Source organism: Natator depressus, chromosome 9 (assembly GCF_965152275.1).
Source record: "Natator depressus isolate rNatDep1 chromosome 9, rNatDep2.hap1, whole genome shotgun sequence".
Taxonomy (NCBI): Eukaryota; Metazoa; Chordata; order Testudines; family Cheloniidae; genus Natator; species Natator depressus.
Genome location: NC_134242.1, coordinates 80,359,304 through 80,503,482, shown reverse-complemented (window position 1 = coordinate 80,503,482; position 144,179 = coordinate 80,359,304). Strand labels below are relative to the sequence as shown.

Below are 144,179 nucleotides of genomic sequence, written 5' to 3'. Positions count from 1 at the left end.
CCAACCTTAAAAAGCAAAAGGACCCATACATTTTCACAGTATTTGTGGAATTTTTACATAGATTGTTTAAGTATATCAGATGATGGTCTAAGAATCAAGGAGGTAGGATTAGAGACAACCTTAAAAGTTAAATCAAGCCAGTGCTAGGCACCTGCAGAATATCCTAGAACAGCAGACTCAACCTTCTGCTTTCTGAGCACCCCCTGCCCTCACATGCTATAAAAACTCCATGGCCCACCTGTGCCACCACTGTTTTTATGCATATCCAGTAGATTAAAAGGTGTATTAAATTAATAGTCATACAGTTAAACACACATACATATAGAATCTAAAAAAGAAAAGGATAATATAGGTACAAAAATAAAAAAGTGAACATTATTTTTGGTTTACTTACTCAGTCTGAACCTTGTTTCTGGTGCTGATCAATAGTTCTGTCAAGACGTGAGGGGTATCTTCGACAAGCGTGTGTCATGGTCCATGTTCATCCTGGCTGGGCACTTTGTTCTCATTGACTTCATGGCTGACCTGCACAGCCACAGCCCCTCCACCAGCTAGCCAGCCATCCAGGCGACCTGCACAGCAACACAGCCCCTCCACCTGTGCGGTGGGGCTTGGCTTCAGCTCCTTCAGCCCTGCATGGCAGAGCTCAGGCTTGGGCTTTCTGCCCTAGGTCCCAGCAAATCAAACGCCGGCCCAGCTTGGCAGACCCCCTGAAACTGGCTCATGGCCCCGCAAGGGGCTGTGGACCTGTTGAGAACCACTGCCCTAGAGCACTGTCCGCGCACACAGATATGAAGACACAGTCCCTGTACCAAACAGCTTAACTCTGAGACTCCAACCTGCAAAAATGCCAGGTGCTTAGTTGTCATGAGTTTAACTTTAAGCTTTACAAACAGTCCCATTGAATGGACTGGGGATTAAGAAGACAGGCAACATATGAAGGAAGGAGAGAAATACACCCCAAATGTGTATAATTTTTATTTACATTTGGCCAGACTCATACAAGCTGAACAGTGACATCCAACTGCTTCTCAGTCTATGCATTATTAATTGACCAGTTACTGACTCCCCCCCTTGGAAGCAGGACTTAAAGTGGGGGTAGATTTCACACTGTTATGCAGACTATATAGGCCCCTGTTTTGATGTGTGCAGCAGCTTTATATGGTCTCAGGCCAATCTTCTTTCTTCCATTCATTATAAGAAAAGGGCACACTTTTGGGAGTGGCAGCAGTGTAATGACATTCTCTTACTTCCCTGAGGAGGGGAGACTAGACAGAGTGGTATCTGCATGGGCACTGGGCAGCAAACCACCTGGGTTTTCTTTTCACCTGGGTATCATTGCAGTGCGTATGTCCCTCTCCCCTCTGGGGGCCAAGTGCCAGGAGAGGGGAAGACAGGAAGTGGCACAGGAGTTCCCCCAGAGAGAGGGGCGCCAGGCTGAGCCCTCTCTCCTCCTAGTCTAGACAGGGGCTGAGAGGAAAGCCCGCGCTGCCCAACCCCTCTCATCGCTGAGCTGTGGGGGAAGCCGAGCCCGGGCGGCGGGCCCCGCCCGTCAGGCTGTCCCGCGCCAGGTGCTGCGGCCGTTCCGCCGGGTGTGTCCGAGCTGAGCGGCTCGCCGCAGGGGGGAGGGGCGCGGCGCCCAAATTTGAGCGCGCGGTTGCCGAGCGGGCTGGTGCGCGCGGCGCCGGGCAGGAGTTGGTGCCTGTCGCACTCACACCCCCACCGGCCAAGGACCTCGGCGGGGCGCGTGCTGGGGGAGCCCTGGGTGCCGCGCGCCCGCCCGGCGCTGGGGAGCGGGCATTGGGGAAGCGAAGGCTGCCGGGCGTGGCGCTGGCGAGCGAGCGGGCGGCAGCGGCAGCACGGTGCCGGGCGGGGCGCCGCTGCTGCTGGGCGGGAGCAGACACCTGAGCGGCTGCGCTGCCTCCTCCCCCACCCCTCACGCGGGTTTCGGCTTTCTCCCCCGCCCGGAAACTCGCCGTCCGAGCCGCGCTCGCCGCCGCCGTAACAGGCCGGGCCGGGACCGGGCGCCGCCAGGTGAGTCCCAGCCGGGCAGCGACTGCGCCCCCGGGGGGGCTGGTTGGAAGGAGGGTCCCAGGGGCTCCCCCTCTGGTGCTCGGCGCCGGGCAGGGAGGTGGCACCCATGGGGGAGCTGGTTGCAGGGGTGGGGGAGGAGAGGCACAGGGCAGCTCCAGTTCTGTACGGGGCTGCTAAAGGCGACTGGGTTGGGTAAAATATTTTACAGATTTCCCCCACCGGCGGTAATTGACACACATCGTTGTAGTGTTTTTAAAATAGTCCCTTGCGAGTGTATGGGGCTGCATAAATAAAGCCTCATCGCAATTGACAGACTCGGCTTCGCTCACTGTTCTGATGACAAGGACAGTCCCACTCCGGCAATCCCCTGTCACTCTAGGGTCTCCTTTATATACTCTTTAAAAAGTTGTTTTTATTACTCTTTGCTCTTCATCGTGTACCTTTGTAAACCTTGCAGAGGAATGGCCGTGTGGGATTTAATTCATATTGTAATAGCAAATAATAATTGAAAATATTTGTAGTTGTTAGTAGCTTTGGCAATACCGTCACATTGTTTCTAGTATAAATGGTTCCTGTTTTTATTGCAATTTTTCTAATTACAACTTTTAATTCTACATTTTTGTTCTTCTATAATGCAAATTTATTCTTTAGGATTATATGATATAAAGGCTGACAGAGTTTCTGGGTTGGTGTCAAATTTTCCTTCAGTTTCCTTTGATCTGCCAATGGGATTGCCTTTGTCAATTTATTTTGCTTCTCTGGGCAGCATTCTAGTGCTTTTTCACATGTCATCACTTGTGTGTATAACTTCGTTCCCAAGTATTCACTAAAGGCCAGGTTGAAAGCACCTAGATGCTTTTGAAAATCCCACTGGTCACCTAAATACCTTTAAAAAAAATCTGGCCTAAGGATACTATGCTATCTTCTATGAAATCCTTTGCAAAGGCAAATTTCTACTATAATTTTTACTAAACATAGATACGCAACCAAGATTGACAACCACAAGAATTAAAAAATGTGTTATGCATTCTAAAGTTATGAAATTAAATAAATATATATTTAGGTTCTTCTTGCCTGTTTGTTTTCTGAGCCTTTAGGGTGCACTAGCTACATGCATATACTGTTACCTTTCCCAAAGAATCCTTCCACCTAATACATTCCTATAATATTCAATACCATTTTGGACATGATTTCCCTCCTCTCCCCCACCCCCACTTTAATTGAAAATATATTACAGATCCTTATTTTTGTGTAAGTAATCCTCCACCCTGCAAACACTGAAACACATACTTTACTCTTCTATTATTTTACTTCTTGCGTGCATCTTTTCTTCTACTGAATTGTTTATATTTCTAATTGCGTCTTAATTTTATATCGTCTTACATGCGACATTGTGTCATTTCAGTGATGATCTTCATTCTGACAAGTTTACTGTTTTTGTGCTGCCAAAATCAAAGAGGTTTTTTTAAATGAATTATTCTGTCACTCCTTTGCATTAGTTGGGAGGGGAGCACAGCGCTTATCTCACCTAGGTTGCCTTTTAGTGAAAGTACAGTGCCGTGTCTCCTGTGTTCTTACAGTGGGAAAGCTAATGCATGTTAGTTTATTCTGCGGTAAAAACAGTCCAGAGTGCTCCATTGCTTCTCTCCTTTTCATCTTAACTTTCCTGAGGGTTGCCCTGTGTTGAAAAGCCTTTATAATGTTTCATGGATATTTAAATTTTATAAGACCAAAATTGATATGTGGTTTAAGATTCAAATTTAAGGTGATCTTACTCCTTCTGTCTGCCCTGTGCTGGTCAGGACATCTTTTGTGATGAGGAGATTGAAGGCCTGACAGTGGCATGGTAGATCCTGCTGTGCCCATACAGAGTGTTGATCACTTACAGTTAGGCTCCCTCTATAGTCAATGACTATGAAATGGTGGCACTCTTGTCCCATTAGAGTTAACCAGTTGACCCACATTTTTCATCTTTTAAATTGTAAAGAGTCCTTTTTGATCTCATCCTCTACCAGCTCGCTTACCAAACGTGATGTAAACCTTATCTCTTACTGTGTGCTCTCAGGAAAATTTAACGTGCAAACCCAGCATTGTCTCTTATGCCTTTCTTACATTATGATGGTAATATTAATGAGCCCATGACTGTCGTGTTCACAAAGGAGTGAGGACTCGGTCTGATAGGCTACAAGAAAAATATGTTCAGCTCACTTAAAACATTGTGATGTTGTGTCTCAGCACAGGTGCAGAGTGCTGGGCTGATCACCTGGCCCAGAAATAGGGTGTGGCAGTTTCTAGACATGTTCTGCATTTGTTTCTGCAGCTGTATAGGATATTTTCACTGTAGGCAACCCACCTGGCAGGTCATTCCCTGTTTACTCATCTGATAGCTGAGCCAATCGGAGCTCAAGGGGGGGAATGTTATATCTCCTTAAAACAGCCACCTCATGTCAGTGGCTGATCAGTGCAAGAGCATGCATATGTCTGCTGTAAGGGATGGATATGCTGACAATATGGAGAAATGTCTTGGAAAGAAGGAGGCTGACATTCTTAGCAAGATCTGAACTAGCCAGGCATGTACACTCCATAGTATGGCCAAGTTAGAGAGACTTAAGTATCTTTGTGAATCTAGCCTTAGGCATCTAAACTTCAGACTTAAGTGCCTCAGTTTTAGGCTCCACTGTGATTCACAAAACTCCTGACGTAAGTGCTGTGTGAATTTAGGCACCTACAGAGTTCATTTTCCAAGTTGAAGTTCCCATGCTGCCTTAGTTTCTGTCTCTCTGAGCATGTGCACTGCTGCCTTACTCTAGGCTTATCTCCTGCATACACTCCAGACCTATTCATAAACCAGGGGGGATAAGACACGTGGGTGAACTAGTAGGCATGCTCTAGTAAGCTTGCCTACTGGATAAGGTCCCATTCAAAATCTGGCTGGAGGAGGAGGTGGGTGCGCGCACTGTCCTCACCCACCATATAACTTTTAGTGCAGTGGTTAGAGCACTGGCTTGGGATGCAGAAGACTAGGGTTCAATTCCCCCCTCAGGCAGAAAGGGAGAGAGAATTTGAAGAAGGGGAGTCCCACATCACAGGTGAGTGTGTTTAACACTGAGCTAAAAGTTATAAGGAAGGCAGTGACATCACCACCACCTCCTGCTGCTGTTTTGTGTGGAGTTAGGTACCTGTCTAGTTCTTTCTCAAAGAAATAACTTAGTTTAGGTGCCTAAACTGCCTGACTCCAGTAGAAGGATTCCCGGTTGTGAAGTGCTAGCAGAGATAGGTGCATCCTTGCAGTCTCGATTTAGGCTCTGAACTCAGAGCAGGTGGGGTTTAGGACACATCCCTCATGGGCATCTCACATTGGTTAGGTTTGGCAGTTCCCTGCTTAGTGTGCTGGCTTTGTGGCTTACAGTCTCAGGCACCTATCTCCCCATTTGTTATATAGGGAGCCTAGGAATCTAACTGAGATGGAGCACAGTGTTGTCCCTGTGGTTCTAGGCATCTAAAAGTTGGGCATTGCAATACTCGGCATCACAATGCCTAGTTCCTTCTGAATCCAGCCTTTACGCCTTTTCCTCACTGCTAACAAAGGTGTTTTTGTTTTTTTGTTTTTTTTAAATCTGAGTAGATAAGGTGTATGAACTGTCCTGAGGTTTAAGGGGGGGGGGGGAAGGAGGAAAAAGAAAGACAAAGCACTTCAGTTTCCTCACTGATAAAAAGGCCTGAGAAAATATCTCTGAAATAAGATCATAGGGCAATGCGTGTACGTGGCAAAGTACAGAAGTTCACATTTTGCTTTGAAAACTTTTTTTAATATGTGTAACTGTGACAATGGGGTGGGGAGACTGTAATACGGAACAAGGTTGATTTTCTGCTTAATAGCTTGTATATAAAAGGTATTCATATGTATTCAAAACTGTTTACAATGATGTCTGATATTTTCAGTGTTTTGTATGCATTAAATGTTTGTTTCATATAGAAACCACATGACCTAAACTACAATGGAAAGAGACTAGTAAAGAAATAACACCTTCATTCAGGGTTTTACCTACAATAACACTGAATTTTAACTCTGTAGAGTGCTTTTCTAAATCACAAAAATATCTTCATGTGTCCAAGTTTAAAAGAGAGATTTCACAATGATAGTAAAATGTGACGGGAGTGCCCCCATATGTCAAAGTTTGCTACCCCTGGACCAGAGGCTGGAGAAAGGCAAAACAGCAAATGTTAACAGGGTGGCAAAACAGCAAATGTTAACACGGCGGCAAAACAGAATACCTAGGTGTCAGTAACTACTACCAGCTGCAGATTATGCCAGGAGCACCACACCTGCATTTGGGACCTGCGGGGGAGACAGCCACCAGTCAGCAAGTGTGTTCCTTAGGACTCAGGTGGGAGGGATGTTTAGGCAGCAATGCTGGGCACCTCACACAGGGGGTTAGGCTTCTCCGATGCTCTGCTCAGCCTGTTTGATTGGTGACACCAAGGCTTCTGCAGGCAACTGGGATTTGTTAATTTTAGGGTTAGAACTTCTCTGACTTTCGAAAGCTACAACAAAAAACGAGTGCCCTTAAATACCAATTGAAAGGGCATCCTCTGGGCACGTACAGGTAGATTAGCCTCAAAATGTAGGTGTTATGAACCCCACAATACAGCTCTACAACTGATCTTGCTAGAGGTGAGTGAGTGACATTTAAAAGTCAATGAGAAGTTTTGGGGTTATTCGTGACTATATGGTCCCAGGGAACATTGCAGTATTGGGCGGGTGTTAGTTGTGAGAGAGAATAAGAAAGCCTGTAGAAATAAACTGTAAACAAAAAGGAAACTGATCAATCTACTGAACAGTCCAACCTAGGTGAAATACAAAGAGTAAGTCTTCCTTTTCATTAGGTGGTGTTGTTAACAGAAATAATGCATTGTGGTTTATAGGTGTCAGGATACTTAGGTTCTATTTTTTGACTGTTATTTTCTCATTATGTGACTTCTGGCAAGCTTCTCATCCTTTCTGTACCTTAATTCCCCCCCTCTATAAAACAGGAGTAATGTGCTCACCCACCTTTTTAAAGTGCTTTGAGATCTATGGACATAAAGCACTAATAATTTCAGAATTACCCTTTTTTTTTTTCTTTTTTTTTTTTTTTCAAGAGTTGAGTTTTAACTTGACCGTGATCTCAAAGTGCAATTTAACTGGAATAGTGTTCTTTATGCAGAACACTTGAGAGTTGAATAATACAGTGATAGGTGAATAATAGAGGGAATAGAGAAATGTGATCTATTGACAAACAAGGAAAAATGGTTTCAGATAATAGTTGGGGAAAAAAATGGAGCTGATGAGAAAAGACACTTATTGCTCTAATAAGATACTGTTTCAGTTTTGCGTCATGCCTTGTAATCTGAAATAGTCAGTCAGTCTCGCTCATTTTGTGAGCTGCTGAAAGTAGGGATGGCCTAGTTAGCTATCTGAGGGTCCAAAAGTTTGTTTTTATTGAGCGTTGCGTATGGACCACAGCTTCCAGGGATGAGGCATAGAATCAAGACACATCCATTCTAGCTGAACTTTTTTTCTAGTTTTCGATTATGATTGAGAGGAAAAGTAGATAAAGTAAAATCCTTCTTTTAGAGCACGATAAACCTGAATTGTTCTTTGCAATACGGGTGAAGGTGAAGTCCCTGCCTCAAAGAGCTAAATCATCCAGAGCCACATTTCTACAAAGACAACTGCATGGGCCTGTGCAAAGCCAATTGAAACTCAATACAATTAATAGAGAAATGCTCCTTTACCTCAAAGGGGGGTTAAATTCATTTATATAGGACATAATCCAATGCTATGGTTATAAGTGCAATAGAAGAGCCTATAAATAAAACAGAAGATGACAACATGGCAGGGAAGGAAAGGAGAAGGGAGAGGACAACACGATTATGTGGCGAATTGGCAGGTGTCAGAGTTAAGAAGACTTTTTTCAACTATTTATATCAAGAGTGTCTTTCTGGAAAAGTTAGCATAAGATGTCTAGAAAGAACATTTGAGGGCTGCTGTTTAGCTGGAATAATCCAGCCTTATTTTGTTTGATCTGGCCATGCAATTCTTTTTGGTCTTTATTTTTCTCTTTAAAATGGCAGTGAAGTATTTGACTTTACATTTCTACTTTGTTTGTCCCACTACAAAATAAGTAAAGTGAGATCTTCAACCTCTTTCTGGTCCCTTTATGCCAGGTGAAAGGGTCAGAGCTGCCCTATATCCAACTGTGGGAAGATTTCCCCAGTGCACAAACTGTGGAAGACCACTAAAAGTCTGTCCTGGCTTCTGAGGATTCCTTTGACAGCACTAGTGTAGTGGGTGTCCTGGGACAGGGCCACACATGCAGTGCTGTGGAGATTCTAGGTAGCATAGGGAGACTGCCATAAGTTTGACAACACCCCAGGTTTGTCTAAGTTACACTGGTGACGTCGGCTGTCCCCAGAGAAGCCATAGTTGGAAGGGCACAATGTAGCTTAAATTTATCATAGACACCCTCTGCCCCCTGGGCTCCCAATTATGTGCTATACCTTTAAGGGTACATCTGCTGTTTGAGTTGGAGGTGTGATTTCCAGCTTAAGTAGACATTTCTGTGCTAGCTCCAATTGAGCTAGTGCCTTAAAAATAGCACGTAGTTGTGACAGTGTGAGCAGCTAGCCACTATGAGCACAATCCCATCCACGCATCCATGGTGACCCACTATTTTTAGCACACTAGCTTGATCAGAATAGCACGGGTATGTCTCCTTGAGTTAGAAATGACACCTCCAGCTCAAAGTGTCGACATACCTTAAGATGCAGCACCAGTAACAGTGTGGTAGAAAAAGAAGTGGGTAAACTAACCTAAATTCCATATTCCCCAAATGAGAAGAGGGTAAACTCAGTTTAGCCGTGTGTACCCTTGACTACACTGTTGCACAGAACCTCACCCTTAATGATTTGAAGCCCAGAGCTCATGAGTGGTCCTGTAATAGTAAGAAAAAAAACAAAAACAAAATCCCACACTGAGTCTCCATTCCATTACACAGGCTTCCCAAAGAAAAGGGAATTACTATCGCATGAAACTGGTATAGTGGAGTGGAGAATCAGGTCCAAAGTATCCAATGCTGAGGGAGGAAAAATCAGTAAGGAAAGTGGATTTTTGTTTCAGGTTTCCATTAACCCATGCAGAGAGGTTACTGGGAGAGGTTGGTGTGTGTGGAGAGGATGTTTTAAAGCCTGGGAAATAGGTATTGTAATGGGGGTAGGGGGAGAAGAAACAGCTGGATAATGTCTCAAGCAATACCATGAATGAATCTGTTAACTGAACAGGTCTCTCTCTAGCTTCAGATTTCTAAAGTGTGTGCTGCAAGCACAGCTGATAAAACCTTCTGTGTAATATTACATTTAAAATGGGAAACCCAATAAGTTTAAAATTAAAAATTTTGACTAGTGTGTAATAACTTTGGAAATATTTAAAATTTCCTTCTCCACTTACTGAAGTAGCTGTTGGTTTTGTGGCACTGAAAGTTATGTTACAGATGATGTATAGTTCTATAATCTTGCTAAAAATAGTTAATTGGGCAAGTTTACAAATTGGAGATTGTACTGTCCTCATTTAATTATTCTAATAGGAGACAAAAACCATTTGACATTTGTTACTCACTGTGTGCTTCCTGCTATCTTCATCAGATTTTCACGCAACGCTCTCATACACAAGTTCTTTGTTTCAGTAAGAAATCCTTGTCTAAATTGCTCCACCAATTTTACTTAAAGCTGCAGATAATTAAACTACGTCATTTTATCCTGATTTGTATGTCTTTCCAAAGTGGTTGCAGCTGTTGTCTTACGCACAGGTGTCAGTGCATTTTGTCTGATTATTACCGTCACCTCCACCGCCCCCCCCACCCCGCTTGTTTGCCTGTTTTTGGTCAGATTATTATAGTGATAACACTCCTATAACAGTTAAGCATAACACTTGACAGTCCCTTATCACCTTACTTTCTAGGGTTTGTAATTCAGACACAAATTTTTGCTCTGGACTGAAACTTGGCACATGAGGTCTCATCACAGGAGTGAGTGGATTCACAAAATATGGAAACACATGGCAAGCTTCACCCCCCCCCCCCCCCGCCCCAGATTGTAAGCATTCAAATAGTCCAAAAGAAGGCTACAAGAATGACCAGAGTATTAAAAGGCATGAGATAACTGGCTGTGTAGAGTTTAGAAGTGATAGAGGGGATGTAAGTGATCATCAATTCCTGAAAAGTAAGAATTACTAAGGTGGTCAGGGGAAGGATCTGGAGGTAATATTTAGAAACTAAAGGGGGAAACTAGTAAACTGAGGTTACAAAAAAAAAATAATCCAGAGATAAATCAAGACTTCAATTCTATGTCCCGGATTTTGCAACAGGCTTTGTATGGGTGGATCTCTACACCTGCACAGAATCCCCCTGAGTTCAAAGGGTCTCCATATGAATTTGAGGAACTGCTCATGTGGAGAAAGTTGCAGTATCAGGAACTATTTGGGAAGGGGAAGTGCTAGACTAGATGATCCAGGAGGTCCCTTCTAGTTTTTTAATTTATGAATAAAATACTGCATGTCCAATTATGAAGATTTATTTTTTCTGACAACTATAGCAGGCTTATTCTTTAAAATATCTTTCAGTGGCAGTTAATCCTTTCTATGGACTATTGGGGTTTTTTTTGTGTGTGTGTGTGTGTGTGTTTTTTTAAGAAAAAACTTAATGACCAGATTCTTTGCATTTTCGCAGCTCGATTTCATTTGCTAGGCCTTAACTCTGCATCTATTAGAACTACAGTGAATCATGACCAGGAACTATATCCGTTCAGATTGTAATGTGCTCCAAACCCCTACATAATAGATGAAGGGAGAATTCAGGGATTTATGTGCTGACATTGTTCTCTGTAAGGAATAGACAGGGACAGTCCCTGCCCTGCGAGCCTTAGTCTGATGAAGTATCCTGTTTGAATCCAGCCGCTTTTTAGCAACCGAAAGTTCTTACCATCGGGTGGGGTGTTCTGTAGTCTGTATGAAATAAATAAATGCAATGCATGAGCGTCCTTGTGACTAAAAACCATACAGTTGTTGTTGCCAGCTGGCCACCTGGTTGGCAGTCTTGGAGAAAGGGCAAGAAATTAATAGGCCTAGAGAAAACATCCTCCCTCTCTTGTGTATTCTATCAAGGCAAACTTGAGGAGTATTGGCAGGTGACAGTCTGGGGAAGCGTGTGCTGTCGCTGCCCTGTTTTTGTGGATAAAAAGAGGACTTCAGTCTCCTGTGTCGTCACTCCAGCAACTTTAACCAGAAAGGGGAAGAAACTAAAGAGAAATATCTACATACACACAGTGTAAATATGTACATGCACGCACACAGCATAGGGTAACAATGGTTCTACAGAAGCTATTGATATTTCTGATGTTGGCTCAGACTGACCTTACCTTAGTAAATTCAAGAAAGTGCACAGCTGGAAAAAAAACAGAGGAAAAGGAAACAAGTTTTGTTGTTTTTGCTAGTCTCTAAATTCAGTAAGAAACAGCCAAGAAAATTCTTACATGAAAGGACAAAATCCTGCCCTAAATTACATCCACATAACCATATTGAAGCTGGTGGAATTGCATAGGTGTAACTGAGAACAGAATACAATCCTAAATATTTTTTTAAAAAAGTCAGAACACTCTTCTGCCTGTAAACGTGCAGAAGGTCGCAGATTGGATAACTCAATGGTCTTTTCTGCTTCTGCTGTCTAGAATTCTGAAGTTTTTAAATAATGATGAGTTGCTTTTCACTTTTCTCCCCCATATTCAATTAAGATATTGGGGGGGAAGTCCAGAAAACAATTGTTTTTAAGAATAGCTTTAATTAGACCGTTTGTAGTTTACATATGGAAAAAAGATAGGCTCAAACTTTGTTCCAGCATTGGCCTCTACCTCCAGAAACTCTAAACTGGGCAGAACACCTCACTATTGATTGTTGGTGTCCATGGGTGGCGTGGATCTGCCATAGTGGCAGAGCCAACAATTGCTGTTGTCACCTGGCACAGCTTAGAGCAGCCTGGAGGATCAGTCCAGTGTAGTGTGGGCCCAGAATTGGGGAATCTCAGAAGGGCAGTTTGAAACCTGTCTCCTAGATATGCTCTTGGGTTGCCTCTGATAAACCTGAATTCAACACAGTGAGCCAGATTGAGTCCCTAATGTCCCAAGAAAGTACATTGGGCTATCTTCATCAGATTTTCACACAACGCCGATATAACAGAGCAAAATTTGTCTTACTGAGGAACTTTCATTCACAGTTCAGCTTCCCTCACTGCTTCATCTTGCCGTAAAAAGTCAAAATCCAGCAACTGACATCTTTATCCGTGGCTATGAAATTGACTGGGATGAAACACATTCCACCACACTGGGTAAAATTCTGCTTTCATGTACATCTCTGATGTAAGAGAAGGCAGAATCTATACTTGCTACTTCATCGCCAGATCACTTGTGGTGGAAAAATTTGATCCCTTATGCAAATGTCCTGTAGAAAATAATCTTCCTATGGGTATTTCAGCTATCCTACAGAAAATAGAGAATTCTAGCACAGGGATATAATTCTGAGGTATGACTGTAAAAAGCTCTAAAATTAAGCTTTTTAGATTAATGTAGATTAAACCAATATCTTAATATAAATTAAAGTCTAGAGGACTTTCCCATAAGAAATAAGGGGTCAGTATAGAACTGCCATATAATCTGCAAAAGCAGCAATTGCAAATCGTGGGATATTGATAAGTGGATTGATGTTTAGATGGGTTAATTTTAAAACAACATTCTGTAAAGTCCCCTTTTAAACTAGGATGGGAACTGTCATCTCAAACACTATTCCCCACCCCATACTACTTTCACTGGTATATGACAATGGGTAGATGTCTTTAATACTGAATTTTATAAAAGTTTCCCAATTTCAAATACAGTTGTATAATGTGAGGAATGCTGCTCACCATGAAATCTTCAGGAATTATTGTGGTGGGTGGAAAGTAGTGCTGCTTTCTTCTTACGTGTAATATATGGACAACATCCAGATCTGGTATGAGCATTGACATGTGCTTATTAAAGCTACTGCAGTAGCTGGCAGGGTTTTACTGGAACAAAGGCATATGCCAAAGACGTGCCTCTGCACATTACATATTTAAGATCCTGTAAACCATAATGCTGACTTAGTATAATCTTCCCTTCTTTAAAATAAATGGAATTTACAGAGACACAGGAGGATGTGTATTAGGAATTCCTATTGTCTATGTAGTTGATAGACACATGGTCTTCATCTCTTCTTCTCAAAAGCATATCAAAACCTTGGAAAGAAGCTCTCTACTAGCTACTTGGATGAAGCCTGAGTCTTAACTTCAGGTCTCCTAGTCTTTTTGTTTTGGTTTGGACGTTGTGTTTTAATTGCAGGAGAAGTTCAGATTACTAATTAAGTTTAGACACTTTTGATCCTTAAATTGCCCCATTGGATGCCTTTTCCCTTCCCCTCAACAAAACTACTTGCTTAGACAAACATCAGTTTAAGGATGGAGTAACAACCATATAAACTTATTTTTTTCGACAGACATATCTGCTAAGTTCAAAGTGTGTATCAAAGAGAAGTGAGGGGAGATGGGTGTAGCAGAAAAAGCCTTAACAAAAATGTATAATAAATAAGGTGTGTGGCAGTCCGGAGGGAAAATGATAAAGCAACTTGCTAGCTGCCTTTCCTGCTACACCTACCACTACTTCTGCTTTCCTGGCATTCATTTTACACATTTTGAATTAAAATAATCATGAATCAAAACTACCTTTCCACCTAAATTTGTCTTCTGAACAATTTACGTACCATTGAATCCCTGTTGCATTTGGCCCTCGAGACCCATTGTTTAGGTCTTTGCGATAATTGTACTTAGACACTTCTGTAAATATGTATGGTACCTTTTTAATAAAAAAAGGTGGTGGGAGGGAACCCTTTTGGAATTATTACCCAGACAATGTTCACTTAATGACAGGGCTAGATTCTTTTTGTGTTACATGGATGTGAATTAGGAATAATTATTGAAAAATCAAATCAAATTACACTGTTGTAAGTAAGAAAAGACTCAAGCATAGAGTCCCTTTGCTTTAGAATGTTAGAATTGCAAGATCATTGATCTGGCAGTATCATGAACTAGTCCAAGAAGTGAATATTCGTAAAAGTGCAGTAATTAAAGCTTCCAAATTCTGTACCTCTTATTTGCCTGTCTTCTCTGATTTGTTTTAGGCTTCCTGGGAAAGTAAGGTACTAATTATTTCCCAGTAGAGTGCCATTCAACAAGTCTGCTACATCTTCCTTTGTAAAGGTGTCATTTCACAGGCAATAGCTTTAAAACATTTTATGGTCTTGTAACAAATGCAACTAATATGCTGTAACATTAAAAAACTTGCATCGTATTGGGGACCTGATGCAGTACTGCTCATTCTGAAGAGAATTTCCATGGGATAGTTTTAAAATGAGAAGAGGAGATGGTGTATAATAGAAATGCTGACACATCCTCAGTATGAACAATACTGTACTGTCTGGATATTTGAAAGAGTCTGAGCTGGATTCTGATCTTTTACATGGGTGTAAATTGCAAGTAGCACAACTGAAGTCAATGGAATTACTTTGACTGCAGTAAAACATCTAGGTCTAGTCCTCTGTTCTTGTTCTCTGAGAATACCTTAAGTACTCTACACTGAAATTTATTTTCTACTGAATGCATCCGATGAAGTGAGCTGTAGCTCACGAAAGCTTATGCTCAAATAAATTTGTTAGTCTCTAAGGTCAGTGGTGAGCTGGAGCTGGTTCGCTAGAACCGGTTGTTAAATTTAGAAGCCCTTTTAGAACCGGTTGTTCCGTGAGGGACAACTGGTTCTAAAAGGGCTTCTAAATTTAACCGGCCAAAAGTGGTGCCTTAGGCGCCAACTCCAAGGGTGCTCCAGCCCTGGACACCCAAGGGGAAAACTTGGTGGGTGCAGAGCACCCACTGGCAGCTCCCTACCCCACCCCTGGCCCCAGCTCACCTCCGCCTCCACCTCCTCCCCTGAACGCGCCGCCCCGCTCTGCTTCTCCGCCCCCCCAGGCTTCCCGCGGATCGGCTGTTTGCACGGGAAGCCAGGGCGGGCTGAGAAGCAGGCAGCGGCTTCCTGCTCAGGCCCAGGGATGCGCAGGTGAGCTGGGGCGGGGGGGGCGCGAGGAGGGCCGCCCGCACCTCAGCAGGTAACCCGGGGGAGGGGGGGGCACGCAGGGGAACCGCTCCCCGCCCCAGCTCACCTCTGCCACCCTCGGCCTGAGTGTGAAGCCGCCACTTGTTTCTCAGCCCTCCCAGGCTTCCCGCCGAACAGCTGATTCGCGGGAAGCCGGGGGGGGGGGGGGGGAGGCAGAGAAGCAGAGTGGGGCAGCGCGTTCAGCGGAGGAGGCAGAGCAGAGGTGAGGTGATCTGGGGCTGGGCGCGGGGTGGGGAGCTGCTGGTGGGTGGAGCACCCAGGGAGTCGGCCGCTCCCCCACTTCCCCTCTAGCTATGCTCCCCCGCCCCTAGGAGCCAGAGGGACCTGCCGGATGCTTCCTGGGAGTTGCCCCAGGTAAGCACCTCCGGGACTCCCCACCTCACCCCCCGGCAGGTGCCTCTGGCTCTTAGTTGTGGGGTGGGCACCCACTACGGTGGCCCATGAGACCCTCCTGCCCGGTTCTGGGGGCAGTCAAGGAACGCGGGGCGGTAAGGGGGGTTGGATGGGGCAGGAGTCCCGGGGGGCGGGGGTGGGCAACAACCCCCTCGTGGGGTGAGGAGGGAACCCATTGTTAAGATTTTGGCAGCTCATCACTGTCTAAGGTGCCACAAGTCCTCCTTTTCTTTTTGCGGATACAGACTAACACGGCTGCTACTCTGAAAACTGAAATTTGTGGAATTCATATCATTCTGGCTTGTAAGGCACTTGTAGATAAATGGTATTTTCTCAATACTGAAGTGTTCTGATTCTTCCCTCCCTGTTCACTGTAAATCAGGAGTCTTTTAATTGAAGTTAGTCTCGGGGTATAAAACCAGTGTAAGGGGAGGGGGAAATTGGGCCTACTGCTGTTTCGTTTCATTAGTAGAACATTTCACACCAGTTTGCAAAATGCATATAAATAAAAAAAGCAGGAAAGAAACTTAATCCCCTACTTTAAGCACACACTTAAGTGCTTTACTGAATAGGGATGAATTTAAACACATGCTTAGTGCTTTGCTGAATTGGGGCCCTTGTTTAGACTAAGGGCTAGTCTACACTGGCAATGCTAAAGCGCAGCCATGGCAGCGCTTTAACGTGGCTTGTGTGGTTGCGGCTCTCCCAGCGCTCTTAAAAACAAAAAAACACCTCCATGAGGGGCATTGCTTCCAGCGCTGAAACTTGCTGCGCTCCGGGGGGTGTTTTTTCACACCCCTGAGCAAGAAAGCTGCAGCGCTGTAAATTGCCAGTGTAGACAAGCCCTAAGGCTGTCATACTCCCGGCTTCCTACTTTGTTAAGCCTTGTTCCAGAAACCTTTTTTCTGCCTACATTTGCCAGTCAAACCATGCTAGCACATATCCAATAAAAATAATGTTAATAGACACTCACTTTGAAGTCTGTTTTTAAACATGAGAAAATAGTAATTTTTGGTGTTACACCTGCCCCTGATGTCCCCTGCCTTTTTTATGGTTTTACAATCATTTTCTTATTATTCTGGTAATTAGTTTCTCTATTTGTTCCTGAAAGATATAGCCACACAAAATTCTGTGAAATGAACTAACTGAAAAGAGAAAATTATTTTTCCCCAAATCCCCTTTCATTTATTGTAATCTTAGTGTTTAAACAGTGGGTAAAAATGGTTGGGATAGAAGAAAGATTTTTAAATTGGTGGTATCTCTTTAAGCTTAGTGTGCTAAAGGAGTGCTAACTTGGCTTTCCCTGGTCAGTACACCCATAACTAGACAGAGCATCACAATAACTTACTAGAGACTGGATTAAAAATGCTCTCAGAGATGGCTTATTATAAAACTCCCAGAGTTAATCATTAAAAGGATCACCTTCTCTTTAGCTGTACAAAGACATGCTGCTTGTAGCTGCTTTTCTTTGGTGCTTTTACCTCTGGTGGTTTAATCTTCGGCAATATCAGTAAGCAAAGAACAGTAAGGAACAGCAATAGAACACCAGAATGAATGGTGTCCCCTTTGAAAACTATTCCTGCATTTGATCCTGTATATTTAAAGTTGACCTACCTTAAGTGTTGTGGGGTTGTTTTTTTTTAAACCCAACCTTTTTTTAAAGTAGTCTGTGCCTAGCAATAACAGCAATAATTATCTCTGCGCCATGGCTGGACAGCAACTGAGCTAGGGTTGTGAAATGTATTAGCAACATTAAATGCTCAAAATATGAGCATTCCTGTATTTCACATGAACTTGGTTCCTTTTCTGGATGGCAAACTTTCACTCAAGATGGAGGCCAAATTTAGCTTAAAAAACCAAAACTCTTCATTGTGAAAATGAGCAAAATTCTGCATGGTTTTTCCAGCTAATTCACCGTTTTATGAAAATGCAGAAGTTTGCAATTGTGTGAAAACTGGTCACACAAAGTTGCAGAAAGTTTCACAGTTATTTTCCCATTCTTTCATACTGTCCTAGATATATTTGGATGTATATTTGGATGTATATATATATTGCACTGGCTACTTTGTTGTCTTTGCTCTGAGCAGTCAGGAGGGCGCTGATGCTTACAAGAACTTTATATTTGCATCCATGATCTCAACCAACCCAGCATGCTCTGGATTTGTGTTTTGTCCATCCAAGGAATTTAGATTAATTGTTGCTGCTCTTATTTGTTTGTAATCCAGTAATGGGAATGTTGCATTTCCAGTCTCCCAGGGGAATGTGTTCATAAACTTAATAAGTAGAATAATATTAATGCAATAAACTATTGCACAGTTAACCTAATGTAGGCATGCACTGTATTTAGTTTAGTTAAAAATCCATTTTGAGATTTTTAACTTGGGGCTTTCCATTGGATCAATGTAGCAGGTAAGCACTTTTTCTTTAAGTGCACAATATAAAACTTTTAAACTACCAAAATATTTTCTGCAGTACAAGCAGCAATATGAACTAGTCATACGACAAATGAACTTTTCTTTGGAACAGAAACAGTTTGAAGTGCAATATGGTGCAAATTTCTTCTAGTTGTCAGAACCTTTCATGAATAATCCTCGAAGTATCTGATTTCTGTCTTTATCGCCATGATTTACAGAGACTAACTGTATGTTCCCTTATTTTGTAATATGTCAAGTTTGGTAGGTCTCGCTGACCTGTCTTGTGATTTTTCTCAAGAACACAGAAGTTTATTGTTTCTACATAACTGTCAGCTTTTAGTTCAGAATTACAGATGAACCAAAATGGTTTATCTCAATGCCTCAATTCCCCACTGTCCCATCAATACATAATTGTTTTATGCATAAAGTCTTGGACCCAGGTCTTGAGAGACCTGAGTTCAATTCTCTGCTCTGCCACAGACTTCCTGTATGGCATTGGGCAAGTCACTTGAGGTTCAGTTTCCCATCTGTAAAATGGGAATAGTACTATTTCTCTACCTCGTTGGGGTGTTGTGAGGATAAATACATGAAAGATTGTCAGGTGTTTAGATATGAGAATTGCAGGAAAGGGACGGCACGTAAGTACCTTAGATAGACCTGGATTGGATTTTGCACATCTGTGCTCCAAACAGTTTTTTTTATTTTTTATGATTGAGCTAAGTGCTGAAAACAGGAAGTAGAAATGTAAGAATGTCAAATGATAGCATTGCAAACAGTGATGCTTTAATATCTGGGTAGTTCAAGAACAACCACAATTCTTTTTCTCTAAAAGAAATACTACAGTAATATAGAGAAGCTTAGTACAGGCAGAAGTATAACCTTGGGAAGGTTTTTTAGACTAGCATTCCTTTTTAAAATATCCCGATTATGAGAGTATTGAATCAGTATTTGCAAGTTTAAGGGTATATCTGAATTTAATTTTAATTGGAATTCCATAGCCTGAAATAGTACTAAAAGGTTCAGTGTTTGTGTGTTTCTTGGCATACTACATAATTTAGTAGTGCTATTACTAATGCTGCAGATGAGCACAGAGAGGGGATCTATATCTGACACAAGCAGTGCTGGAAGCTCCAACACTTGGCACAATTAAAACAAGAATAGTCAATCCACTAACATATTGCAGGGAATAGTTTTGCATTGGCAGACTAGACAACCTAATAGAGCAAGGAAGAGACCTAATTTCTATTATTCTGTGATTCAGTGTTATAGTACAAGAAAATAGAATATACAGTAGAACCTCAGAGTTACGAACTCCAGAGTTACGAACTGACCAGTCAACCACACACCTCATTTCAAACTGGAAGTACACAATCAGACAGCAGCAGAGACAAAAAACAAAAAAATACACGCAAATACAGAACAGTACTGTGTAAAATGTAAACTACTAAAAAAAAATAAAGGGAAAGCAGCATTTTTCTTCTGTACAGTAAAGTTTTAAAGCTATATTAAGTCAATGTTCAATTGTAAACTTTTGAAAGAATAACCATAATGTTTTTTGTTCAGAGTTACAAACATTTCAGAGTTACGAACACCTCGGGAATGAAGGTTGTTTGTAACTCTGAGGTTCTACTGTACTTGTGTGTGTGTGTGTGTGTGTGTAAGAACCCATGATGTATTTGGTGTGGTAAAGCCAAAACACAACAGTTCCTTCCTAAGGAATTTGCACTCTAGCGCATGCAAGACATGACACACTGAGAAATCTAGAGGAAAGTTTTTGCTTTCTAAGATTTATTCCTCCCGCTTTATCCTCTTCCTTTTTTGTAGTGTATAGGAATAGGGTGGTATCTCTTTAAATAGTCTGAACTCTCCAGTGGCATTCACAATATTCTTTGTTTTAGAAGCACCCAGAAAATAGTCAAGAGCAATAATAGCATGCAGCTAGGCCTTACAGGGTTGTGTATATTTAGTAAACACAGTGATTTGAGACCTAACTTTGCCCTGTGGCTTCTTCATATTGTATTTTTGTGTGGTGCAAAGAGTAAAAGACAACATTTTTCTTAGTGTTAGGGTAGACAAGGCATTTGACTGATGTAGTTGGTGTTTGTGGGAAGAATGGATCTTAGGGAGAGATTTGAATAATATAGGGGGCTTGGCACATTGTCTTAAGCCACAACCCGGAAGAAGTCAAAAAAGTGGAAGCAGGGGAAGGAAGTTAAGTGGTGTTGAGAGTGGTATAATTGAAGTGAAGCAGGAGAGAAGAAACAAGAGTGTGTTGTGAGATGGAGTGGAGACAGAGGTGATTTTTGGCCTTTGAAGATAAGGATGAGAAGTTTAAACTTGATAGAAGCTGCCCATGATGACTCCAGGCATATTTTAAATTGCGTCTTTAGAACTTGAATCTGAGTTTACAGGGCCTGATTGTGCTCTCACTTTTGGTATAAGAGTGACTAGACTAAAGTGACTCTGTGAAAGCTAATGCACTCAGACCAGTGTGAGAGTAGAACCAAACCCTCAGTGCTGGAACGGCATCCTCCAAATATTTAGTGTAACAAAACTGATTCTTAAGCAGTTGCCTTTGCTGAGTAACTTCTTACTAATTTTACTTACACAGAACATCTGCTTTTGTTTGAAATCACTGAACAGCCAGTGTGCATGTTCAAGCTTGCCACCTCACTAGTGCTGTTCACAAACTACTACCTTGCCGACAGGTGTGGGTTGAGTTTCATCGCTGATGTGGCAGGTTTAGGTTCCCAAACATCTGAAGCAACTTACTCTTTGTTGAAAGGACAGTGATGTAAGGGAAATCCTATTTGAGCACTTAGAGTTGTTAGACAAATTAGGTGTCCAGTTTTCCATTTTTAAATATGGAACCTTCAAAAATTAGATTTGGAATTAATACTGGGATTATAGGAAAACAGAATTTATAAGAACTATATATTTTTTACTGGATTCAGATACGGAAGTCTATTTCCCACTAGTCTAGAAATGTAACGTTGTAGCAAAAAGAGCAGAGAATGAAACCCTGTAGGATACATTTGAAAAGGCTTACAGTGGTTTATCAGCAAAAGTAGGAGTGAATTCTTGGTTTTCACTGAGAAACTATGTATTATTTAATCACCTGCCAAAATGTTTTATGCAACTATTAAAACATGTAGTATAAACCCAAAAGCACAGCTGTGCCTCTGTGTCTTACTGATAGTTATTTGGCTTTGGAAAGCGTGGGGTAGACAGGTGGGGGTGTTAAGTTGTTGGTATTGGGCTGACTGAATCCAAGTATTAGGTGGTGTAAGTGCAAACAGGAGTAAAACAGGACTGTATCATCGCTCCAACCATGTTTGCAGTTTTTATCGCAGTCATTCTTTACCTAATTGCTGGGAAGTTTACAGCTGGCATTGAAATTATTTTACAGACTAGATGGAAAGCTGTTCAGGCTTAGCAGGCTGAAAGCCAAGAGTAAGATCTCTACGACATTGACTGCGGAACTTCAGTATGCTGATGACAACGCAATCTTTGCCCACTCTGAGAAAGATCTTCAAACTATCTTGAAATGTGTTTGCCGATGCTTACGCATCGCATGTCTTGGTCTCACTCTTAATATCAAGAAGACTAAAGTGCTCTATCAGCCCTCTCCAGATGAGGTATTACATGGCCCTTCTTTCAAAATCAATGGAGTGGCACTGGAGAATGTCGATCATTTCCTCTAACTTGGAAGTCATCTTTCATCCAAGGCAGATATTCAACATCGCCTGAGCTGTGCCAGTGTAGCTTTTTTCTCGATTGCGGCACAGGGTTTTTGAAGATCACGACTTTCGAACAGACACCAGGCTTCTTGTTTATCAAGCTGTTGTTCTCCCAACACGGTTGTATGGGTCCAAAACTTGGACAACCTATAGACACCACTTGAAAGTCCTTGACAGGCACCATCAACGCTTCCTTCATAAGATTCTGAAGATCAAATGGGAAGACAGGTGCCACCAGTATTAGTGTCCTGGAAGAGGCAAAGACCACCAGTATCGAGGCAATAATCATCCATCAGCAATTCCGCTGAACTGGTCACCTTGTCCAGATTCCAGACCATCACCTCCCAAAACAGGTGCTCTTTTCTCAGCTGAAAGAAGGGTACCATAACATGGGTGGACACTGGAAGCGTTATAAGGACTTACTGAAGGACAACCTAAAAAAGTGTAATATTGACATTGACACTTGGGAGCTACTTGCCCAGGATCGTTAAAATGGAGTGAAGTCCTACGTGATGGTCCCCTGCATTTTGAACTTGCTCGCCTGCAAGCTGAAGAGGACAAGAGGCGCGGAAGGAAGGAGACACTGGCTTCTAGTCATGGTCAACAGCCTCCTGCTGGGCCTGAAAACATCTGCCCTCATTGCAATAGAACCTGTGGTTCAAGGATTGGCCTTATTAGCCACCTGAGGACCCATAACTCCCACGGAAGATGATCATACTTGGTAATGAGTGATCGCCCATCATCATCAGTAGGTGGTGTCAGGGGCTTGTCTGAAGTTTGTAATATTACCTCTTAGCTTTCAAGAGAAGTGGGGATCAAAATGTGTCCTTTTGTATGAAAAATATGGCAAGAGGGGCCGTGCCTGTGTGGTTTAGATGTACTATATGTACCTGCCTGCTGCAGTTGGCAGAACCCTGGGGCTTCTACAATGCTGGAATGTGGGATACCACGTTCTTCATCTGTACTACATAGGCTTGTGTATTGTTCACATTCTCCCATTATCTGAAATATGCCTCCTATTTTGTCTGGAGTGGGAAGCGATAAGAGTCACTTACAGTAAAGACTAGACATAAGCAAAGCACTTGAACTAGATATCCCATGTAAGCTCCGACTCATGGGGTGACACTGGCGCTCAGGCAGAGGGATTGAATGGGGAGAAAACTTACTGCCTGATTTTATTTTATGTATGTATGTATTTATTTAACCCTCCGTCTTCCCAATACCCTGGCACCTTGACAGTGATACTGTTGGACTTCTGAAGTGTGTAAGTTTCCATGACAAAGTAACAATATGCACAACAAAATGGTTTGATTTGTGATACGAGCCCTTTTAATTAAAAAGCTGACTTGTGTGTTTGACCGGAATTGAAGTAGCATGGTGTGTGTCTGTTTGTTAGAAACTCCTGACTGACTTTTGCTTACAGTTCTTGATAAGTTACTGTTCCTCTCTACGTTCTCCTCCAGGCATTTAGGTAGACCAGTTTTCACCAAGATTTAAACTTTTTTTCACATTCTATAAAGGAATTGTTTCAAGACACTTCATCCAAGTACAAAATTTATCTTCTTGCACTTTTCACACTAGAAATATTTCATTCCTAATTATTTTTATGAAAGTTTTAGAAAAGTGCAGGATGTAGAATTCCAGCCCTGTGCGGTACCATATGGCTTACTATATTATAATTAAAAAAAAAAAGAAAGAAAGAAAAGAAAAGGAGGACTTGTGGCACCTTAGAGACTAACAAATTTATTTGAGCATAAGCTTTTGTGAGCTACAGCTCACTTCATCGGATGCATTCAGTGGAAAATACAGTGGGGAGATTTATATACACAGAGAACATGAAACAATGGGTGTTACCGTACACACTGTAACAAGAGTGATCAGGTAAGATGAGCGATTACCAGCAGGAGGGGGGGAGGAACCTTTTGTAGCGATAATCAAGGTGGGCCATTTCCAGCAGTTGCCAAGAACGTGTGAGGAACGTGGGGGGGGGGGGGGGGAGTAAACATGGGGAAATAGTTTTACTTTGTGTAATGACCCATCCACTCCCAGTCTAAGTTAACTGTATCCAGTTTGCAAATTAATTCCAATTCAGCAGTCTCTCGTTGGAGTCTGTTTTTGAAGTTTTTTTGTTGAAGAATTGCCACTTTTAGGTCTGTAATCGAGTGACCAAAGAGATTGCAGTGTTCTCCGACTGGTTTTTGAATGTTATAATTCTTGACGTCTGATTTGTGTCCATTTATTCTTTTACGTAGAGACTGTCCAGTTTGGCCAATGTACATGGCAGAGGGGCATTGCTGGCACATGATGGCATATATCACATTGGTAGATGTGCAGGTGAACACAAAGTAAAACTATTTCCCCATGTTTATTTCCCCCCCCCCCCATTCTTCAGATGTTCTTGTCAACTGTATTTTCCACTGAATGCATCCGATGAAGTGAGCTGTAGCTCACAAAAGCTTATGCTCAAATAAATTTGTTAGTCTCTAAGGTGCCACCAGTCCTCCTTTTCTTTTTGCGGATACAGGCTAACACGGCTGCTACTCTGAAACCTATATTATAACTGCCAGATTAAAAAACAAAATCCTCAACGTGACAATTTTGTCTGTGCTTGCCAAGGAAGGCAACGTTCAGAATGCAATTCGATCAATGTAGTTGCAGCTGCAGAGATCTGAATGTGTCCCATTATCTTCGTCCTCCACAACTTTGAGATTTATTTACAAAGCCAATGAAGTTCAATCATTTTGGGTATACTAGAGTGAATTATGTAGTGGCCTGGGTGGGTATTTCTATCCTTCATTATAAAGCAGTTGGGTTTTTTTTTTTTTAGTTCCATAGAATACTTATTTGAACACACACACAATGTGTGCCTGTGTGAGTAGTGAACAATACTCATGGTTAAAACTAACAGGGTTTTCTTTTTGCGAAGGAGAGGACTGGGAGGAAGGAAATGCCTCCTAGATTTAAAATTTCCTTTCAACCCTCTCTTCCCTCACCCCCCCCCCCAAAAAAAATCCATTAACCCCCATCTCTTTAAGACAAATACCAACCAGAAAGGCAGACAAGGAAACTGTCACTTAATCACTTTTCTTGCAATTATTATTGTAATTATAAGGAATAAGAATTTCAGTTAATTTTACTTTGTGTATTTGACAGAACTATGTCTAGTCAGTGTCACTATTTCCCATGCATAATCTTTTGGGATCCAAATCGCCAAAATGCTTAAACAGATGCACAAATGCTTTGTTGAATCAGGGCCTTACTTTCCCCTGCTGCCTGGGTGGGTCTCTCTCATAGTTACAGTGGAAAGGAAAAATTAAGGGAGGGGATGGGGGGATAGAAAAATGAAAAAGCACAAAAATTGGCTGGGGGACTTGGAACAGGTGTGCGTCTTGAAACTACGTTTAACTTATTTTTAACTGACTAGATTTCAAGTTGACAGTGGCCTCTTAACTAGCATTTTAGACAGTTGAGTGATTAATTCTCTCTCTCCCCTCTTCATTAGAGAAGTCCTGTGAGACCACTAACTCCTGCTCTTCAAACTGACAAGCTTTCTTCTGATGTTGGATATCATGGCTGACCCTGCAGTGGAAGAGCAGGTCTCTAAAATCAGTGAACTTTGCCATAAATGTGGCCAGTTCCACCTGTTACAGGACAATCATCTTTATAACTTCCAAGATGAAGTAGATGATGAGCTGGTTTGCCATATCTGCCTTCAGCCTTTGCTCCAGCCCATGGATACACCCTGTGGACACACATACTGTTTCAAGTGCCTTGAGAACTTCATGCAGGAGTATAACTTTTGTCCCATGGATCGGAAAAAACTGAGTTTCCAATACTGCCGAAAGTCTAGCCTTCTAGTGAGAAACCTGCTGGATAAGTTGACTATCCTCTGTCCCTTCCAGAAAGAGTGTCAGCAGACTATGCAGAGGTGTGAACTAGAAGCCCATTTACAGAACAGGTGCGTATATGTTTACATATTAACTATTAGTTAGTAACATAGCACTATCTGTGGTGCCTTAGTGAACAGAACAATGGTTTCCTTACCCAGAACAAACTAAGTTAAGATGAGAACATCAGGCAGAGATGACAAAGGGAGAGGCCAGTAAGATGAGAGGATGAAGACAATATGCTTATGTGTTTGGGTGGTTAGTGCATCTGTGTTGAGGATGCAGGTTAAACTACTTTTCTGGTCAGACATAGATAAGCAGAAGCAATACCCAACTGAATGTAACAAGCCCTTGAATTGTGTCGGAATACAGTGCTCCTTTTCACAGAATAGTCCTTGTGCACCTGCTTCGTTGAAGTAATTATAAACATACATACCTCTCACTGCAAACGCAATGCATGGGTCCTGAGTATTTACAGAAGAGAGACAAGGGGTACAATACTGCCAGCTTAATTGGTCCAATTAAGATGCGTAACACACAAGTCTTTTGATCCAAATACTGGAAGTCACTTCACCCAATGCATTATGCACTTGCTGAATCACATATTTGTAATGCCATTATCTGCCCTCATTCTTTCACAAGCATAGATGCAACTGAAAATGTGTTCTGCAAAGAAAGGGAGGCTGACTTTTCATTGCACTTCTCAGCACAGATGTTTTTGGCATTTCCACTGCCGACTAGCTGAGCTGGAGCAGACAAAGAACTGTGGTTTTAGAAAAGTGCACACAACAAAGGAGTCTTTCCAATGAGTTTGAAGAACCTTTGTTCCCAGGTAATGATTGCTCAGAATGGAGCCGGGAGCAAGCCATATTGTAAACAAAGGCAAAGTTTCAGTGGCAGCATGTTTTGTTAGTATGTAATAGGTAGTACACAGTAGATTTGATACCATTCAAATACATCATGCTTGTCTATGGCAATACCAAAGTCAACAAGTGTGCAGGTGGTAGCTGAGCTAAGGAAATCTTTGCAATTTTAGCCAGGTATTTGTGTTTCTATTGCATGTTCCTGTGGTATGTAGAGGCTAAGGTGCTCTCTCCATATCTTTATCCATACTTTCAACATACAAGTTTAGAGTCCACAATTATTTTAAAACATTTCCCCTCTTCAAAAAACAAACGTATTCCATTCTCTCATTTTACCAGTGCATTCCATCTTCTGTTTCTGTTTCTTATGCTATAAGCTCTTAAGGGCTGGGACTGTTTTACGTGAGCCTTACACACACAGAGTCAGCACGGAATAATCTGTTTCCCCCACTTCCCAAATCCCTGCAACTGTGAGTTAGAAGCGCCTATATCTTATCTTTGCTAGCTGAAATGTCATTCAGCTTCAGTGAATATCCAGTCACATATGGGAAGGTTAACCTTTCAGACCATATCTGGTGGCTTGCAGTTTAGTTTGTGACTTAATCAGTACCGAAAACAAGTTCCAGTAATCTAGTATGTTTGTTTTTTTTTTTTAAATATACAGACTGTTAACATGATTCAAGCTAAATTCCAACTGGCATAAAACCACCACCTTGAAAGTATTTTGCATCAGGGTTTGTGATGATTTTTAGTGAGACTTAAGCCACATCTGTGCATTTAAAAAAGAATGAGCAGCAAATTTTAGAGACTAGTCTGTGGCATTTTCCCCTCCACTTTGTAAAATTAACACCTCTGAAGCCAGACTGTACAGATCTCAAGAGTGTAGTAGGGAGATGCCAATATTAATAATTAAAATGGCTCTGAGGGCCATTCCTGGGCCTCTGGTTTGTCAACAAGCAGACGTATTTTGGACATTGGGTTTGATTGCCCTGTGCCTTTGAGCGGTATCTTTGGCCACCTTACAATTGGGAGCAGAGTGACCAGGAAGAAATAAAAGAGTAGGTGAAATTGCAGAGGGACCGTAGTAGCCAGAATGTAAATACTCCAAATGGAATTTGATTTGGACACAGTGGTAACCACCCATAACCTAGTATCCTGTATCATTGTTCTGGAGCACTGGTTCAGTACTGACTCAGGGAATAGTATCTGCCGCTGAGCCTTCAACAGCACTTCTGCATCACCAACCTAACTTGCCATTGATCCTCTTACCAAGGGTGGTAATAGCCTGAGTTTGGTTTCCTTACCCTGCTTCTTCTGTAACATTGATTTTTGTGTTGCTGCGTACGGGGTATGGGGGTTCTTTTTAAAATGTTGTATGTGGTGCTTATGAGAGGAACTGGATGGATGGTGAGAGACTTCTATTTATTTTAACATGGGTACAGCAACTGACCCACTCAGTCTTGTATGTTGCTGGTTTGGTAGAAACCATGGCATATTCAAGGCTATAAAGCTTCTGAGATTCAAATGTGTGGTTCACACTCTTACCTTGGCTCTGAAAGAGCCGAGGGAATAAGTATTTGCTTATGCCTCACAAAATATGTTCTCACCTTCATTGGGAGCAGCAGGGCTTGAATGCTAAATATTTTAACAGGGAGAACTCCTTCCTACTGTCCTTTTTCTCAGATAATTAAACTAATCGGTCTCTTAAATAAAAATAATAAAGTTGACAAAGGAGTTTCTCTCCCCCTTTTTCCAGCCTCAATTTGAGGCTGAGATGTGAATGAATCTCTGCTAGCACCAGCTGCTGGAAAGAAAATGTGTGACTGACAAGACTTAATCATGCTTTCTGAAGCACTGTGGTTACCCAGCGCGTGTATGTGCTGAGTTTACTATGTAAGATGAGATTGTTGCTGCTTGTGTGGATGACTGACTTCCAAACCCTCGCTAGGTGTCCTGGCTTCAAGAAATACAAATCCGACATAGAAAGGAGAAAAAATCCACATTCCAAAGGCAAGGAAGATCCCATAACCAGGGAGGAAACTAACGCCGCCAGAGAGGCGGAGCTAACAGATGGAGCATCATCACTGGTGGCAGAAAGCTCTATAGCGGCTGTGGTATCTCTGGGGACTGTGGAGCCCGGACTCGTTAATCCAGCCTTTGAGGAGGGTGAAGAAGGAGGTAATGTGTCTCTCTGCAGTTCCCAACAGTATCTCACGGACACCACTTTGAATAGCACAAAATGCAATTAAGTTTCAAATCTCCTTTAAAAAATAAAAAATAAAAAATTAAGGATATTCTTTTAAAGAGCTTGTCACAGATTCTGCCCATATCTGTATGAACAAGCACTTGGAAACCTTCAATAGTTTCAAGCTTCTCCTTTTGCTTTTTACTCTTGGCCTTTCAGTTCCAAAAAACACAAACCTCTGCCACTGACGCTAAAAAAGTTCTTTAAGAGCTAAGCCTCCAGGATTTTCCTGGAGTCTCCAGAATTATGTCATGTGATGAAACCTCCAGGAATACATCCAAACAAAATTGGCAATCCTACTAAGAGTAGCAGCTCCCTTATCCCATCTCAGGATGGCTATATGCAGAGTACAGCAAGATTATTTCACAAACCCTAGGTTAACAAGAGCAATACATAAAGCACCAATTTAAAAAAAAAATATCAGAAGCTTTTCAGTAACAATGTTCTTTTGCAGCTGTGTGGGAACAAAGTGTATGCACCACCCCTATGAGAACAGGGCACCAAACATATCATGAAGATGCCAAACAATCAGTACCAGGAATTTGTGCCAATCTCTCTCTTTTTATTTTGTATTTACTCTTTTGAGGCAACTATTTGTTCAGGTTGTTTATTTTAGTTCCTCCCTACTGATACTAAACAGAAGCATTTTTGTGGCCTGTGCCAGTGCTTGGATTTGAAATTGATCATCAGTAAGAAAACACATCCCATCACACTACAAATGAAAATAGCTATATCTCCACTCAAAGATACCACTTGATTAAATCTTTAGAATGTCAATCAGTAGCCTGAAACTCTTGATAGCATGTTTCAAAATGATTTTCTTAATTCCTGGGCTTGCTTAGATGGGCTGGGTGGTCGGTGGGAAAGTCTATCTCCTAATGAACCTGTCTAATAGTTACCGTGTAGATTACCTTGGTTCTGTGTTGGAGTTTCCCCAAGTACATGTCAGTCTCTCTGTTAAAGCCACTGTGTGATAGAGAACTACAGCTGTACTTGGCTGGCATTGTGATTGCCTTCATTACAACACCTAATGTGCTTGGCTTGCACAAATGCTGCAGTGATGATAGATTTAACATACTTTGCCAAAAGTGCAGGGAGAGCTAACAATTTTCATCTTTGGAATGGTTTGGAAGTATTTATTAATTCTCCTCATCCCTCTGAAGTAGGTGAATGTTACTGCCATTTTACAAAGGGGGAAGGGAAATTGAAACAGAGCAGTTAAATGACTTGCCCAAGGTCATACATCAAAGCAATGTCAGACCTCTGATTAGAACACAAGAGTTCTAGGCTTTCAGTTCTTTGATCAGAGCACTAAACTAAGTCCTTTTCTGTAATGGCCTGAGCATCAGACTGGCAACCAAAAAGTCCCAAGTTGCAAGTAGTTTGACTTTAAATAACCTGGCAGTGGATATAGAAGAAGAAAAATCTCGAAATGGCAAATTAAGCATCTATTTATAAAAGGCCTCAAAAATGCTTTGTTTCCATTCTTGCTACACCATCTGACAATCAGCTTTGCACTGAGTGAGCCCGAGTTGGGAACATATGGGGAAAAAGTCTAGGAAATTTAACTTTTCTGCTTTTAGTTTGTGATCTTTTCTCTTCCCTCCTAAATACCCTCCCCCACCCCACAAAATACTGTCTTTGAGCACATAATGCCAAACAATACAAGCCCTACCAGTAGTATATACCTCCTCTGTGTGTGAAACTAGAATAGAGAAAGGACTAGGGGATATTTTCTGTATTCATGTGTTGTTTTCTCTGATTCTCACAATCAGACCTGCCTCAGAAAGCTAGTCTTGTGGCTGAAACAAGTACAATTGAAATTCACCGAGATGATCCAGAAGAAGAGCTAGGAATGCGGATAGTTGGGGGCAAAGACACCCCTTTAGGGAACATTGTTGTTCAGGAAGTCCTTCGGGATTCTGTTGTTGCTTCAGATGGAAAAATAGCACCTGGAGACCATATCCTTGAGGTACGTTTGTTCCGTTAGACAAAGGAGGGTGGTAACTTAACTTTATTACTAAGAGAAGGCTTTTTATGATAGTGATAACAAAAACTGTAAGTCATGCTGGGCAAACCTCAGGAGATTTGGATAAGCATCCCAAAGTTTGGACACTTGTCCAAATATCTTGGTTCTATGAAATTGGGCTGAGAGTCTTAAAAGAACAGGCTGTCTCATGTAATTTCTGACCCTTCCTGCTTTATCAGGCCAGAAATGCCTTGACAACAGCCTCTTTTATAGTGTTTGGTTAGTTCTGAGCCTAGCTGGAGAGAGGTAACAGAGCCACATGGAAATAAGAAGTAAAATTTTAAAAAGGTATCAGAACACTTTTAAACCGAGGAAGGTTGGGATTGGTTCTTATTTTTACCTGATCCAGAACTTGAAGGATACAAGTGCAGGAGAGGAAGTAGAATTGTTTAGAGTGGTGGAATCCGGTGTAACTAAGAGGATTTTTTTTTTTTTAATTTCATCTCAATTTGTCAAACACCTCTTCTGTAACAATAGGCAGTAAAACATTTTCAGATCCATCTCCTTAGATTAATTTTTTTCTTGAACTTTTCAGTTTTTAGTAGTCTATTTTATTTATGAATCTGACCGCTTTTTATGAGATTTGTATGGAGTATAGTTGTAGCCGTGGTCCAATAAAAGATATTACCTCACCCTCACTTCATCTCTCTAATAGCACGATTGCACAGGGAGAGGCTCTTTTCCAAACCGGCAGGTCCTAAATCATTTAAAGCCTTCCATGCCAAAACTAGCATTTTAAATTCACCCTGAAATCCAACTGGCAGCTAGTGCAGAGCACAGAACACTAGTGCCATATGCTCATAGCAATATACCCCGCCAAGCAACTGAGCTGCCACATTCTGTACTGCTAGCTTTGTTTTCCAAATTGAATTAATGCTTCATGGAAAGTGCATTGTTGGTAGTCTAATCTCGAGGTGACAAAGGCACATACTTTCTTTAAGATCTGGACCTCACTACCATTGTATTACATCCTCCTGGCCAGACAGAAATCCAAAAACTGGAAATCCAACCAGCTCCTTCGATTACACACTCTAATAAGGATTGGCAGACCCATGCATTCAGAGTGGCAGATACAGTCTTGGTCATATCTTCAGGTTGCTTCTCCAAGCCAATCAATATCACGTCCACGGTATCTGATTGAGCCTCATTCACCTCCCAGTCTCAGCCAGGGAGTAAGATATTCAGCAACACTGGCTGGGTGTCATTAGAATACTGAAGATGCTGTTGCCCATGTCTCCTTGCTAACCTTCCCAATAGTCCCATACGCACACTAAAATGAGACGGGATAGAACCCTACGTGACTGCCTCCGGGGGAAGGAAGAACCGTTACCAACATTACCTTGAAAAAAGAAAGATTTAGACTGAAGATCCTAGGGCTTGTCTACACTTACCAGGGGATCAACGCGTGGCAATCGATCCACCAGGGGTCAACAGTGGCGTATTAATGCCTAGGCTAACAAAATTGCAGGGGCAGCAAATTTATAATAGCAGCCAGAGGCTGCTTCCCCTGGTGCCAGTTCGTGGCCCCCGGCCCCGCCCCCCTTTCCCACCCCCTCCCTGCCATTATTGGTCCCCTTCCCCAAATCCCCACCCCGGCCCTGCCTCCTCTCCTGAGCGTGCCGCATTCCCCCCTCTTCCCTCCTGCTTCGTGAACCTGTTTCGCACACAACCCAGCGGCGTGCTCAGGGGAGGAGGCGGAGTGGGGGTGGGGAGCTGCTGGGGGGGGGTTGTGGCAATTATTTCAGGGCCTAGGGGCGGCAAAATCATTAATCCGCCACTGGGGGTCGATTTGGTAGGTCTAGTGAAGACCTGCTAAATTGACCGCCGATCACTCTCCTATCGACTCCATTACTCCACCAGAATGAGAAGCATAAGGTAAGTTGATGGGAGAGTTTCAAAGCTGTGGAATGGTCTCAGGGATGGCTCCTCGTGCATGGCAGATCCAAGTGTGCTTTTTGCTAACTTTGTGATGTTAGGTACAGTGGAAGACCCATAGGCTCTTCAGGATCTAAATGGTGCATTTTTCCCTCCTCTTTCTAGGTGAATGGTGTCAACATCAGCAGCATGACTCATTGCCAAGCTATCTCCTTGCTGCGCCACCCAAGTCCTGTTCTTCACCTTATGGTCCTGCAGGAAAAGGGATTTTCCAACAGGACTCTCAAACAGGATTCTAGCCCTGCTGTTAACAGGGAAGTGATTCACGTTACGCTGATGAAGAGAGAGCCATCTGAACCACTGGGAATCAAACTGATTAGGAAGACCGACGAGGCGGGGATTTTTATTCTGGACCTGCTTGACGGAGGCTTGGCAGCCAAAAATGGAAAGCTGAGTCAGAATGACAAAGTCCTCTCTATAAATGGTCAGGACCTGAGGCAGGGAACACCTGAGGCTGCTGCACAGATAATACAGGTAATTTATTGAATGGAGCAGCTGTCTGTCTGATAACTTGGTGACTGTCTGCACCACTCGCGCAGTGCTCCGTTTCTGACCCAAGGGCTAACAAAACATGCCTGAGCAATTAGGATACTCTTAAGTAACCATTTTTGGGAGAGTGACTTCCCTACAGAAGTGAGGATTACTGTTTCTTAGCGATCATGAATACACAGGTGGGAATCTGCCATGAATCATTTCTGACAATACCACAGTGAGTCAGATGTCTATGGTGGTTTAGTGCAGCAAAGGCAAAATGATCTTCTTTAGGTGTAGCCTTTTTACAAGAGAAATCTCTACACACAAGGCATACATCTGTGACAGAGACCAGGACAGAGTATGTGAAACAAAGCATGTGAGGCGTCTCTAGAGCTAAACTAGGGGGATCTGAATAGAGAGCGCATGGCCTGGTGGTACAGAACAAAAGCATTTTTAATTTAGGTCAGGATGCTGGTGGTAAAATTCCCAGTTAAACTGCATTTGGAAGAGGGTCCATGAGTCAATTTGAGGCCCCTTGCTGGGGGATGGTCATTCTCATCATGTTAGAAATCTGTCTCACTTTAATGGGCTGAATGTTTAGTGTAAAGTATTTGTGTAAGGATTACTCCAAATGCAGTGGCCTTTGTTTAGATCAGTTTCAAATGCTCTGTCTCATGGGGCGGTGCCCTTAAGCTTCTAAGAGCTGGGTTCCTTTTTTTTGCCTGAAGATTGTGACAAACACAAGGGCGTTTCAACAGAATTTACAGTTTAATCCTTGGAAAGGATCCAAAGATAAGGGGGAGTTTGTTCTCTTCCTGGCAGTTTGGAGAGTCAGTGGTGGGAGAAAAAGGGAAGAGTTTTGATACTTGTGGAGAGCCTGTGTTCTTACATAGAAATATTTGCACCTATGCAGTGATGTTTATTATTAGAAGTAAGTCAACAAATGTTCCTGATAAACAACTTTCTAGAACTGAGGACTGATTGCAAAGCCCAAAAACATGCTGTTCAAGTTAGTAAACGTCAAAGCACTGGACCACGAGGCTGGTATGTATAGAATAGAATCTAATATGTTGGCACTCCACCTCCCTAGGTGACCTGTTCCAGAGCTTAACTATCGTTAGGAATATATTTCTAACCATAATATCTAACCTAAATCTCCCTTTCTGCAAACTAAGATGATTAATTCTTGTCCTACTCTTGGTAGACATGGAGAACAATTGATCACTGTCCTCTTTATAACAACCTTTTACATATTTGGAGACATATATTCTCCCCCCACCCCAGTCTTCTCTTCTCTAGACCAGTGGCTCTCAACCTTTCCAGACTACTGTACCCCTTTCAATAGTCTGATTTGTCTTGTGTACCCCCAAGTTTCACCTCACTTAAAAAACTTACAAAATCGGACATAAATGTCACAGCACACTACTGAAAAATTGCTTGCTTCCTCATTTTTACTATATATTATAAAACAAATCAATAGGAATATAAATATTGTACTTACATTACAGTGTATAGTATACAGAGCAGTATAAAGAAATCATTGTTGATGTAATTTTAGTTGGTACTGACTTCGCTAGTGCTTTTTATGTAGCCTGTTGTAAAACAAGGCAAATATCTAGATGAGTTAATCTACCCCCTGGAAGACCTCTGAGTATTCCCGGGTTATACATACCCCTGGTTGAGAACCACTGCTCTAGACCAAGTTTTGTAAACCTCTTATCACTTTGTTGCTCTCCTCTGGACACTCTCTCCAATTTCTTCACCTCTTTCTTCAAGTGTGGTGTCCAAAATGGGACATAGCACTGGTGTGGTCTCAGCTGAAGTGCTGAGTAGAATAGAAGAATTACCTCCTGTATCTTACATGTGACACTCCTCATCAGCTCCTTTCGTACATTTGTTTGGTCTCTAGAGGTATGTGTGCATGCCTATTACATTTTCCAGAATGTTACACAGTCTGAGGCATGCAACTTTCAGAGAGATCATCAGAAGTCACAAGGTTAAGTCTCCACATGAGCCATGGTGAAACTTTACCCTTTAATAATAATCCAGTAGTCTTAAGCTTCTCTTTTTGCTTTTCCTGGCAGACCAGTGAGGTAAGAGTGAACTTTGTGGTCCTAAGGCAGTCTGGTGTACAGCTGCCAGATGCTGTTGAGGATGGTGGCACGCCAAACAGTAGCAGCAGCAGCAGCAACGGAGGGAGTCCAGTGCACCATCGGAGGAGACCTGACCAGAATCATTACAGACGAAAATCAAACTACCAAAAGGCAAGTTTTGTTGTAATAGCAGTGCTATTTTCTGCTGGGCCAGTGGTTCTTTGTTTCTCAAATCTATTACTTTACCACTGAGTGCTATGAAAATATAAACAAAGAATACTGCAGGGTTATAAAGAGTAGGGTTTGGTCCCAGATAGCACCTTTTCTTTACCAGATTTTGCAAAGCAATAGGAGTTGAGAGCTGGCAGAACAGTGAACTGTACAGTCAGACCAAGCATCTGTTATCTACAGAGCAGTGCAGCATCATTTGTGCAGCCTTTGAGGTCAAAGCCTGTCTTAAGGGAAGAAGGAATGCTGGCCAAAACAGCAGAGTTAATCTCTGCTCCTTTAGAAAGGGCCACTGGGTATTTGACAGCCACCAGTAAAACAACCATTGGGTTTAATTCCCTATCTGTAGGACAGCACCCATCAAGCATAGCTTTCCCCTAGTATTAAATTGCAATGTTAACACTGCGTGTGACTCCATGTCACAGTATGGGACTAAATGGCCTTGTGGCCTAGAGGTGAGAGCTGTACTAGTGAACCTAAAGAGAGATACTTTTGCAACTTCTCCAAATTAACTAGTTAGTTTTACTCTCAGATTCCCTCCTCGAGAAAACTGTGAACTTGAACAGATTTGCTTTTATGTTGCTGCCTCTGGCAGGTTGTTCCATATTTAAATTAAAATTTGTGAAGAAATTCTGCCTGAAATATGAACTGCCTAGACTTGTGTTTAGTTTCCCAGGTTACTGCATCTGAGTTGGTGGCTATCGTATGCAGTTTCAGCCCAGTTATTTCCTTTATAAACTGCAATCCACTATGTCTCCTTCTGTTTCCACAACACGCGCACACACAGGCTCGCGCTCTCTCTCTCTAACTCTTTCTTCCTCCTAAGATCTCTAGGACAAGATGTGCTAATATTTCACTAAGCTTAGGGGTGGGATTTTCATAAGCACTCAACATTGGCCTAATTCTGCTCCCATCAAAGTCAGTAAGAGTTTTGCAGCTGACTTCAAGGAGAGCAGAGCTAGGATAATGCTGAGCTGTTTTGAGAAATTGCACCCTTAGCTTCTCATTTAAAGTAGATAAGCTATTTGAGTCACTATAAACTGTCCTTTCATCCCATGCCATGATGCTGGACATCTTCAGAAATAAGTTTCCTCTCCTCTTCATACTCTTTACCTTGTGTTTGGAAAAAGATCTGCTGGTTGCCTTCTTACTTTCTTGGCCTTATGGCACAGTAGAACCTCGGGAATGGAGATTGTAACTCTGAACAAAACATTATGGTGGTTGTTTCAAAAGTTTACAACTGAACATTGACTTAATACAGCTTTTGAAACTTTACAATGCAGAAGAAAAATGCTGCTTTTAACCATCTTAATTTAAATGAAACAAGCACAGAAACAGTTTCCTGACCTTGTCAAATCTTTTTTATACTTTCCCTTTATTTTTTTTAGTAGTTTACACTTAACACAGTACTCTACTATATTTGCTTTTTTTGTGTCTCTCTGCTGCTGCCTGATTGTGTACTCTGGTTCCAAATGAGGTGTGTGATTGACTGGCCAGTTCGTAACTCTGGTGTTCGTAACTCTGCGGTTCTGCTGTATACTGGGCTTGTTGAAACAGAAATGGGGGCTGTGATATTTCCAATGGAAACGGAGATATTTTAGTAACAAGCTCTGTTCTAAAAAATGCATGAGATTGGATAGCTCAGCCTTTGTAGATGGATTTGGAAACGCCTCTTTACTCTGTCACTGGTTCAAATCCATCCCAATTTAAACAAAAGTTCAAAAGATAAAAAGTTGGTAGCACCTGATATGTTTGATGACCTATCTAAAATGAACTGGTAGTTTCTTTCCACTTCCTGGTGGGGAAAGTCTCATCACAAAGAGCCTCTATGTAGACAAAGGATCGAATGGACATGTAGACAGGCAGATACCCTCGCATTCCTAGCAGCAACCCCTGTGAGTCAGGGTTGAATCACCTTGGGAGTGCAGTGTGCTATAGCTTCTGCTGACTTTTCTATTTGTGCCTAAACAAACAGCTTCACTCTCCAGAGCCGTTAATGTGGCATCTTTCACCAGCCCTGAATTGATAGTTCTCTGCCTCCTACCCTAGTTATGGACCGTTCTAAATTCTGCTGCATTGATTAACTCATATAATCATTGCCGTCTCTTTGTAGGATCTACCTCAGGGATACCTCAGCCAGGAAAAGACAGTTGCAATAAAAAAGGAGCCAAAGGAATCTTTGGGAATCACCATTGGAGGTGGAAGGGACAATAAAAACAAACTTCCTATTTATGTAACTAGCGTGCAACCCATTGGATGCCTCTTCAGGGACGGCAGGATCAAGAGAGGTAAGGAGACTTTCTAGATCCTGAGTTTCCCTTTTTATAATTTCAGTAATTAACTCCGTGAATGGGTTTTAGTGCTTTTATAAGTGAAAGCTGGGATTTAACACCAGTGAAGTTTGAAACACTAATTCCTGGATGATGCCCTGAGGCAGAGGTTGTCTATATTGCAAAAGGTCAGTAAGTCCATGCGGCCATGATCATCCTACTTATTTAATCCACAGGAGATGTGCTTTTGAATATAAATGGCATCGATTTGACTCATCTAAACTACTATGAAGCTGTCTCAGCACTGAAATCCAATGCAGCTTCCCACACTGTAGTGCTGAAAGCCCTGGAAATTCTTGTACCAGAGAGGGTGCCAGAACCCATAGACCCATCCTCTGATATCAGGGAACACGGATTCAGTTGGTCACCCCTTTGGATCACATGGCTTGGATTACCTACGTAAGTTTGTTTGGTCAATTCTTTCTCTCCTCAGTATTAACCACTGAGTCAGGTATTCTACCTCATCTGGCATTTAAGCAAAGTGAATTGCTGGCTGATTCTGTACCAAGTCAAACTTGGTGACAAGCCCTTTTAACAAAAGAGACCATCAGTTGTCAGTGTGTTCTCAGTAAAACAAATAAATTAAGAAACTCCCACTGCTTTTCAGTATTTCTGAGCCCCTACTCTTTGCAATATGGTTGGTCCCTAGGTATCTGACAGAGTTCGCTGAACACTTTCTCAAACTGAATAGGTCACAGAAATTGAGAACAAAAGCAAGAGTGTATGTTTGGGGGTGAGGGAGAGGGTGTTCAGTTACACAGCCTGTGTTTGAATTATGACACATGCACTGCAAACAATCCTCGGTAAAATGTGGTGAACCCAAGCCACTTTGGCTATTCTACTTAACAGAAGTCAATGATCAGGCACTGCTACTGCCTTTTAGCAGCTAGTCTTATGGTTTTGTTTTGAGGCAAGCAGTCTTTTTTTAACGTTATCTCAGCTGTGTAATTTTTAATCCTAGGAAAGTAATGCCAGATTCTGAATTTCCTTGCTAAAATGCATTAGAATGTAGCTTACCATGTTGCTGGTGCCAGAGGTAGTGGGAATTCTGCTGCTGTGTTCCATGTGGCCGAGCATTTTAAGGTTTGAACTTTTCAGCTACTAATTTCTGGAGAGAGGCAGCAGGTTTTTCTCTTTACTGGTCTCTGCTAAAGGTCAATTTGGAGTGAGCTCAACCCAGAGAGGAGGTGCAAGTTATAGCAGAGTTAAAGTTTGAGTGGCTGGACAGGGAGCTTACATCTCTTCTAAGCGTTCTGATTTTATTTACAGGTTTATTTTCTGGTGCAACCAAAGGAATGCAAAGCCTGGGGCTACCTTCCCTTCATGCAATTTATCAGTTTGTAAACTCCCAGAACAAAACAGAGAGGGCAGATCTTATTCCTCCAGAGCATTCTGTCTGGGCTTCTTGTCAATAGAGTCTTGGCTGTCCTTTCTTGAAAGGAACCCAGCTTTTTTTTTAGTTCTGAGACTAACTAGTCTCAGCTGCACCTGATTAACTCATGTTCATGTAGGAAGCTGGGATTTAACCCCCAAATCTCTATGCCATTATCTAGTGCAATGGGGTTTCCTCATAGGGGTCACTCTTGGGCCAGGTGTATTGGGAGTGCAGGGCAACAGCTCTTTTTACATCTCATCACATGTGCCGGGGAAGGTGAAGAGTGTTCTATCAAAAGACTTCCTAGCTCCAGAGACTCTAATGCTTTCCAAAATTCCATTTCCATTAGGTCAGCCTCTTAATGCTCCAGTCGTCTGCATTTGTTTTAAGTATAGGCGTTGGAGCTAGCTTCCACCAAGTACCTTGCCTCAAATATATTATGTTTGGTTTCACCTACCCTAACTCACTGTAATTGGCTGAGGACCTGAGCTGCGTTCGTAATTAAATTAGCCAATTTTAAGATCATAAAAATGTGCTCTCATTTTAAAAAGTAGCGTTGACTGTATACCTCCCCCACGGGACCCTATGCAGCAATTTTCAGCTTTTCCCACTGAGGTGGACAGCCATGATGCCAGAAGCACCCTCAGAGCACTGAAGCAGTGGCTGGAGAGTAATCTCCTTCTATTGCTCTGAACTGGATTCTGGCATCTCCAGACTTTAGAATATTAGCGCTACAGGCTGCTGACACGCTTTCCTGTGGGCAGGTTTTAGGATATGGTCTGAGAGGCACACAGCAGAGCTATTTCATTTTGTGGTCTGCCAATGTTTACATCATTTGTTCCAAACAATATAAATGGTAATAATTCCTTCCTTGCAGTTCCTCACTAATTTCCCCAGTTGCCCAAAGTGGTGGCCAATAATGACTAGTTGGCTCTGTGTGCTATAATTTCACTAAACCACTGAGGAAAAACAAACCTCTCGCAGATTAGGGCTGAACTTCTCATTGCCCTCGTCAGCTAAACGTAGGGGCACAGTTGGGGGGGGTTTGTTTTTAACCTCTGCTGAGAAATTTTTGAGCCACCACTGAGCATAGCCCTCTCAAAACATTCCCTGAGAGCTGTGTTTTGAAATCCAGTGTGAAAATCTGAAGTTTACTGCTAGCACATAGTCAATCAGTCTTTTTTCACGTAAATGCTTAATTCAGAAGATGCTCCTGTGGTGCGTGTTCTCTTGCATTCTGTTTTGTTGAGGAAAGCCACGTTAGTTGTTAGCCTGAGATAGCAGTTTGGTGCTGGAAGAGCAGAGTCTGAAGAGGTTATGTTTGAAGCCTTCCTGGTATATTCAGTCCTTTTCAACACCTCTGTCCACAATGCTTAAAAGTTCTACTCTTTATTGTTACACTTGCACTTGTGGCTTTGTGTCGAATATAGTTTATCGGCCTGGCTCGTTTAGTGGTATGCTGCCTTTGTGTTTACACGCTGTCCTGACATTGCTGCACTGCATTGCCAGAAGGGCAGCCTTTCAGATGAGAGGGCTCCGTCCGTCTCTGATGAGCTGCCTGGCTGGAAGTTAGAGTAGGAAAAAACCCTGGTGTCCTGGCCAGTCTTCTCCTCACAATAATAGATTTTTTTCTGCTGTTCAAAGCTGTGTATGAGCTATTAAAAACACAGGAATTACCATACATGACCAGATGGATGGCCATCTGGTCTGTCGCCTAGCATTTTTAGGTCTGACAGTAGCAAGTACCAGATGCTGCAGATGGGGATGTAAGACACCTACATAGTACCATTGGGCTGGTTTTACCCTACCAGGCAGTTAGTGAATGGCTATGTTCTGAAGCAGGCGGCTTGATATCCCATGTTCATTGTTTTCCTCTCTAACATAACTGTGGGTAATTTTTATTGTCCATATAAAAGTCTAATCCTTCTTCATTCTTTGCCTCAGTTAACTTCTGGTAGTGAGTGCCACAGTTAATTACATGCATTCTGATTATTGCTGAGTGCCAATTTATGGCTGCTCTGTTTGCTCACACAGCACTGGTGCACTCGAGCCACTCCTTCTGGATATCTAGTATAGGTCACTGGGCTCTCTCCCTTTCTGTTGAGCAGTGAATTCCAGGAGCAAATGCTGTTAGTGTTTGTGTCATCTTTTGAAGAAGTCTGGTGAGCAGGCTTGGCCTTTTGATATGATAATACATCAGACATTTTAGAAATTGAGAAGCAGGTATACCTCAAAAGGTTTGGATTATGTTCTTTATGAACAATCTCTCATAGGACTGTAAGGTTTGGATTATGTTCTTTATGAACAATCTCTCATAGGACTGTAATATCTTATCTTGTGCAGTCCTTCTTATGATAAATCCTGCATGAAAAACCCTTCAGAAACAAACCTTGACTGATTTGATTGTTTGAATCATTTAGTAGAAGAAAGGTTGCCTTACCTAACAACATAATGTTTGCTTTCTGTCTGTGATATCTGGCTGATAACTGCAGCCATTGTACCAAGTCCCCACAATACATGTAAAACCAGAAAATTGACTCCAGGTTAATTATAAGGGCTGTAGCAGTACTGCTTTCAATTACTTTTTTTTTTTTTAAATGATGATGTAAGATAACTCATTAACATAAATGACCCGTCTTCCCTACCAGGCTTCCTACTCTCATCACAATACTTGTGGTGGGATAAGGCTTTGTCCCCCAATGGATGCAGGTAGTCTAACAAGGGTTATTGCAGGTATCTGAGGGCTCCCACATCACAAAGAAAAATGAAGATTTTTAGTCAAGCAATTCTAGCTGGAAAATAGGTGCTTAAGAACAAGTTGTGTGTGCCTTTTCTGTGACTGTGTCTGTCTTTCCAGCTATCTTCACTGCTGTCAAGATATTGTCCTTCGTAAAAGTAACTCAGAAAGCTGGGGATTCAGCATTGTTGGAGGCTTTGAAGAAGGCAAAGGAAACCAGCCATTTTTCATTAAAACCATAGTGCCTGCAACACCTGCCTTCTGTGAGAGAAGACTAAAGTACGTATGGTGTTTGTTCCATTATTTGTATCCATTCCAGAAGTACTGAGCTTAGATGGTCTGTATAATTTTATTGAGCTATTGTGCTTTAACAATGAGCCTGACTGAAACTTAGTGATTTATCCAAGTTCCTTTTCATCCCAGCTCTAAGCAATAACCACATAACCAGCTGCCTTTATTTCTACAATTATGATGGAAGAGTCTTACAATCATTTGTAAGCCTGAGTGATTTAACACTTTTTTTTCCCCATCCCTGTGAAGGGTGTAATTATCAAGTGGGAGAGGGATCAGTTAGGATACTACAAGAGGTGATTATGCTATAACTAGGATTAAGTGGATAAAATTAAGGGGATATTTAAAATGAATATCAGGAGAAACTTCCTGACAGTGAGACTTATTCAGTTGTGAATAATCTCTCAAGGGGCGTGGTGGAAGCCCTGTTGCTTGGGATATTTAAAACTAATCTGGTTGACACACTAGGAAATGCACTGGCTCTTTAACTTCTATGGTTGTCTTCCCCTGTGAAACTCCCTTTTCAGTGTCTTCCCCTCCAGCTAGCAACATGTACAGCTGGCTCCTTCCAGAGCAGATGTCAGTGTTGCCCTTTCAGCCCATCTGCCAGGGATACTGTCAGAGCAGAGATCTGGCACTGTTCCCAAGGGGATTGAGTTTCAGCGAATGGTGCAGGCATTAATCCAACTAAGGACTTTTTAATTATTTGGCAACTATGTTCTGATATCAAATTAGTCCAATCCTAGCATGTAAAGCGGGCTCACGAACTACCAGCATGACAGAGTACCCTCCATGAGGCCTGTGAGCACTTCCCCATAGCTATTACTAAATAAGCAGCTGCAGCAGGGACCTTTGGACACAGATTATATCATCCACATCCATCTGCTTTTTACAGTTTTTCTCTGGATTGTCTTTCTTTGTGCTGACTGGCTCTTTTCTTGAATTCCCAACCACCCTTTCCCTCAGTCATTTCATTTCAGCCTCTCTCATATGCCTCCTCTCCTCCGTTCACTTGTCCCCTCTGCCTTCCTATATCTCTGTATGGCTAATCCCCTCCCAACCTCTCCACCCCAACAATTAAAAAGAAAGCAAATAATGGCACTAATGTGAGCTCTGCGGACCATCCCTTCCCCACACTCCCGCGTGATGTCGATTTGGATTGTAAACTCTTTGGCAAAGGATTGTCTCTTATTGGGTTTGTGTGATGCTTAGCCCAATGGGACCTTGATCAGTCAGGGTCCCTGGGTGTAATAGAAATAATGCAGGGTTTGAGTTTTGTCCTGACAGAAGTTTCCTCTTGCCTTACTAGGTGCGGAGATGAAATAGTGGCAGTAAATGGAGTATCTGCTGATGGAATGAGCAACTCTGAGCTAATTCCCATGCTGAAAGAACAGAAGAACAAAGTCACTCTTACATTGGTGTCTTGGCCCGGAAGTCTTGTGTAAACATCAAAGCCAAATCTACGTTCACTTGATTTATGAGCCTCTTTGGGACCAGATGCTCATTAGATTGATGGGATAGCCAAACATGTTGCGGGCCTATCAAGGAAACCCTGAACTCGTGGCATATGATGTATACTTTCCAGTAGGCTTTCATTTCCTATTTGAAGAAAACATTTCCAGAACTTGATGAAGGCACATGTAGCTTGTTGATATATCTAAATTTTAGATCCAACATCGTAGCAGATTGGAGCGGCACTTTCACTAGCTTCATCACTGAGTCTAATCAGTACAGGATTATTGTGGGGACAGTTACTTTTCCAGTGGTCCTATATGAATTGTGCATCTCTATTTTGAGCCAGTCTCCTTTTTTCCTTCAAATCCTATTTTAGCTGTGCCAAGCCAGTGATTATAACTAAGACCTACCTAATCTCCTAAAATAAGAGCAACGTTTCACAAACTGGTCAAGGGTCGCTGTTGGCCGGTGTACTTGGACATGTCATTTTGTATCTGTTTTTAAAAGCCGCTAATAAAACTCTAAGTATGTGGACCGATAAAATGGTTCATTACCAATGGTGTTTACATTTCTTGCCCATAGAAGTCTAGTATTTTTTCAACCCTTTTATTGTCAGGCAGATTAAGAATCCTGTTCGTGCTAATGCATTGTGTTAGCTTGTGCAGAAATCCTTACTGCTGGTGCCAGTTCAGTAAATTGTTGGATTTCTAACCCTTCCTCAACTCTGCTCTCCTTGCCTTGTGATTTTACTAAAAACCATCTTTTTATCATGTAGAAATGGGCCGTCTGAACATAACGGGCCCACTTATGCCCAAGAAAAGTCTGCCCCCAGGAAGTAACGCTATTGCTTTTATGTGTAGTTTCCTGGTAGTCTGAAAGTGATGTTTTTTGCCTCTCCTATTCACCACTTTTCCCTCCCACCCAGCAGAGCTAAGAATTGGGTAGAATGACATGACCAAATTATATACCACCACCTCCAGCCACACTTCAACTGCTGTATGTGAAATGAACTACCTCCAAAAGGACAGTATCCATTTTGCTTTGTGATCTTCGTGGAGTAGATTTAGGCTTGGCCTAATTTCATTAATTTTTTTTTATAATTTCAACAGATAAGATGTTTAAGCTTCTTAAAATCTTTCAGTTGCAGGACAGTAGGGGAAGGGCTTATAATTTAATGACAGTAGACAGATTTAAAAAGTTAAAGCTTTATAAACCATGTAAACACCAATTGTCAACAGCACATGTCAAAATATACAAAGAGAATATCCTTCTCAACCTTGCTGGGTTCCAGACCCCAGGCAACCCCTACACTGCTATTTTTAGCCTCCTGTGAGCCTAAGTCAGCTGCCCCAGGCTCTGCAACTCTCTGCCAAGATTTGTTTTTTTTGTATAGATGTACGCTAAAGTTCTCAAGTAGCATTTTTCTTACTTGGTTTATCTGTAAATTACAATTATTGCTGGAAATATTGTCAGTTTGTGTGTGTGTGTATACGGTGAAATAGTCGGATTCTTCCAAGCCTAACCCTATAGTAGAATTTTGAAGCCTGAGGTATAAAGCTATTCAACATTGATAACTTGGGCTTTTTGGAAAATTCAGAATATAGGAGTTATTCCTCAAATATTTTCATTTATTATATATATTACATTTAATTCTAATCCCTTGTAGAAATGGTTTAGGGCTTTCACTGTTAAAACAGAAAACCTTTTTAAATATGCTCTCTACAGCTTTCATTCTGACCAACATGGACTGTAAGAAATGAGTTTCCTTTAATTTCTATTATATCTTTTCCTGTAAAAATACTAGCTAGAGTAATTTCTTTTAAAAAACATAATGGAGTAGGAGTTCCCACTTCTTAAGCAGAGCCTGTGGCTACCTGTAAATTAGCCATTACAGCAGATCAGCGTTCTGTTCCTTGCTAGATTAATAGTTTACACACCAAGTGACTTAACTTGCTTTTAGCTATTAGCTAAAGGTTGTATGTAAGGACTCTTATCAGAAGTCAGTAAGAGCAAATAGTTCAGGATCTAATTCTTATGAAAGCTTCCATGGTGCATTGTGCAGCCCCTTTCTTCAGTTGATAAAACATTACTGTGGATTTAGACTACAGTTTTTCTAGGCCAGCTGGACTTCTGGGCCTCTTACTCCTGACATGTTGAACAGCAGGAGTAAAAATTCAGTCAGCAAGGTGCCTGTGAAAAAACTAGTATGATTAACTCTGCCTCCATCTGAAATGAAGGAAATGCAGAACTTCAGGAGTGTTTAGTTTTTGTTTTTTTTGGTCTTTTCCATACAAAGACACATAAGCAGAGCCTTGGACAATACAAAGCTCTGATGTCTGGTTAGATCTGAGTGATTATTATTAGGCTTGTCAATTACCAAAAAAAAAAAAATGGAATTCTGCCAACTGTTTAAAATGTTTAATCAATTTTAAATTCAGTTGTGCAAGATTATGGGTTTAATTTTTTATTTATGGGAAATTATGAAGGGGTAAGAATTATTAAACAGTAGATACTGATTTCAAAAAGTTAGCTTTGTAACCATTACAACACGAACTGTCAATCAGGTGTCAAGATATACAAAGTAAATATCCTTAAATCAGATTTATCAAGCAGCATTTTTCTTCTTTTCCCTATTTTTTTCATCAGGTTGTGTGGGTATGGTGAAGTGGATGCATACCAATACTAACTGATCAATCTAATCATTCAAAGCCTAGTTACTATTAACTTAGAGCAGTGTTCACTGCTATTGTAACATTTGTCCCTTATTAACAGCCATGCTGTTGTGGTGGTGGGATATGTTTTTAAATGAAGGGGATGCTGCAAAAGGCATTGTGACTTTACCATTATTTTGTCTTATTTCAAGGTGCCTTCAGCATCACTAAGAAGTCTTAGTACATATTGTTTGCATTGCACACAAGAACTTGTAGAATTGTCTTAATAAATGTTGAATTGCTTTGATGCCTTTAAGTTATTCTAAAATGACTAGAAAAATATGGTGAGTGTTCTGACCTGAGGGTTTGAAAATAGGATGCCTGATCAGTAGTGGATATTTCTCCAACAGTCCTATTGTTCTAGATCAAGACAGGGACCGTCCTGGCCTCTGCCAGAGGAAGGAAATAAGCTTGTCATGTTGCATCTCCCAGGAAGAGAGCTGCTCTAGCTGAAGATGACCTGGGCCTGCATCTCCACTGGCCTGAACCTTTAGTAGTGATGTATACTAGTAAATATGAGGAGTGTATAAAACGTTCCCAAATCAAATAGTACCTATTAACCAATGGTGTCCTTGGCTACAGCTATTCAAGTACTTACCACATTTACCACTACCCCTATTTTACAGGTAGGGAACTTGAACCACATGAAATGACTTGCCAAAGGTTCCACTGGCTGTGAAGCAGAACTTGATGCCTTGCTAAATCATCCCTGGCTCCCTGCATTAACCTCAAAAGCTTTTCTTCAAGTGAGGCAAGTGTATATGTTTCCTTTTGGTAAGCAGATAAGAGGGCTCTGGCAAAATGCCTCTTTCCAAACGTTAAACTCATCCTCTCTCTTACCTGGTCCTAGTGTTTAACACGAAGTGCTGTACATCCATTAGTGTATACACTGAGCCAGCTTCTGACTCTACACCAGTTTCACACTGGAATAATTTTGGACTATTGTCAAGATTTTGAGTTATGAAAGTTTTATGCAAAATGTTTTTCAACCTCCTGACTACAACAATGGCAGATACAGACCCACTGTGTATAACAGGCAAACAAGGTGCACACACTTATGTGAAATGGTTACAAACTACTTTGGCCAGGAGCTGGGATTCTGCAAAGTTTCTCCTGTTTAAAAAAAAAAAAATCTATATATGCTTATCAGCTAATAAGCATTTTTTTTTTCTCCTGACACCAAGTTCTTGCAGACAAGACCAAGAGCGTCTCCCTCCCTGGGACAGTAGCTCCATCTAATGGGAAAGGGACGAGTTGGGCCCCATCTCTACAGAAACATACGCTGATCTAGGGTGCAAGTGGAACTTAGAGCAGTAATTGTTGTTCATGAGATTCCACATCCTCTTCCCCTGAGGCCAATCAATGTGAGTGCCGGGCATGGAGAAGGAGAAAGCTAACCCAGGTATGAACATGCTCTGTATTAGCTTCCATCACTCTTATACCCACACTGCACCAGGCAGCGTCCTGTATGCAGTGGGGAGGGAGAGAGGAATTTGAAGGAGACACAGGGCAAAATTCTGGATTAGGTCAGTGGGGTTATTTAAAATAAGTGTGCACAGATCATATAGGTGTGGATGTGCAGTCAGCCCAGCTCAACAGATCTACCTGCTAGAAGTAGTGTGGATGTTGTGACCCAGGCAGTGGCTGGGCTAACCCCTTCCACTCCCCCAGCTAGAAGTTGACCTGACCCATCTCGGTCCAAACTCAGGTGGCTAATCTATGCCACAACATCCATGCTGCTCTTTTATGCACTAGCTTGAGCAGAGCTAGCACATGCTGGGAGGCACTCACAGCTGCAGTGTAGACATACCTAAGTCTCTAGCACTGGCATATTTTTCTGTGATGGTTGAGCTACACAGTTGTTGGTGGCCATAGTAACAGTACCTCTACCACTCCATTCAGAGTTGTAAAGCATTTACTTGAGGGGGAGGCTAGCAGCTGAATGACATCCATTGGTTTGCTCTGCCCTGTCACTTTAGCTGAAAGTGGGACTGACTTAAGGGTTGGGTGACCAGATAGAAAGTGGAAAAATCTGCATGGGGGTAACAAACACCTCTCTGAGAAAAAGCCCCAAATATCAGGACAAAAGATCACCCTACCTAAGGATGATGATCACCACCTTTGCAATATGATACAGGCAATGTGAAGACTGGTTGCTAATCCAAAGTTTAAGTCCTACCAAGCGACCACCTCAGTGCATTTTATTAGGGCTGTCAATTAATCCCAGTTAACTCACACAATTAACTCAAATTAATCTGTTTTAATCACACTGCTAAACCATAAACTACCAATTGAAACCTAAATATTGTGGCTGTTTTTCTAGATTAGTTTCAATTACAACACACAATACAATATATATATATGACTGTATATTTTTATAAAATAGTTTTCAGTTCACCTCTTACAAGTACTATAGTGCAACCTCTTTGTTGTGAAAGTGCAACTTAAATAGATTGTGTTACATAACTGCACTCAAAAACAAAACAATGTAAAACTTCAGAGGCTACAAGTCCACTCAGTCCTACTTTTTGTTCAGCCAATTGCTAAGACAAATTTGCTTACATTTACAGGAGATAATGCTGTGCTCTTCTTATTTACAATGTTACCAGACAGTGTGAACAGGCATTTATGTGGCACTTTTGTAGCTGGTATTGCAAGATACTTACATGCTAGATATGCTAAACATTCATAAACCCCTTCATGCTTTGGCCACCATTCCAGAGGACATGCTTCCAGGCTGATGATGCTCATTTAAAAAATTCATTAAATTTGTGACTGAACTCTTTGGGGGAGAGAATTGTATGGCCCCTGCTCTGTTTTACCCACATTATGCCATATATTTCATGTTATAGCAGTTTCAGATGACCAGCACAGGTTGTTCGTTTTAACACTTTCACTGCAGATTTGACAAAACACAAATTACTGATGTGAGATTTCTAAAGATAGCTACAGCATTCAACCCAAGGTTTAAGAATCTGAAGTGCCTTCCAAAATCAGAGGGAGCGGATGAGGTGTGGAGCATGCTTTCAGAAGTCTTAACACTCCGATGCAGAAACTACAGAACCCAAACCACCAAAAAAGAAAATCAACCTTCTGCCGGTGACATTGGATAACGTCTGACTTGGATAATGAAAATGAATGTGCGTCCATCCAAACTGCTTTGGATTGTTATTGAGCAGAACCCATCATCATCATCATGGACTCATGTCCCCCTGGAAGAGTGGTTGAAGCATGAAGTGACACATGAATCTTTAGCACATCTGACATGTAAATATCTTGCAAAGCCAGCTACAATAGTGCCATGAGAACACCTGTTCTTGTTTAGAGTGTCACCTGAAAGTGAAAAGCAGGCAGCATTATCTCCTGCAAATGTCACCAAATGTGTTTTGTCTGAGTGATTGGCTGAACAAGTAGGACTGAGTGGACTAGCAGGCTCTAACATTTTACATTGTTTTATTTTTGAATGCAGGTTTTTTTGTACATAATTCTACATCTGTAAATTCAACTTTCATGATAGAGATTGCACTACAGTACTTGTATTAGTTGAATTTAAAAATATTGCTTTTTTTACAGTGCAAATACTTGTAATCAAAAATAAGTGAGCACTATACACTTTGTATTCTGTTGTAATTGAAATCAATATTTGAAAATGTAGAAAACATCCAAAAATATTTAAATAAATGGTATTCTATTAACAGTGAGATTAATTTTTTTAATCGCTTGACAGCCCTCCATTTTTATATATTGAGCAGATGCTGAATACCTTTTACCCCCTCTCTGCTATAAGCAAGTGTTCTTGGTATGGCTTCTTCCCCCATCTTAGTAAGAACACTTTTCCTCTCCAAAAATGAATAAATTCAGCGTTCATGGAAGTTGCCTAATGAATATGGCTAGAAAATGAAGCATTCACTCTAGAGCCAGAGCAGTGCTAGTACAAAGTGATCCTTGTACTGCTTTCCCCAGTATGCCTGAACTCCCAAGTGCTGGGCTTCTCTGCCAACCTGACCTCTTGTACATTAAGAACTAGACAGATACCACTAACTCTTCGCAGATGTCACCACAAAAGCTAATCACTACTGACCTGGTCTGCCTCCTAAATGGTAACAGATCTCATCACCAGAGCCAAATTGTTCTGTTAAAGTTGAGGCATGGCTTTACAGAGCACTGAAAAGGGAGTAAATACATTTAATTGTGGTTTGGGTTTTTTTTCCTGTGCCTTCAGGGTGCACTTCATACCATTCTGTTGCTTCAAAACAATGGAAAAAGTTTTTAAAACCCACATTTACAAAAAAAAATTGCTTTATTCTGCTCCCCACAGGTTTTGTAGTTAAAGACCCATCAAATGCAGTGTCATAGCATACAAACTGATATCATGCTGTACTGGCTCAAGTTTCAAAGGTTGTAAGCTTCACACAACACTCAGACTTGCATAACTACAGTACAAAAAAATCATATGTAAAATTTCAAAACCATCTTATTTTGGGGAAGGATTTAAGACATTTTTAAATATCAATTCATAGAAGTGGAAGATATTTAAAATGAGACTTGTGGATTCACACAAACAAGTGCAGTATTCTGTGTAAGAACCAGGTATACATAAACCCCCACTTTCCACTGAGAAGTTTCTCTGTTTTAAAACAAACAAAACGAAAACCCTAAATCAAACAGCATAAAATTTGATTGCATTTATTCTGAGATCTTAGGGGGGAGAAATGCATTGCACAGGTATATTAGTGATGCTGAATATAAATAAGTAAACCCAACGTCAAACTGCATGTTCCCTAAGGTGTTAGATTATTTATCTCAATTGTTACCAAAAATCCAAACTCATTAAAAAAAAAACTCCTGCTCTCACCACAGTCTTCCACAGAAGATGACTTTCCATTTACAGGTATAACGTGGTAGAACTACATTCTCAATCGGTTTTAAAAAAAAGCTGGGTTTGAAGTCTCTGAATGCCCTACCTTTTAAAAGCCATTAGACCAAAGCAGGTTCAAATGACACACCTGTAAAGTAGTTCCTTTCCATATGCTGCCAATCCTGCCATGGATGAATGAAAGATACTTTCATAGCTATGAAGAAATGGATTTGGGGGATGACACTTTCACTAACAGATGCCAGATTCTAAGCTGGCTCACAGAGGACCTAAATCACACTTTTCTTTGGACAATAAAGTTCAAGTTGCAGTTACTGTCCTACTTTTTAAAAAAAGGAACCATGGTTGCGCAAAAAAACCCTATTACCTAAATACATTAGTTTCAGCTGAAGCTGTCTTTCATCAGAAACCATAGGATCTGATACAATGAAGTTCTTCTAGGGTCGTTTACAAGAAGAGTAGCTCAGTGCTGTGTATACTATTACTGCCATACTTTGTCTCGTGTGTGTTCAGCCTTAACGCTTGAGCTGTCACATTGCATTTCAATACTTGGCCACCAGAGTCATCTCTGCTTCCCTTGGAAAATAAAGTTAGATGCCATGCTGCTCACAAAGGAGCAAGTCCCTCCGAAAGGACAGCTGGGGGCCGTTACTCCTTAGCATCTTGTTCATCTCCCTCTGCGACGCCGTCATCACTGGCCTCCTTCTCCTCTTTGCTGCGCTTGTTCTTTTTGTGCTTGTGGCGCCGGTGGCTTTCACCCTCTTCACTCTCGTGCTGCTTACTGCAATGAGGGGGAAGGGGTAGAGAAACCAGAATCAAGCGTCAGCACGGCCAACTGCCACAGAAGTTCAAGTGTACCTATGACAAAAGGTGCTGACAAGGATGGCATGTTTGTGACCTAGAATAAATGTGATTGATTGAGATTACACACGCTGAGAACGTGATGCCACAGAAAGGTTTTTATCAGCACTTGTTCAAGGACGCTCTTGTTACTCATGAATGTCAAATCCATGAGGGCGTTACACAGGTTGGCCCAACTGGATGCTGATAAATCCTTTCTGCCATGGTGCACCAATATGTAATCTGTACATGCCACATATTTGACAGAGGTGGTTGTAGGAATAGTTTCTGGCTTTTACTAGAACTATTTTTGGTATCCCTCCACCTGTAAAAGCCGGGCTCCAATAATATGTGGCAGGAGGGAATGCAGACTGAGTAGACAAGAATAAATTTGAGAGACTGCTGAAAAATTTACCTACGCCAGTTTTTCTATGCAGAATCTCTTGGGACTTACCCAGGCTGGAGAGGAAAGACTGATCCTACTGGCAGAGACAACTGCTGACTTCCTAACTGGACAAAACAGCCCAATTCTACCTCTGATAAGCCAGGTGTTGGCCCAGGACTGAGCTCTCCCCATCCTAAGTCACAGGCCACAGGACTGTGTGGGGAGGTTCTTTCCGGTTTCCCAAAATGTGTAAAAGTTTCTCTGCCAGGTTTTCTTTTTAAAAAGAGAAAAGGAGCTCTGCAGTTGCTCTGCAGGTTAAGAATGGACAAACCAATGCAGCAGGGTTGTGTAGGGGAGAAAGTGCAGAGGAGTAGCTCCCAGGGGAGTGTACATGGAGTTTAGCACATGGATACCTTCACGCAGAGCATGTGTATAGATAAGATACACAAACACATTCTTATTACAACTGGCATTCCCAAACCCAGGGGTGGAGGTACACCTCTTGCTGAACACAGGCCATGTGTAAAAATCCCAAGGCTGCAAGTCAGTTTCTAACTTGCTTTAATCATAGTTCTATTATCATAAAAAGAAACCACTCTTGGCATGTTAACTTAATACCTTCCCTCCAAGGATCTCACAGCATTTCCTGCACAGGGAGATAAGCCTCCCAGCATCCTGGGAGACAGATGATATCTCCTAGCCAGTCACCCAACACATCAATGGCAGAGCCAGGAACTGAACTTACTTCTGCTTGTTTTCAACCCTGCGCTCTGCGCTCTGACCACACAACCATCCTTCCTCTCAAAGGTCTTGAACATTTAAAATGGGGGCTTCATTTCTAAACATGACAGATTTTCTTCAGACTTAAATCTAACCTAAAGCAAGTTGAAAATTGCGCTGCAGCCCCTTCTCCTACTGCAAGGATCCCAAATGACATCAGAGCTTACCAGCATGATCACCTCAAGCACTAGGCTCCAAAATGCAATTGTAATTCAGAGCCACCTTTAAAAACACTGTACGTGGATTTCACCATTTACTCAGTGGAACAAAATTCTCATCCAAGCACTCTGGGCTGCTCAAACGGGGGAGTGCTTGCTTTTAAAGACAGCAAGAGGAAAATCCATCTGTGTTTCATTTCCAGCTGGCATTCTGTATCCTAATTCCCTGTCGAAGCACTCTAATGGATTTTGGCATCATTTCAAGAGAGTACACGCCGCCTGTACAGCCAAGCGATTTGCTGTATTTCTACTACAACATCAGATCTCTTGGGTATCAGGAGTATTGTTATTAAACTAGCACCAGCTTCCATTTGTTTTCAATTTGGATTTCATTGTGGTTTCCACCCTCTTGTGAAATTCTAAACCTTCCTTTACATCAAGAGAGCAGTCAGTACCTCTTGGAGAAATTCATGCGCATCCTGAAAGATGAGAACAGCATTTTACCACCAGTCTCCAGAGAGAAGGTTTTTCTGATACACTTTCAAAGTAAGTACATCAATTACATGGAGAAGGCATCATTATTCTCCCTCCTCCAGAGAAGCAGCCCAGCCTGAAACGCTAAGGCCTGGTCTACACTACAGTTAGGTCGACGTAAGGCAGCTTACATCAACCTAATTATGTCAGTGTACATACTGCAGCCTTGCTCCCTCCATGTAAGTGCCCTACTACGTCTACATAATAACTCCACCTCCACGAGAGACGTAGAGCTTATGTCGGTGTAGTTAGGATGACGCAGTATCCATATCAACACTGTCAGTTACTTACGTCAGCTGTTGGCTGCCTTTCTTGTCAATTTAACAATTGACAAGAATGGCAGTCACTTACAGCTTCAGCTGTCACCCCGGGACAGGTGAGGGGCTCCAGCTAGAGCCTGCCTACCACCCAGGGTCCAGACTGGTGGACTGAACCCTCCGTCCTGTGCACAGCCCTTGGAGTGGACAAGTCCATTGTTCCAGCAGAGCACAGCTGAGCTTTTCTTCCTATTTTAGTTTGACATTTCTTTTCATAGAAAGTTAGAGTTTCCTGGTGCAGTGTCCATGACCAACAGTATCCCTGCTGGGAACCAATGTGGGGGACCTACAGATGGTGGTTTGCCAGATCCCCTTGCTCCTGTAGAATATGAATACACAGTAATACAAAGGAATCCTTCCCCTACCAACGATGGCTCTGAACCCCTGGCCAGATGCATTACTTATGGGGATTTTGCCTTCTTCTGAAGCATCAGATACTGGACAATGTCACAAGCATAGGCAATGCCAGAATGGACTAGAGGTTAGGATTGCTGTGGATATTCCAGCCTCTGTCCTGAGCCAAGATCCACTCCCACTTAAAGGGTGTGCTGCACCAACAAGGAATCTTACCGTCTTGAAGACTTATGTTTACTGCTCTCCTCCTTCTCTCTGTGCCTGCGCTCCCGGTGGCGATCCTCCCGCTCTCTGCTCCGATCTCTACTCCTGCGATAATCCCGCTCAAAATCATAACCTCGCTCTCGACTGTAGTAGCGATATCGCTCGTCGTCGCTTTGGGGGAGAGACAAGCGTACCGTGAGGCAGGGGGAGCTGCTAGACAGAGGGAGGGGGAAAAATACGCTACTCATTAGCACTTGAGCCTGCCCTCTAATACATTATGAGCTATGTTCACGAAGCCTGTGAAATCCCAAGGTCTCAGAGGGCCTCATCTACTCACAACCTGACCTATATGAAGACCCCCATCCCCCCCAAGGGAAACATCACCTCTTGGCAAAGTGCAACGTTGATTTTGTCTGGAATTCTCCACTAGCACAATCAGAACAGATATTTAAAAGGAAAAACCCTCGCAAGTCCATAAGCTGCTTTATCAGAGCTCAGAAGCAACACTGGAGTTCAGATCAACATATACGTTTCAACAAACGTTCATGCAACTGTCTGTAATAATAAACATAGAAATAATAGTTTCCTATTCCCATCCATGGCCCTCCCACAACACACTCCAACCCCTCCAACACAAGGTATAGGAGATCTCAACTAAAGAGAATGGCTTAGAGTTTCTATAAGGATGTATAAGAGTCTAAGGACTATTCTTACACATCAGTGTGTGGTAGAGGACCTGGCCTTTGCCCAGGTGGTCTTTCTGGAACACAATTATGACATGCCCTCTCTCCATTGATCAGTCTTGCTCTATGTTTTCCATAAACTAGAAGGAAATGACCAAAGTGGCCCAGAAACGTGGTCTTTGTATCTCTCCACTCTACTAATGCAGGACTGTACTCTGCAGTACTCTTGTTCAGGCTACTTTTACATCATGCAAGTCATGGAGCATCTGCCACTTTGAGTCTATTTTTATTTATTTACACACAAATACAGATAAATACACATACACGCACCCAAGGAAACTGTATGATGCACACAGAGACCACATGATCTTATGGTCTGCACCCTTTCTCCAGCCTAAACATCTCACCCTCTTCTATATAAAACTGCATATCCAAAATTCAGACACATTCTTTAATTCCCACTCTCTTCTCCCCTATGCCTGTCTTATAACTCCTCTTCTCCATAAAAACATTGAACACAAAACCTCAAAAAGATCCCAAGTCCCATCACTGGAAACAAGAATGAAACATCTGGGAAAAAAGCCTGAAATGCTGTTTTGTGACCTATGGAAACAAGTTAAAGAAGAACACTCCCAAAATAGAAGCAATCAGCCAGAATCAAAGAAAGAGCTATCATCTGGGAACGATCACCTCAAAAAGGGATTAACCGATTACCGTGACTTGCCCTACCTGGTGAATACAATTTAAGCTCCTAGATGCCAACATACTCTACAGCAACTAAAAATGCTAGCACGATGCCTGGAGTGCTAAGCAGATCACATGATTCGTGTCCCCAGAATTCCAGGAGCCTTACAAATTCCAGTATGTTAACATGCTCATTCCTTCCCTGCCTGATCAACTTCCAAAATACCTGAAGCCTTTTTAAAAAGCTCTTTGTTACAAGAAAACAGCCTTGTTTGCTAGGCTCAGTGGCCTAGAAGTTCCAGAGCAAGCAGCACCCTTTGCCAGGAATATACATATATTTTGGTGATGTTTTCAGGAACTACTGGTATTGCTGGGCATGACGCTTGTAGAAATATCAACAGTGCTTATGACAACAGTAACAGTATGAGAGCCCTGTGTGGGAGTGTGCAAAGCAACTGCATTGAAAGAACAGCAACCATCTCATCTTTCCTGTCTCTCTGGTTTGCAGCCTCCTTCACTGAGCTCTCTCACGGCTACTGTCCCCTTAAAACACACTTAATTTCCAGCAAGGTGGCTGTCTCCAGAGAAATGCCCATTGTCATTAAGGGTTTACACTGCATGGCAGGTTCACAGTGAACAGTGCTCCTTATCCCAAAAGCTTTCAAACCATGGGCCTCAGCAAAAGGGGGCAGTTTCCCATCAAAATTGTTACATTTAGAAGCTTTTCAAAGGTCATCTTGAAACTACAGAATAATTAATGGTACCTAGCATTTGTATAGAACTTGTCATGCAGAGACCACAAAGTGCCTTACACAAGAAGTGGATATATGTCATTATGTATATAAATTATACATGACATGTATATAATTATATGTCAATTAGCCCTGTATTACAAGCAGAGAAACTGAGGCATGGAGATTATGTGGCTGCATACCAAGTCAACAGCTGAGAAGAACCCAGGTGTCCTATCTCTTGTTCTTGTGCTCTAGCTACTGACCAGTACTGTCTCCTCTTAGCAGGACTTAGTACTCACATGTCACCACCGACATGTCCTCCAACAAGACAACTAAGTGTGGTAATAACTTCCATGCTCTCATCTGGCAGAGCCTAGCCCCCTCCCTGGGAGGCCATGGCAGTGTCACATGGACTACCGTGCTTACTTGTTGTATTCACTGGTGGTTGGAGTCCGGTCTCTGTCTCTCTCCCTTTCCCTTTCCCGCTCCCTTTCTCTCTCACGCCTTGAGCTGGAGTACTCCCAGTGGCTGCTGCTGGAGCTGCTTGTGCCCTTATCCACTGTCGTCACCCAGGGCGTGTGAGACGTGGAAATAGGAGGGTAGCTGATGAAACCAGAATCTGCAGTGAGAGAGCAGAACCTTCACTCGTCTGAAGGGTTAGTGCTGCCCCTTACGCTGACCTGGCGGGGAAAGACGACATGCTACTCTGCACTCTGCAACCAGGCCACACTGGGCGGCAATTTCGTCAAATCCTGCAACCTAAGCAGGTTTGGTCTAGGTCAGGTCTGGGATTGGGACTCACCCAGTAACATGTAGGTGCTCCAGTTAGTGGTACTGCTGGATCAGGAAGTGACACTCCTCCCCCTGAATAAGCACTAACCCAACCCCCACCTCTTCACCCAGGAGCCCTTCATTTTCATGTATGATATTCTAACAAGTTTTAAGCATCATCTCCCTAGGCCAGAAACAGGCAGATGTTGCTGCAATTACTCCAGGCACTGATTAAGGATATTCAGTTAGGAGCTCTGTGGGTCACAGCTGCCCACTTGGCCATGTTACTAGTCTTCCCCCAGGAAGCCCCATGGTTTCTTCCTTCCCCAGGAAGTATCCTCTGAGCAGGAGGACAAGACAAAGGATCCTGAGAAGCCCTGACGGTATGTCTCTTTTTGATTAGCCAGCAGAGTCTATAGTTTAGTCTTCAAGATTCCTAGCCAGCTCTGTTAGCTCAGAGAGCAAGAGGTCTGGTCTCTGACCCCTTGCAGGGTTAGGGCTGGTGCCTGCAGCAGGTAAATCCCAGGTTCCTTCTCTATCAGATGTTGAATTAAGAAATGCTTTGAAATATCATGCAGAGGTCTCAGTGCTGGCTAAAGGAAGAGTGATACCTAGTGAATCCCAGACCAAAACTAACCTCCCTGGAGGTGTCTTATTCACATATTGACCTGCCATTGCCCTGCTTCATTGGAAAGGGTCATCAAGGTCACAGCCTGAGATGGTATAGGCTGCTGCTGGGATGTTTATTTGAGGGAATACTAGATTAGAAGGCTGCAGTTTCTCAAGATGCCTCATACCCAGGCTCTGCAGTCCCTACCTCCCTCTCCCCCAAAAGGGGGAGGAAGGTGTCAGCACCTGCAATCCTGCCTGCTCGATGGAGATAGGCACCACTTGTAAGTGCCGCTGACCCAGGGCAGGAGCAAGCTGGATACTAAAGAAACAGGAAAGGACATGGGCAGCACGGGCAGAGTTGTAGCGGGAAAGGAGATCTACTGAAACACTGTCACTGCATCTTCCATCAGGAGACAGGTTCCTGTGAGTGTGCATAGGCAGGGTGTGTACATGTAGCACGGAGTGAAGATACAGCAAGGGTGGGAGGGGGACGTTCAAAGGCTCAGGCAGGAAAGTCTGAAATTTGGCTGGGGGTGTGTTCTTCCCTGGAAAAAGCTAGGATTACAAATAGGGGCACAGGGACCCATGGCTGCACTGTTGCTGACATGGGAGTTGGGTGCTGAGAGCAGCTGAAACAGGAATGAGAACTATTTAATTACAAGCATCACCTGGGTCACAGTCACTTCAGAGAGTGCAGCTGATCTACGACTGTCTAGAACAGAGGTGGGCAAACTACGGCCCGCGGGCCACATCCAGCCCGCAGGACCATCCTGCCCAGCCCCTGAGCCCCCGGCCCCTCCCCCACAGCCTCAACATGCCACGCCGCCAGTGCTCTGGCCCGCCGCTCTTGCCGGGCAGCATGGCTAGCTCCAACATGGTAAGGGGGCAGGGAGCACTGAGCCCCAGGGGGCACAGTCAGGAGACAGGGAGCAGTTGGATGGGTCGGGGGGGGGGGGGGGGGCTGGATAGGTGTGAGTCCCGGGGGCGGGTTCCGGGGGGCAGTCAGGGGGTAGGAAGTGGGAGGGGACAGATAGGGGGCAGGAGCCAGGCTGTTTGGGGACGCACAGCCTTCCCTACCTAGCCCTCCATACAGTTTTGCAACTTTTATGTGGCCCTTGGGCCAAAGTTTGCCCACCCCTGGTCTAGAACGTTTACTGCTAGGCCCATTACTGACACCCGCTGTCAGCGACTGGGCTGTCTGGAACGCAGACACAGCTTCAAAGGTCACAGTGACAGAGGCATAGGTCAGCCTAGCACAAGGGTAAGTTACCAACAACCCTCTGGCCAGCCCCACGCCCAGTCAGTTCCACCATTCTGTAGCTTCTGTGCTCACCTGCAGAGCTGTATCCAAATGGTGGAGGCTGCCTGTTATTGTAGCCAGCAGGTTGGCTTTGGAGAGAACACAAGGACACCAGTTACTAACATCAGTTACCTGCCATCAGTTTAGCATACAGAGCAGGAACCTGCAATACACGTATTGTTAACTCAATGGAGAGATTAAGACAGGACCCCTCCCCGCCCCACAGATGCCACAAGTCTCTTCCTAACCCCCTTGCTTTTCTGTTCAACTCCTGAAATCCAAGCTGGGTTCTTCACACCTGCCTGGTCTCCAGACCAACAAGTCTCCACTCTGCTGCTGCTGTTTCCCCCCATTGCCCTGGGTTGAGGCTGGATGTGGGATCTGGTAGCAGGGAGAGGCAGAACAGAGTGTGAGGTCTTGCCGGGAGGATGGAGATAAGAAGGGAGGGACTGGATCTGGCCAGAAACCCTGACAGTCTCCCCTCCCTCTAGTCACAGATCCTCCTTCCTCTTTGTCATGATGCCCTGTAGCGGCCACACCAAAATTCAGGAAAATGGTCAGTCTTGAAAAGGCCAGAGGCAGTGTGAAAATGGAAGATCGTGCTGGAAATGAGAAGTGAGGAAAGCTTATCAGAGTCTAAGGAAAGGTTCTACTTAGGTTCACTCACGTTTTGGGCAAAAAATTGTGTAAATTAATGTAATACAGGAACGAGTTTGTTCATCTCTAGCAGATGGTGGCAGATCATTTGGGGATGGAAGGAGTGACGATTTGAATGAAATGAGATTTTCTTTAATAGCTATAAAGCCACGTGTTATGCTACTCTTAAACAATAATCACATTTTGCCCTCCATAGCATTTTTTCATGCAAGGATCTCCAACCATTCTTCTTTTGGGGGGGAGGCCATCTGGGAACGTTAGCCATGCAAGATGACCTTTCACCTCACAGACGACTCCCTCAAGCATGATGTGGTGTCGTGGACTGGGAGTCTGGCAATTTAAGTTATATTCCTGGCTCTGCCATGAGCCTGTTCTGTGTTCTTGGGCAAGACCCTTTGCCTCCACGAGCATTAGTCTTCCATCGTCCTCCCCAATCTGCACGAGGCTCATAATGCTTCATAAGAAATAATTCATAGCAGCAAAGTGCTCTAAGATCCTTGGATGAAAACTGCCAGGGAAATGCAAAATGGCATTATTAAGAACACCGTGAAAGTGACTATACAATTCCTAATACTGCTCGTGAACATATTCCTAGCATGTGTGTGACATGGCAAGATACCAGTAAACTGACAAACCAAGGGCGAAGTTTGCTGCAACAGATGAAAGCATTGGAGCAAGAGTTCACTGCTAACTTGGCAGTTCATGCTCCCCTTTCAAACCAGGTGCAGGTTGTAAGTTACTCTACAAATATTCTAAACACAAACCTAGCATTCCCAGATACCATATGGCCATGCTGATGGGTCTCCTACTATGTAGCACACCTAGTTACAGTATCCCCACATCCTGCTCCTTAAGATACCTTGATTCTTAGCACTTCTTAAAAATTCTTCACGATTCTTAAAACTGTGAAAGAAACAAGATAGCTCCTACTTCCCTACTATGCCTCCCACCCAGAGTAATTCCATTTTACTGTCTATCTGCACTTGGCTGTGTAAAACCAGAATGGAAAATTATCTACCCAAAGGAAGGTTCTGCCTTACCCATCAAGTGTTGGAATGAGAAGAGCTGGTGGAGGAGCCAGAGGTGGAGGGAACAGCCCTATAAATAAAAGCACAGTGTCAAGATGAGGCTGCAGCAGGCTTACAGTGTGGGGCTAGACTCCCCCAGAAATCAGGCAATTAAAGCACAGTTCTACTCTGAACAGTTGTGGAAATGGCACCTTCTTACTCCACAAACTCACACCCCTGAGTGTATTCAGAGCCATGTGCCCTTACCACAACTGAACCTCTACTGCTTTTTACTCCTATGTGCCCTACAGAGACAGGGCAGCTAAAGAAAAAGGAGCCAGAATCTATTCTGGCTTGTGCACCATCAACAAAATATCAACTCAAGTACAGAGTGAAAATTTCCCCCTACATTAAACCTGTGCAGTCCCATGGAGAACTGAAGGCTCGGCTCTAAGATCCCAGGTTGAAATCCCTAGGGCTGACTGTAAATAGAATGATGGTTTTAGCTGTACATTGATTGAATGTGACATGCAACATGGAAGCCTACTGTACTCTTTTGGGAAAAATCACTTTTCTGACCATAACTACACTGTAGAAGGCAGAAACCACGGTAGGGCAGAGCACAAACTAGTCAGTTAAATGGATGTTAGAAGGGCCCCACATGATCTCTTTCCACTTTTTAAAAGTGACTTGCATACCCAGGCTTCTAAATCCCATTGACTTTCAAAGTGGCTAAATCACTTTTGAAAATGAGACTTAGGTGATTTTGAAAATTTTACCAGTTTCAAACAAACAAGAAGTTCTTGCATAAGCCATTACCAATGGTAAGGACATCACGCTAAGTGAACCATTAGTTTCTTCCAGTGTAAACATTTGTTTTTGTTATTTTAAAAGAATGTGTTTTCTTAAGTTATTCTGACACACAATCATCAAGATTTCCCCCTTCCCTATTTTTGAAAGATTTTTAATCTGTAGATAATATGACTAGAGAAAGTTGTAATGCTTATGAACTCATCCCTCTAGAGCAGTTGCTATTGTTGAGACAAAGCTCTGATCATTATTAGTGAGTCATGAACCTTCCTCTAATTACCGTAGAACCAAAAATCATCACAGGGTATTTTCCATGCATTACACTTTTCAATCCAATTATTCTATATGAAGCTTCCACTGTAGCTAAAGTCATTTCCTTCCCCTCCAGCCCATCATAACTTTAATCTAGATGGAACCAGAATTGCAACTGGCAACAGCAGCGCCCAGAAGTAGGTTGGGATTTGTGCTCTGCTTTGCTAGAGGTGGCATTTCCCTAGATCCAAGCTCACTATGAGCAGGGTCCATTCAATAACAAAAATAATCCATTCTGCAATATTATTTACACTTAGATGAGAAGTTCCAATCAGGATCTGAAGCTCCTCAAAGTCTGGGGCTGTTCCAGCTTGGGCTCAAGCTTATTTGTTACATTTGGTTTGTTACCGTTCACCAACTCTACTGTACGTCATGGGAAAGAGAACTTCCAACGAAAACGGCCATTGTTGCCCCCTTGTTCTCACACACTCTCTGAAATCCTACCAAATCAAAGTGCTTCATGTAAAAGACTCATCACTATGTGAGATCCCATGATGACACAAGTTGGATCTTCTGAAATTTAACCAAAAAACTTTCATGATGTCCTCTGCCAACCAAGCTCTCCAAGTTGCTTTCTGGATTATTCTTCTGAGATAAAATGATTGTTTTAAGTGGCCCTATGGATCATTATTGAGCTCTATAAGTTAAGCAGTTGAAGGAGTTTGAGATTGCACTGCTTATTAGTGCTTACCTTAGCCTAAGTCTGAATGAGCTCAAGGTAAGATGCAGCCACTCCATTTCATACTACTATTCTGACTCACTGCCACTGTTAAAAGCAAATCATTAGCCTACCTGGAATGGGACCTGGTGGTGGCAAGCCTATGGAAATAAGAAAACAAACTTCATGAGAATAACAAGATATTAACATTCTTTTGTTACTGCAAGCTAATGAGCCTGGTTTAGTAGTATCCTCTTCAAGAAGTTTGAGGCCAAGTATATTTCAGCAAACAGATATACAGTAAAAACTGTTCATTTCTCCCCCCCCCTTTAGCCATCAGAGAAATGAGGCAGAAAAGACCAGGAGGCTATTACTTCATCCACTCAGGCAACACGATAATATTCTCCATGGATTAGATGCCCTGAAAGCATATTTATTCTGGATCTGCAGAAAAGGAAGCCAGCGAAGAGAGAAGCACTAGTATGATAGGCTCTTGCTGACCTCTTCAGTCAGGAGACTAGCTGCTGCATGCTGGACGAGGTAAAGGCCAAAGTTTGGCCTTCACTTCAGTATTCTAGCCCACCAGTAATAAAGGCACTGATCACCATAGTGAGGTCAATTCTTGAGTGGAAGAGGCACAGCCTTGTTTGTAGTAAATGGAAAAAGGTGTTTCAGGCCATTGCTGATGGTGCTTAGTTAGCAAAAGGAATCAATAGGATTCTGACACCGTGCACACCCTGGACAGTCAGCAGGCAAATGCCTATGAATGAGCAAGCCATCTTGGTCTTTGCCTGCACATTTTTCTAAAAGGCTGATCCAAAACTCCACTTGACGTCAATGACAGGTATACATGTGAAACCACTACAGTCCTAAGTCTAACCGTGATTTTAGCACCAGAGTTTAAGGACTAATTAGCTTTCACCTGAGACACTGACTCATGCAACACTAGATCAAAGATAAATGAATGACAAACTGTCCATTCAGAGTAAATATGTCTAATCTAATCTCCGGACCAGGATCAACACGCACTACGGAACCAGATGTTTTTAAAGAGACGATTTTGGTACCTCTCTAGAAAATAAATACTAATCTAACCCCAATTCACATAGGTTATCTCCAGGAAGGTGTGTCACACATTGCATCAAGTAGCAGAAATGGGAGTAGAACCTGAGACTCCTGACCCCCATAGCCCTGCTCTTACCACTGGACAATGCTCCTTTCCTTCAGGAAAACAATGCAATCCCGCTATCTAATCAGCCCTTCTCTAAAGTTAGGTGTGAAGCATACACCAATTTGTCACAGTTACATTTATTATACAAGGAACCACCATCCACTTGAAATCTAGTCACTCTAAAAATAAATTTCAAGTAGTTTCAGGTCTACAAATACTCAAGTCCCCCTGCCGAGTGGCTTTTTTCCCCCCCTTTTGTTGTTAAAATTTGTCTCCCCCTCTTGCTATTGTGTAAGATCCATACAAACATCAGAAGAAGGTGAGTGACTGTGCAGGAGAAAGAGAAACTGATTATATGCAAAATGTTGCCAAAGACAAAGGGGGGATACCCAGACAAAAATAGAGGCACCCTCCCTCTATCTCATCAGGTTCTAGCCTCCTAGGCATTGTAACTACCGTAGGTAAAAAGCATTCTGGGAGATGTGATTTTTAAGTTAAGTGTGTCTTCTTAAGTGCCAGGTGCACTCAGCACCATGCCTACCTACTCAATCTCTGTAAGGGAGCACAAACTTGACGACATTGAGAGACACTGACAGCTTGCCAGGAGTCCATGGGAGGCCCCTCATTTGCACATACATTCACACTATTCTCTTAAAAGTGAAAAATAAAATGGGCAGAACTCTAATACCTGCTTACACTCTCAGATGTTTATACAAGTAATATCCCACAGTGACACAAGGTATGATAAAATGTATAGGATACACATATAGAAGGGATATGAACCCTTAGACTTCAGGGCACAAACTAACCACCACCCAACCTGAGTAAGAAAGAAACTTCCCCTCTAAGCAGATTATTCCAGAACTGTCCATTACGGACGGGGTGTCTCACCTTCCTCTGAAGTATCTGTCAGAGAGGATCCTGGACTATCTAGATAGCACGCTAGTCTGATCCAATGAGGCAATTCCTATGTTCCTATCTTCCTTCAAAGATTAATAGAAATTGCTAGTCTACTTATCCATGTGTAAGATGCCAAGCAGCATGGTATCCAAGTGACATCAGCGACTGAAACAAAACACTGAGAGCCATTCAAGAGGAACAGCAGCCCTGAAGAGTTTGAAGGCATATATATATCTGAAGGCAGGGAGGGTTCCCCAGCTGTCTGAGTTGCAGTTTGAGTTAGCGGAATCTCAGTGATCTGATACATGGCTGCTCAACTGTCCCTTAACATTTCTTAATTATACTAAAGATACCTTTGATTTCCCCAAGCCTCAGGTATCTGAACTTAACACACCCAGAGATAGCTGGGCAATCAAGATTGCTCTGTATTCAGAGCAAATACCTACCTGGAGGATGCAGAGGAGGTGGGACAGAAGTAACTGGAGGGGGAGGGTGCAGAAAGTGTGGTGGGGGTGGCCCAGCAATTGGGGGAGGTGGGGGACCTGCTGGTGGTACAAACGGCTGTTGCTGAGGTGGCTGCTGGGGCTGTGACGGTTGCTGGGGCTGCTGTGGGGGTTGTGGCTTATTTCCATGATCTCCAAGAACCTTTAAAACAAAAACAGACAGAAAATAGAAGATGGTATTTTACCCCTTGGAGCCTGCAGTCAGTGTCTCCCAGTGCTGGCAAAAGGGTCATGTGCCACAGAACCCAAGCACCCCAACATTACAGGGAGGGAGTAAGTCGGGGACAGTCTCAGCCTTTTAGACACACTACAGGGGAGATGTCACAAGCTCAGCATGCAAGGAAATGCCCTGCCAACAAACATCTTTGCTAGCATGAACACAGCAAGTGGTAGAGTCCAAGCTAGCTACAAATCTACTCCTATGCGAGATACCCCTCCCGCAGGGATGCACAGAATTATGACTGAATGGGTCACTTGCATGCCCCTTACGTTAATAATACCCTTAGAACTAGCCAAAAACCGGATCCCAAGAGGGGCTGGACACAGCCACTCTTGAGATCAGGCCCCACATCACAGCCCTCAAAATAAGAGCAGCCCCATTCGAGTGGTGATATGCTAACTCTTATTAGACAGACAATTCTGTTCAAAAATTTGTTTTTGAAGTGCATCCAATTTGCTTTCTTCACAAATACAGTATGGGGTCAAATTCTGCTCCTAGTTGCATCAGTGTAAATCCACCATCAAAATTAACGGAGCACTGCTGGAGTCACACCAGTCTAACTGGCAAGAGAATTTGGCCCTTTATGTTCACATTGCCACTATTTTAAAGTTCAGTATACAGCATACACCAAAATGATCTGGATATGCAGACACCAGCGCTCGGTAAAGGGAAGAAGAATTTACTAAGCAGATTTAGCCTTGATGCACCACTGGGGCCTACCCTTAGTAAAAGGTTTGTTTGCACTTTCCCAACATTGTTATTTTATAAAAGATTTTGGGGGGTCATGCACACTAGTTTTTTGCGTTGGAGGGGACAGTTAGGAAAGAATTGTTCTGGTCAGAAGGTTCTGGGGACTCTCTGAAAACCGCTCGCTTCTGTCTGCTGAGAATCCCAGCAGAATATGGGCATTAGGTTTTATATGGGATGACACCACTGAAGTCAATGGAGTTACACTGAAGTGAGATCAGAACAGGCCCACAGTTTGTAACTTGATTTTTTTGTTCCCTTTAAAGACACCATTAAGTAGTATAGTCCCAACACTTAGACTCTGCAGGGTGAAGAATGTCGGATAATAACTGACATGAATGTTATTTATTTTTTTAAAATGACAAAAAAAATACATAAACATTCCCTAGTAATGTTGGAAACCCCCACACAACAGCACTAGGTTAGCGCATGGGAATGGAAAAAGAAAAATGACCAGAATAGTTTTACTGTCCAATATGAGAAAAAGGTAAATTACAGCAATTAACACTGAAAGTAAATTGGATTGTTACAATTCTTTCAGATTTAAAAAGAGAACACATTAGTAACAAGGTATGGCTTTAAAAAAAAAAAAAAAAACCACGCACAAAAAACCACTAACAAATCCATCTAGAAACTTTACAGTTAACATTTGCTGAATATCATGATGGCAGTAGGGAGCTCAGACCCTCCTGTTCAAAAAACAGAAGTCCCAGTGTGTGTGGGAGGGGAGAGAATCTCCATTAGCACTGATGATACAGTTGAGTTCTGATTCCACCCATTAGGGGGGCAATGGCATGTGCATACGTTATGACTGGTGATTTATTTTGCAATCTTGACAGTGTCCATTTAAAACAAACCCCATATTTTACAGAAGTAGACAGTCAGGAAAGTGCAGACAATTGCTCAAAGTTCATCTGAAAGTGCATGGGATATCAAATGTTTGAAGACAGCTTGAAGCCGTTTACCTGAATGGGATTTTCCTCTGAGGCGTGTTTATCGCGGCGTCTTCCTTCTACCCTCCTAATAGTGCCTGCCTGTCCACCAATCACATCAATTGTCCCACCCAGCTTCCTGGTACAAAGCAGATATATCTTCTCAGATTCAGCACAGAAATTAGAAGTAACAGTTTTTCTTTCCCTCCCCCCCACCCCAACAGAGAGCCCTCTCTCATGCTGGGAGAACTAAAGCAAAAAGGCCAAGTACATTCTTTTCCACCCAGGGAAAATCACTCCAGGCAGAGCTCAAACTGACAGGGAAACACAGTAGAAAGGTGGGGAATCCTTTGCTGCATGTGCACAACTTGAGCTCTGGCTACAGATAGAGAGTTAGGTCTCTTTAGACACCACTTAGTGCTTGATCCTGAGATGTGAAGAATACTCTACCGGCTTCAGAGGGAGAAGGGGGTGTTGAACATCTCCAGTTCAGACCCTGAAAACTGTCACTCACCTACCCTTCAATAAGACTACTCAAGTGAGTACAGGTTGCAGGATCAGGCCCAATGCCCTTGCAAACAGATCTAGCAGGAGTGGAGAGCGCACAGCACTTGAGGCCCTTAGACCAGAGACAGCTCCAAATTTGCACCATTTCATGATGGATCCATGCTAACCCTCATAGACCATCACTCTAAACCAAATACTCTTTGGTTACAATTCTGACTGTTGGACACATTTTTTGCCTCTATTCCTAGGCCCAGTCCTCCTCTCAAAGAAGTCAGTGAGAGTTTTACCACTGGCTGTAATGGGAGCAAGACGGGGCGTTATATTAATAAAGGGTGTTTGCATATAAACAGGGGAGCAGATTCTGCTGTTGGTTGCCCTAGTTAGATCAAAATCAGCCCAGGATCTTTGTTTCTCAAGAATTTGTATCTTCCTGTTGCTTATTCAAAATCCTATACTGGGGACACAACTATTTTCACAGCTGTGATGTCACAAGCACAGGATTTGGGGGATGAAGGAGAAGCAGGAGAGTTGAAGGGATTTTAGGAATCAAACGTAGGTTTATGAAAATATTTTCAGTAATAAAGACCAAGTGACAAGGCAGTTGGGACTGTCTATCTGAATAGACAGGTTAGAGTTTCTTGTGCAGAGACAGCAGCTCATGAAGGGCCTGATCCTTTAAAGGATGCAGAGTCCCCCTCCTCCAGAAGGCTGTGAATTTGCCATGACTTTTGTGACAGTAGCTGATGTTAGGACATAAACCCAGGTCTGGGCCATTCTAGCCAGCCCCTTACTGAGTGAAACTCCACCAGGAAATTTCAGTCTGGCTTTACTGGAAAGCCACATGAGCTTTTAATTAACTGTTGAAGTCATTTACTAAAAAGAGTTCACAGTATTTTAACTAACAATAAAGGATACTTGACTCCAAATAATGGGATCCCATTAAGTGTTGCATTCCCCCCACCCAAAGTTTGTGACTTCTGCATCTTTTGCCTGACAAAGCCATTGCAAACAGCACCGCCACAGTCAGCTTTTGCTGCAATCCATCCGGTGAGAAGTAGGATCACACCTAACACCTTCTACTGTGGTACAAGCAAGTTACAGAAGGGCCAGAGCTAAACAAAACTAGTGAAGTTTGCTGTCCTTCCCATTTCCACTGTCATTGGAAACAAGACTTTGTAAACAAAACCTGCTGATTGTTGAGATATAGTAGCACAATAGATGTCCAATTTCATGGCATGTATCCTAGTGCCAACATAGAGACGTGCTGTGGCTATAGCACCAAAGGTATTTAAACACATTGATTTTAATCCAGGTTAATCTCTAGATAAAGCCAATACTGATTCCATGTTAAAATGGACATTGCTAAATGTATTAGGGCTAGAATGTATTTTCTTAAAGAAAAAGGAACTTTACAAAGCCCAAAAAGGAAAGAAAAGTTTTCATTTATTTCAGTAGGAGCAGGTTGGATTTGCACAGACTTTGAGAAAGAATAGCATCACATGCGAGAGCTGGAAAGTAAAACTGATCAGTCTGATTTCTCTGTCGAGAAAGCAGGAAATGCAAGACACACCTAACCGCTTAGACAGAAAGAAAGGAATTGGAACTTTAAAGTTCTTTTAGTATGAATAATCCAGAGCGAACCCAGAGAACCTCTCTTCTCATTCTACTCAAAGTCTCCACTGAAAAGAGAGACACACAGGTGCAGGACTGGTTCCTAGATATGATCAGCAGAGGTGTGCAAAACATAGATTTTTAAAAGAAAAATCTGCTTTGGTTTCCTGTAACCAGGTTTCCCAAAGCTCCTTATAAAAAATAATCAGAGCCATATTGTCAGGAAGGTGACTGTTGTCTAGTACAGGTTTCCAGTTAGAATTACTAAAAGCCATTTTACTTTGTCTAGGGAAAAAACACCAAACTGACATCCAACTGATAGTATATGCAGAGCAGGCAGTTCAAAAACCAAGTAGCTCCTCTTGTCCATTACCAAGGCCTGAGCCAGCTCTGGTTAAAGGCAACGGAATGACTTATTGACTTCAATGGGAGTTGGACCTGGCTCTGGAAGAACCAGCAGCCTAACGAGGTGAAGCTCCATAGCAGGAAGACTTCCTTGTCTTAGCCCATCCTCTGCAAAGCTCCCCTTTGTAAGGCTGGGACCACACAGCATGGCACCAGGCCTGCCTACCTACCCACATGGTGTAACAGTGGGGACACCAACAGGGTAGGGAAATGGAGATTTTGGGGGGGGGGGGGTTCCACAACTACACAGCCGAGTGTCATTGGGGAGGGTGATAACTATTGAATTACAGGGTAATACCCAATATAGTTTAAAAGTTGCTGCCTTGTTTGGGGTCCATAATAGACTCAGACAAAGAAACAGCAGGATCCCACTTGTCCCATTATTTAATACATTAAAATAGAGAACTTCAATGCAGCTTCCATACACTTCCTTACCTATTTGGTGGAGGCCCAGCCTTCATCCGTCCTCCTATCAGAGCCACAAAATCCGTTTTGAATTCTGTTTTGATAATGTTGTTCTCTGGTTCTTTCTCTGAATTTCCTGTCCTTCCTTGCTGAACCTGAGGAATAAAAAAAAAAAAAGAAAAAAAAAAGAGACATATCTGTCTTTGGTTACCAGCTGAGTTATAAGTCATGAAGATCTGCTCTTAGTAGGAGAAAGAGGCTCCAACGAGGAGCAAACCAGAACATTCATCTGCAATGATCCAATTGGATGACAAGGTTCACGCAAAGTAAAGATCCAATCTTCAGTCAATCACAGATTTTTGCATGTTAAATGACTTTTCCACACTTGGCCTACTTTCCCCATTTTTAATTCCCATTAGAAGCCCCAAGATATACCTAACCTGACTGTGGTCCTGTTTTTCCAGTTCTTAATTCAGGGAACTGGAAATTGGATATGGAGGCTTTTGTCTCTAGCTCACCCATTCAAATCCTGCCAAGTGACCAAAAGCTGTTACCATCTGAGGGCCATTCGGTGGCCCATGCGAAATGAGTTTGGTGGCCATGGTGGGCAGGAGTCCACATCACAAGAAGTGGCAACACACCTGGTGAAGTCTCGGCAGAGATGCCAAGGAGCGAATAGGCCAGGGAAACAATGCCCCTCACATCACAGTTGGCTCCTCAGACCAGACTTAAGTCAATGGTCTGTCAACCCTACACCTCTCACCAGCACTAAATTCACACACACACCAACTTGAGGGCTTTGGCAGTGTTACCTGCCCAGCTCCACAGCCAGACAATCTCGAGGGCACTGCCTTCTTTGGGAATACACCTAAGTCTCACCATCCCAGGGGATTTTTATTTGCCATCGTATCGATAATCTCCATGTTTGCTGGAGTGCCTCATTCAACCAGGCAAGGGAACAATTTATTAGCAGAGGGAGAGTTAAAAATGTCATCTCCACTAAAAAAAAAAATGTTTAGGTCCATCATTCTTGACAGCTTGCCTTTCAGTTAATATTCCAGGATCACATTTCTAAACCAGCTTTCATTTTTAGACTTGTACTTATGTGCCCACAAAACGAGCAGGCTTCTGTGCTGCACCCACACACTGGAGAGCACGTTACTTACTGTGATCTTATTCTCACTGCTGATAGGTGGAGAGGGATCCAGTCCAAGCTGAAGCCGTCGCTGTTTTTCACAATAAGCTTTCCATGTTTCTTCATTGAATCCATAATTAAAGTAATCCGAAAGGTCAGCACCTGAAAATGAAGCTACAAATCAACAGAGCGACTCTGGGAGTACACATTTGCACTCTCAAATGCTCCTGAAGTGCTTACATGGAGAGTTTAAAATTTCCTATAGAGAATTAGACATGGGGTTGTTCTTCACTTTCTGTTCTGAACTTTGTATAGTCTTGGTGTGTGAGTTCCAAAACTGTTGCATTCCTCATAAGAGGTGGGTACTTCTTAGTAAAATATGAAGGTAGGGCATGTAGAAATGAAATCAGGAAGGCTAAATCACACCTGGAGTTGCAGCTAGCGAGAGATGTTAAGAGTAACAAGAAGGGTTTCTTCAGGTATGTTGGCAAGAAGAAAGCCAAGGGAAGTGTGGGCCTCTTACTGAATGGGGGAGGCAACCTGGTGACAGAGGATGTGGAAAAAGCTAATGTACTCAATGCTTTTTTTGCCTCTGTCTTCACAAACAAGGTCAGCTCCCAGACTACTGCACTGGGCAGCACAGCATGGGGAGGAGGTGGCCAGCCCTCTGTGGAGAAAGAAGTGATTCGGGACTATTTAGAAAAGCTGGACGTGCACAAGTCCATGGGGCCGGATGCGTTGCGTCCGAGAGTGCTAAAGGAATTGGCGGATGCGATTGCAGAGTCATTGGCCATTATCTTTGAAAACTCATGGCAATCGGGGGAAGTCCCGGAAGACTGGAAAAAGGCTAATGTAGTGCCAATCTTTAAAAAAGGGAAGGAGGAGGATCCTGGGAACTACAGGCCAGTCAGCCTCACCTCAGTCCCCGGAAAAATCATGGAGCAGGTCCTCAAGGAATCAATTCTGAAGCACTTAGACGAGAGGAAAGTGATCAGGAACAGTCAGCATGGATTCACCAAGGGAAAGTCATGCCTGACTAATCTAATTGCCTTCTATGATGAGATAACCGATTCTGTGGATGAAGGGAAAGCAGTGGACGTGTTATTCCTTGACTTTAACTTGCTGACAAGAATACTGTGGGAGACGGTGTCAAAAGCTTTGCTAAAGAAGTATGGGCTGGATGCACTACAAGGTGGGTAGAAAGTTGGCTAGATTGTCGGGCTCAACGGGTAGTGATCAATGGCTCCATGTCTAGTTGGCAGCCGGTATCTAGCGGAGTGCCCCAAGGGTCGGTCCTGGGGCCGGTTTTGTTCAATATCTTCATTAATGATCTGGAGGATGGTGTGGATTGCACCCTCAGCAAGTTTGCAGATGACACTAAACTGGGAGGAGTGGTAGATACGCTGGAGGGCAGAGATAGGATACAGAGGGACCTAGACAAATTGGAGGATTGGGCCCAAAGAAATCTGATGAGGTTCAACAAGGACAAGTGCAGAGTCCTGCACTTAGGACAGAAGAATCCAATGCACCGCTACAGACTAGGGACTGAAAGGCTAGGCAGCAGTTCTGCAGCGAAGGACCTAGGGGTGACAGTGGACGAGAAGCTGGATATGAGTCAACAGTGTGCCCTTGTTGCCAAGAGGGCCAATGGCATTTTGGGATGTATAAGTAGGGGCATTGCCAGCAGATCGAGGGACGTGATCATTCCCCTCTATTCGACATTGGTGAGGCCTCATCTGGAGTACTGTGTCCAGTTTTGGGCCCCACACTACAAGAAGGATGTGGAGAAATTGGAGAGAGTCCAGCGAAGGGCAACAAAAATGATTAGGGGTCTGGAACACATGACTTATGAGGAGAGGCTGAGGGAACTGGGATTGTTTAGTCTATGGAAGAGAAGAATGAGGGGGGATTTGATAGCTGCTTTTAACTACCTGAAAGGTGGATCCAAAGAGGATGGCTCTAGACTATTCTCAGTGATAGCAGATGACAGGACAAGGAGTAATGGTCTCAAGTTGCAGTGGGGGAGATTTAGGTTGGATATTAGGAAAAACTTTCACTAAGAGGGTGGTGAAACACTGGAATGCATTACCTAGGGAGGTGGTGGAATCCCTTTCCTTAGAAGTTTTTAAGATAAGGCTTGACAAAGCCCTGGCTGGGATGATTTAGTTGGGGATTGGTCCTGCTCTGGGCAGGGGGTTGGACTAGATGAGCTCCAGAGGTCCCTTCCAACTCTGATATTCTATGAAGTGCTCTGGGACCCTTTGGATGCAAGGTTCAACACAAATTCAGGATATTGTAAGAGAGATAACTTATGTGAATTCATCGATTTAGTTTTTCAGAGTGGTATCCTATATTAGTCCTCTTATAATTCTACGGAGGAGTTTAGTGCTGATGAAAACTAACTGTCAGTGGCATAGAGACTTTTTCCACTTTAGCTCCATCAATGCTTTTCTATTCTGACCTGGACTGCCCTTTGCCATTCTGATTAAAGATTCTCTACACCAGGGCCTGCCCATTGCATCAACTGTGCTAAACTGCAAGTGACCTTTATAACATGGTTTACATCATACAGACTTATTGTTCAGTTGTGATCCCAGCCAGGATTTGAACTGAGGAGATGTGATAATTTAAGGGTTCTGTCTTTATCACTTGTGGATAATTTTACAAAATTGTATCAAGACATAACTCTACAGCAGTGTAAAACAGAAGCTCTTCCTAGCATTGTCAAAAAGTCCCTCAATGTTCCCATTACAAAGGTATTTCTAGCTTGACCAACTGTAAAACAACAAATCCTAGTTTAAATCCTTGAGTTTCAGCTAAGACTATCTGGCCATGATAAGGTCAGGATTTTGACCTTATACTTTCTTACACCCTCCTGCCAGCCACTTTTCCTGCTGCACCCCCAGGGCAGATGTATTCCAACTCAGGTGTAGCAACATGAAATTTACACATCTGCTTCATTGGATTAGATTTTGCTCCTTCATTCATGCTTTGATGGTGTGAAGTTTCCTTCCCCTCCCCGGCTTATTAAGGAGACACTATCTCGCTGACTGATCTTATTGTCTAGGACATAACCAAGAAGGCTGCCCAGGAAGAGGCTACTGAAGTAGCACAAAGAACAACCTAATGTGAATGTTAGAATATGGGCCGAGCTTGTGCTTTAATTTTACCTCAATTCATACTTCAAAGCAATATTATTTTATGACTACTTGGATCATTCCTGGTCCAGAGATGAGTCTGCAGGACAATAATGATCCCCACGCTCGTATCTCTGAACTTTACTGGTATCACTGCTCTAATTCTGTTCTTTCCTAACTTCTTCTCTTCCTAGTCTCTCTTTCACTTCGTAGTCAAATCCCCTGCAGAAAAAAAGGATATATTTTCTATTACATCTACACCAACACCCATTCATCACAAAGTGCCTACTGCTCAATACTGAAATAACACAGTGATTTGAATTTTCCATAGTCCCTCCTACTGCCCTTCATTTCAGGTGGGTGAGATGTATCAAACACATCTCATGCGCAGTATTCCAAAAACAAGTAAATTATTATTTATTATTAAATATTTATTAATATTTATATTAATATATTTAATATTAATATTTATTATTATTAAATATTAGCTCCCCGCCATTATATGAAGGAGCAAGTGAGTGGATTTTATGCCCAGACTAATAGATTTTCATGCCAATTTTGCACGGCTGCTGTAATAAGTGTTTGGGTCTCTCATAAAAAATAACTGAAGTCCAGAAACACAGCTGAAAAATAGAAAAGACTTCACTTCAAGCATTTTATAGTTTGTACACAAGAGTCACTTTGATGTAGAAAACTCCCCAATACAAAACCAAAATAAACAGAAGATAAAATAAACTTCCCATATTTTAATCTTATGTTACATAACAATTTTTATCTATAGATCTCAGCGTTCTACAAAGATGAGTATCGCTATCCACATAATACAGAGACACAAACTGAGGCATGGAGAGTAACTCACCCAGGGTCACACAGTTAGCTAGTGGCAGACCCTGGAGCGGAACCCATCTTCTGACTCAAACTCTTGCCCTGTTACACACTGGCAGGAAACAACCAATATTTCCCTCCAATGTGTAAATCAGTTTATTTTCCTTACTGGTTGTTTGGTGGCTTTTTTGATACATCAACTCACATTAGAGATGCTCCTGTCAAGAACTGAGTGTGACTGCTTTCCTTCACAATATATATGGATTATGCCCCAACTCCCACTGACAACAACAGGAATTATGTGGGTGAATGCTAACTTGCTAAGAACAAACTATCCATCCCCATGCTCCTTCATGCACCAGGTACTTCCCAACTGAAGTGCTGACATTCCAAAGGAACACCAATGACAAGGTGCACAAGGGTTGTCCTTGAGTTCAGCCAGGAAGGGCTAAAGCATGCCAGCTGCTGTGCATCAAAAGGAGACCATCTCTCACCTACAGCCAAATCCTGATCGCACAGAAGGCAACAACAAAAAGTCCAACTGACTTCAAGATTTGGCCAAATGCTATTATACTGCTACCAGAGCTGTATGTTCTAGGAAACGGAGGGTGACTATAAAGACCAGCTACTTTTCTTTAGGAAAGTAAGAAACCGAACACAAGTCTAGCCCAATTTCTTCTGATCACTGTTGAAATTGGCACATGGCTCAGTAACTCTAGTTAGCGTCACTAATTGCTCAGAACAGGAGTCAGAGCTGAGCACTAAGGGTTGTTTGGATTTCCCCCTCCATCCCCCATGGCAGCAACACTTTGACAGAAACTATACATGAAAAGCAAAATAAAACAGAACTGCAGAAAATATTTACCACAAGAAACTTTGAGGCCCCACCTGGTTTCCTCCACGGTTTGTCTTCAAACGAATCTAAATCCACTTCTATTACAGGCAATCCATTTATATTCCCTGTGGCATCTAGATCAATACCTTTGGGCTGCAACTTGGCTTTGAAGAGAGAGAAACTGTTACTGTTTTTAATGCAATGCTTCTAATCCACCAGTTTGATGAGCGAATTATTCAGTTTAAAATAGCTATTATCATCTGCTATGAATTTAACATCAGCTCTGCATCTGTCTATTTCTAAATGTAACCAGATCTAACTTTTGAGTTAAAAAAAAAAACCAACAACATACTTTTCAGTGACTTGTGAATAGATGGCCATGGTGTTATAGCTACTAAACCTGGAGAGCTGGGAGGAGAGGAAAAAAAGACCCCCCCAAACACCAGCAATATAGATGAACGAAATAAGCCATTTAGGCAACTCTGAGATTTAGCTCAGAAGAAAATATTCTTAATTTTTCTCAAGATCATTCAGTACAATCCCCACCCCAACACATGCAGACAGGTCTCCTTTTAATGTTAGCTTTGGGCTTGATTTTACAATAGGCCAACAATCCACTGGAGCCAAAGGGAGTCTCTGGTGCTCAGCACTTTGCAAGAAGAAAAAAACTTTGGAAGCAACTACATCTCAAGTCTCCTCAGCCAGAGTGAGGATAATCACCACAAAGAGACTGGGAAAAGGGAAAATAGGGATTGCAAAAAAGACAGTCTCCCATATCGAAAGGAAAAGAGGGGTAAAAGGGAAGAGGACATTGCAGAGATATTTTAAACCCAACATATGATGTAGAATACAAACTGAATGAGGCACTGAGGGCTGATTCCAGCCAACTAATTAGTAAACAATCAAGGGCCAGATTCTTGTGCCCTTACTCCTGACGATTAATATCTTACACTGCATGTAGCCCTACTGATCTCAGTAAGCCAACTCATGGAGTGAGGCAACGCTCAGTGCAAGCAAGGCTAGTAAAATCCAGCCCCAAGCATTTATTCTCTAGTAACATCCTGTACTGGACAGATGATGTGTTACACAGGGATTATTGTCTTTTTTCCCCCATTTTCAGTTTAAAACAGCAATTACAACCTGGCTGCCTGGCATTTCCAGGTGATCAATTACCAGCTGGCTGTTCCTCCAACACATGTTGGGCCCTCAATTCTCCCCAGCCAGCCATTAATCTTTAAGAAACTCATTGCACAGAGCTCACTCTTGCTTTAAAGAAGATACTTTAATTTCACACAACCTTCAAAAGAGAGAAAGCAATATTTTTCGCTGTTCCAGCCATTCATGCCAGAGACTTCAGCAAAAAAACCCGTGCAAGAAGTGTGAAATACCCCAAAATACAGAAGGTAAAATAAATATTATTATTATGATTAATAATACCTGAAGAGGATGTTCCATAGCCTCTACCTGTTTTTAAGTTCAGATTCATAGGAGTCCCCCTAGACAGAAAAGAATGAGAAGAGATTTGCATCAGTATTTCAATATATAGATTGGATTTTTTGTTGTACATTCTAGCCTTAACATAAAGATTTGTCCCAACCAACAATGCCCTTTACCTTATCTTAAGACTCCACTACTTTAAAAATTAAATTGCACTGTTCATGTAAATCTATTGATGGTGGAGAGGGCAGCATACTGAAATGGATATCCAGCAGTGTACATTCAGATACGCAGCAACACACAAGACTGTCTGGACTCAGAAGCAGAGCCTGATGATTTCCCCAGTGTTGGTAGGTACCATCCTGCCAGAGAACACGCTTGTGACAGATTACGAATTAGGATGGAGCTGGGCAATGGGGGAAAGAATTGTAGCAGCAAGTCTGTACAGAATATGTGAAAGGAAGGGAGCGGTCTGATTCACAACGAAAAACACAGAATCCAAATAAGGATGTTTGGAAAAATCTAATGAATCAAAGAATGACTGAATGGGGCCATCGCTCTTTAGAATGATCCATAAGACCCCAAACCTTTCCTGCAAAAGCAGAGGAGAGTTATCCTTGCAACGAAGGATTACAATATACTGCAATGAACAGGTAAAAGGTTTCCTTAAAACAATGGTTGCCAGCAGCAACCAGAAATGCTGCCCCCTTATTTCCATCTAATACAGAATAGCTAAGTGTTATTCAGACTCAGATTCTGAACCATCTCAGTGACAGGTGGCTGGTTTGCAAAACTGGTCTCACCATTCCTCAGCTGTGAAGAATTGGCCAGCTGAAACAATTAATTAATTCAGGACTTCGATTTAATTCATCTGCTGTTTAGCTTGATTCTTCGTTTAAATTCAGCAAAACCTCAGGAATCAAAGTAATATTAAGGACTTGCACTACTTCCCACCTTCTATTTCACTCAGTCAAGTGCTCCACCGATATTAATTATTTAACATGATGGCAGTTGACATGGGGAGTATTAGCCTCATTTTACAAATGGGTCACCCAGCAAGCCAATGACAGAAACAGGCACTAGCCATTAAACTCACTGACTCTTAAAATGGTAAGATCAATAAACAGCAGGCACTGTAACCAGAAATACATACATGTATGATGGTGCTCCTGTTTTAATGTTGCCAATGGTAACTTTCACATCATCATCATCATCACTGTCGCTATCACTGTCTTCCTCCTCATCTTCACCACTTGGAGGGGCCTAACAGTAACAGACACATGAAGACTCATTGATACTTACACCCAAGAAATTCACCTGGATGAGAACACAAGTCTTAAAAGCTCAATAAAGTAGTAAAAGTTAGGAAGAATTATTCTGTTACAAAGACGTCCTTTTTCACTTGGTTAATAATCAAGAATATTTTTTACACAATTAATAAATATCTTTTCACCTTTTATCCAAGGATGTCTGAATTATTTTCAAACTTTAACTCCCACCGCAGCCCTGTGGGGTTGCCTAGAAGTGTTACTACACCAGTTTTGCACATTAGGCTCTGATTCAGGCAAGTGCTTAAGCACACATTTAATTTTAAGCATGTGGTTAACTCTCACCAATTTCAGTGGGGTGTTATCCTGAATCAGGGCCAGAGAAATTAAGGTACAAAGGAGTTGAGAAGCTCAAAATGAGTAATCCCAGGAGTCAATGGCTGAGTCAGAAGCAGATCTTGGCAACCCCAACACCTAATACTCTGACCATTGGCGTTTTAGGCAGAAAAGCTATATGCTGTAATTAGCACCTAGAATTGCTAATTAATAAGTTGTTATGGTATAGGTGTAATAAGTTATATTTATGACAGATAGTAGCCCCTTGTTTCCTTGAGCCTTGTTATACACCAATATTTATAAGCAGTGAACATGCACTGCACAGCAACAGCCACATCCAGCAGTTACAGCTGTAACACATACATGTTGAGACATCTCTCGGTCTTCACTGGTGACAGGCCGGCTCTCCTGAGGAGCATCTTGCAAAGGATGAGAAGATTCTGCATGTCTACCAAATATAACAGACCAAAATAAATACACTTGACCCATGGAGCAACCTATTCATATGTCCAAAGTGCCCATCAGTACAGAATCAAGATAACATTCTGATCATAGTTTTACCAAGAACAGACATATTTGATTCTGGTGACTGGTAGTAGAGTAGTTAGCTCAAATTTCAATCTCAGCAGGTTTTGCTTTTTTTGGTGAAAGCCAATTTAGAGTTCCTGAACGATGCCAAGTGGGCAGCCTTGCACACCAAACACTTATTTATCCACAGATGAGCTAAGGCACTTGCAGGAGCTCTGAAAGATTATCAGTGTGCCTCACCCCACTACTTCTAAGGGTTAGAAGATGGTTCAGTCTCCATGACCCATTCAATCCTTGGCCTTTCCCTGAGACTGCCAACAAGAGTGCCAATTATATAAGCATTTTAAAGTGAAGAGGACACCTGCCCAGTAGGAATTAGATTAAGATCAACTGATTCCCTTTCTACAAGCCACCAAACATTAACAACATTCAGTTATTAAGGACCTCGACTGAATTGTAACCAGTCACCTGAAGATTAAAGGATAGGTAATTAACAATCCCTAGACCATCCCATTTCCTTATTCATTGCAGATTAATCCTAATGTCCATTATTGCACTTTCAGATTTATGCTGTTAACTAAAGATTGTGGAGCAAATGTTAGTATTGCTTATTGCATTATCCAAGCAAGCCAGTCACAACAAAAATCATATGTACCTTACATGTTATGGAACTAAAAATCAGAAGGCAGTGTATTTAGCCATGGAACTGGAAGAGTTATTTTGAAATTTTAATAATAGAATCCTTTTTTAAAAAGTTAATTTAACTGAGGACTTAAGGGCCCAAACATTTCAACACTCACATCTGAGCAAAGCTTATTACTGGGAGTAATCCCATTGAAGTCAACGAAGGTACTCATGGGAATAAGCACCATGCCTGTTAGCGAGTGTTTCCTCCCTTTGGGGTTAGATCCTGCAAACACACGACACACAGAATCCATACACTGAACAGATTAAAGCTATTTCAGAGGCCACACAAAAGGAGACACCCTCTAAACAAGGAAGTCAAAGGTCACATTGACATCATGGAGCCCAGCAATATAAAGTCTTGGAAGTTGTTACCAAGAATCAAATAAAATAAAGTCAACCCACTGCAGTTTTGGAAGCTAATGAAGCTCTCTTATTAGGAGGCTAGGAAGACAAGATTGTGGAGAGACAGACAGACCTGGGCAAACAGGCTAAATGAATTCTTTATCAGCTACACAGTCATGTTGGGGGAGAGGTAGTGGAAAGTTTCACAATAAAACAAAAGTACAGACAAAGATTTCAGCTGCTGTCCTAGTAAGCATAGGTACCAGTATGGACAAATTCCTGAGGTGGTAGCAAAAGCACTTCCATTACCAATTAGCATAACAGGCTTCAAAAAGAAGATCAGACTCCACAACAACTCCAAGGTCACGGGCACTAAGTCATTGTACAAAGATAAAGAGAAGTACCACTGGAGGAAATTGCCACAGATGGCTCCCCAAAGCCTTTGGCATTCTTTTTACCAGATCAAAAGCAATTAAGAGCATTGACCTCAAACTACAGAATTGTCTCAGAATCCAAGGTCATTGAACAGCCAGCACTGAATTAAAGAAAAGCAACAAATGTTACCTTCAGCTTCAAATCACACGAAGTATCTGTGGATGCGTATTACAATTTGTGAATTGAAAGTTCAAGGACACATCTATAAAGTAATGGCCACTTCCTAACCCCTTTCCTACAGTTTTAAGAAGAGTGAACAAATAATCACTTTGACAGGATTAATGTCATCAGTTTTATGTTGGTAACAGTCCTGGGCATCTTATTTCCATCCCCTGAATCCCACATAACCCTTTGTGCCAGTTATAAAACAGCCCCTTTACAGCACTGCTATAATATCACAAAATCCTCTCCATCAAGGAATGTCAAGAGATACTGAAGACATGTAATTTGGTGTACATTGTCTTCCCATGGATAGTCAACATATTCAGATAGAACATCATACTCGAATTTCAATGGTTAACAAATATCAGGGGGTAATGGTTAATAAAGAGTTTAGCAACCCATTTCATTTCACAGCCCATACAAAATCTATACGTGGGGCAAAGATTCAAAATGAGGGCTATAAGAAAAATAAGAGCAGGAAGCTAATAATAATAATAATACTTTGCATTCAAGGTTTTACAGTGATTTGCAAAGATTAATAAACTGAAGGATGTAGCTACTTTATTTTATGGAGCATTTCTGATAATATCATGTAAATCATAAAGAGATAAGAACACTATTTATGTAGGTTAGTAGTACATTTATGTCTAAAATCAGAGACTATCCCTTGTCACGAGGAATAGTTGATATTATGTTTGCTAAGTAACCGTGCAATAAGATAGTCTACAGTTTGCTTGTGTGTGTTCATATTGGTTGAATGAGGATACTTGCTCCAAAGAGGATAATATTCATAATGGTCCCAAAGCGCAGCGAACACTGCGCTCAATTTTCTGCGTTGCTGAGCACCCTGAACTCCAGTTTATGGCAGCTGCTCAACAATCCTGAAATTCCTATCATATGTACACATACAAAAAACATTCAAATGCAGACACCTCTGGGGTGGAGGGAGGCACAGCTGGTGCATACCACACTGCACAAGTATAGTGGAGGAGGGGGAATTTTGGTCAAGGATACTGGGAGAATTCTCTAATCTTATGAAAAGTTACACTGGATCCTTAATATCACCGCAGAACTTGTTTTTGAAGGTCTCATCCAAAAGATGTCCAAACAGTAAAGTTCATACAACTCAATTTGTTGCAGTACAAGGGGCTGAGTTGACTTTGTCAAGATCTGAAACTAGGCTCAAGGTATCTAGGTATTACAAGCCTGATGCTGAGACAAAGTTCTCCCAGCAGATACAGTTATTATGAGTGGATAGTTTATGGACTTACCCAGCAATTGGTCCATCTTCTTGCTTACCAGTGGTGTCATCTGCAAATATGATAAAAACAACATATTAAATCAAAAACCAAAGAGATCAGAACTTATAATGCAGTCTGGGCCTTTTGGGAAAAAACTGTCATATATACACACACACACACACACACACACACACTATAAAGTAATGCTTTGCTTTCAAGCAAAGCTCAATATGAAATAAAGCAATGAAAAAGTAACATTACACATCCTTGACAACTCACAGAATTAAAAAAGGCCTTTTTAATGCTAGACCCCAGATTATGCAATAGAATGAATAAAGGCAGCTATCAAGCCAGGTATGGATCTTGGCTCCAAGAGTCTTCACGCATGTTTTTCTGTGGGAGAGACAGACCAGGCTAGGTGGGAACAGGACCTCAAGTCAAGAAGTTTTCAAAAGCAAAAATCAAAAGACCAGAAAACATATTGATCTTAATTGACAAAAAAAACAAACAAACAAAAAAAAACCTTAAAGGCTCACAATGGTAGAAAACACATGGAGTGATGGATGCATTGAAAAAGATGCTTGGTAACTGTTCCAAGAATGCTCTGCCAGCAAACCCAGGCCCTGACCCTTCACTTGGGTACATATGGAGCCCCAAGTGGCACAGGGGTCCACTTGCATCAATCCAATTACAGAACTGGGGCCTAAATATGCATTTACTTGACAGATTTTAAAAGTTATTATGCACGCCAATATCTTGCTATTAGAGTTTCATTCTGCCCCTTTTCATTCTTCATTACCCTATTACCTTAAAAAGTGATCATATACAAGCCAAACAATGCTACACTGTATTAAACAGCATCAAAGACTGTGACAGAAATTAACCAGAGGAAAAAAATTCTGATGGACGGTCAACTCTCACTCCAGCTCACCCAGCTGAGGTAGTGGATTCAGACTTACTATTATTGATATAGTGCCATAAACATGCATGGCAAACAACTGAAAGTAACAAGTTTCTACTCTGAAGGAGTTTACAATCTGGAACAGACATAACCCAGTAAAGGATGACAGTAGCATCACACATGATAGCTAGGACAACAAAGTAAATTAATAGGGCGTACACATGTGTGTAGGTACATATACACTTCAGCAAAGGGAGGGAGAAAAATCCATAGGAACCCCGCCATACAATTTTATGTGGGAAAAACTTAAACACTCCAGTCATGCCATGGAGACTATAGAAAAAACCTAAAACTGATAGACAGGTTACATAGGTAAGAATCTTTCATTTGATTGTGGTCTATCAGCAGTGCCACAACCCATGATCTCTATTCCACTCCCAATATAAAATCCTGCAATGGTCAGTGGAATCTTATACAAGATCATCACATAGGGCATGTACTTGGTTGGGTATGGACAGGATCCCAGATAAACCTAAACACCCGTCAATTCCATCATCTCTTCAAGAGGAGGAGGAGAAGAGGATGTGAGGGGAAGGGAGGTGCCCAGAAGCTCAGGGGGGAGGGAGACCATAATCTGGAGAGTGCCTGTGCTCTATCCTAGTTTACTTTGCCTTCTGGCTAGTGAGAGCTTTCATGGGTTATGCCTACATAGCATTACAAACCTGGGTCTACTGACTGTTTCCAAGCCTGCACTTGAGCAACCACACTGCACTGTTAAGCCTGGCTTTACAACAGCTAGACCCCAGTCTCACAGCTGTGCTAACACGTCTATACTGCACTATACAGACTAGGGTCTGTGGCTTGAGCTGCGTCCACACTGCCAAACGACCGGGGCTGGACCCCAGCCATTCCAGGGCTGGGGGGCCCTGGGCGCTTGCTGGCCCCAGTCAGTGTGGGCGGGCTGGGCCCAAAGCCGAGCCGGAGCCTGGGCGAGGTGCAGTGCGGACAGTCCCCGTACCCTGCCTGCCCGCCCGCCCGCCGAGGGGTGCTCGGGCGCAGGGGAGCATCTGGCACAGCGCATCCCCCGCGGCGACTCGCGCTGGGCTCGGCCGCCGCCCGGCTACCTACCCCCGTACAACCAGTGCTCCTCGTCCTCCTCCGCCTCCAGCGGCGCCGCGCCCGAGGCAGGGGGCTCCAGCTCGGTGGCCATGGCCGCTGCCGCGCCCTGGCCTGGGGGGATGCCCCGGCACCGGCCGGGCGGGAGGAGGGCAAGCGGCCTTCGCCGCCACAGGGCCGCGCCGCGCTCGGAGGGGACGCGCGGGCCTGGCGCGCCTCACGCAGGGGGCCAGGCCGCGCCGCCCCCCATGGCCCCGGTGCGTCCGGCGCAGTCCCAGCCCCGCCGCCTGCACGCGCCGCTAACGGGCCGCCATCGCTCTTTCTCTGGAGGAGGAGGAGGAGGAGGAAAAACCCGCGTGCGAGCCCGGTCCGCCGGGTCCTAGCGCCGCCGAACTGCCCCGCCGCGGGAGCAACAAAAGGCGCTCCGCATCCCAAACGAACGGTGCGCTTTCTGCTACTACGCATGAGCAGAGGGCGGCCTGCCTTCCTACTGAGCATGCGCGGAGACCTGGCGCACATGTGCCGTGGGAGAAGTGAAGCCATGGGGAAGCGCCTATGCCCTCAATTTTTGTGCCCTCGGTTTTCCATTGGCGCTTAGCTCTGCTCTGGGCATGTGCGGGGCGGGGCTCGGTCGCTTCCTCGCGCCTCAGCGCTTGAGAGGTGTGGGGGGCTACAGCCGTGGCGCTTTGGCAGAGCGGGAGCGTGTCCCTCCTGGCCCAACCCCCTGGGCGAGGACCGTCCCTGGGCTCGTGGCCATCCAGTCCCTGGAGCGCGGCCTTTCTCAGGCGACGGGCGCTCGCTGTGCAGCACGGGCTGGGGAAGGACAATTCCCAGCTGGAGTCACCCAAGCCCATTGTATGCGGGGGGGGGGGAGAGACAGGCTCAGGGTTTCCAAAAGAAATGAAATAAATGGATCAGGCAGGGGGAGCTGATCGAAAAGTCAAACCGAAATGAGGCAAAACTGGGGAGAATAGAATGGGCGAGGACTGTGAACAACATTTAAAAGGCAGAGCTGAGCATCTGCAAAAGTAAATGTAAAAGGCAAGGCCAGGTCAAACAAAGCAATATAAACAGGGAAAATCACTGGAGCTCACAAGCCATGATTGTTAGTAGTAGAATTATGTGTTGTGGTAGCATATCGGAGCCTTACTAATAGGGCAGAACCCCATCGCGCTAGGCACTGTATGCACAAAGAACAAAAGGATAGTCCCTACCCCCAAAGAGCTTACAATTTAAGAGGCATTTGGCATCAATCAGGGCCCAGATTTGCTAATATTAATGCACATGAGTAGTTCCACTGAGTTCCTTATGTAAGGGTTAGATAATGCAAGAAGATCCACACAGATGGATTCTTGTACCCATGTGGAGCCCTGAAATTAATCAGGTCTCCGCAAGGGTGCAAGGATCTGGTAGGGCATTTCCACTTACAGAATCTGGGCCACACTGTGTAACTGCATTGAGGATTAATTGGTTCAGACTTACAAAATTATTGATCACTGTTGACCATTGTTTGAGCAATACCTATGAAAGCACAGTGAATTCTGGCCCCTATCCTGTAAACACTTACTCACTTGCTTAACTTTAAGTCAGTGGCACTAATTGTGCTTAAAGTTAGGCATGTATATATATATTTGTTAGATTGGGGACTTTGACTGTAAACTCTTGGGGGCAGGAACTGTAATTTATTATAAATTTGAAGTCTGACCAACCCTGAGCATTAAAAAAATCCATGAGTCAGCCCCCTCCCAAATCATGAAATTGGCTTAAAAATCATAAGATTAAAAATATTTTATTTATCTTCTGATTAACATAGGATACACTTGGGACACATTATATAGCTTTTCTCTGCAACAACGATGGCTAGAAACTTACTTTGTTTTTCAAAAATGAAAGCTGACATTCTTATGAAATAACATGACTCCAAGAACTGGGGCTTTAAGAAAAACACCAAATATCATGAGACCTGCAAATTGCAAGTGTTGACAAAGCTGTATTTGCACAGTGCCTAGCACAAAAGAACCTGTTTAATGCTTCTAGTTGCTACCACAATACAACTGTTAAATAATAAATAATAATTGCCTAAGAAATTGTTACTAGATGGAAGGAATGCAATGCCTTGGACCATTTACCCCAGGGAGTGCCCTACACAAAGATCATTACTACAGTTATAACATGAAAATTGATTTTCCAAAAAGTATCTTATAGAATACAAGCAATATGATATGCTAAACAGAATGTGTTTTACACCTACTTTGCATTCGTGTCAATAACAATACAAGGTGCAGAGCAACAGAGAATCATGCCTCAAGTGTACAGAACTTCAGACAATCCAGAAGGGGAAGATTCCCAGCTTCTCAATGGTATAGCACTTGGGTCTAGTTCTGGAAAATCCCAAGTTACAGGTACTTAACTTTGTCAGTTTCATATTATAATTATAATAATACCTACCTCTTATGTAGCATTTTCACCTGTAGCTCTCAAAATGGGGGAGGGATAGCTCAGTGGTTTGAGCATTGGCCTGCTAAACCCAGGGTTGTGAGCTCAATCCTTGAGGGGGCCATTTAGGGATCTGGGCCAAAAATTGGGGATTGGTCCTCCTTTGAGCAGGGGGTTGGACTAGATGACCTCCTGAGGTCTCTTCCAACCCTGATATTCTAAGTGTTTTACGACGGAAATAAATTATTATCCCCATTTTACAGATGGGGAAACTGAGGCATAGGGAAGTGAGTGACCTACCCAAGGTCACCCATTAGGCCAATGGCAGAGTCAGGAATAGAACCCAGCTGTCCTGTGTGGGTCCAATGCTCTCTCTACTATGCCACAGGTCACAGTTAGTGATTTCTAAAATAGTTAAAATTTTCTTCTCTTTCTGAGCTATTTGCATTGAGATTCATGATATTAAGACAGTTTGGATTCCCTAACAGAAATTTCTAGTGAACACTTTCAGGTAGTTCAAGTTATCCAACTAGATATTGGAGTGGAGGGGCTATTGGACTACTGGTTTCCGGGACCACTGGTTCTCCAAAAGAAACTCTTCAAACTGTTGAAGAGTTTTAGTGAGCCATCTAGGGTTTCCACTAGGGTTTTACAAGTGGATGGACGCAAAAAGCAATATCACAACACATTTATGTATGACTCTTTAAACATTTTGTTAATAGTTCTTCTGTCAAATATGTGGCACGTGCAAGACACATGGTATGGCAATGCATTATGCAGGATTTACATGCATTTGCTTAGGATGACCTGTAATTCATTTCTGGCTTTGCAAATCATGAGTAATTTCATCTCAGTTGGCAGCCTGGACCAGTCCACTCAAGAGATCCACTTCCTGGACACTACGGTGCTAATAAGCGATGGTCACATAACCACCACCCTATACCGGAAACCTATTGACCGCTATGCCTACCTACATGCCTCCAGCTTTCATCCAGACCACCACCACACGATCCATTGTCTACAGCCAAGCTCTAGGATACAACCGCATTTGCTCCAACCCCTCAGACAGAGAAACACCTACAAGATCTCTATCAAGTGATCTTACAACTACAATACCCACCTGCTGAAGTGAATAAACAGATTGACAGAGCCAGAAGAGTACCCAGAAGTCACCTACTACAGGACAGGCCCAACAAAGAAAATAACAGAATGCCACTAGCCATCACCTTCAGCCCCCAACTAAAACCTCTCCATCGCATCATCAAGGATCTACAACCTATCCTGAAGGACGACCCATCACTCTCACAGATCTTGGGAGACAGGCCAGTCCTTGCTTACAGACAGACCCCCAACCTGAAGCAAACACTCACCAGCAACCACACACCACACAACAGAACCACTAACCCAGGAACCTATCCTTGCAACAAAGCCCGTTGCCAACTGTGTCCACATATCTATTCAGGGGACACCATCATAGGGCCTAATCACATCAGCCACACTATCAGAGGCTCGTTCACCTGCACATCTACTAATGTGATATATGCCATCATGTGCCAGCAATGCCCCTCTGCCATGTACATTGGCCAAACTGGACAGTCTCTACATAAAAGAATAAATGGACACAAATCAGACGTCAAGAATTATAACATTCAAAAACCAGTCGGAGAACACTTCAATCTCTCTGGTCACTCGATTACAGGCCTAAAAGTTGCAATTCTTCAACAAAAAAACTTCAAAAACAGACTCCAACGAGAGACTGCTGAATTGGAATATAATTTGCAAACTGGATACAATTAACTTAGGCTTGAATAGAGACTGGGAGTGGATGGGCCATTACACAAAGTAAAACTATTTCCCCTTGTTTATTCCCCTCCCGCGCTGTTCCTCAGACATTCTTGTCAACTGCTGGAAATGGCCCACCTTGATTATCACTACAAAAGGTTTCCCCCCACCCGCTCTCCTGCTGGTAATAGCTCACCTAACCTGATCACTCTCCTTACAGTGTGTATGGTAACACCCATTGTTTCATATTCTCTGTGTATATAAATCTCCCCACTGTATTTTCCACTGAATGCATCCGATGAAGTGAGCTGTAGCTCACGAAAGCTTATGCTTAAATAAATGTGTTAGTCTCTAAGGTGCCACAAGTACTCCTGTTCTAACAGTGAAGTTGCAGTGGCACAAACACAGGGATGAGCTAGCAACCTGAGCTGCTTATATTTATACTGAGTGGGCTTATACTTGGTGGCTAGTCTGTGCTGACATGTCTTCTTTATTCAGTAGATTAAAGCTAGTATAGGTAAATTTACCCTTGCTACAATTACACTTAAATTGCACTGTAAACGTCACTACATCCCTGTAATGTAAGGAAATATCTTCATTTTGCAGATGGGAATGGAAGCACAGATAGATTGATTTCCCCAGACTCATAGAGGAAGTCTGTAACAGAGCGGAAACAAAATCCCAGATCTCTTTAGTTACAATCTACTACTTTAACCACAAAATCACCCTTCTCCCATGGGTGGAAATGGAAGCATACATAGACTCATGCCAATTTCCCCCCCCCTTCTTCTCCAAAGGTGCAACATGGTGGTGACCGATTGTCCTTCTAGGTGCTACTGTCCACTCCAGAGGCAACTGCATTTTCAGTAGCTCTGTACATATAGTTTGTAAAACAAGAGGGTACAACATGTAATACAAGTAACTAGACCCATTAGCTATTAAAAACACAAAATGCAAGTCAGAATAAAATTGGCTAATAGAGATTTGGCTCAGCACCCAGAAGTGTTCTGTTTTAGAGGGATTTGAGTATTGGGTTGTAGCAATGAAATAAAACTGGTCAGTGAAGTGCACACGTGGGAATGCTTTTTCATTTGCCTAATGTACTGAGAAAATGCAGAGCTCTAGAAAACAGTGCTCTATCTTTGAGCAATATATTTACATATGCTAGTTACAGGGACCCAGGCATTCCCCACTACATAGAATGCCAAAGGGCTTATGTATAAAATCCCACTCTCATAAGAAACGTTGGTATATCAACAAATATAGGATGGGAAATGGTGCTTTACAGTGTTGTGCTGCATATTGTGACAAAGTTCCTCCTCTGCCTTGGTGGGTCCTGTGCTTATTGGCAGATTTGCTTGCCTCAGAGATTCACAGCAGCCCTCAGTTTGGCCACTTTTGGTAGTGGCTCAAACCTGCTGTTCACTCAGCTAACCTCATCACTGGCCAACATGGGAAAAAGGAAGGAAAACAATCCCTGCAGTCTCTATTGATCCACCATGTGCGTCAGGGAACAGCCCAGAGACCTTCTCCGCTGGTGGAACCCACAGTCCATGTCAACTCCTCCTGTGTCTGATCAGAACTTGGGAGGTTTGGGGGGAACCCGGGCCGCTCTCTACTCTGGGTTCCAGCCCATGGCCCTGTGGACTGCAGCTGTCTAGACTGCCTCCTGGAACAGCTGTGCGACAGCTACAACTCCCTGGGCTACTTCCCCATGGCCTCCTCCCAACACCTTCTTTATCCTCACCACAGGATCTTCCTCCTGGTGTCTGATAATGCTTGTATTCCTCAGTCCTCCAGTAGTACACCTTCTCACTCTCAGCTCCTAGTGCCTCTTGCTCCCAGCTCCTCACACACACACCTCAAACTGAAGTGAGGTCCTTTTTAAACTCAGGTGCCCTGATTAGCCAGCCTGCCCTAATTGATTCTAGCAGCTTCTTTATTGGCTCCACGTGTCCTAATTAGCCTGCCTGAATTTGTTCCAGCAAGTTCCTTCTTGTTCTGGAACTGCCCCTGTTCCCATACCCAGGAAAAAGGGACCTGCTTAATCTGGGACTAATATATCTGCTTCAAAAAACAAACACTCATGTAGCCATCTGGCCTGACCTTGTCACAACGTATAGTCTTCTATTCAAGTGTTTTTGTCTAACAGGCACATGTTCTTGTGCCCCAGTCAGGCTCCCCTTGAGTTGGAACTACAGCAGAATGAAAAGAACTTGCTTTTCTCAGTTCTGAGAAGTCCTCACCCTTGAGCTCCAATCCCGCAGGCATTGTGGATGCCTTGGATCTGAAGATGGCATGGGCTAGCTCCGAAACTGTGGTTCCTATTTCCCAGAGCGCTATCTCCACAATGCCAAGTGGAAAACAGTTCTTGACAAAAGTCAGCATCAACCAGTTGGACAGATTCTGTGGAGAAGTAGGAGCATGGCCCAGAAGGCGGCCTTGGAATCAACCACCCTCACTCCAATAGAGCCTTCATAGATTGCTGACTCCTTGTAACGTGCGCAGGCAAACGTAGTGGAGGCCCTGATGTAGAGGACTATCTGGTTGGGTCAGAGTGTCTTTTTTTGTAATAAAGCCTGTTGTCTCAAAAAATTGACCTATATGTGACAACAGAAGAGGCACAAAAGGGTGTTTTCCATTTCTACATGAACTTTGCATTATTTGTTTTAATCTCTGGATTTCATTAAAATAAAAACATTTTGAAAAGTGAGTCAGATTAACCAAGTTTGACTTCCAGCTTCTTTAATAGCACAGGTCAATGCAGTAAATTGTAGAGACAAAGCTTATTTAGGATTTTATTCAAAAAACTTCAAGGTGTGAGGTCCTATTAAAAAAAGTGGCTATTTACTTGTAAACAGAATAAAAATGTTAAGGACTCAATTAAAAATCCTTTCATACAACATAAACAAAAACAGATTTCTGATGAGTGTACAAATAATGTTACACTTTCATAAAAACACCAAAAAACAAAACAACAAAAACAAAAATTGCAGAACAGGAATATCACACAACATTGTTTACTAAAATGGTCAGAACTATTTACATTGACTATTAACTGTTTGACATTTTTATTGCTCAAATGCTAATGTTTATAGATAAATGTAGTAAACTGATGTCAGGAGACACTAATACACGCATATTCATGTTTTTGCATACAGATTTCTGTACTTATCAAGATGAGCATATGAACTTTATCAAGACTACACTAAATTTAGCAAAAATGTGTTTTGTTTCTAGTCTCATACATAATCAAATCTAAACTTTCTACACATGTTCATATACATTTACATTTCTTTAGGCCAGCATGAAAGTACTCTCAAAAAAGTCATTTTAAAGCCAGGAGATGAGAGTTCTCCTTCTCTGCCAATATTCGATAATACTGTGACATTTCCTAATGCAGAAGTCTGGAAAAGAAAACAACGATCACAGTGTTCTGACAAAACTTAAACAATGTTTCCAGATTTGCTTTTCAGGAAATTTGTGGCCAATTACGTTTACAGATATTCACTTAAACTGGTTCCCTTTTCTCCCCCTCTGCACGGCACTTTTTCTTTCATTTGAACAAGTCAAGGCACTTTCCTTTCCATTTGCATTAAACTTTGTTCCCGCTACTCTTTGTTGTATCGCTATGGACCCTCTCTGATTAACAATTACTCATCACGGATAGGTTTTTACAAATTCATATTTACTTGTAGGGTTTAAGGCAATATAGATTTTAGAAGACTGAAAACTATCAGATGAATGTTTATGTATTAAAGCAAATGGCAGTCAAAATAGAACCTGTCGGCAGAACGCAGCCCACAGTCTAAAGCAACACCAGTGGCTGCCTTCATCTTTAAATGAGAAAAATGATCTATGTCATTTGCATGCTGGCATTTGTAACACAATCCAAAATTACCTCTTTATTCAGATGAAGTTTGCTGTAATCTGCTGTCTTGGCTCTCATGCTCCAGACCATTTGCTAGTATTGCCTCACAGCTGGGCAAAATGTAGGGACCCATTTTTGAACTAAATTTTAATGGGGGTGAAGACTAAACAATTTGTAATGTGACATTTCAAAAAAAAAAAAACCCTATAGAATTTATGTTCTTAAATGAATCATTTCCATACAGATACAAGTGCAAATCTTCTAAATTAATAACCCATTGAACATACGGTCTAACTGGGGAGAGCTGATGGTATTTTCTCTCAGCCTGGCATAGTGTTTCACAAATATGTGTTCTAAATCAGATGGAACAATTCTGACCTGCATATGTTAAGATCAGACACAGACTTGGGTCTAAGGGGAAGGACTGCTAATAGCTATGAGACTGAAGAGTATTCAATATTCACTACTACTCATGACATCAAACTCTCATTGGCTTTCTTGTCCCCTCAGCTGCAGAGGAACATTCTGAAAATATAGTCACTCAAATGAGGGAAGAAAATAAAGAGAGTGGTGTGGTTTCTGGGCTGTTGGTTAACAAAAATGAGAGGGAATTATTATTAACAACCTCTAGCATAACAGTAAGAAGCTTCCATTACTTAAGATTTTAAGGTATTAAAAATGCTTACAATTATTCTTTTATTAGCAAAACTTACTGCCCAGAATCCTGTTTTAACAGAAATGAATATAAAATTAAGATTGCTATTCCAATTCTGTTTTGCACTCTATTTTCTCCAAGTCTTTAAGCATTCCCTCTGCTTCCCACCCTTAAACACATTTCAGCATAATATGGCACTATGTATACTTTTTGTAGTTCTGAAATAAAAAAGTTTAGCTGCAAGCTGCAGCTAAGTTTATAGTCAGACATTATTGTAGATTTTTTTTAAAGTACTTACATTCTAGTGGTTTAAAATTCACTTAGTTAGCTGACTCTGATTTTCTAACACGAACTGAAACCAGTCTAAGGCTGACAATCCATTTCAGCTTCAAATATCTCAGCTTGAAGCATCACTCTTGGCAGCTGTGGTTGGAAATTACATCACAAGTACAGGAGTTTCTTGTTCCTCAGCTGAGCAACAAAAAGTATGAAGAATTTGACTCAACAAGACTACATGCCTGTAACTGGCTCTCTGTCCCTCACCACTGTTATGACAGTCTGCTGGAAGTCATGTCAACTGCAGTTATTTAAATGCAATGGTTTACGAAATGCTTTCTTCCATTCCAACCAGGGTTTGTACCATCCCTTTTCAGTATGGATTAATATGTTAAAACAGGATTCTAAAATCAATCTGGAACTGGAAAACTTAGGCACCAAATAGCATCACAAAGAATCCAAATAACTGTAAAGCAATGCCTGGACACTAAGTTACGATAAAGCTCTTTGCGGCAAATATCAGCTCATCATGGCTTGCATCAAACGATTGTTTTGTGGTTCTCTGTTATTCTGTTTGACAATATGTATGCTGCTCCTTTTTCATTCTGGAAAGGATGCTGTTTTAGTTAACTGCTCAATATGTAAAAAATAATATCAGGTACCACTGTGCTATAAAAATATTAAGTTTAATGTTTCTTCTGTATTGATTTACCTGTCCCAAGTAGTTGGCTTTAGTTATAACAATTCAGTCCAATTACTTTAAATTTGCTTCTTTGCTTTTTTTAATTTTTTTTTTTTTAAAAAAAAAACCCCATGTTTTTTCCTGACTTCCATATATTTGTGTCTTAAAAATAGGCTTTTAGGATAGTCTGATAATATATTAGTTGCAGTCTACTCCACAAATACAACTTTTCCAAAATGTGAGAATACTTAAGATTCCTTATTTCAGGTATTAACCAAGACACCTGAAAAATCTCTGAAGAAACACAGAAATGCTATGCATTTTTCATCCATTTACTAACAAAGTGCATCTGAGCCCTACACCTGATAGTATGTACAAACTCATTATGGCTTTACCATAAAAATGGCATATGAATGGGTCCATACAATCAGGATGCTAATAAATGTCATTAATAAATCTATGTAGAACTATTGGCAATACAATCAGAGCTATATTACATTCTGTAAACCTTGACATACCACACTTTACATTATGCAACGAGGCACTATTTACAAATCCACAGTAGGTAAAATAATTAACCCTCTAATGTAAATGATGATTTTGCAAAATGCGGGACAAAACCAGTGCTGTTAATTGCAAGTCCTATGCAGGCAAGTTATAAGTAAAATCATTGCTAACTACTGGAAGCTTACTTGGATGTTTCTATTGAGGATTTATAGTAATGTGATTTTAGAATGAAATACAGTATGATACAGAGTTAGGATGCATATGTGGAAACAGTAAGTATGGAAATTAATAAGGCAGCATGCTCAGAACAAGTTTTAAGCAGCACTGATGTTAGATCCTTAGTGGCAACTATATCTGTTATTGTTAATGTTAAAAATTCAGAGTGCAACATAGAAGCCTCATTTAACATAAAAAATGTGCAAATTGTTTTCTTCTTAAACAAAAGAAAATAACATAGCAAGGAAGATATTCTACCAAATAACAACATTTTAAAGTCACAGCAAAGTAGACCATCTTCTTTCCAAAATCAGCTACAAGGCACTAAGAGTAGGAAATTGCAGGTAACATGAAAGACTGAATACTGCTCCTCAGTCAGGTCGAAATATGGGATATTTTGGTAAGAATTCTATTAGTATTACCTGTTGAAGAAGAAAAAAACATAACATATTAACCAAACTGATTAGTTCTTTGGAATAATGTCGATGCAACCGTATAAACATTTATTGCCAAGTGCTTGCTACTGGACTTGACATGTGCAGAACCTATGCCACCCAGACATGTATCATCAATATTTTAAGGGAAAATACTCTCCCGGATACGTAAGCTTAAAAATCAGGTACTGAGAAGAGTCCTTCTGTCCTGGGTCCCACTGGAAAGGACCCTATAGGTGCTGGGATTCCCTCCACAACTTTTTCCACTCTGCTTATCCAGAACACCTCTTTCAGTTGTGGGACAGCACTTTATACAGTTTTCTGGAATCCAAGAAATCAGTTCAACTCCAGGCTCGTCACTGAGGTTTCTTTATTGGCATACAGTCAAGCTATACTTGAGTTGATCAGGCTCGAGTGTAGGGGTGGGTACAGGGTATACCACACATCCAAAATACATAATCACTAATCAGTTTATACACATACTTACGCTTACTACATATCGCATACTATGATTGGTCTACAAATTTTTGTAGCCAATCCCTATCTAAATCATGAGCTGTTCATGCACTCCACTACATGCTAGGCCACTCCATTACAGCTGCAAGTTATCACACTTTGCTTACTATCCTTCTATCTCTTTTCTACTAGCTACACCTTTTACATATTTACAACGGTACTGTAAATTATGCTTTGTTCATTGTTTCATTTCCTTGCTAAGACTAGACCTATAGTATGCACCAAAGTTTTTGCCTAAGTGACCTTCCCTGAAGTATAAAAGGTTATTTTTATGCCCAACTGAAGAGGAAAACATAGTCGAACAAGATGAACATCTTGAACTCTGCTTTCTTAGATGGATCCACTATCTTGGTCAAAGCTCTAGGCAAACGCAAACCAACAAAAATTTGCTGAAGTAGCCAAAAAACTACAAAAATTAAACACTTCTAAGTCTATGCTATACTAGCTACTTGTGAGTTATTTTACAGATACTTTAATAAAGGAGAAAGGGAGAGGTTTGTTCAGTGAGTATTCAACAGGTGGAGAGAAACTGAGGATGTGGGTGAGAACTAAGAAGGGGTGCGGGATCTGTAACCTCATTATAACAGATAGGGCTCCTGGGGACGCTAACTGTCAACTATTCAACACAAATCTCTTACAGTAGGGCTCTGAGCAGGCAACGTTATGAAGGAGAAACCCTGTTTTCAGATGACAATGTCTAAGTTTTACTACATGCAGCAGCTGCTCTGTTATGTTGCCATCTTTGTGTATCAAAATAGGATTGTTTCATTCTACTATCCAAGAGTTTCTGTAGTAAGGCATACAAATGGTGAATTTCAAGAGGTTGTGTGCGCGTCTGCTGAAAATGAATTAGTCATGAGGAGACTGAAAGGTAAAGAGTCTAGTAGTTAATGACATTTGAACTATTAAATCACACTGTAGCAACAGATACTAAAAATGTAACAGGAAAAGAATACTCACATATTCCATCATATTGCTAGTTTCACATTTCCTTTTACTCAGCTTCCAGTGCAAACCAAGCTAAGAAAATAATTATTGTGGGATTAAAGGTGTACTATTGCATTATTTCTCATCAACAACATAATATAAGCTTCAGCAATATCTAACTGTTTAAGATCTCAAGCATGTCTTTTTACATTTCATACAGTTTAAGGTGTGAGATGAATTTAGTATTTTAGCTCCAGTCCTAAACAAGCTAATAGCATTCCTGTATTCCAATTGTGCAATATTTTATTAATTCTAAATAAAAGTGGGAAAATAAGTGTATAGATTCTAGTCCTTAATATTTCTTACCTTATGATATAGTCTGTTATTTTCCCATTCTAGCAACTTCTGAATTGATCTTCTAGTCTAGGAAAGAAAGTCAACATTATATAAGAAATGGCTCAACGGTCAACCTCATTCCCAAAGGTCTTAAAGTTTATATTTGCAGCTCTCAAGAATCACATGTAAGGTGGTACCGTATGTTTTAGAAAAGGATAACTAAGCAAAGAAAGAATTTCACCTTGGAGAGATCTTGCTTTCCCAAATCCACTTGTCTCAAGTATAGATTAAAGGGGTGGAAGAGTAGGGGTGGTCTCATCAGAACTATAGACTATGATTTCTCTCTAGACTCAGAAGCTCCATTATTCCCAGTATCTTTCTCAGCTGCACAATTTTGGAGTCATCTTGGACTCAGCATTTTTGGGTACCCAAGTAGCTAAGTCAGCAAAACTCCATCTTCAATCTTTTACTGGTCAAAAGATTAGAACCATCTGACCTGGTCACAGTAATCCATATAGTTGTGACCTCTGGGCTCCAGTATTGCAACTCAGATCTAGGAATGAAGCTACACAGGCTGAAAAAAAGCTCCAGCTGGTACAAAGGTCAGCACCTGTATGCTTAGCGACACAGGACTCTGAATGTATCATCCTGGTGCTCTGCTCTCTGCACTGGCTTCCGACAATATCAAGTTCAATTCAAGGTCTATGTCCTGAAATTCAAAATCCTCTAAGGGACTGGCCACATGTACCTAACAGATCACCTGTCTTGCAACCAGTTCACACATGCCAGAATGGTTATGTTCCACAAGAGCAAGGGAACTCTTAACACACTGTGAGAGTCACAAATACAGGAAACAGAATATACATAGGAGCTGGATCTACAATATGGAACTAAAAAATAAGTGACCTTCAAAACAGCCACTTGGAGGGCAAAATGGAAAATTCATTTCTTAAACTAATCAAACTATTTCACCAATAAGGTGAGGGAAGGGGGGGGAGGGGGAGACAGCGATCCATAGATTTCAAGGCCACAAAGGTTGTGATCTAGTCTGACCCCTGCATAACACAAACCATAGAATTTCACCCAGTAATTCCTATGTCAAACCCAATAACTGTGGTTGGGCTAGAGCATCTCTTTTAGAAAGACATCCAATCTTGATTTAAAGATTTCAAGTGGGGGAGAATCCACCATTTCCCTTGATAAATTTTTCTAATTGTTAAACTACTCTCAATTTTTAAATTTGCCCTTTATTTCCAGTTTCAGTTAGTCTAGTTTCAAATTCCAGCCACTGGATCTTGTTATGCCTTTGTCAAATTAGAGAACCTTTCACTATCAGACATCTTATCATGTGAGTATTTGTAGACAGTGATCAGGTCACTTAACCCTGTCTTCAATAAACTAATTAGATTAATCTATAATCCTTCACTGTAAGGCATGTTTTCCTGTCCTCAAATCATGTTTACAGCTCTTCTCTGAATCCTCTCCTCTTTTTCAAAATTTTTTTTATAGTGTTTACACCTGAATGGAAACAATATTCCAGTTATGGTCTGATCAGTGTGATGATATCTCCCTACTCCTACTCTCTATATACCTGTTTATACCTTTGAGGGTTACATTAATCCTTTTGGCTCCAGCATTGGACTGGGAGCTTGTGTTTATTTGGATGTCTGTCATCATACCTAAATCCTTTTAAGAGTTACTGCTTTCCAGGAGGAAGCTCTCCCTACCCCCCATCCAGATCGTTCTGTAAAGTGGTACAAGTGTTATTTCTATTTTAAATACTTGGGAAGCATTCAGATACACTGATGAACACTGTATAGGATTAGACAAGGGCTATGTCTACGCTACAGAGCATATGCTGCCATTAGGGTGACCAGATGTCCCGATTTTATAGGGACAGTCCAGTTATTTGGGGCTTTTTCTTATATAGGCTCTTATTACCCCCCCACCCCGATTTTTCACACTTGCTGTCTGGTCACCCTAGCTGGCATAGCCCCCCAGCATAGTACGTATGCTGACAGAAGGAGCTATTCTGCTGGTGTAGGAATGCCATGTTAGCTATGCTGACAGAAACACACTTACGTAAGCATAGCTGTGCCTACACTGGGTTTTTTTGTTGGCATAGCTATGTTGCAAAGGTGTACAGTTTTTTTCATGCCCCTGACTGACATAGCTATGACAGTATACATTTTCAGTGTAGACCAAGCCTAGGTTAGAGTGCTTGGAGATCCTTTCTGGGAACCAGTGAAGGAGGGAAACTGAGGCAGATGCAGCTGTCGTGCTGCATCCTGCCATGGAAGGGCACTCAAGGAGAAGCCAACTGTATGACAGCAGCCCAGTGGGTTAAAGCACTATGCTTTTCAATCCTGAAATCAGGGTTGAACCCTTATGAAGTCAAACATTAAATGTAGTCTCCTTGTACACCCCAGCAAAGGTTTGTCCTCTATTACAAAAACCACATATTTTGATTCTCTCTACCTAAGAAAGACCCAAAAATCATAATATAAGGGATGCTGCAGGGCAGAACGAGTATGATCTGGAAGAGGGGCATGGGAAAATGCCTGCTTGCATTCTGCTTCACTCCAAGCAGTTCTATTATTGTTACTTTCATGAGCAAATTGAAGGAGCTGCCAAACCACTTCTCTCTGCATGTGGTGCAACCTGTAGGCTTTTTTTGGGTAGAGTTTAGTGCACTTTCCTTTTCACAATTAGTTCACTAGAAAAGAAACAAAACTAGATAATGGAAGAAATGACCCAATCTTTTGACCATCTATAACATTAGCTTCCATTCACAATGATAAATCCTGATACGAAACTAGAAAAGTAACTGATGGATGAAGAAAAGGAGTACTTGTGGCACCTTAGAGATTAACAAATTTATCTGAGCATAAGCTTTTGTGAGCTACAGCTCACTTCATCGGATATATGCGAAAGCTTATGCTCAAATAAATTTGTTAGTCTCTAAGGTGCCAAAAATACTCCTTTTCTTTTTGCGGATACAGACTAACACGGCTGCTACTCTGAAACCTGATGGATGAAGGAATATACTGTTTCTTCCTTTAATAAATTGTACAATGTACACAGGTTTACAAAGAGATTTCAGTCTATTTAGGATGTTCTTTGGCTCATTAATTGCTACTCCGGCACAACTCATTGTTATTAACAAAATTCAACATTGTTTACTTAGTGTGTATATATATTCTATTCCCACACACATATATATATACATACACACACACACACACACACACACACACACACACACACTATTCTGTTACTATTAAAGATTAATAGCTGGCAAACATATCTCACCAGTGAAAGGGAGACTTACAATGGCAAATGGGGATACAGAAAGAAGTTTCAGAATAAATAAAGGCATCGTTATTTAAAGGTTATTAAACATTAGCAGCAGTTGTCAATTTTTGGTCACAATGCAACTTTGAAATGTGCACTTACTCTTTTATTAAGACAGATAACAGGCCACAGGCTGCAACCCAGGGTGCAGCAGCAGCACAGACAGCCACAAAGCAGCCATTTTACATTGACAGGGAGATTCTTCCTTAAACACGCATTCACACGGCTGATACTAGTCTTAAATTCTTCTGGAGCAACCTACAACAGAAATGGCAAACTTTAATTGGAAGCCATTGCAGATGTGCTTTCTTATTCAATGGTTCTATGGATTACAATATAAGTGACAGAGGTACAGTTATTAGGTGTGAAACAAAGCTGCAGAAATCCTCCAAAAATATTGCTAGTACACTAGTGTGAAAGTTCACCTTCCTAAATCAAGTCCATTTACCCAGTGTTTTTGAAATTTTTTTTTAATGTAAAAATGATAATTGCAGTAAGTTAGAAGAGTTTCTTCCCATGTTCTCTTGCAACTGTCAAATCAACTGTGTTGATAACACAACCATCCCCTGTAAAACTAGATTAGGAAGAGAGCCAAGCAGCACACAAAATTGGTAATGTTGACAAAAAACTGGATGAAAAAGACATTTTGGTTTTCATGGAAACAAAAGGTAACTTTGTATGTAAAAAGGTGCCATTTCACACACAAAACAAGTGTTCATCACGGTGTCTAATTTCTCCCTATCACAAGCTTGTAACATGCATGTGAAGTTGCACTCTCTTTGGAGCAAAAAGCTGTGCTTGCCAATAGAAATGAAAATATTTCTTCCAGGAACAAATTACTGATTGGTACCATCCCACAGCTCTAATTATGGTATCCTGCTGAGGAGGCGTAACCAAGAAGGGAACAGGTGAATTATAATAGCTATGCTTTATATAGGAGTATAAAACATGCCTAGGATCAACAACATGCTGAACAGTGATGTGAAGTATTAGCTGTATTCCTTCCTATTTCAACTAATTTTGTTGTTTGCTACGGTATACAAGTCATACAATGAAGAGTGGCTGATCCCGAGATAAGTAAAATTACAAACATTGGCCAAGATTTTCCAGAGTGACTGGTGGTTCTGGATGCCTCAAATCAGTGGGTGCTTAACCTGAAAGACTTTAAAGGGGCCTGATTTTCAGAGAGTGGATGCTCAGTGCTTTCTGAAAGTTAGGGCTCTTTAAAGTCTAAGTGACACACTCACTAACCAAGGCACCCCAAAATTACTAATCACTCTGGAAAGAGCCTTGGCCAAGGTCTTCATGACTGAAAGTTTACTAACACAGTGATATACAGTGAAGTAAATTTACCCCCTTTCACGTACAGAAACCCCCATCCCGATTTATAAAACATTCCCCCGTCCAATGAAATGATCTACTACTGCAAGTGTCACAAATAAACTGTGTATTGACAGGTGTTATCTGTGTGAATATCCACCGTCTTTGCTCTGATCAGAGGAATAAAAGCATGAAGTTCTCAGCCCCAAACAGTTACTGTTTAATGTAAGTTCCTGAGATCTGCTCATTGACAACACGTGTAAGAAGTCCACAACTCTTCTTACAGGAGGCAAACTAGTGCCTTCCAAGAACTCCAAAAAGTTCTTAAGTGTCAGAACCTGAGTGGCACTAAGACCAAATTTCCCCATATGCACTCAACTTCAGCATTGGGCAGAAAACAAGTAATATTTAGAAAATTAATCATGCCCCAATAAGTTGACTCTTAGAAGCCAAATGTCTAATATGGAAACAACTTCAGCCTCTGCTGACAAAGATTGGCGACCACAATTGCCAGACACAAGCCACTTTGTAGCTTGCAATTTCACTGACTGAAATAATCTCCCCCATTGAACCTGAGGTGCTTTCTATGCTTGTTTTATCAAAGATGTGGGAGCAGGAGTTCTGGCAATCTTCTCAATTTAAAGCAGGACTAATATGGCTCACAGATGTAGTGAGACTTTGGCACCAGCACCAATTTTGTAGTCTCCATTTTCACACAAGATATTAATATATCCTGTAGTGGTTTACTATGAGAAGGACTGGGGATCAGGATTTGGCCTGAAAAACTGAAAAGCATATATCCATTCAAGAACTCCAGGACCCAGCGACCTGGAGAGAGACCTGATATTCTGCAATGCCTGTGAACATCTTAAAAATTAAAATGGCTTCTAGAGCTTCTGGCAAAACTGCTGTTTCACTGGAAGGGCAGAAGAAGCTGATGGACCAAGATGGATGACTGTTTCTGCAGTGACTAAAAAAATCTCCTGCACCCTTGAGTGACGTGATGAAGAACGGTGCTGGACCCAGAAACCAAATTAAAAGATAAAAAAGGAGCTTCTGTTGCTTCCCAGCCTCAGTGATCTTACTATTAATCTAATTGCAGAATTACAAAGCCAGCCATGATGTGGACTACAGTGGTGATAACCAGGGACCTAGTTGCAGGGTCTGACATGTCAATGTAGACCATCAATGAGGAAATTTTGCAAATTTCTGAACTAGTCCAGTGAAGGAGATCTTTCAAAATTAGAACCAATCTTCAGCAAAGTCTCTACCAGACCAGGAGGACCAATGCACATTACTGGATATCTGTTTGCCCCTAAGCTTTCTGCAATATCTAGAAGCTGACACATGCATTTGGGGAATGCCTCAAACTCTTAGAGCACTTGGCTGTTCTACTCATAGGCAAATCTTTTTGCATACAGGTTCAGACCCTGAAGTGCATTCCAAAATCCAATGACTAGATCCTTCTCCAACAGATATGAGGACTTCCTGGGCAAAGACCCAGAAGAACCTTCTGGCATCATGCAACAATTCTGAGAGACCTCTTGCAGGAGTGCTCTTAAGTGCTGCATGGCTTCCTCCCTGTCAGGGCATGGAGTCCTGAACTACAACCTCTTTTTTGACCTGCAAAGGAAATCTAAACAGAGTCCACACAAACTCTATGAACTTATTACTAGATAAATACTTTATGGACTAAAATATTCAATTAACTCCATTCCCAATGCAAGCAGAGGGTAGGGTTCTGTCCACTTAGGTCAATGGAAAGAGGTAATGACGTATAATTGCGTGTGTGTAGAGGAGCTTACACCCCTGATTTCACAAGGTTGTGACAGAGGCATACAAATACTCCCGCAAAAGCTGCTTTGAAATGAGTCCAGCTGCTGAATGGCAGGACCTGTGATCTCATAATGGGATCTGTGGGGGCAAAGTCATGAAGAATATAACATGAACATATTTTAACAGGAACTCTGCTGAACACACATGTACTCACATGTGCTCTTAAATTTGAAACTGAATAAGGTAAAGAGTCTTCTGAAATATATCTGGTTATGATTTAAAGATTAGAACTTTTACGTTTTATATATGCAACTTCAAAAAAGGATACTTTGCAAAACTGGACATAGTAACTGATTAATCTGTTTTTATATTTAAAAAGGAAGCTTTTATTTTTCCATAGTATTGACTATCAAAACATTTTCCTATTACTAGGTTTTAAGATGATGAGATTAAATTCTATAGATATTCTTTTAATGGCAACCACTGGAACAGCTGAGTAAATTCTAGAATAATTACAATCAAAGACATAACTGATTTTCAATTTACTTTAACAGAAATCACTGCTACCATAGCAAGAACTTTTCAGAAGTATACAGTAAATGGATTGTTATATGAGGTTACAAATCTTTGTTTAGCATTAAGGCAAAAATCCCATCTCCTGCAGCCATACCATCCATCCTGCTTGGCGAGAAAGGATTAGGGGGTTTGTTTACTGGCCACAGAGAAACCCTCAAGAATTGGACTTTACACAGAGCATGAGCAACCCCTACACAACCTCAACCAAATCTTGCTACATGCCATCCCGCAATTTCTGTACACCAGAAATGCATCAGTTTCACTGCAACTGTTGTTCTTTCACATAGGCAGAGAAGGGGGCAGGAAATGTTGAAGATAGGCGGTAGCAGGGAGCTAAGAACATAGAAAAGACTGCAGGAGTGGGTGCCAAAAAAAAAACAACAACAGCTGTTTCCTGACCACTTGGATCACCGATCATTGAAATCAGTGGTGATTTGGGTTTGCACATAAGCCAGGCTTGCTGCCAGTTAACAAAAAAACATCAATCAGAATGGTACTTTTTGGTAGCATGAATGAATAACTATGAAGTGAAGATTTTAGAAGCGTATTTATTTTTTGGGGGCTAAGGAAACAAGCTTGCATTCTCTGACAAATGGGCTAGTTCAAATACAGTGTATACTTCACAATTTAAAAAACAACAAAATTATTCAATTAATTATTTTCATGAGCACAAATGGAACAATTTCAATTGATAGTTGACAACTGAAATATCAACATTTAAAACACTTTTTTGCACCAGATCTTTCACTGGAATAAAGGAAATTTGTTTATCATCACAGCTATTTGTGGATGGGTTTATGTTAATTTTAAAATTAAGGAACATGGCACACAAAATAATCAACCAAGGGAAGTGGGGAAGCCCAGGAATCCCCCGGACTCAGGATTTTTTAAAAAGGAAAAAATGGAAAAAGAATAATATATAGTATAAGAAAAAAATCCTACAATAGCAGGAGGGTGGAGTAGAAGATTTAATGGGTTTTCTCCCCATCTTTAACTTTTGTGAGACTTATGAAAAATGGTTATAATTCCATAACAACACTTCATCTGTTCCCTTAATGCAAATTTTGTATTAAAAACAAACAAACCTTGGTAGACTGTTGCACAGCCCAGTAAAATACAATTTTTGCAGTTACAGATGCTGGATGCTTATTCCCCAGGCATGTTGGGGTTGAGTGTATTAATGAGTCTGTAGTGTTAACTTTTAAGGAAATTAACTGAAATTAGTGTCTTAAATTATGGTTCTGTTCTGAAGTGTGACTCTACACAAATGGCACCTTTTCATTCAAGAGGAGTTAAGCATTTGTGTTTTCAGAGTCGTATATGTTTACTTTAAGTGACAAAAATAAATGACTACTTTTTGCTCCTGCTAGCACTGCATAGCCAACTTTGCTAAAAGAGTGGGAACTGGATTCTAGTCTCTCTTTTGCACCATGCATAGCTTTGCTCACAATGTTACATCATCTGGCACAAAAACTTATTGAAGGCAATGGAGTTACATAGATGTCTCTAGTATGTAAGTCTTTTTACCACAGTTTTTGAAATCAAGCAATGATAAAGAGGTCTGTGAATCAGAGATACTTTTCTCCATTAGAAACTCAAGTTTTGGTACTCTATACCAAGGTGATTCACCTTGGGGTAGACAGAAATAATGTAATTCTGTTCATGTCAGTTTACAATTAATTTACAGCTCAGCAACCTTTGTCTCAAATTAAAGAACAAATGCTTTTCAGCAGATAAAAACTGAGTTTTAAACCAATCTATTTTATAAGCATTCATACCATGTTCATTTGTACATATAGGTACTGTAGGTGTTTATTAAAAAAGTTACTGCACATTTGGTATCAAATTCTTTTGTAATCCAATAAAGATGTAGCATTTTACACATCAGGAAATTAATAATGGACTGTATTTTTGATGAAATACATAATATTCTGCCAATTTACCAATACAATGCCTTCCAGAACACAAATTCTAAGTGGACCATACCCATTTTGTTGCTACATTGAATCTGTAGCTTCTCTCCATTTGATTCTGAAGCTTTGAGAGATTAATTTTAAAAAAAGTGTTGTATTGGAAAGATTTTAGTTAATTGTCAATACATAATTCACAGCATGCTTAAACTCAGCATTTGAATAATTTTGGGTAAAAAAAAAATTGCTTGGAGGGTTTCTGTCTGGATCTTGAAAAGAAAGAAAGATAAGTACGCTGCTTCTGGCTGTGCAGTCCACATTGTAGAGAGAGATTAGTTCCTTTTAGGCCTTTAAAAAAAAAACATAAAAGAGGGGGGATCGTAATATTTTACAACAGGATGCAAGAGAATCTGCAAACAGAGGAAGAGAGCAAGTAAAGCCCAGCAGGTCTGATCTGCCTCCTTCAATCATCGTGATCACAAACCCTATCCATCACATGTCATGTTGGATCACAATACTAAGGGTACATTTTATGGCTTACACTTCCCTGCATTGCACACTAATCTTTGTATAGGACCCCTTATTGTTTTAAGATCAGGGCAGGAAGCTCCACTTTCTTCTTTAAGGTTCACTGGCTCTGTCATTTTCTTGTCACCTGGAGCAGTGTGCTGTTGTGCCATATATCATGAATAGTACTTTTCCAGTTTGGTTTAGCCTTTGTGATAATGAAGGAATCTCCTCTTTCCTAAACCTGTAGGACTATAAGTTATATTGCATACAAGATTACAGACAAGTCTTAGTTTAAATAGCATTTTAAACAAACTATTTAAAATGGACCCTACATATCTAAAAAAAAATATACATCTAGAATTTGGCCACCAAAACCCATCAAGCTAGATTTAAAATAATGAAGTTATACAATCTGTATTTTAGATATTAGATCCTACCTTTTGTTCAACGCTTAAAAACTGTAAAGAATCAAAAACATGCAACATCGACAGTTTGAAGACCCAGTTCTACCTAGGTAGATGTGTTAAGGTTAGTATCGATTTATCTTGAAAGATGAGAAGCTGACTAGATTAGTAGGCCCAATTTTTGACCCACCTGAAACTTTCCCCCTTTATATCTGTTTTCAGAGTCCATATAACCTCCACTACACATATGCCCATTTCCCCAAAAAAGAGAGCAATGCTTCAGTGTGCTTTTCAGTTTACTATTTTATGTTCTCTTATTTACTCTACATCTTAGCACTCCAGAACTCTATAATGAATAACCAGTACCTGTAAACAATAGGGGAATATTTCAGTTAAGAAACAGATTAGTGTTGTAATAACAAGAATACATAGCACTTCAATAGCACTTGTTCATAGATCTCAAAAGCACTTCAAAGTTTAAATATTACTATCCTCGTGTTACAGAGGGGGAAACTGAGGCTTACACAGGTTAAGCGAATTTCCCCAGTCACAACTTGAGCCAGTATCATAATTCCAGAGTTAATATTTTTTGGGAGACAGTTCCTAGACAGCATCTTGTTAAAAATTAGACCTTTATTGTTACTTTACAGATTTATCTTTGGGTTTTCCTCCAGTAATATTTATTATAAAAGAAAACACAGCCCACATCTAATGGCTTAACTAATGCATCCAAGCTGCTGGACTGGATATTATGAACTCACAGATCTATTACATTGTTATGCCTGTGCTCTGAATAAAATACTACTTTGTTTTATTGCATTGTGCATTATTCTTAACAAAGAATTCTTATACATCTTAACAATAGAATGGTTGACTAAAGAAGGGACTATGCTATGTATAACATGGACTTCCAGAGTACAATCATTCTGATGCTTTTTACATTACATTTATTTTTAAAATAAATGGAACAACTGACTGCAAAATTCACCCTTGTGAACTTTGGGTGCCACTGAAAATACATTTATACTGAATTTAAACAGACATGTTTTCGTTTTTTTAAAATAGATCAACAAATGGCCAACTGCCATGTGCATGTTTGCTTCTTGTAATTCATCTGAGCACAAGATTCTTCTTCAAAACCAAAGATGATAGTAACTGGCAGTTAGCAAGAGAAATTATTTGCTTTTTATTCGGGCTATCGATTAATTGCAGTAAACGCACACGATTAACTCAAAAAAATAAATCGTGATTAACTGTACTGTTAAACAATAGAATACCAATTGAAATTTATTAAATATTTTTGGATGTTTTTCTAGATTTTCAAATATATTGATTTCAATTACAACACAGAATACAAAGTGTAGAGTGCTCACTTTATTTTTATTACAAATATTTGCACTGTAAAAATGATAAACAAAAGAAATCGTATTTTTCAATTCACCTCATACAGGTACCATAGTGCAATCTCTTTATTGTGAAAGTGCAACTTACAAATGTAGATTTTTTTTTTGTTACACAACTGCATTCAAAAACAAAACAATGTAAAACTTTAGAGCCTACAAGTCCACTCAGTCCTACTTCTTGTTCAGACAATCACAAAGAGAAATAAGTTAGTTTACATTTACGGGAGATAATGCTATCTGCTTCTTATTTACAATGTTACCTGAAAGTGAGAACAGGCATTCGCATGGCACTTTTGTAGCTGGAATTGTAGGGTATTTACATGCCAGATATGCTAAATATTTGGAAGCTTCTTCATGCTCCCGCCACCATTCCAGAGGACATGCTTCCATGCTGACAACACTCGTTAAAAAAATAATGCATTAATTAAATTTATGACTGAACTCCTCTGGGGAGAACTGTATGTCTCCTGTTATGTTTTACCTGCATTCTGCCATATATTTCATGTTATAGCAGTCTCAAATGATGACCCAGCACATGTTGTTCATTTTAAGAACACTTTCACTTTAGATTTGACAAAATACCAATGTGAAATTTCTAAAGATAGCTACAGCACTCGATCCAAGTTTGAAGTGCCTTTCAAAATCTGACAGAGACCAAGTATGGAGCATGCTTTCAGAAGTCTTAAAAGCGCAACACGCTGATGCTGAAACTACAGAACCCGAACCACCAAAAAGGAAAATCAACCTTCTGCTGGTGGCCTCTGACTCAGATGATGAAAATGAACATGCGTTGGTCCACGCTGCTTTGGATCATTATCTAGCAGAACCCGTCATCAGCACGGATGCATGTCCTCTGGAATATGGTTGAAGCATGAAGGGACATATGAATCTTTACCGTATCTGGCACGTAAATATCTTGCGACGCTGGCTATAGCAGTGCCTTACGAATGCCCGTTCTCACTTTCAGATGACACTGTAAACAAGTGGGCAGCATTATCTTCTGCAAATGTAAACAAACTTGTTTGTCTGAGCAATTGGCTGAACACAAAGTAGGACTGAATGGACTTTCTAGGTTCTGAAGTTTTACATTGTTTTATTTTTGAATGCAGCTATTTTTTGTACATAATTCTACATTTGTAAGTTCAACTTTCATGATAAAGAGATTGCACTACAGTACTTGTATTAGGTGAATGAAAAATACTATTTCTTTTGTTTTTTTACAATGCAAATATTTGTAATAAAATATAAATATAAAGTGAACACCGTACACTTTGTATTCTGTGTTGTAATTGAAATCAATATATTTGAAAATATAGAAAACATCCAAAATATTTAAATAAATGGTATTACTATTAACAGTGCGATTATTCGCATGACTAATTGCGATTAATTTTTTTAATCGCTTGACAGCCCTACTTTTTATCCCACAGGAGACTATTTGTTTATTTCAACATTTCTATAATTGAGAACAGCTCCTCAAATTGGCGTGGGAAAAAGGTAAACACACAGATTCTGATTTCTGAAAACAAAAAATGTACAGTAGAACCTCAGAGTTACAAACACCAGTTTTGAACTGACCAGTCAACCACACACCTGAACCAGAAGTACACAATCAGGTAGCAGCAGGAAAAAACAAAAGAAAACAAAACACAAGACAGTACTGTGTTAAATGTAAAAAAAAAATTACTAAATACTACTAAAAAAATAAAGGTAAAGTTTAATTTTGTTTTGATAAGGTAAGGAAACTTTCTGTGCTTGTTTCATTTAAATTAAGATGGTTAAAAGCAGCATTTTTTTCTGCATAGTAAAATTTAAAAGTTGTATTCAGTCAATGTTCAGTTGTAAACTTTTGAAAGAACAACCATAATGTTTTTTACAGAGTTACGAACAACCTCCATTCCTGAGGTGTTCATAACTCTGAGGTTCTACTGTATCCTGCACCCAGTTAGATCAGATATGATTTATTATTCACAAAATCATATGAAAGCCCTCAACAAGTAAGAAGGAAAGGAGGATATAAGAAACCAGTCAACTTCTATTTTTTCCCTCTGAACCTAAAGAAAAGTCAGTTGACCTGTAATGAAAACTTTTGCTATTGAACCTGGAGAATGCTCATAAAACCAGTTAACGCTGAAAACACCATTAAGAGGAAAATGAGAGAGACGCCGACGTTTCCATTAAAGTTTTATTTAAACTAGCATTTGTTAATTGCAATATTGAATTATGCTTTAACAATTATTCATGAAATTTTCCGTACTTGTAGCTTCATTTATAGAAAAATATGCTTATTTGAAACATCTGTTGAATTTTCACATTCTTTTCAAACCAAGTTTAGTTTGTTGCCTTACATCAAGGAATTATTTCTGAAAGTTTAACTCAAGACCCAGGAGAATACACCAACATGTAACGTGGCAAAAACCCCTTTAGTGATACGGGGTCTGATTCAAAACCCAAGGAAGTCAATGAGATCCTTTCCCTACTTCAGTGAAATCTGGATTAGGTCCAGATTTACCAGGTTGCCTTCTGACACCTTGAAAATCCAAATGGCAACCGGCTTTTCCACCATTTAATTCAACTGCTGTCAAATAATATGTTGGACAGAGACTCAGTATTTTCATAATCATCATGTTCCAGGAGGAGAAATAGGTGGATTTGTCAGAACCAGACAGACAATGCCATCCAAATGCATTTATGTACAATGTTAATATGACTCAATAGTGAGTGCAAAGTCAGTAGCAGACCTTAGCTACATGCTTTGTCATTACGGAGAGTAAGAAGAGCTGAACCTTTCGTCCCCATATTCTGAAAGAGAATAGTACAGTATGGGATGAAACAAAGAGAAAAGTTAGAGTAATGTAACTGAATTTAAAGGTATGAAAGACATGAGAAAAGTCAAAGTCAGAACAAATCTGAAACAGAGGTAATGTATGAACAAGGAAAGGTTTTAAAGCAAGAACCAAGAACCTGCTCACAACATTTCACTAATAGATGACTATCAATTTAAAAAGGGGATTTCTGCAAACCTCTGTCAGTCGAGATACAGAATACTATGAAAAGTGGGAGAATTTCCTCCAAAAACGTGGTGAGGCGACTGTACTTTTTCTTCTGCAAAAGATCATCTCTACAAATGACCAAATAACTATAGATCTACTTAGCAAAAGGATCAAACTTTTTTTCATTTACAGGCTTACACTGGAGGCCAGATTGTCTATGGAGAAATGGAATTCCGCCTCCCACCCCCACCCCAAAAAAGTGTTAAAAGTGAATTCAGTGCTTGAGAGAGAAACCAGACTGAAAGGCACTGAAGTCCTTTATTTAATCCACATAACTGGTAGCACAGGATCCATAAACCCAGGGTGTGCCATTGTCATGTTTTGAAGAGACTGCCTATAGAGGAGTGTAGATACTGTAGGTGACGTCAAGTCCCCTTGGTCCTTCTTTGCTCAGACTGGCAATGACTGCAACTGTGGTGAGTAGTTTTTATGATGTGGACACGTGCACTAGGAACTGGGCAGCGACTGCCAAACTGGTTCATGTAGGACAGAGTGGCAGACAGTAACAACCTCCTGTCAGTACTGACCTGGAAGGGATTTGGCTTAGACTTATTCTACCTGAATTCAAGAATAATGCTTCTAGACATTTGTAATGCACAAACTATTAGATGAACTGTCTTTTGAATTCAAAATTTCAATGCAAACTCAGACTTACTTTTCCTGTCAGGACAGAGGGAAATTCTGTGTCAAACTTGTTGCTCAAGCCAAACCTGGAAGACAAAAGAGACAAACAAAATATATTCCATCCAACTTATTTGTTTCCCTTTTTAAAATATGTTATGCAACACTTGATTTGGTGTTTAAGGAAAAAAAGAATGAGAGTAAAATGTTTTCCCATATTTTTGTTTGTACTATTAACATATTATGCAAGATTTCATGAATTTAAAAAGTGTTTTTACAACTAAAATGCTTTTACAGAAAAAAAATTGTGACTAGAAGTGTAGCTTGTTGCCTTCTTGAAGCAAGTAATTTTTAAACAGATAGCCAGACAAAGAATTCTCAGAAAATAGCAGTAATCCAAATTTAAATCTGAGATTCTTTAAAAAAAAAAAAACAAAACTATTTATGTTAGACTCCAATTCCAATTTGAAGAGGTCCAATTAATCATTTTATACAAGTTATTAGTTTGTGCCTGTTCATGTCACTAATTCACATATAGCAGATATATCTAGCAATAAATAAATAATAAAAACTAGTTTGTCTTCCCTATACAAAACCAGTAGCCTAATATTTAAGAATAGTTATATTAAGTTGAAGCAAATTCACACATGCAATACCTATGAAAACTCATGCATACCATAGATTTTAAGAAATATGAATTTTAAGCAAAATAAATTTTACATTCATCAACAAGAGTGGCTGGATTTCTATCAGCAAAGTATTCATGTAAAGTTTACATATTGCTCAGCAATAGGCAGTGAAACCTAAAGGGAGCCAGGTATCTTGCAGAGCTTAGTAGCTCTGCAAGGGAATTGGAGATAGGAGTAGCTCCTGATCCTACACAAACTGAAAATTTTAATCAGTTTAGTAAGTAAATTGGCTTGTAGATTGCCAGGTTCATGCTTAAACATGTCACTTGGTGAGGTGTAAGCTGCTTTCTTTTTACAAGTATAAAGCTAAGAAGTTAAGTAGGTTCAGAGGTTAATCCTGCCACTCAGCAAGCACCCTGTGGCTTTGTTATGATTGCTGGGTTCCTCTCCTATGAAGCTCTATCCTTCACAGTTCTACAGGGCACTGAAATATACAGGTAGCCCATGGCCTCACTGAGCTACAAACTTTTATACTTGAAGAAACCAAGCTGTTTACTGTGCACTGAGTTTAGTGCTTCACTACAAACCCTGCTAAATTATCTTGCCTGGTTACTTCCAGCCCTTTCCTTTTAATCATAATATTCCTTTGATGCATTTTGTACAGTTATATTTCTTGTAGCAATCTTTAAGTTTTTTGGGGGGAGTGGGAGAATATGCATAACAAGCCTCCAAAAACAAAGATTAAGATAAATTACAAGTTCTCTCCCCTCAAAGTTACGTCAGTCATCTATGCAAATGCCAATATTGCTGACCACCACACATGTCCACTACCATTCTGCATACCATAATACCACAGACATTCAAACCTGACAATTTAACACAGTGATACTCAGAGTGAAGCCTGTGAGCTGCAAGTGGCTCTTTAATGTGTCTCTTGTGGCTCTTTGCAGTACGTTATTAAAACACTGTGTGATTTAATTATTAACCAATCTAAGTTAACAACCAGTCAGGATGCTTTTACTATGTTATTAACCAATTAAGTTAGGCTGTGAGAATTATTTATAATTCACATTACTCTTGGGTAATGTTGATCACTAATTTGGCTCCTGAACCACTCAGGTCTTAGTATCACTGATTCAACTCATGAAATCAGCAGTGTAGATTAGTGCATAATTAACTCTAAAAAAAAAAGTGAAGCATAACAAAGAAAACTGGTGCAGTCTTAGAAAAACTCTATAACTAAGCTCATTACAATGTTTGTGAACAGTACTAGTGAAGTCTTATAAAGCATTCCAATAGCTAATTTAATAGTCAGAGACATGGCGCTAGTAGTCTATTAAAAGCAGTACCTGCATAAAATATGCAATAAAAAAAATTAGATATACATAAAAGTATACCTGAGGTTGCACCTCAAATGCACACCTGATGCTATGCTTAAATAAAACTAGGTGGTCATTTAGTTTCATTTAAGGGGTGTCAATAAGACATTCAAATGCAAACTTAAATTCTAGAAGTCAGCTGGTTAAGCAGCTGAAGTGTCATGTGGTTACTCCATAAGTCTGCTCAATGGTCTAACTTTTACAGAAGTGTTTTTGTCTTTCTTCCTCAAGTATCTGTGCTTTTTTATTTCTTATATAGTATAAACATTAGCGTACCACTTCTCATTAAGTGTATTAATAGTTCTTACGCACAGCAATGGAAACCCAAGACTACAGTTTGTAAAAGACAAATTTCAGAATCGTGGTGCTAAAGAAACATTATAAATCTAGTAACAGAAAGCAGAAGTACTACAAGTCAAAAGCAGAAATTTCTCATTAATATTTATAAAGAGTTAATTTCAATTAATCTTCACTGTAAACACTAATTCTTAAATTAAACTCATGTTTGTTTTGGATTACCTTTAAGCATTTAGGCAAACACAAAGGTTACTAAACTTTATCATGTTTCCACTTTCGGCAAATGTAATTTGACATGCCAGAATCCATTTTCAGTGTGTCTTCTTATTTAACACTACATAAACTACAAGAGTAGTACGACAGTCTTTATTTAATCTTAAGGAAAAAAATTAGGTGTACAAATATATTGCATAACCATTAGCAACTAAAAAAAGTCTGTTCTTGAGCATCTACTATGAGATTTCCCAACTATTAGCAATGATGGGATCTAATCAGTTTACAAAATCTAAGCAATAAAATAAGACAATATAATTGTATTTAGATACCCCATTTTGAAAATTGAGGCACTTGATATAATTCTGGAGATAATCACTGATTTATGCCCCTTTAAAATTCCTTCAGCACAACCAACCCCACCAATAGGGAAAAATAGATTAGTACTTTTCAATTACATTTGGTAAGAATGACAAGTGCTTTTCTAAAAGAGCACCATATATTTTACTGAGTGGACTTTGAAGGCATAATTGTAGCACACCTTCAATCACCACTACTGTATCAGTCCCAAAAACATTCCCCCCAATTTCAAATAAAAACTTTAATGTATAACACACCAAAGAAAAGTCAACTGTTTACAACCAGATTCTCTTAGTCATTTTTACAGATGAGATGTCTGAGACCTTGTCTACTTTGGGAAGAAAACTATGCTAAATACAAGTAAGTTTAGACAGCAGTTGCTTGCAGGGTTCTAGCATACTTTTATTACTGTGTGCCTAGAGGTTCCCTCTAAGAACCATGCTTCATGTTCTAAAATGTAGCTCTCAGATAACCAAAATCCCCACTCACAGCAGCCAGAGAAGCCATTCAACAAGCCTACTAGCAACAATAATTTCTGAGCCCTGAATTCAGATCCACAGATTGCAAGGCCAGAAGGGACCACTGTGTTCATCTAGTCTGACCTATTCTATAATAGAGGCCATGGAATTTCCCCAAATGAAATTCCTAGAGCAGTTTTAGAAAAACATCCAATCTTGATTTAAAAATTGTCAGTGATGGAAAATCCACCATGACCCTTAGCAAATTATTCCAATGGTTAATTACTCTCAGTGTCAAAAATGTATGGCTTATTTCAAGTCTGAATTTGACTAGCTTCAACTTCCAGTCATTGGATTGTGTACCTTTCTCTGATAGTTTGAAGAGTTTATTATTAAATATTTGTTTCCCGTTTAGATACTTACAAACCGTAATCTAGTCACCCCTTAATATTCTCTTTGTTAAGTGGTTTGCGGTCTCTGAGTCCACCAATAGAAGGCAGGCTTTCTAGGACATAAGTGTGAATTATAACATAGAATCATAGAAATGTCAGGCTGGAAGGGACCTCAAAAAGTCATCCAGTCCATCCCCTTGCCCTAAGGCAGGACCAAATAAACCTAGACCATCCCCTCACATGTTTGTCCAACCTGTTCTTAAAAACTTCCAATGACAGGGATCCCACAATGTCCCTTGGCAGCCTATTCCAGAGTTTAAATACACTTATAGTTAGAAAGTTCTTCCTCATATCTACCCTAAACTCCCTTGCTGCAGACTAAGCACGTTCCTTCTTGTCCTACCTTCAGTGGAGGTAGAGAAAACCTGATCACTGTCTCTTCATAACAGTCCTGAACATATTTGAATACTGTTATCAGGTTTCCCCTTAGTCTTCTTTTTACAGGACTAAACATGCCCAGTTTTTTTAATCTTTCCTCAATAGGTCAGGTTTTCTAAACCTTTTATCCAGTTTGTTGCGGTGCTCTGGACCCTCTCCAATTTGTCCACATCTTCCTTAAAGTGTGGCACCCAGAACTGGACACAGGACTCCAGCTGAGGCCTTACCAGTGACAAGAAGATGGGACAATTACCTCCGGTGTCTTAATTATGAAAATCCTGTTAATACACCCCAGAATGATATTAGTCTTCTCTGCAACTGCATCACATTGACTCATATTCAATTTGTGATACTACTATAACCCCAAATGCTTTTCAACAGTACCACCACCTAGCCAGTTATTCCCCATTTTATAGTTGTGAATTTGATTTTTCCTTCCTAAGTGAAGTACTTGGCATTTGTCTTTATTGAATTTCTTCTTGATTTCAGACCAACTCTCTAATTTGTCAAGGTCATTTTGAATTCTAATCCTATCCTCCAAAATGCCTGCAACCCCTCCCAGCTTGGTGCCATCCACAAATTTTACAGGCAGACTCACCACTCCATTGTCCAAGTCATTAATGAAAATGTTGACTAATACCAGACCCCAGACTGAACCCTACAGGGCCCCCTAGATACACCCTCCCAATTTGACAGCGAACCACTGATATTTTATAACTGCTCTCTGAATATGGTCTTTCAACTAGTTGTGTACTCACCTTATAGTAATTGCATCTAAACCACATTTCCCTAGTTTGCTTATGAGTGTGTGTGACTACGTCACTTGTGTGGAACTACGTCAAAAACCTGTACATAGATAAGCTTGGTAGAATTTGATTTTTTAAAATAATTTTACAGATAATAGTGTTTATTTGTAATCATTTTTTCAATTTTTATGGATTTAAATCTTCACAGTTGTACAAAGTTATCACATGTCAAAATATACAAAGTAAATATCCTTAAATCAAATCCTTAAGTTCTCAAGCAACATTTTGCTTACTTTACCTGTCTGATAATCAAAATTTCAATTATGGAAATATTTTTTGTTGGTTTGTGTATGTACAGTGAAATTGATGTTCACTGATATTTACCGGTAAAAAATCTAATTCTTCCAAGCCTCAGTATAGAGGGGCATATGTCATAAGAAGGCTGAGTACTTGTCCAAGTTCACAAAATGAGTTGATCATCCCCAGAGGAGGAAGAATTGAAACACAACAATAAGTGAAGAGGCTGTCAGCTTCAAGAGATGGAGTCTTGAGTAAGGAGCAAACCATAAACTAGTTAAGAGAGGCCTGTGCAAGGAAACTGGTAATCAACTGCATTAGTGGCTCTAGCACTTCCTCATTGGCTTTCTCCAGTCACGGCAGACACAGATCATAGTTATCCCCTACCAACTCTAAAAATAGCAAGTGAAGCAAAGTAGTTTTTGCCAGATGAAACTAAGTATTTGTCCTACAAGTCATTTAAATGAAAATTTTAGTAGGTGGTCACTAACTCTGTGTTGTTCTGTAGGTGTGCAACTTGACACACATGGGGTCTGATATGCAAAATTAATGAGCATTCACAACTGCTACTGAAATCAGTGGGAGCTGTGGATGCTTAGCATCTCTGATAGTAAGGTATTAGCATAAATTTGGTAGACAGGAGATCCTGAATTCTAATTCTGCCTCTGCCACTAATTCAATGCGTGGCCTCAGATAAGTTTCCACCATCTGTAAAAAGGGGAAATTCTATGAATCTTGCTGACAGATGTGGAGATAGATTCTGCAGCGATGAGTGGTCCAGTAAAGGCCATGAGGGAATAGTTAATTTTGTATTTGGTACAGGGTTTCAATGGTATGCAGTAAACAAGGCAAAGATCACACATTGAATGCTGAGGATAAAAAGATACCGAACAGCTGCCTCATTCCCTGATCACCATCCATCCTGTACACTATATGCAGGGGTCTTGTGGAAAAACTAGTATACGATGCCATTGAAGATCATACCATAATGCATATGCAAAAGGGGCAGAATTAAGGTGGCATAGGCATTTCCTATCTTTTAAAACTGAAAGTGTTAGGCAACCTAAACATACAGGTTGCAACTAGCACCCACTATAATATCAGCTGAAGAACATGATGTCTATCTAGCCCTTAAAATGCACAGGCAAAAGGTTAGCAGAAGAATCAGTACAAATAGCAAAAAAACTTGATAAAAAAAGGCCTTGGTGGAATCCGGATATCCATATTTAGTATTGTAGCATATTGCAGGCCACCTTAAAGTCCTTTCTAGGATCACCACGGTGCTAAGGTTTTATGCCCAATATTTAACAAATTTCTTGAGCCTATTAACCCTCAAGTAATTACATTCAGGGAAACTGGACCTGAAGGTTAGATGGGAATAAGAACAATTATCTTCTGCCCCATTGCAAGTGGTAGATAATGCCAAGATTCCAAAGTGGCTGGCAACCTGTCAAGATACGTTATATCATTTGTACCAGGATCATACATAATAACCATCCATGAGGGGCAGTTCTAAAGGAAGAACAGAAGACATCAAAATAAAACCCAAGGAGTAGAATGAGTCTCTGCGTCTCCCTCTGTTTTTTTTACTGACTAGGTGAGCTTGTATTACTTCTGTCAGAACAGGAATGCTATTAGGAGCATTCTAGGCATCTTCAAGAGACAAACAAGCCTCCTGGTGACCTATCCAACAGGCCACTTCTGAAAGGTATTGTTTCCAACAGAAGAAGTGTCTTTATGATCACAAAGTGACTAAAGTTCAGAGATAGCATGTATTGACAGAGTCCATTAAGAGGCACAATAGTTCTCATTTGCCAGGGGGCCAGCATCACCTACTCTGACCTTCTAGAGGCTATTTGAGTTTTATTAATTGACTGTGCTTATTAACCGGTTGTATTAGTTTGAGGTGACTTAAGATGTAAGAGTGACCTGTATCACATGACTGGGACTAGGAAATAAAAACCACTATACCAGCATTTCTATTTGTCATACCTTTCTTATTCAAAGAGGTTGGGAGGGGGGATGAGAATATCAATAATAAGATCATGCAGTTATATAGGCCAAATACACAACTTGATAATAATGAATCATTTAACATATTGCTTTCTTTTACCCCTGACTTAGACATCACTAGTTGGCAGATTTCTTGTAGGTATCACACTAGAGCTGGGTTGTGAGAAGGGAACTGAACGAGAAGCAGATCTAAGGATTAGTTCAGTGAAGGCACTGATGCAATACAGGCATTAGGGAAGAGAGCACAAAGACAGTTGTGGGAGAAGTAAACAAGTGTGTGATTGAGGCTAATTTTTATCTAAAACATGCTTTAAATACTAACTGCATAATTAGTAAGACATGTGCCTATCATTCCAATCACTTTGCTGCTGTGTTACATCCCTTTTATCGCCACCCTTTGTCCTTTTTAGGCTGTATGCTATTTGGGGCAGGAACTTTGTATTTTTGTGTTTTGAAAGCTCCCAGTACACCACAAAAATATAAATAAAAGAATGCCTTGGAGAATGTCGTCATCATGAGGATCTCCATCAGCACAAGCAGAAATTCTGTGGTGCCATGGGACAACCTGTACATAAATATTAGCTCAAACCAAACCAGATTTGGGGATTTACAGATAGACACAGTATCAAACAGGGCTTTGGAGCTGTGCTCTGTCTTTGCTCCAGCTCCAGGCAAAAACCTGCAGCTCTGCTGCTCCGCAGACTCTGCTCCGAAGCCCTGGTATCAAATCTAGTTTTGGTTCTATCAGGATGCAAGATCCTCTTATTTCCCATGCCTTTGATTCAAACCATTAGATCACACCACAGAGAGAAATGCATTGTCTTTTAACAGTCCGAACACAAGCTCAAGATGAAACATGGTTTATGGAGTTCTACAATACACAAATGTGAAATACTAATAATTCCCCATCCCAATTAGTGTGTAAGATAACTTATAATTTGTACGCAGCCTTATGTTCAATTTCTTCACTGGTAAGAAGTGGCCTATTTTTAAACAGTTGACATAACAGTGGGTTATGCTGCTTGATCATTCTATGTATTATGATACTATAAAATACTGGCAAAATTCCTGGATTTATTTAATTTTGTTTCAGATTTTCTAATTATAAAACTTCTGAACTGCCCATGGTAAAAACTGTAAAAATCAAACTCAGTAACTCAAATTTTTAAAATGTACAATACAACATAGCCATACGTCCCCTCTCTGCAGTACAGTGTGGGGACCCAATGGCTGAGTTGAACCCAAGAAGGAATATAGTAAAATTGTGGGGCTAGACACTTAAATCATCCATTGATTCTGTTGTCTTGTAGTGTTTAAAAGTTAACCCAGGCAGGAAATATTTTCCGTCTTGAGCAATGAACCTAAGGTATCAAGTGCTGGTTAGCTGTTTTTTCTGCAGACAATAGATAAGTGAATTTCACGTGTCCAGACAGGGTTTTTGGTTGGCCCAAGTTGCTGGAAAATAGGATATTTCCCAGCCTAAGGCAAAGCATACAAAAAAGAAATAAAGATGTAAGGCAGCCAGGCCATAGTCACAAAGCCCTTAGGCAGGGAGCTACTTTTGTGGCATTATTCGTGGTACTGTTGACAGAGCAGCCTGAAGCCAAGAACTCTTCCTGATCACCTCCACCCACAGCGGCAGCATCAGCAGCATCCTCACCAGCACCGATCCGACGGCCCAGCAAGGCAGCCAGCAAGGACTCTGAGCGGTGCAGCTCCCCTCCCCGCGTCGCGGGGGGTTCCTGCCCACGCTCCCTCAGGCCCCCCTCCACCTGCCCCCCGCCCCCATAAGCCCCTACGCCTTACACGGTGATGTGCCCGGCGCCCCGTACCGCCACAGGGTCTGGCGCGTCTCGGGGCCGGGGCAGCTCCTGGCTCCTCACCACCGGCTCGGACTCCTCCTCCTCCTCCTCCAGCTCATAGATAGTGTCGAAGTCTGCCATATTGGGGAGCAATACGCTCATCTCCCCCCGCCCCCACCGAAACGCCCAGTGCGCGTGCGCACTGACCCGAGGGGGGGGGGCGGGGCGGGGCGGGGCTCGAGCCTCTCGTGGAGGGTGATAGGGAAGCCGTGGCGGGCGCATGCGCGTCCGGATCGGCTAGTTCCTAGTCCTGAGTCCCTCCATCTACCCCGGTTCTCAGCAAAGCGTGGTGGGGGCAGCCGCCGCCGCCGCCGCCGCCCAGGGCCCTGTCAGGTCATGGCATGGCAGCCAAGGTCCCGCCGCCTGTGTGTAAAGGGGGGCTGCCCCCCGTGGCCAAGGTGAGGGCGGCTGTGGGGTGTGAGCCCCAGCTCCCTCGGACAGGCGGGCGGCCAGCAGCCCCGCGAGAGCCCCGGCCGCTGCCAGGCGGGCTCAGCCCGGCCGTCCCGCCGTCGCCCGCGCCTGGTGCCTCAGAAAGCAGCGAGCCCTCCGGGCCTCTGGCGGAGAGCCCCGTGCCCTGGGGCAGCGGCGCAGCGCGGCACCCCGCGGTTCTGAGCGGCTGCCCGGGGCTGGCAGCATCCAGCAGCGGCAGCTCCGTGGGGAAGGAAGTGCCACCGGCGCTTAGAAACTCCTCCTGCCCTGCCAGGTGTGTGTGCCCCTTGCCGTACCAGTGACAGCTAGCGCTCGTGTAGGCTTTACAAAGGAGACCGTTATCAGCAGCCCTGTTTTAAGGGGGGGGGGGGGAAACTGAGGCACGGAGAGGCGAAATGACTTGCCCACGGTCACCCAGCTCCAGCTGGCTGGTGGTAGAGCTAGAAATGAAACCCAGGTCAGTTGAGTTCTGGTTCATTAGGTCACACTGCCTGTGTTCCTGCATGTTTTTGTAAGCATTTCAGTGCATGTCACCTCAAGGACTTTCTACAGCACGAAAGCATAGCAATCATGAGTCAATGCACTATTTATTTAGGTCCTGGATGAATAATATTAACTTTGAACAGATAACTGGCACCTCTGTGCCAGGGATCCAGTGGCATTCTCTGCTATTATCCTCTGGTTTGTCAGCATTGCGGTTTTTGGTGATTTATCTTTTACTCCTACCTTTTTCTGCCAGTGACTTGCCATTTAATTAGAGAGAGCTTGCATTCTTGGCCCACAACATCTGTACTGTCCACCACTGCTTTTGTTCATCCAGACTGAAGAGTTTTAGACAAGAAACTGGCTAGATAGCCAATGTGAGGAGGATGGGAAGGGGAAATAGTGGTGATTGTTCATGGGCTGGAGGCTATGTGGTTATCCAAGGGATAGAAACTGAAGTTTGGAGCAGCACTGGGGAAACAGAGAATCTATTGGAGTAGCTTGGAGCGTGAGCAAAGGGGAAGGGAGTAGCAATATTTTCAGGGGAAGGGAGGGCTGACAAGGAAATAAAGCCCCATAGGAAAGAGTCCAGGAGTAGCAAAAGTAGAGAGTAGCCATAGGTGAAATAGCTCCTGCGAGGAGGACCACTGATTTGTTAACATTTCCACTACTCTGAGTACTATTTAGTCAAAGTCCCAAACCATAACAACACTGTGGAGTATGACATACAATACTTGGCATACAGCATTCTGAAGATGCCTTACAATTAACATTCACAACACCCCAGCGGGTCTATATTAGACAGCCAAATGAATTGCAGCATGCAGTTCACTAGGCCACTAATGCCAAAGAGTTTACTGGACATTTACTATTAATCAGAGGCAATAAAAAAGATGAAAAAGGGAACCCTTGCCAGAGAGATCCAAAAGTGATGCCATGGTGAAGTCCCACTTTTGCTCCAGGTGCAGGAAAGGGGCATATTAGGGCTTGTCTACACTACCTGCCAGATTGGCGGGCAGTGATATAGTATAGTATAGACATGATAAATCGACCGCTGAGCGCTCTTCTGTCAACTCCGGTACTCCATGAACGAGGAGCACAAGCGGAGTTGATGGGAGAGCGTCAGCTGTCGACTTATCACAGTGAAGACACCGCAGTAAGTAGATCTAAGTACGTTGACTTCAGCTACGTTATTCATGTAGCTGAAGTTGCATACCTTAGATCGACCCTGCGTGGTAGTGTAGACAAGCCCTTAGATTCCTACCAGAGTGCTGTCTTCAATCACCATCTTTGCCTGGTTAACAAAAGTCATGTTTGAAGGTGCTAGAAGGAAGTAGCTCACTTTCCACTTCTTTCACCTCCATTTCTGGGAAGAGGGGGAATGGGTCTGCACCCCGAGCCTCCTTTTGTTTGTGTTTGGGGGTGTTCTCCATGGTGAATAGTTCCATTACCTGCCTTTGCTACTCTTCATGGTTTTCCAAAGTAGCAGCAAGGTGGAACCAGCATGCTTCTGGATTGTTTCACTGCTAGCTACCCACAGGGTTCTGAATAGCAAGGTGATATTGGCTAGAGTCTTGTCAGTTTCTGCTGCTTGACCAAACTATCAGCAGTGGAGATACAGAGCAGTCTGCTTGCAGACTTGGGAAGACAGCTCTGTAATGATTCACATTTGGAAAATTTTCTTCATAACCTAGGAAGAAAGTGTTCTATAATCATAGATTTTTAAAAGAAATGAAAGCTTATGTTATGGATTGTTTGATAAGTTAGACACCTGGGTAAGCTTTCCTCTTGTCATGTGCAAATAATGGATCGTTAACATTATATGTCATTTGTCAAGCACCATTTTGCTTACTTTACTTATCTGTAAACTTCAGTTAGTATTGATGGAAATATTTTTGTTGGTTTGTATGTGTATTGTGAAATCAACCTTTATTAACATTTACTAATAAAAATCTAACCCTCCCAAGCCTAGTGTTATATTACAATGGGGTAAGATAAATACCTGGTGGCTAATTTTGGTGGTGTTAACTGACCCAAAAGATATGACCATCTATTAGTCATAGCACAGAAAATCTTTATAATGCAGTACATGGCCTAGATAGGTGTAATGCAGCAATACTGTAAGTGTTATCCTTTATGTTAGACTTTCCTCAGCTCTGGCAGTTCTGGTGGACTGTCCTTGAAGCTATAGGCTTCCTGGTGTTATTTAAAATACAACTGCAGGGGGCAAAATCCTGCTCTCCTCTTGGCCAACATGACTCTCAGGAAGAAAAAAAGCAGATTCTGAGATCCAAGTTTGTGTGTGAGCTACTGCTGAGCAGCAGAATAATTCCGTCTTGGAGTTGTTTCAAGTCAATCAGTGGAACAGTTTAGAACCAGAGCACTTATGTTATGTACTAGCAATTTCCAGCCTCAATACCTGCAGAATACTAATTTATTGAACCAAACTCACTCATTTAATTAAAGATATTGCCTCACCCACCTTGTGTCTCTAATAAAACTAAGTGTCAGAGCAACAGCCAGCACTCTTCATACTAATGCACACGACAGATGTTTAGAAGATGTCTAATTAGCATTCAGTTGCAGGTAGAAGTGTTGAAAGGAGTGTGCAACAAGTGTGACTGGTCAAGAATTGTGGCTTCATGGGAAAAGTAGCTAGCTGCTATTACCTTTGCAGTACAGGTCTGTAATAACCTGTGTGAAAACTTGTTAGGATTGTGTCCAGTTCTGGGTGCCACATTTCAGGAAAGATGTGGACAAATTGGAGAAAGTCCAGAGAACAGCAACAAAATGATTAAAGGTCTAGAAAACATGACCTATGAGGGAAGGTGGAAAAAAATGGGTTTGTTTAGTCTAGAAAAGAGAAGGCTGAGAGTGGACATGATAACAGTTTTCAAGTACATAAAAGGAGGGAGGAAGAAAAATTGTTCTTCTTAACCTCTGAGGATACGACAAGAAGCAATGGGCTTAAGTTGCAGCAAGGGATGTTTAGGCTAGACATTAGGAAAAACTTCCTAACTGTCAGGGTGGTTAAGCACTGGAATAAATTGCCTAGGGAGGTTGTGGAATCTTCATCTGTCAGGGTTCCCTCCCCACTCTGAACTCTAGGGTACAGATGTGGGGACCCGCATGAAAAACCCCCTAAGCTTATTTTTACCATCTTAGGTTAAAAACTTTCCCAAGGCACAAATTTTGCCTTGTCTTTGAACACTATGCTGCCACCAACTGATTTAGACAAAGAACAGGGAAAGGACCTCTTGGAGTTCCTATTTTCCCAAAATATCCCCCCAAGCCCTTACACGCCCTTTTCTGGGGAGGCGTGAGAATAAAGAAGGTGAGCACAAACCAGCCTTGGATTTTTAAGACCCAAAAACCCCAATCAGATTCTTAAAAATCCGAACTTTATTATAAGAACAAAAAAAGATAAGAGAACAACTCTGTAAGATCAGAATGGAAGATAATCTTACAGGCAGTCAGATTCAAAACATAGAGAATCCCTCTAGGCGAAACCTTAAGTTACAAAAAGACGCAAAAACAGGAATACACATTTCCTCCAGCACAGCGAATTTCACAAGCCAAAACAAAGAAAACCTAACGCATTTCCTAGCTAGATTACTTACTAACTTTACAGGAGTTGGAGGGCTTGCATCCTTGATCTGTTCCCGGCAAAGGTATCACACAGACAGACAAAATCCTTTCCCCCCCCCTCCAGATTTGAAAGTATCTTGTCCCCTCATTGGTCATTTTGGGTCAGGTGCCAGCCAGGTTACCTGAGCTTCTTAACCCTTTACAGGTAAAAGGACTTTGCCTCTGGCCAGGAGGGATTTTATAGCACTGTATATAGAAAGGTAGTTACCCTTCCCTTTATATTTATGACACCATCATTGGAGATTTTTAAGAGCAGGTTAAATAAACACCTATCAGGGATGGTCTAGATAATATTTAGTCCTGCCATGTGTGCAGGGGACTGGACTACATGACCTCTCGAGGTCCCTTCCAGTCCTATGATTCTATGAAAACTACCATGTCAGAATATTTATTAGTGTGGATGGATGGGGCTTCCAACAATGTGTGTCCAAATTAACTTTCTCATTTTGCAGGGATAAGGGATTGCTGTCTACCACCTGGAACCACAGTGCCAGACAGGTGAGGTTTCAGATTAAAATAAAGGATTAAATCAAGAAATTATTGCACAAATTTGTTAAAAAAAAACCTGGGAAGTATTATGCTAACATGGTCTTAGAAGCTATTGAAATTGTGAGGCAAGTTGGAGTGGATAAATTATTTTCTGGTTCTTCTTAGAACAAATATATATATTTGAATGGGAAAAATTAGTGGGTGCTCCCCTCACACCCCACTCCACCTCCACCTCCTCCCGTACCCGCTCCTCCGCCTACTTCCCAGTGTTTCCCGCCCAGCCACCGCCAAACAGCTGTTTGCACACTCCAGGAGGGGGGGAGAAAGGAGCGGGAACATGGCACACTCAGGGGAGGAGGCGGGGAAGAGGCGGGGCTGGGGATTTGGGGAAGGAGTTGGGGCGGGGACTTTATGGAAGTGGTGGGAAGAGGCAGATCAGGGGTGGGGCCTCATGGAAGGGGTGAAGTGAGGGCAAGCACCCACGGAAAGGAGGGGAAGCCTATGTGATTATGTAGAGAAATACTGGAGCTTCCTGTCCTGGAATTAATATTGCATTACGGTTCTCACTTTTCTTGATGCTTATTTGCATTAACTCTAGAAGACCTCTCTTCTGAATTATTTTTTCATTATTGTATTTTTTAAAACTATGCTCCCACAAAAAGCCTCAGCACAGAATCACACAACTGGATCTTAAATTTCATAGATAACGAACGAGTCCAACAGTTTACGCTTATCCCACAGGGCAGGGGTTCTCAAACTGGGGGTTGGGACCCCTCAGGGGGTCGCAAGGTTATTACATGGGGGGTTGAGAGCTGCCAGTCTCCATCCCAAACCCCACTTTGCATCCAGCATTTATAATGGTATTAAATATACAAAAAAGTGTTTTTAATTTATAAGGGGGGGGTCGCACTCAGAGGCTTGCTATGTGAAAGGGGTCACCAGTATAAAGGTTTGAGAACCACTGCCATAGGGTGATTATACATCTTCATATAGGTAGATAGTGCTGAAGTAATAGAAGTGTATCTTTAGACTCAGTACACATTTTAAGTTTGATAGATGAGCCATTGTAAACTGGGAGATCTCTTTGCTGAGGGGGCTGCAAGGGATCACTGGAGCTGGGTATGCCTTACTTATGGTGCAGCAAACTATTTTGTTAACTTTTTAACTTTAAAACAGCCTTTTTGGAAAATGCAGTGTTGGTCCCAGGATATTAGAAAGACAAAGTAATATCTTATTACCTTTTCTGTTGGTGAGAGAGACAAACTTACACCAAACTCTTCTTCAGGAAAATAGCAGGTAATCTGCGTAGTATCAGAAAGGCATATAGATCTGGGTATCCCCTATCATTTTCTGCAAGCTTTGATTAAAAGGGAAAAGGAATGAATGGATTTGAATACAAGAACAGAAAGTAGAGGGAGTTCTGTTTTGTAGCATTACTTCTTTAATCCCTTATGTGACAAACTCTGGTGAGATCAAAAAGGCTTGAGGCACCATGGCAACTTGTTGGGTGCACTGGTTAATAATAGAGTCCAGATTTAACATTTTTCAAACAAGGATGGCTTAATTAAGGGGGGAAAAGAGGCCCAGATGATTTCTTGACCTTACTCATAGACAAGAGTCATGCTACTACCGTAGCTATTCTGTCAGCTCTCTAGAAGTCCTCTCACACAGTATGAGTCTCATGAGAATGAGAGCCTGTGAGTTTTTATGGTGTCTACCTATCTCATCAGGCCACACAGTTAAAGCCACAGCCATCATTTATCAATGAGAAACTACATCCTGTTTTTTTCACTGGTGCCTTTCATTTCAGCCCAGCTATGCTTCCCTATCTTTTTGCTGAAAACAAACCAAATTAGCTCCCTGGGAACATGGGCCCATATCCTCAAAGGTGCCTAAATACCTTTGAGGATCTGAGCCATGGTCTTTAATGCCTGACATAATGTGGTGTTACAGGCTGCTGTAAACAGGAATTGCAAATCGCACCTCACAAAGGGAAAGGGAGGCAAGTGAGAAACAGACTTGAGGTTTGCTGGGGGCTGGGAAGATAGTATATTTACATAGGAGGTCATATAGGGTTTTCCTGTTACAGTACAAAAGTAAAAAAAAAGAGACTAGATAATATCTTAAAAGAATTTCTCCACTTCAGAAGTTCCACTCACAGAAACCTTTACACCAAGGCATAGCTCAGTGCTCTACACAGCTCAGTCCTCAGGAGTAAATCTGAATGTCTTCTTGTCCCTAAAAACCCTTCCTCATTAAAAATTAAAAAAAAGAACCCAAACCCAATACAGGAGGGAGAGCTCTCTGACCTGGTATTCACTATCCCATCACAGGGGCCTTGGGTTATTATTAATAGTAGAGATTAATTTACATGTACAACAATGAATCTGGGCTGCATAGTACCTGGTAGTATGATATAGTTAGGAGTATTGAGGGTGGCAGGCAAAGGCATTCAAAAGTTAGCTCAATTGTTATATGAAGGAGTAAGTAGATCTGTGAAAGAAGAGTTGATGTCATGGTCGGTTTATAAAATGGGGAAATGCTGAATGCCTTTTTTTTTTAACTTATTTCATCTTCATGGACAGGTTGAGAGCATAGTTCCTCTTTACAGTTTAGTTTATGGCAGAGCCATAAAAACATCTACTGATTACCTAGTAAAATAGGTACATGTTTATTTTTCTCAGCACAATGTCCTTAATTAGTAGTGAACTGAACAAGACTATTAGGAAAATGTAATATATAGATTATTCAAATTTGTACATTCCTATACTACTTTCATACACTTTCTCAGGTACAGTATAGTCAGGGGAGAGTAATTTTTGTGTCTGTGGAATAAAAGTTTACAGTGGCAGGTGTTTACAGTACAGGGAACTGTACTATAAGGCCAATAGGTGAAGACCTAAGGGGAGATTTTCAAATTGCTGCCTAGGATTTTACCACTTTATTCTGAATGGAAATTGGATTGTTAAACCCCTACTTACAGTTGCTGGGAGTAGTCTGTTAGAACGTGGGACAAGCTGGTATCTTTCCTAAACATTGCATAATTTCCTCCTCTTCCCCTGGAAAAACATGAGCATAGTGAATCACCAGAAATTCATATATGCTGCTATTATTTGAAATGTTCTAACTTTATCCCTGATTACGACAACATTCATTGTAATCTCTGCAAATAAATATAAGGGACAGTCATAAGACAAAAAAAAGGGGATGTTTTAACTGCCTTAGTTGAGTTAGTCTAACAATAATAATAATTTACAAAAACTGTTAAAATAAGTTATTTTGGTTGCAAAGTCAAAGACTTGAAAATTAGGAAATGCCAGATTTACAGTTATCCATACAGTCTTACTTCTGTCCCCTTGTACATCCATCCTGTGCCTTGAATGAGGCAGGTTGTGATGCTGGCAAACCATGTGTCAGTTTATGCCAGGGTCCCCCTGCCTCAACTGAATACTGACAAATACATAGCTGGAACCAGTCTGGTTCACTTTTGTGTTAGTACTGTGTTATTAAAATAGGTGTTAGAGTTACAGAAATGTGCTTATTGTTTAGACTTCATTGAATGCTTGTGAGTTGCTGCATGCATTAATGTCAGTTATAACATCTCTGTACTGCAAGGTAACATTTGAGCATTTACATTATAAGCCTCTGCAACTGTGTAAATCACCAGACAGGAGAGAAGCTTTAATTTGTGTGAAATACTAGTCTCTGGCAGAAGATGTTGTGACCTGCACGACAAAGAAGGCCCATCGACACCAGAGCTATTGTGGAACAACAGAGAACAAAAGACTTTGTTGATGGCTCTCCCATTCCTCCCTCACCTGCCCATGAAGAGGAGAAATGTATGTGAATTCCTCCCATCAGCTGAGGTTGCAATTTGAAGCAGAAGGGGGAAAAGAATAAAAAGGCCTAACAAGGAGGAACTGCATCTCTATGGCACTTGGACTCTTGAGGACAAGGTTGTCTAGGCATAAGCAAGATATACAGTATGTAGCCTGGGTTAGCCCTAAAGGACATATAGAGCTTGCTTATAGAAGCTTCTATTAATTTTATATGTTTACCTGCTTTAATTTTGTAAATAACTCTCGTTTCCGTTTAAATAAATATTTAGTTTATTATAGGATTTCTACAAGAGTTGTCTTTGGTGTGAGATCAAACGTGCAATTGACCTGGGGTAAGTGACTGGTCCTTTGGGACTGGAAGTAACCTGAATGTTGTTGTGATCTGTGGTGCAAGAGACCATCTATCTGACACCAAAAGGTAAGTTTGCCTAGTTGACAAGATAGATCAGAATACTTCCACGTCTAGGCTGTTATAGTGCCTGAGGAGTTTACACTTAATACTTGGTTGGTGAAATCTAAATATAGAACTCACAGCCAATCTGGGGTTTGTGCCCTGGCTCTTAACAGTCTGCCCTCAGGTTGGCACTCATGCTCTTGAGTTGTTGTAGGACAGCTTGACATAAGGGTCCTCTGAGAAAAATAGCATGTGATCATATAATTAAAAACTGTATCATAACAAGTATGCCCAAGGAGGTAGAATGAAGGTTGCATGGGCAACCTATATTCTAGCATTTCTTTGAAGCGCTTGATTTTGCAACCTAAGTAACTTTCTTTTAATGTTGTTTTCTTAATCTAATTTTGTACATTTTTAAAAAAGGAAAAAGATGCAAACAAATTCTGTGATGTACAGCTGTAACAATCTCCACATCATGCATGCTCAGCAGGGTTGAACTCTGAAACTTCAGTGCTCATTGCTACCACTTGAACTGCAGGACTAACTACATTAGTTGGAGGTCGGAAAAGGCTGTTATCCCACTGCAGGGAATGGTCTCCTGGGGCAATGTGCTAAGTCCTGGGAGTTTACATGGGAAGACTGGCCCAGGTCTCTCTCTCTCCCCCACTTCACAGTAAGTTATGGGAGAACACTACTGGGTTCTCTCCCCTATCCCCATTGCTACAGCTACTCTAGCAACTACCAGGTGTTCCACTTCCTAGTGCAGTGTGTGCATCTGCTTGCACAGCTTTGGAGGTGGCAAGGGCCAGGCTCTTTAGAATTTTAGCCCCAGATCCACAAAGGGACTTAGGCATTGCACCACTCAGCGTCATGGCACCTAACTTTTAGGCAACTAGAAAATCACAGGAACACCATGGTGATCCACAAAGCCATTGCCTAGACTCCCGATACAATAAATGGGGAGAAATAAGCACCTAAGAATGCAATACACAAAAGCCAGCACACTAGGTGGGAAGCCACCTAAGCTAGCCATTGGGAGGTAAATAATAGCCCACATGGATTTGTTAAGAACAAATGCCAAGCCAATCTAATTTCCTTCTTTGACTGGGTTACTGGACTACTGAATGTGGGGGAAGCTGTAGATGTGATATATCTTCATTTTAGTAAGGCTTTTGACACAGTCCCACATGACATTCTCATAAACAAACTAGGGAAATGTACACTAGATGAAATTACTCTAAGGTGGATGTATAACTGGTTGAAAAGCTATACTCATAGTAGTTATTAATGGTTTGCTATCAAACTAGGAGAATGTATCTAGTGGGGTTTTGAAGGGGTCTGTCTTGGGTCTGCAAGTAGTCAATATGTTTTATTAATGATTTAGGTAATGGAGTGGAGAGTGTGCTTACAAAATTTGCAGGGGGGATTGTAAGCACTTTGGAGGACAGGATTAGAATTCAAATTGGCCTTGAAAAATTGGAGAACTGGTGTTTAGTCAACAAGATGAAAGTCAATAAAGACAAGTGCAAAGTTCTACATTTAGGAAGGAAAGGTCAAATGCACAACTACAAAATGGGGAATAACTAGCTAGGCAGTAGCACTGCCAAAAAGGTGATAGTGAATCACAAGTTGACTATGAGCCAGCAATGTCATGCAATTGCTCAAAAGGCTAACGTAATTCTGGGGTGTATTAAGAGGAGTGTTATATGTAAGACATGGGAGGTAATTGTCACACTCTGTTCATTGATGAAGCCTCATCCGGAGTACTGTGTCCAGTTCTGGGTTCCACACTTTAGGAAAGATTTGGACAAAGTCGAGAGGAGAGCTACAAAAATGACCTCTGAGGAAAGGTTAAAAAAACTGGCCATGTTAGTCTTGAAAAAAAAAGACTGAGGGGGATCTGATAAGTCTTGAAATGTAAGGGCTTTTATAAAGAGGATGGTGATCAATTGTTCTCCATGTCCCCTGAAGGTAGGACAAGAAGTAATGGGCTTAATCTGCAGCAAAGGAGATTTTGGGTAGATATGGAGAGAACTTTTTAACTAGAAGGGTATTTAAGCTCAGGAATAGGCTGCTAAGGGAGGCTGTGGAATCTCCATCATTGTAAGTTTTCAATAATAGGTTAAACAAACACCTGTTAGGGATGGTCTAAGTTTACTTGGCCCTGCCTCAGCGCAGGGGTCTGGACTAGGTGACCTCTTGAGGTCCCTTCTAGCCCTACATTTCTGTGATTTTCCCATATGGGCAGAGGGGGAAATTGAACCTGGTTGTCCCATATCACAAATGGGTGATCTAACCAGTGGGCTTAAAGTTACAAGGTACACATCACCAGCATCACCACCTTCTCTGACTTTAGCCAGCTATTTAATGGGAGCTGATCCAAGAGGCAGCCTCGGCATGCCTTCTGGATCAGGGCCAGCATGTGAGATATGTGCAAACACCTATTTCCCCCCAGTTTGTGGATTGCTCTGGGGCTTATGTGGCAGATATGACTGAATGTGTGTAGAGTTAGGGAGCAGTGTGTATGCCCAGAGGCAGAAACATAGGCACCTAGGGAACTTTTACCCTGAAAACATAGGCGCTGGATGAGTTTAGGTACCTTCAGTATTTGGCAGGAATTCTGTGGATCACAGTGGAGCCTGAGATTTAGGTGCCTAAATCTGAGGTTTAGGCACCTAAATACCTTTGTGGATTGGATCTAAGTGACTTGTTGAAAGTTTTGGCAGAAGCTGGTGTCAGAATCAGGGCTCTGCTTAGCCACTAGACTACACTGTTCTCTTTCATAATCATTCATGGACAGATTATGATACTTCTGATGAGCTTAATCTGCAAATACTCCCATTGAAGTTCATGGGTCTAGTGGTGCTACTAAACATGTGTAAGGGGATCAAAATTTGCCCCTCAGTGTTAATACAAAGTTATATTTTTTTTGAAAGGACATCCCCTAGAAGTATTAAAATTCCCAATAATCATCCATTTTGATGCTGTTTGTCAAATATCTGAGGCTTAAACTGATCTTTTTAGAAACAGCCCCAAAAGGATGCATTAATATTACCCAGTATTTCTTTGTTTGGAAATTAAAGGTGTTTCTCTGTTTGGAAATTAAAGATATTTTATCGACTGGCAACATTACACAAAGATACAGCTGATTTTCATGATATTGTGGGTCTCTTTTTCATAGTGAATCCCACTAGCAATCTTGTGTGTACCTCTTTTTGTTTCTTTATCCTGCCTCAGTATGGGGGGGATGGTCTAGAATAGATGACCTCTTGAGTCCCTTCCATTCCTACATTTATGTGATTCCTATGTTCACTGCTCGGTTTTTGTGTTTGATGGGAATTTGTTCCCACTTATCTGCATCCAACATCTCTTTGAGATACCCTAAGCACTTTTTACAGGACTAGTTAACATATGTAAATTACTAGGCATCTTTGAACAGGCTAATTTGCTGGATTCAAGTGCATGGGTGATGTGAGAGGCTGAACTAAATTATTTTTCTGTGTCATTTAAAACTCTTTAAGTCCAGTAATTTGCTCTGTGCAGGAATATTTAGTTCTGTGCTTCTCGGTAATGACCATTAGTGTATAATCCAGAGTTGGGGCCAAGTTGCACAATTACGCTCCATATCTGGCCCTGAAAAATTCTGATTCAGGGCTTTGATTTGACCTGTTCTACAGACAGTAGTTAGTGGCAAGGTCTGGGTTTGGATTTTGCACTTTTCTCTAGAAGCTGGGAAGTTTTCAGATGTGGTTCTTTCCAGTCACTAGTTTGTTTTTAAATAGGTATTTTTTTTTTTTTTAGGATTGTATTCATGAATCCAAATAGTTGAGTACTTCATTGCACATAAGTGTGCTGCAATGTGTGTAAGACATTGTGCTTTCATATTAATTGAATGGCAAAAACCCTGGTTCTTGATTAAGTATTTATAGAAAGTGGGCCTGAGAAAGGCAGTTGTTGGCAAACCATTGGCTGAGCTGCAGTATCCACCTAAGAATAAAGATGATTCAAAGAAATAGGATTTGCTGGCTGCTGGAATTAGGCAAGTGTGAGATGCAGAGGTTTTTATTTATAATCTGTATAGTTTTAAAGCATTTCACTGGTTACGGTCCAATAATACCAAGCAAATGCTGAATTTAAATGGTGATTTGCAGTCTAGTCATTTTATATTTATATGAAGTATAAAAGACAAGAAGTGTGAGAGCTTGGAGACTATACCCACTAGGTGAGAAAGATCATGTTTGATTTACTATTTTTTAAATTGCCTTATCGTGCTAAGGGAGAGTCTAATTAAAATCAGTGGAGAAGCCTTCAAAGGAGACAAGATAAATATTGGGAAATGTTATTTTTATCCTTCACTTTGTATTCTCACCCTGGGATGTCATGGGCATAAACATTAAATATTAATGGCCAGATTGTGCCTTATGAAGCAGCCACTTACTCTGCTCCATCAGCATTAAGGGGACATAATGAAGGCTTTCAGTGGCCCAGCAGAATATCCCCATTGTAGGGGCAGTCAGAGAGCTGGTGTGTAATCGCTCTGTGCTGACCTCCTGTCCTGGTTCCTGACATAGAGGACTGGTTGAGGGTGGCAGGCAGGGGATGTGGCCAGAGCTAGTCTATCCTGGTGTAAGATCCCATGGCAGGTAGGTACAAAAGGCTGTAGTGTAGAGCAGTTCTAAATTGTACTGTGGTCTGGGACCAGAATTGGTGGCAAAGATGACGTAGGCTTAGAGGCACCTGAGTCCAGTGCCAAATCAGATGTTCAAGCCCAAAATCTTTAGTAATATGTTTTTACATCCTTTAAAGCAGAGCTGGTTGAAAATTTTCAGTCACAAACATTTTTGATGGAAATTGTCTATTTTGTCAAAATGGGAATTTCCACAGTAAATGACCATTTTTGACTAAATTTTCAGAGTTTTCATTAGAAAAAACTTTTTTTTATTAAACTGAAAAATTCTGCTTGGTCAGTTGAAAATTTTCCAGTTTTTATTTGCCAGAAGCCAAAACATTTAAATTTTTTATGAAAATGCACAAAAATCATAGAAAATTTTAAAATAAAATAATTTTTTTTGTTCCATCAACATTTTTCATAGAAAAAAATGAATCTTAAAATGTCCTCTTGGGGTTTAAATACATGCTCCATTCTCTTTCTGTTCCATTCATAGACTTTCACTTGTTACACATCTTAGCACAGGGGTCGGCAACCTGCGGCATGCTGCTGCCAGCCAGGGTCCCGGCCGCTGGCCCCACTCAGCCCGCTGCCTGCTAGGGTGAATGGAACCCCAGGCTGGCAGCAGGCTGAGTGGGGCCAGCGGCCGGGACCCCGGCTGGCAGAAGCCGGTGGACGGAACCCCAGACCGGCGACTAGCTGAGCCGTTCAGCCCGCTGCTGGTCTGGGGTTCTGTCTGCTGGCCCCGTTCAGCCCGCTGACGGTCTGGAGTTCCGGCCGCTTGCCCCTTGCCAGCCGGGGTCCCAGCCATCTGACCCGCTGAGCCTGCTGCCGGTGTAGGATACCAGCTGCTGGCCCCGCTCACCTCGCTGCTGGTCTAGGGTTCCAGCCGCCCAGCCCTCTGCCAGCCGGGGTCCAGGCCTCTGGCCCTGCTCAGCCCTCCTGCCAACTTGGGGTACCAGCAGCCAGCCCAGGGATCTGCTCCTGGCCTAGGCCCAGCATTCTGCAGTCCTTATAAAAAATTACACTACAATTAGCTTAAAAACTTGAAAACTTAAAAACTTTGTATATTACAGTAATCGTTAAAAAATGTGTAATGTTAATAACTACATAGGTTTGATGAAACAAAGTAGTTGTAGTTATGTGCCTGTGCTTAATTTGTGTTTTCGATGATTTACCTTCTAAAAAAATCTTGCATGTCTCACACCCCCAGAAAGGGCATCTCGCACCCCAGGTTAAGAACCACTGCACTAAACTGATAAGATCTGCATTTTAATTTAATTTTAAATGAAGCGTCTTAAACATTTTAAAAACCTTGTTTACTTTACATACAACAATAGTGTAATGATATAATATAGACTTATAGAGAGAGACGTTCTAAAAACGTTAAAATGTATTACCAGCACTCGAAACCTTAAATTAGAATGAATAAATGAAGACTCGGCACACCACTTCTGAAAGGTTGTCGACCCCTGTCTTAGCACATCCACATCTAAAATCAAAATCCCATTTTAGAGGTGATCCTTATACAAACAATGGCCGTTGTTCTGAAGTATAATCTTGTGCTTTCAGCAGTTCTGTTGCTTCCTTTCTCCTACCAACATGTCACTTTCTGGCAGGGGTGTGCCCAGGAATTTAAATTTGACTGCTTTTGGAGGGGCACATTAGAGCAGTGGCTGGGGGCTGGGTCAGTGGCCAGGGCTGGAGCAGCAGCTGGGGCTAGGGCAGTGAACAACGGTCAGCCGCCGGAGCAAAGGAGTGGCGGGGGCTGGGGCTGGAGCTGGAGCAGAAATACATATTTTTAGATGAATACTGGGGGGGAGCTATGTCCCTGCTTGCCTCCACCCCTTGTGAACACCCCTGCTTCCTGGCAGCCTGGCCTCTCAGAAAGGCTAGTGTGCAAACTGCAGCTTATGTGTGACTATAGTATGTTAGCTATGAATGATCTTGGATTTGAACCAGATAAATAGCTAGATGAAGGTTTGATTTTAGTTTGTACAATAAACTTGTTGGAAAGAGAGCCTGTTTAGATAGCAAAAATTCCCGTGTACATCTATTCAGTGAATAATTTGTAATATGTTTCCAACAGCTTTGCCGCACTTTTCATGCCATTCCTGCTTCTTGATTTGAAGGCAGCAGGCCAATAGAATAGGCATGGGAGTGAGGAATGCCTGAATTCTAATCCCAGTTTTTATACAGATTATCTGAGTGGCTTCCGGGTAAACCAGTTAATCTTTGTCCCATTTTCTTCAGCTGGAAAAAGGGAAAATACTTGCCAGCTTCTCACATGTATGGTGAGGATTGATGAGTTAATATTTATACACTGCTTTGAAAATATAAACTTCTATTTCAGTTCTAAATTTTAGTGTTATTCGTTAATCTTTTAACAGTTCAGCTAAAAGCTTCCTACTGATATGTTAGATGAGAACCAGAAGAGAAAATATTATTTGCTTGTTTGTTTATATTTTTTAAAATCCACCCATAGAGTGCTACTGACAGTAGTATTTTGATGGGATTTTTTTCAAGGCTTCCCCGTTAATCTAGAAGTTATAAGAAGCTAATTATTTAGCAAGCATTGCTTGATACCTACAATTAATTAGCCAGAATAACACTAGTCACTAAAGCCTGGTCTGCACTTAAAATGTAGGTTGACATAGCTATGGTACTCAGAAGTGTGAAAAATCCGTACCCCGAAGCGACCAGCAGCTAGTTTGACTGAAGAATGCTCCTGGCTGTTGTAGTTTGGGGAGGTAGTGTTCTTGCGTGATGGAAGAACCCCATCCATTGCTTTAGATGGCATCTGCACTATGGGATTGTGCTGGCATAGCTACAGCACCACAGCTATGCCACTATAGTCCCTTCCCTGTAGTAGACATGGCCTAAGAAGGACAGCAGTTTCTTAAAGTACTAGAAAAATATGCATTTCATGATGTGCTTGTAGCCACTTGCAAAATCTCACACTGTTGTTTAACAAGTTACATTTATGTCTCAGTTAAGCCTTCAAGAACCAGAGGAGCATTAGTGGGGAAGGAGTAAGTGAACTGTCTGAGCAGCTGTGGCTGGAGCAGCTGTGGCTGGAGGGATTTAAGCCTACATAGAGCATGAGAAGGAATAATTATAACACTAGTGGGGTGTCAAGGTGAGCTTGCTTACCAGTGATTAAGACCTTCAGAAAAGCTGTAGCCTGCCCTTCTGTGAGAATTGACCTCCTGATGTTTGCCGGTGTGGGGGCAATTGGGATAGTAAGGCAGTTGCCCTACTCCAGACATGTTCCCTCTTGCATTTGTAAAGCATTATGGCTGCCTTCTGAATGGTAGTGATGGGGTGGGGAGAATGACTTGCTATGCCTCCTTCATCCATGCCATATTTTAGGCAGCCATCACTTTGTCCTTAAGTTTACAAAGGGACAATATGTCCAGGAGAACTGGTCAAACTGAGGAAACCATCCCCTCCAATCGTTCACCAGAATATATGTATATATGTCTTCTTTGAATGAACAATGCAGAGTACCATATGTATGGGCCTAGTCTTCTGTTGGCAGATATGTTCCTTCTGGTACAAACCAAGGCATACTAATTTAAACATACTTGTGTTAATAGATATGATTCACTGTCCCCCAAAGTGTCCATACAAATAGGCCTCCAATAATACCATTGCACACTTTTTGACTATCCATACACTATTAATAATCTGACTTTCTTCTCACTTTACAGAAGCTGCAATGATTGATTCCTACATGTACACAAAAGATTTACTGTTTGCAGTTTGCTTGCAATAAACGGTGGGAATTTATTTAATTCCATATGAATATCATATTCTAGGACAGGGGTGGCCAACCCGAGCCTGAGAAGGAGCCAGAATTTACCAATGTACATTGCCAAAGAGCCACAGTAATATGTCAGCAGCCCCCACATCTGCTCTCCAGCCCCCAGTCCCTCCCGCCTGCCGGCAGCCCCCACCAATCAGCACCTACTCCTCCCTCCCCCCTCAATCAGCTGTTTCATGTGCGCAGGAGGCTATGGGGGGTAGAGGGGAGGAGCGAGGGCATGCAAGGCTCAGGGGAAGGGGCAGGGGCCTTGGGGGAAGGTGTGGAGTGGGGGCAGGTCTTGGGGCAGAGCAGGGGGTTGAGTAATGAGCACCCCCAGCACACTGGAAAGTTAGCATCTATAGCTCCAGCCCCGGAATCAGTGCCTAGGTAAGGAGCCGCATATTAACCTCTGAAGAGCCGCATGTGGCTCCGGAGCCACAGGTTGGCCTCCCCTGTTTTAGGAAGTAACTTGGAGAAATCACTGAGAATGGGTTATTGATCCATAAGGTTACAGATTTTCTGCCTGTAAAATCTAACCTTAGACATTTCCTTCTACCAAAAAAATAAAAAAGGAGTAGTAATAATAATGTGAATGTTATGCTAGAATCTTGGCAACCATTTTATAGCAATTATGGTGGGACGTCTTTAAATAAATTGGGAAAGCAGTGAAAGCAAGTAGTTTAAAGTTATTTAACTTTAAAACCAGATAAAGAATCATTTATTTGGTTAGCATCACTTGGCATTAAAAATGATGTACCAGTCTTCTGCTCCCAGGTACGCTTATTATTAATCCTGCTTGACTGTAACGAAGGCAGAATTTGATCATTTAGTTCTGAGAAAAAGAATTCAACCCTGTTGAAGTAATGAATGTGTTTGGGACATGTGAGTCTTTCAGAGAACAACTGCTGGTATTTTCCTTACTCTTTGTATCCCTTTTTTCTTGTCCTTGTTTCTAATGATCTGTTTGAAGACTGAAACAGAATGATGGTTCTTTAGTAAAATATTTTTGTTTCCATATCAGTAAGATTATGGAGTTGCTTGTAAATACTAGATTGCTGCCAGTGATTATGCACTGTACCCTGGCACTCTTACTGGTATTCTACCTGTCATCCCAAATTAATTGTAAGGGCTACCTTCTGCCCATGGACCAACACACACATTTTATTTAAAATCAGTGGGTCGTGCCTGCTGCGAGCTGGAGGCTGATATTTGACTCTAAGCTTTTTATGTCATTAGATAAACAGAATTTGTTACAGTATTACTGAACAACTTCACGATAATGTTAGACTTCCTTCCCATTCTTAAACAATAATATATACAGTCATTGAAAAGTGAACGTTTGCATCTTTTGAACCACTTTGTATATACTGTGAGTATACCAGCTCTTGGCAGGTTTGCTATATAATGCTACAAATTTGAAATTCTGTTGTATTCAGAAAACTTGAATGTACAGTTATGTAGGACAAAGATGATACTTTTTATTTAGCTAGATGCAATATATTGTTTATATTGCCATTCAGTTGTTGCCAAGATTATAGAATAACACTGTATATATAGATGCTAAAATACTATGATTATGAGCATGAAATAAAATCCTATATAGAACAGAATATTATTTCTTGTTGTGTTAAAACATTTCTTTTATTATCTTTTTTTAAAAGGTGGCATTTGATAGGCTAAATCTGAACATTTTGTAAACAACTACAATTTATTCTAATTGTATTTTTAAAAAGTAATGCGCAAATACACCCAGCATCATATATTTCCTGGTATATTAGTCCATTATAATCAGTTCAGCAAAAAATTTTCCGCAATATATAAACAGACTAGAACTACGTTCACCTGAGTTTTCAGTTGTTTCACTCTGTCAGTATCTGAAGCAAAATTATCTCCTACTCAAAGTTTTCTGAGTGATGGATTTTAGCAGCAAGGGTTCCCTGAGATAGCTGCAATGATTATAACATTTTGAAAACAGTCCTAGTTCCTGTGCAGGACAGCTAGCAGTCTGACACAAGTTGAATGAGAATTGTCCTTTACAAAATTGACATTTCCAGGGGAGAAAAAAAGATGAGTCCTTTTCACTTTCTCCTGTTCATTCTGAGACTATGACCTGCTGTATCTCAATGGGCTGTAATCCATTTATTGCATGTGGTGGTGGGAATAGAGAGTTAGACATCTCAGCTGGGCTGACTGAACCTGAGTCACTCTGAACTGAGCCTCCACTGCCATCAAACTGAGAGATTTTCTTCTTGATCATTTTCCTCTCCTTGGCTCGGCGATTCTGAAACCAGATTTTCACCTGAAATGTTATAAACAGTGTATGTTTAATTCTGATAAGTAGTTAGAGTGGTGTACAATAACATTAGCAACAGAAAGGGAAAAATTACCTTTAAGGAGTGAAAAAGCTATGTTTATTATGCAACCATATTATAGCTAATAGAAACTTTATTTCTTTCTCATGTCTGCCCACGTTATAGATATTTTTGTGTTTTAATTAGAACTACAGCAACATAGGAATTACCTTATTCGAAAAGACCAGAGGTCCCTCTACTCCACTATCTTTTCTCTGACAGTGGCCAGTACTAGATGTTTCTGAGGAACGTGCAATTATGGAATATGTCCATAAGAGAAGTTTCTTTCTATTCCATTAATTAGAGGTTGATTTATGTCCTGAAGCATGAGAGTTTATTACCTTTCACACTTAAAAAAACCCCCAAAACTATTTAACAAAAGGTGGATGTTCACTTTTTTTAATCTTGCTCTGCTCTTGACTTCAATGATATCTAGTGACAGTAAGTTCCACAGACTAATGATGCATATAAAAAGATTTCACTTTTATCAGTTTTAAATCTGCTGCCTTTTCAATTTAATTGTGTATTACCACATGGTCTACCTTCACCATATCATTCATTTATCATCTTGTATACCTCTCTTATGTCCCCACTGATACATTTCAGAGCCTCCTGTGTTTTTGCTACATTCCTTTAGATAGGTGACCAGAGCTGAAGGCTGTATTGCATGTGAGCATGTAACATTTATATAATGGCATTATAATAATTTCAGTATTTTCCATGACATTCCTTATGCATTCTACCATTTCTCTTCCTTTATAGATATTGATGATAATAACAACAACTCATATAATGTTTTTCACTGGTAGAACTCAAAACACTTTACAATGGAGGTCATTTACATTATCACCATTATATATACAAGTGGAGAAACTGAATCAAAGTGATAAGCAGCATTTAGATATGTATGTGATGTGTGTTTTAGAAATGCTAATAGATAATTACAAATTTTGTCAAAATTTTACTAGCAATAAAATTAAAGTCCACATTAATAAAAAGCACAGATTGCCATTCACAAACAGGGCTCCTTTATATAAGAGAAAAGTAACTGAACATAATAGAGGACTAATTGCTGGTTCTAGGCAGTGGCACTGATTACTTCAGAAATCTCCTTAGTGTAATGTAGGTAGGCTGGTTTACACTATGTATTCCTCAAAATCCAATGCCTAGTTTTAAAATTGAACATCTATGCATCATTACCCCCCTTTTTTTCTTTAGCGATCTCATTCTACTCCATGTTGTCTCTTAGTCTGCATGTGGAGGAAGAGGAGGCAACTAAAGAAGGAGACTATTCAAAAGAGCTGAATATGTTTACTCAGAAGAGAACTAAAAAGAAAAATCTCTAGATCTGCCCAGACAGGGAAGAGGCACTCTGGTCACTAAAGTATTGGAGAGGTGATAGTTTTTTCAATATTAACAAATCCTGTCTCCTCCTACTGACTTCAGCAGAACCTGTAAAGTTCTGTTGTACAAGGAGGGGTGGGATTCTGGGACCCCTTACACTAGTTTATATCTCCCGCACACCATAGAGCTGTGCTCCGCAGGTGCTGGATCCAATCTAGTGATTTCTGGGGGGAATTCCCCACCCTGAATACCTATAGATTTCCCCTAAACAGTGTCTATATACTTTGGCTCAATTGCAGGGAAACATCCATATTCAGGACAGCACTTAATCATGTGCTTAATGTTAGAGATAAATGTAAGTGTGTGCTGGAGTGATTTCCTGAATTAGGGCCCTGAGCTGTGCATAGGGATAAGAATTTGGCCCTAAAACTTCTGGTTTAAAGTAACCTGTGTGCTACCTATGAAATGTAAAGCATTGGTGAAAAAACTGCTGCCTATCCAGGGGTATGTAAGACCCTCAGTCCAGGCACTGAACTCACATAGATCAAAGGCAGATATGGCCCACAGAAATAATATTAATAAATCAAAACCAAAAAATACATAGACATGTTTTATTGCTATTTGCATTCTCCATTTTCATTCTGTCTGCTGATAGCTGAACTGAGCGTGATGCTGTAGATCTCTTCTGGGTCACCATTTTGTTGCGACTTCAAGAATGAAGCAAAATGGAGAATGCCATAGTTATAACGGACAGAACTAAAACAATGTTATGTTATGTTAAACTGGGTCTTTTTAAAATTCCAGCTGTGTACATGTGGTTAGCTGGCGTGTAGGCAAGAAAAAGTGCTTTTCCATGCCTGTGGTTTGAGGTTAATTCCTTATGGTTAGTTATTCAAACTTTTCCCACATAGTAACCAGAGAAAACATATATGACTCCAGGTTTTTATGTTAAATTGGCTGTTATTTATTTGTATTTAGCATATTCTACAGCTCCTATAGCCATGGCAGCTACATTGCTGCAACCAATCAACTGTGTCTTGGTCCTATGTTACTTATAGAACATCAGCACTGAATTCATTGGCTTATCATCTCTGATACTACCATTAATAGGACCTGG

The 144,179-nt window shown here is 41.4% G+C and overlaps 4 protein-coding genes and 1 long non-coding RNA gene across 9 annotated transcripts in view; 2 read left to right on the top strand and 3 right to left on the bottom strand.

The window, feature by feature from the left end:
• The window catches only part of LOC141993115 (ligand of Numb protein X 2-like), a 62,824-nt gene extending 16,132 nt beyond the window's left edge, over nt 1-46,692 (top strand). Inside the window, exons 1-10 of one of the 2 annotated variants that reach the window (XM_074962422.1) lie at nt 1,911-2,034; nt 25,347-25,802; nt 28,543-28,772; nt 30,615-30,811; nt 32,909-33,277; nt 35,362-35,541; nt 37,712-37,886; nt 38,105-38,327; nt 42,161-42,319; nt 43,641-46,692. In XM_074962422.1, coding sequence (XP_074818523.1) covers nt 25,402-25,802; nt 28,543-28,772; nt 30,615-30,811; nt 32,909-33,277; nt 35,362-35,541; nt 37,712-37,886; nt 38,105-38,327; nt 42,161-42,319; nt 43,641-43,776 — 2,070 coding nt within the window. In that variant the 5' untranslated portion in view covers nt 1,911-2,034; nt 25,347-25,401 and the 3' untranslated portion in view covers nt 43,777-46,692. Of the gene's footprint in view, nt 1-1,910; nt 2,035-25,346; nt 25,803-28,542; nt 28,773-30,614; nt 30,812-32,908; nt 33,278-35,361; nt 35,542-37,711; nt 37,887-38,104; nt 38,328-42,160; nt 42,320-43,640 lie in introns of those variants that run through there. The other variant, XM_074962424.1, reaches the window with a different exon arrangement.
• A 3,732-nt stretch (nt 46,693-50,424) lies between these two features.
• LOC141993117 (uncharacterized) lies at nt 50,425-85,092 on the bottom strand. Of its 3 annotated transcripts, none has more exons than XM_074962430.1 (16): nt 84,972-85,092; nt 82,973-83,012; nt 79,911-79,995; nt 79,097-79,206; nt 77,944-78,002; nt 76,560-76,670; nt 71,741-71,871; nt 70,605-70,729; nt 67,680-67,785; nt 65,691-65,889; nt 63,308-63,334; nt 61,427-61,484; nt 59,763-59,818; nt 57,473-57,665; nt 54,958-55,158; nt 50,425-52,154 (listed from the first exon to the last, which is right to left on the bottom strand). In XM_074962430.1, exons 1-16 carry the CDS (start codon nt 85,051-85,053, stop codon nt 52,022-52,024), a joined length of 1,716 nt encoding a protein of 571 aa, XP_074818531.1. In that variant the 5' UTR covers nt 85,054-85,092; the 3' UTR covers nt 50,425-52,021. The 3 variants fall into 3 exon arrangements, with proteins under 3 accessions (XP_074818531.1, XP_074818533.1, XP_074818532.1); XM_074962431.1 differs by having other exon boundaries at nt 50,788-52,154; nt 54,958-55,116; nt 84,972-85,083; XM_074962432.1 differs by lacking the exons at nt 82,973-83,012; nt 84,972-85,092 and adding an exon at nt 80,876-80,925 and having other exon boundaries at nt 50,426-52,154.
• Nucleotides 85,093-91,918: 6,826 nt separating this feature from the next.
• Nucleotides 91,919-121,710, bottom strand: LOC141993601 (cysteine-rich hydrophobic domain-containing protein 2-like). The gene is made up of 6 exons (XM_074963150.1): nt 121,553-121,710; nt 112,559-112,613; nt 101,054-101,209; nt 97,628-97,684; nt 97,295-97,354; nt 91,919-95,806 (listed from the first exon to the last, which is right to left on the bottom strand). Exons 1-6 carry the CDS (start codon nt 121,708-121,710, stop codon nt 95,756-95,758), a joined length of 537 nt encoding a protein of 178 aa, XP_074819251.1. The 3' UTR covers nt 91,919-95,755.
• A 115-nt stretch (nt 121,711-121,825) lies between these two features.
• On the top strand, nt 121,826-130,625 carry LOC141993599 (uncharacterized). Of its 2 annotated transcripts, none has more exons than XR_012640899.1 (3): nt 121,826-122,006; nt 126,621-126,666; nt 130,300-130,625. It is a non-coding gene; the product is annotated as an uncharacterized LOC141993599 (long non-coding RNA). The 2 variants fall into 2 exon arrangements; XR_012640898.1 differs by lacking the exon at nt 121,826-122,006 and adding an exon at nt 122,091-122,311.
• Nucleotides 130,626-141,459: 10,834 nt separating this feature from the next.
• The window catches only part of CDX4 (caudal type homeobox 4), a 9,373-nt gene continuing 6,653 nt past the window's right edge, over nt 141,460-144,179 (bottom strand). Inside the window, exon 3 of the mRNA XM_074963149.1 lies at nt 141,460-141,666. Coding sequence (XP_074819250.1) covers nt 141,460-141,666 — 207 coding nt within the window. The remainder of the gene's footprint in view (nt 141,667-144,179) is intronic.

Excerpts from the sequence above, each read along its gene's own strand:
- LOC141993117 (XM_074962430.1), bottom strand. The coding sequence starts at position 85,053 with ATGGCCACCGAGCTGGAGCCCCCTGCCTCGGGCGCGGCGCCGCTGGAG. Across the intron at positions 79,996-82,972 it reads GAAGATGGACCAATTGCTGG|ACATGCAGAATCTTCTCATC; the intron begins GTAAGTCCATAA and ends TATATTTGGTAG. Across the intron at positions 70,730-71,740 it reads GCAGTGAGAATAAGATCACA|GTTCAGCAAGGAAGGACAGG; the intron begins GTAAGTAACGTG and ends TTTATTCCTCAG.
- LOC141993601 (XM_074963150.1), bottom strand. The coding sequence starts at position 121,710 with ATGAGCGTATTGCTCCCCAATATGGCAGACTTCGACACTATCTATGAG. Across the intron at positions 112,614-121,552 it reads GGCGCCGGGCACATCACCGT|GTTTGGCTTGAGCAACAAGT; the intron begins GTAAGGCGTAGG and ends TTTGTCTTCCAG. Across the intron at positions 97,355-97,627 it reads ATAACAGACTATATCATAAG|CTTGGTTTGCACTGGAAGCT; the intron begins GTAAGAAATATT and ends TTATTTTCTTAG.